The 122,143-nt window shown below is 27.3% G+C and overlaps 6 protein-coding genes across 9 annotated transcripts; 5 read left to right on the top strand and 1 right to left on the bottom strand.

Moving 5' to 3' along the window:
- Nucleotides 1–12,773: 12,773 nt before the first annotated feature.
- LOC113855554 (thaumatin-like protein 1) lies at nucleotides 12,774–19,192 on the top strand. The gene is made up of 3 exons (XM_027487193.1): nucleotides 12,774–12,834; nucleotides 12,907–13,539; nucleotides 16,683–19,192. The coding sequence occupies exons 1-3, from the start codon at nucleotides 12,774–12,776 to the stop codon at nucleotides 16,877–16,879; spliced, it is 891 nt and encodes a 296-aa protein (XP_027342994.1). The 3' UTR covers nucleotides 16,880–19,192.
- LOC113853791 lies at nucleotides 16,975–38,002 on the top strand. The gene is made up of 5 exons (XM_027484415.1): nucleotides 16,975–18,984; nucleotides 24,982–24,986; nucleotides 26,585–26,652; nucleotides 27,214–27,922; nucleotides 35,434–38,002. Exons 1-5 carry the CDS (start codon nucleotides 16,975–16,977, stop codon nucleotides 37,790–37,792), a joined length of 5,151 nt encoding a protein of 1,716 aa, XP_027340216.1. The 3' UTR covers nucleotides 37,793–38,002.
- An 8,805-nt stretch (nucleotides 38,003–46,807) lies between these two features.
- Nucleotides 46,808–49,366, top strand: LOC113855553 (receptor-like protein EIX1). The gene is made up of 4 exons (XM_027487192.1): nucleotides 46,808–47,516; nucleotides 47,706–48,029; nucleotides 48,370–48,576; nucleotides 49,065–49,366. Exons 1-4 carry the CDS (start codon nucleotides 46,808–46,810, stop codon nucleotides 49,364–49,366), a joined length of 1,542 nt encoding a protein of 513 aa, XP_027342993.1.
- A 6,436-nt stretch (nucleotides 49,367–55,802) lies between these two features.
- LOC113853734 (cyclin-T1-3-like) lies at nucleotides 55,803–63,480 on the top strand. Of its 3 annotated transcripts, none has more exons than XM_027484309.1 (7): nucleotides 55,803–56,132; nucleotides 56,845–57,109; nucleotides 57,487–57,568; nucleotides 60,747–60,881; nucleotides 61,175–61,350; nucleotides 61,428–61,579; nucleotides 61,821–63,480. In XM_027484309.1, exons 2-7 carry the CDS (start codon nucleotides 56,883–56,885, stop codon nucleotides 62,900–62,902), a joined length of 1,854 nt encoding a protein of 617 aa, XP_027340110.1. In that variant the 5' UTR covers nucleotides 55,803–56,132; nucleotides 56,845–56,882; the 3' UTR covers nucleotides 62,903–63,480. The 3 variants fall into 3 exon arrangements, with proteins under 3 accessions (XP_027340110.1, XP_027340111.1, XP_027340112.1); XM_027484310.1 differs by having other exon boundaries at nucleotides 55,828–56,132; nucleotides 56,834–57,109; nucleotides 61,821–63,471; XM_027484311.1 differs by lacking the exon at nucleotides 55,803–56,132 and having other exon boundaries at nucleotides 56,648–57,109; nucleotides 61,821–63,471.
- Nucleotides 63,481–79,132: 15,652 nt separating this feature from the next.
- On the top strand, nucleotides 79,133–80,928 carry LOC113855552. Its single transcript, XM_027487191.1, has 4 exons — nucleotides 79,133–79,540; nucleotides 79,970–80,107; nucleotides 80,219–80,377; nucleotides 80,823–80,928. Exons 1-4 carry the CDS (start codon nucleotides 79,133–79,135, stop codon nucleotides 80,904–80,906), a joined length of 789 nt encoding a protein of 262 aa, XP_027342992.1. The 3' UTR covers nucleotides 80,907–80,928.
- Nucleotides 80,929–92,587: 11,659 nt separating this feature from the next.
- LOC113855224 (LOB domain-containing protein 4-like) lies at nucleotides 92,588–96,581 on the bottom strand. Of its 2 annotated transcripts, XM_027486772.1 has the most exons (3): nucleotides 96,235–96,581; nucleotides 92,898–93,082; nucleotides 92,588–92,816 (listed from the first exon to the last, which is right to left on the bottom strand). In XM_027486772.1, the coding sequence occupies exons 1-3, from the start codon at nucleotides 96,409–96,411 to the stop codon at nucleotides 92,726–92,728; spliced, it is 453 nt and encodes a 150-aa protein (XP_027342573.1). In that variant the 5' UTR covers nucleotides 96,412–96,581; the 3' UTR covers nucleotides 92,588–92,725. The 2 variants fall into 2 exon arrangements, with proteins under 2 accessions (XP_027342573.1, XP_027342572.1); XM_027486771.1 differs by having other exon boundaries at nucleotides 92,588–93,082.
- Nucleotides 96,582–122,143: the final 25,562 nt, after the last annotated feature.

Genomic DNA, 122,143 nt, shown 5'->3' with positions numbered 1-122,143 from the left:
AACTTTTTTCCTTTTTCTTTCTCATTTTTTATATAATTTTTAATATTTTAATAAAAATAATTATTTCTAAAAATATGTATAATTTTAGTTTTTATAAAAATATTATATGAATATTATTTTTAATAAAAAATATTTTACTTATTTAATAAAATTTTTAATGTGTGTATGTGTAGTCCCTCAAATGTTAATTAGTTATGATTTAGTCTTTACCATCAACCCTTTTAAGTGTTAAGTTGATTGATTGAGAACAAACTCAACATTCCTACGTGACATATCATGTTATTTAAATTTTTTAATATTTTATTATTTGATTAATATTTGTAAATAGATTTTTGAATATATTTTAAATATTTATAGTTTATCCTTCACCCCTTTCCTTGCCCGCACTCTCACCCCACCCCCAAACCTGTTTTGCATTCCCTCTAACCCTACCTGCAACCCCATACCTTCGCCCACCCTGATCCTCACTCCCACCTTCTCCTCTTTCTTACATCCTAACCCCAACCCTTTCTCGTTCCCAACCTTATACCTTCCTCCACCTTGTTCCCAATCTCACCCTTTTTCCAACCCCACACCCTTTAAGTTTGCAACAAACATCAAATTTTCTTTATAAGTTTTGCTGAATTATGTAATATTAATTTTGTTTGGCTAGAACTCTTCCATTAATCTTTAAATTGTGGATCCTATGAATGTTTTAAGAAATAGTTATGATGTTTTGCAACGAGGTTGGTGTGGAGAAGGAGACATTGGAAGGGAAAGTAAGGAGATTTGTATTTAGGAGACTTTTTTTTAATAAATATTTAAAATATGTTTAGGGACTTATTCTCAAATATTAATTTTAAATAACAAACTATTAAAAATTTAAATGATGTGGCAATCTACATGGGAGTGCTGAGTGTGACACCTTCAAAAAATTTAGATCAATTCTTGAACCTTAATTAATGTCTATTGGTATATTTTAAAGGATTTTTTTTTATTTTCCTTTTTCTTCTTGATTTTTTCTTAACCCTTAATTTTATTTTGGTATGCTTAATTTAGATTTTTTTTTTTATATTCATGCTTGTTTCGATTACTGCATACTACTATAAGGATACCTTAGCATAAACTATTAATGTCATTATTGCATTCCAAATGCGAAAATTTAATTCCATCTTTTCCTATCTAGATAATGCATCCATTATAATTAATGTGTGCCCTTTTCTTTTCCACCTTATATTATCTTATTTCCCTCACTATGAAAAAACCTTAAATATGTTTCCCTTTTAAAATTTTGATGCAAGTGGAATGGAAGACTTTGTTTTCTATCTCTCTCCACCCCATGAGACAACCTCCTTGAATGGTATTATGCCATCTGCATTTAAAATGCCCCAGTGAATATGCACCCCACGTTGACCATTCAGATTCCATACACCCTTTCACTAAAACCACATTCAATTATTGTCTCTCACCTTCCCTTTCTTCTTAAAACGCCTCTATATTAAGTGCCCAAAACACCATCCTAGTGATTGTAATTCTTGAACGGCGTGAGTGGCCTTGGTAAAACACAAGACATCAGGACTTAGTGGAAGAAGGTGAAGTGTCACACGAAAATGCTATAATAGAAAGAAAGAGATTATATGTGAGCTTAATGGTGGGTTAGGTGACTATCTCTTGTGGTGACTCGTGTTTAAGGGAGAGGCTGACACTTAATGAAGGGAGATGAAATGATGAAGGTTAGTTGAGTGGCCTCTCTACATACTTATACATACATACATATATATATATATATATATATATATATATATATATATATATATATATATATATAAGGAAATTTGATCCTCGTTGTCCCATTTTTTTTTCTTCAAAAGGAGACATTGTATGAAAGAGATACTGAGAAGCTGAAGGGACTTAAGCACCATTTCTCCAAAACTGCACTTCATCACCTTTCTTACCCAGACTCGCCAAGTTCAATTCTCCACGCTAACAATCGTAGGTTGTTCATTCAAAATTTTGTTCCAAAGGTAGAACTTTCATACTTATACTTCTCCTTTCTTACGACTAAGCTAAGGTAAGGATAGTCCTAGTGTTTCAAAGTTATTATGTGTGACATGGTGTTTCGTATGCATTTTCAACTTCATGTAATCCTAAATGAATGAAATCAATTGCATGTGTGATATCTCTCTAATCCCTAGCATTTCTTTGCAACTAGGCTGAGTGAAAAAGTAATTTAAATTGTTGCATGGTGAGAGATCATGATGATGTTCCTAGTACATGTTATCATCCTCTTATTCTCTACTCTTCTTCACCTTTTGCATGATTACCTTGACTAAGTTTGGTGACTGAGATTATATAAACAAGAAAGTATATGCTTTTCACTTAGCAATAATAGTTTTTAAAAAATTTCTTCTCTAGAGTGAGGTTCCTTAAGTCTTTAGCGTCTCCCTATGATATTCAGATTATACGATGTTAATTAAATAGTGAAAACATATCTTTGCAGGTGAGTGTTTTTTTGTTATGACCTTGCATGGTTAGAAGACTTGACTAATTGCATGTAAATAATTTATAATGGGTATATAAAATAATGTTCAAGTTAAATCTTCGAAGAATATTTGTAAATCCTTTATATGAGTCTACTGATTGAACTATAATTGTAATAGTTTTACTTCTATGGTAAAGAATTTAAACTTTTAATTCCTGTACATTCATTGTTTAAATGAATAAAAAGAAAAATCTCGCTGATTGCAATAAGTATTTGAAACGTAGATTCATATTTGTATGTGTTTAATCCACAAAAATTGTTATGTTTATTCAACTCCTTCTTTGCTCACCTAAATCGAAACTATTTGCATGTGTTTAGAAAAAAAAAAGTTGATGCTTTTGAAGCTTGGATTATATGATAAATGAGTTTGAGTTATTCATTGCATTATGAGTTAGAGTAGAGTATACTGCTCCTTTTAAATTGTCATATTATATTGAGATTAAGGTGCAAAGTATATGCAGAGAGAAATCTGAACATCTGATTGTTTTCCTAAATATATTTGAATTCTAGCATGATTCATAGTAACATCTCTTATTATTCAAATTGAGTAATTGCCTACTTTTGTAAATTCTAGAATGTACCCTATGTGATTTGTTTTATCCAATTAATCTTTATGTCCTCTAATATTGTGAAAAATTTGACTGCATTATAAGGTTTTGGGATGACATATCTATGAGTACTACCACATGTTCTTGATGATATTTTTCTTTGTTGAATGTATTTCTAGTAGTTGAGAGGTTAATATGTTTCCTTTGCATTTAGTTAGTATATTCATCACTTTACTGGTTCTCTATCTAAATAAATGAGAGCAAAAATCTTGTAGAAAATGAAAATTTTGCACCTTTATATATATATATATATATATATATATATATATATATATTGTAAGTTATTTGACCCTTAAATTTCAAACTAATGTGCTTAATAACATTGCATAATTCTAAATTCTTCATCTCTTTTCAGGTTGCGTCATATATTAGTTATGAATGGACTATTAAATATTAGCATAAAAAGAACCTTATGTAATTGTGGACTTAATTGTATTTTGCGTTTTGATTGATAAGGACAAATTGTATTGATGGACTGTTATGGTTGTTGTTTCCAGTTTTAGACATTGGTTATTTAAATTGCAAATTCTCGTGATTCCATAGAGATTTCGTTTAACAAAGACCATTAGGGACGTTAGAAACAAATAGACGCATATAATACTATGTAACCTTAGTTAAAAGAGACTTTAGAGAAACTGTAGTCAAACTAGAAAGACTAAGGTAAGAAACCAAGAAAAAAAAAAGAGATTAAATAAGAGTCACTCTTGTCTTCACCTAAGTTTAATTTTTTCCATCTTCTCTCAATGTGATATAGCTTAAAGTAACTATTTGTAGAACTCAAACTATACTAGATGATATTAAACCATGAACTAAATTCTGTAAGAAAGACACACTCATTCTCCCGATATACCTTAAGATAGATATAAATTATGTATTTTGTAGTTGAAAGTGTAAGGGTTGTTGGTATTGTGGATTATATACATGTATCTGTTTTGTTTGGGATCTGAGTACTATTGTAAACACAATATACTATATGAAGTAGATATAATAGATACTTATATATTACTTTATTTAGGTTTGATTGTTATCATAGATAACATAGTATTTATGATAGATAGAATAGACGTATATATACCCCATTTGTTTGAGTCTAATTATTAATATTATGTAGAATGTATGGCTGGAAAAGTAATGATGAATTTGTGTATTCTTCCATCCCTTTGTTTGAGTCTGATTGTTAATATTAAGTAGAGTGTATGGGTGAAAAAATAATGATATATTTATGTATTCTTCTATCTCTTTGTTTGGTCTGATTGTTAATATTAAGTAGAGTGTATGATTGGAAAAGCAACGATACATTTGTGTGTTCTTCCATCTCTTTATTTGGGTCTGATTGTTAATATTAAGTAGAGTGTATGGCTAGAAAAGTAATGATGCATTTATACATTCACCCATCTCCTTTTTTTGGGTTTGATTGTTATTATTAAAGGATGTGTGTATATTGAAATGACAATACTATGTCTTTATGATCATTCATTTGCATTGTTCACGCAGGCGAAAAAGGAGAGTCAAGGCGACAGTCTAATACAATTGCATAATATTTGTGTCTAGGTTCATGAAAGAACCTTAGAGGTAATGAAGAGGGGATGGTCCAATAGCATGGAACGACACTGCCGCTGGGTAGGGATGTTCATGGATTGGATTTCTAAAAAATTAATCAACATTTATTAAAGATAAAATATGAATACAAGGAATACTGTAACCCATTACATCTCTAAAGGGAATAAACAATATATGTCATGAGAATATTAGCGTATATTTTAAATTATTAATAATATTTTTTATTTTTATATTTTATTTAAGTAATAAATATTTAGATATATTCTACTTTTTATCATCTATCCATCACATAAATTAATTATATAAAATATTAATTTTTTCAATCAATTCAAAAATAATTTTGAAATTTAAATTTAGTTTAAATTTAGTTTTTATTGAAACTATTTTTAAATTTAGTTTTACATTAAATTAGTTTTAAATCTAATTTTAAAATAATTTTTAACGCAAAACTGATTTTTAATACATTTGTGAATTTTATTTTTTAGGTAAAACTAATATATTGTACAAAATATTGCATTAAATTACTGTGTTTCAAAAAGATTTTAACAATATTTATTAATATATTATATTTTATAGAAGTGCATAAAATATTTATTATTTTTTTAACTTATTTTTAATAAACGGATTTTATAATAAAATTAAAATTAAAATCTATAAAAATAAAAATAAATAATATAAATAATAATAAAATTATTATGTTATAATATTTTGAAAATTAAAAAATAAACATAAATATAAAAATAACAATAGTAATTAATTTAAAAATATTTGTTATATTTTAATATTTTTTATTATTTTAAATATATAATGTTAATTATAAGAATTAAGATTAATAAAAGAAACTATTAGTGGTAAAATGAAGTTACAATAAAATTTTGTAAATTAATATAACGCAAAAATTTAATAAATAAAGATACAGGGTAATAGCTTCATACATATGAATTTAGATAAATAAATAAAAAAAATCTTGTTTTAGAAAGTAAATTTAGATACTAAACTGGTTATACAAATATAGTTAATAAGAAAAACTAGTTTAATATGGATCTAAATTTTTAAAATCAATTTAATATTGGTTATGGATTGAACATATAAAACTGGAATTTTTTAACACCCCTACCTTAATTGTATAAGTCAAATGACAAGTCTAGAATGAACTATGCTAACTAGTAGGAAATAGAGTCATCCGACCACCTTAATTAGAGGCACGATAAAACCTTGAGGAAGTGTAGACTGCGAGTGACATGCATTGCATTCCTTGAAATTATCTAAACCTTTATGAATGTGTGGTATAATTTAATAGATTGTTGAATGATAGCATAGCATAAATAGATTGAAAGTTTTGTGTGACTTACTTATGTTCAGTTGTTGTATTTATAGAATGGATTATTACTACTGTCTAGGACTCACCCTCTGGTTTGTTTCTTTTCTTTAGGCTCTTTTTGTCTTGTTTTATATCTATACATTTTAGATGTGTACCGATTGAGCAAAGATCTGAGTATTGAACAACAAAGAAAAGATGTGGCTTACGAGCCCCAGACTCACCGATGCATCTTTCAGAGCCTAGTCACCATAGGCATGAGACTCGTAACTGACAAAGGGTGGAAGCCCTACTAGGACGATAGTCTTTTGGCTGAGATCTTCATTCCATTACGAGAGACAAAACACCACCTACCTTTCTCATGAGACCTCCAAACCAGACACCGCCTTCTGACCTTTCTAGAGACCTTAATAAAGGAAAGGCCCCTATAAACCCTGAACCCCTGCCTATTCCTGAACCAGAGTGGAAGGATATAGTTGTTGTTGAATTCTTTATTCAACTTGCACCTTGCCACCCTGTGAGAGCTCTTCCTCTGCCCTCGAACGAAGCGTGACCCTCTGTAAGACGTCAATCACCACTGCCACCTCAATCTACATCTCGTTTGCCACCTCTTACAGTTGGATGAATAGATAGCAATGGCAACCTGCCACCTTCACCTAGCCCTAAGTGGGAAACGATCCACTTCCTTCGATGGGATGGAGTCTGATCTTAGTGAAGATTCTCTCCCATTGGAGTACTTTATGTAATTATATTAGTCATGCATTAGCTACTACTCATAGAATGAGTTTTTTTTTCTTATTCTGAGATACTATACGTTAGGGGCTTACTTTTGATATAAACTTGTTTGAAAGTTTGGTTTGGATGGATATGTTTGAACTATTACTCTTTTACAATTAAATGCATGCACTTTTGCATTACATTTATACCCGTATATGATTACACTTTCTATATGTCCTATTTCTCTTGACATGTTTAATTATTAGCATGGATTCATGCCACTATGTAATACACTGAAACTTAATCGAGAAGTGAGAAACAAATTTTACTGGGACTCCTATTGAGAGTGATGATGTTTACAGATGCCATGAATTATGAATAAATGAGAATTATGTGTGTTGAAATCCCTTTTTGCTTAATATTGAGATGGTTGGTTATTCATATTTATCATGATTTGGGTCAATTGGCACAATTTGTTTTGATTTAGGTGAAAGGATGTCATGTGAATGTAATCTTTCCTTATAATCATTATGACATGCTACGAGTTGAAATTGAGGAAGGATCCTATGATAATAGAGCTTAATAAATTGGCTAGAACAATTTGTGGGATTTACTTCATTTATCAATTGAATGTTTGATTTTAAATATAGATTACGTGCATTCTGATAATGTTATGCACGTTAACTCTCTCAATTATTGTATATAGTTATTCTTCCATATGATGTATTGTTATACCGTAGTAGTGATTTATACCGAGTTAACTCTCTATCAATCAGCTTAGCATTTAACAGAAATAAGTTAACAACAGAAATAAATTCTTAACATTTCAGAAACTAAATCCTAATAAAAATATTTATAAGAACTTATCACAAAATATGTTATATTTATATAAACTAATAACATATTCAAGCCTTTGTTTATTTATCTCAAATATTGAATATAATGACTAGGGAAGGGTATTCATGTGTCTAACTCAGTTGACCAACTCAAGCCGTTAAATAATAAATGAATTGGTTTGATTAAATCAGTTTACTCCAATAATATATATATATATATATATATATACATATATATATATATATATATTATATAACTTAAATCTAATTAAGTATGAGTTGAGTCCTATGTTTAGGGTTTAAAAACTCAACCCAAGCTAAATATTAGGTGAGCCATCCAATTACAACCCTTTTTTTTATAACCTTAATTGATATTTGTCTTTACCTTCATTTAGCAACTTAAGAATCCCTTATTTAAGCAAAAATGCATGTATGAACTTTTGCCTTATTTTCGCTCAAGCCAGAATCTTTGCTTGAGTGAGAATGCCTTTTTAACTTGAGCAAGAATTCATTTATTCTACTTTTAAAATAAGAAAAATAAGAAAAAATAAGGATTAAATAGCAGAAAATTAGAGCAAAGAAGGGAGAACTAAGGAAAGGAGCATTGAGCATAAATCCATCTCATCTTTTTTCTCTCATTCTTGTATTGTAAATGGTTATCATGGATAGTTATAACTCTTTTGGAATTGGATGAAATCTTTTACTCTGAAATATTTTAGTGATTTATATATAGTTATTATTTTCTATAAATGTTGGTGATATTATTTTGTTTTTAATGCTTGATTCTATTCTATGTAATAGTATTTTTGATTTAGGATTTAAGTTTTAATTGTAAAATAAACTTTGAAACTAGATTGAATAAAACCCACTCGGTGTATTGTGATGCTAAGTATATTTTTCAATATATTGATTACTTTTTAACTCTTGTTTTTAATGTTAAAGGATTCATTGAATAATTAAGGAATCGTTATTCATTGAATACTCTTAAGAACTTTGTATGTGAGAAATCAATATAAGGAAACATTAAGTGAGTGCATCTACATTTATAGATTTGTGCCTAAATGTTTATTCATCAAAATATGGAAGATGAAGGATGATGAAATTTAATTTCAGCTCAAACCATAATAATTTTATATTTGAATTTATCTTGTTTCTTAAATGATTGAATTTCTCACCCATAAATAAACTACTCAAATATTTATACATCTTTTAATTGAAAATTTTAATTAGAATAGTAGAAATTAGTGATTTATTTGTCAATTTATGTAGATATGACATCCCCTATTCACTTACTAAAATGAAAGCTTTGTACACTTGTCAAAATTTCAACACCTTCATCGTCATGATGACAATTGGTTCACTCAAATCATTTGAAGACTTTGTTTTTTTAACTAACCCATGTGCTTCTCCATTTACCTAGGTCTTCTTCTTTTATTAAAAATTTCAATCCCTACTTTTGGTGATTCCTTGTTTTGTTCTTCATGTAAGGAAACTATTTTTTATTGTGAATTTTGTTGTTGATTTATACTCAACATTACTTGTTATTATGATACATTAATTATTTTAATTTTTTTGCTTTAGAAGTTATTTTTTACTTACTACTTGTTCAGTTTTGGTCATTCAATTATTGAATTTTTGCTTTTATTTATTTGAAGTTGAAGTTTGTTTTTCATTTTTTTAATATTTGCTTGAATGATATTTTATTATAGAATTTTTCATATCATGTTACTATAATAGTTTTCAACCTAACTACTCAATCTAATTTAACCCATACATCAATCATTTTAATTAGATTGAGTCATTTTCACCGGTTGAAGTTACACTAGTTAAAAAACCTTTAAAGTTTGTATTTATCTTTTTTTTTTACTTATACTCTTGTCTTAAAGTATTTTGAAGTATTTAGATATTTTCTTTGAAAAGTGTGAATGTATTATAATTGTAATTTTTTTCTCTTGTTTCAAAGTTTCTACATTAATTATTATGTATTGTATTGTGTCATTTTATTTCTTTATTAAAAATTTGTTAAGAAAAATATTTAGTTTCTTTCAACAATATTCAGAGTATTTAGTTCAATGAGATATTGCATTCTTAGTGTATTCTATGGTTATATTATTATCTAATCTTTTATATCAGAAAAGAAGTGTAATATCATAGCTCATAGTATTTATATAAATGTAATATTTTTATTTTCAAGTTTTGTGATGTGTGGTGGAGATAATTTTATTAGAAATAAAAATACATGTCAAAGATATATTTATATAATCATAATTACACAGGATTTTGAGTCAAGTTTTACCAATTACTCCCTCATGGAGAGGGTGATATTATCTAAAAGATTGTAAGTGTATTATCATGACATTATTGTGTCACCATGAAAAAGGTTAAAGTTCTTTTCTGAGTAATGTTAACAACATATTTTTTAACACTTCTTAACTCTCATTGGTTGATTAAGTTAGGATATATGAAGGTCCCCTTTTCCAGAGCATAAGATTTCTTATATAGAGTAAGATCAAGACATAACCTCCAAGAGATAAGCTTAATATGGGAAAGGATAAAGTTCTTTTTTAAGTAATGTTAGCAACATGCTTTTTAACACTTCTTGACTCTCAATGTTTGATTAAGTCAAGATCTTTGAAGGTCCCTTTTCCAGAGCACGAGGCTTTTTATATAGGATAAGATCATGACCTAACCTGCACAAGGCTTCTTATATAGGGTAAGATCATGACCTAACCTCCAAGAGATAAGCTCGATCTTTAAGAAAGAAAATTTGTTTTGCCAACTTTTAGAATCTCAGCTAAAAACCAATTCAAATTTTAAAATCAAATCTAATATTCAAATTTCTAATTTAAAAATTAAATTTAGAATTTAAACTCAAATTTAATTAACACGGTCGTGCATAGCCTCTAACATAGTCGTGCTTGAAGCTTTGAAGCACGTCTAGATTAGATTGTGAAGTAAGGTTGTGCTTACTCACGGATGAAGTTCTAATTTCAACTAAATTATTCAATTTTTGTTTAAAATATTTTCATAATGCATTGATAAGTGTTTCAGACTCAACTGTAACGATTAATAATATAATTTGTGTAAAGCAAACTAAGCTTTAAGTGTATAAATATAAGTAATAAAATATATAAAAATATAGACTTATAAGTAAGTGTACTAAAATCACAGGATAGTTAAAAAAAATTATTATTGTAAATTTTTTTGCCTTTTTTAAATAATGCAACATACTTTCTAACATACTTTTTGTAATACACTCTTACTATTGGTTAAATTTTATTGAAAACTGCAAAAATCATGTAAGTTTTACTCTTTCTTACTCCTAAATTAATATTTCTTCCTCATATTTTTTTTAATTTTCAATAAATTTTAACTAACGGTGGAAAGCATATTAAAAAAAATGTGTTGTTAGCTATCCGTTTTTTTTTTCTTCCCCTTTTTATTGTTGTTGCTAGATAATAATTGCAGTTTCTTTTTTATTTTGAAGTTTTTACCTTAATGTTTGTATTTTAATTGTGTCATTTTATTTCTCTCTTAAAAATAAATTTTCAATCAAAGCTTGCAAATTTTTTTTTTCATTATCTACTATGTCAAGATTTTTGACTTGGTAAATGAATAATGGTGGTTACAAATTGAGAAGAAGTAGAACAACAATCACTCTAGACATGTAACAAAAGAAGGCCATATTTATTTTATTTTGGTGAATTATTCAAAGTATTTGTTGTAAATAAAGATTAACTTGTAGTGGGTTTTATTTATAATGTTAAGTAGATGTGATTCTGATTTCCAAGAGTAAATGGATGGGGGAATTTCATGTTACATTTACGTACAGCTTTTAACAAATGAAATTTATATCCAACAATTAATAATAATAATTATGTAATGGAAGAATGTTGATTTCTCACTTTAGTATTTTGGTAAAGTTAAAAAAAAAAAGTAATTTCTACTCAACCTAGTCTCAACCTAGTGAGTGGTCAAGGACGAAACTCCTCTTCTAAACAAAGCGTGAATATCTAATTTCAACCCCACGAAGGGACAAAGAAGCTTGTCATGACAAATTTCTTCGAAGCCAAAGTTGGCCAATGGCCATTATTTCAGTTCTTCTTCTACTCATGCTTTTCAATTTTTCATTTAGTTTTCAAAGTCTTCTTTTTTCGGTTGACTGAATCTGGCTGTCTCAATCTCATAAATATTTTTAGATTGAGAAATTATATTTATGAAAAAAATTGTTTTATTTATAGTTTTGAGAAAACTTAGAGAAATAAGGGGAAAAATGATAAAATGATCAGTAATATAATTGAAAAAGATAGAAATGAACTTGTTATTATAAAAATTTGTTGTGGAAATATTATTAACTCAGCTAGATAACTATAGATCAGAATAGAGTTAATAGGATAATCTTAAACATATTTTTTAATTTATTTTTATTATTAGTTTCAATTTTATTAAAAAAGCAAATAATAAGTAATGATGAGATTCATAAGAGAATGCATATTTGGAAATTGATGTGTAGAACAGAGAAAGGAAAGATAATTCATGGGTAGACTTAAGCTAAGAACCCTTATCATTTGATTGGTACAGTGAAAATAAAATATAAAAAAATAAAAAAACTCTTTAATTTTGAATTAAAAATTGAAAGAGAGATATTTTTTTTAAAATTTAAAATTTTTTCTTCATTTTCTCTGCCAGTAAAATAAAAATATCATTATATATTATTTTATTTTCAAATGCAAACAAAGCATTAAAAATACTCTTTTGCAGCTGCATGCAGGAGAGACAAAAGGACATGAAATAAGTGAAAACTTAACATATAGCCCAAGATCAACTAAAAAAATGATTATAAATTTTATAGCTTATAAATTTGATAACTGTTATCTTTTTTATGTTAAAAGTTGATGTTAACAGGATCGATAACTCTATTGCAGGAATAGTTCTTGTAAACTAATTACAATAATGACTTCAGCACATTTAATAAAATTAATTTTTTGAAAAGAGATATTTATTAATATTAAATTGTATCTAATATCATGTGACGGGCCTATAAAAAGAGAGTATTAAGGTGAATGAGGTCCCCAAGGTGAAGATGAATATAAAATATTTCTAAGTAATTTACTTATTGGACAGCCATATAATTGGAGAGTGAAGAAGAAGAAGAAGAAAACACGACAAGTCATAATAACTTGTTCTTCACATTCTGGGTTTCCAATTTCGACATGGTTAAGCCAAGATGGTTGCTTTCTCTTTTCTTGTTAACACTGCAATTAGCAGAACCAGGTAATAGATTCAGAACAATTTTTAAAATTAATAGCGAGAAAATAGGATAAATAAATTGTGCTGGATTCGCAGGGGTCAATTCGGCGAAATTCACTCTGGTGAACCAATGCAACTACACAGTGTGGCCAGCTGCTGTCAGCAGTGGAAACGTCAATCTTTCAACAACCGGTTTCGTTTTGAAAACCGGCGAGTCTTCCACCGTAGCCACACCGGCGACATGGACCGGCCGCTTCTGGGGCCGCACTCTCTGCGCCAACGACTCCTCCACTGGGAACTTCTCCTGTGCCACCGGCGACTGCGGCTCCGGGAAGGTGGAGTGCGGCGGCATGGGAGGCGCGCCGCCTGCGACGCTGGTGGAGATCAGCACGGGCAGCGTGGGGGGCCGCGATTTCTATGACGTGAGCTTGGTGGACGGGTTTAACGTTCCTGTGATGGTAGTTCCCGTTGGCGTTCCTGGCGGCAATTGCGGCAGCGCGGGGTGCCCGGAGGATCTGAACGCGGTGTGTCCGGCGGAGCTGAAGGTGACTGAAAAGGGGCGCGTGGTGGCGTGCCAGGGCGCGTGTGGTGTGTTCTTTAAAGAGTTTTTCTGTTGCACTGGAGAACATTCGAGTCGGAACACGTGCGAGCCAAGCGTGTACTCGCAAAGTTTAACTGTTCAGCCGCAGATTATAACATCGTCTTTTGTCCTTCCACCAACAATGCCAGGTTAGACCTCCAAATACTTGACACTTCCATTTCTATTTCAATGCAAATTTTGATCAAATCCGTTTAAATGGAGAGAAGGTTTTACTCTCAAATTATTTAAGTTCCTCCAAGTTCAACCTCAATGTCACTTGCATTGCCTAAAATTTTAGGTTTAAATGATATTTTGTTCTTTAGGCTGTTCGGAAAGGCGATTTTTAGAAGATAGGAAAATACATTAAATTTATATTTTAAATAAATATTTTTAAAATTAATATTTTTAAAAAATAAAAAATATAAATTAATATATTAATAAAAATTTTATTATAATAAATAATATATAATCTTTTAATTTAAAATTAAAAAAATATATTCTTTCTTCCTTTCCCTTCTAAATATCCTCTCTCAAACAATCTCTTAGTCTCTACATAAATTTGAAAATTAGTATTTATACATATTTTTTTTAATTTAATTATAAATTTAACATAAACAATGTTAAATAAATAAATATTAAATTAAAATAAATATACATACAACAACTAATTAATAAATTTTTTAAATATAATAATTAATTTATAAATTTAAATTAAATATAGGATGATGTTGCCATTATTCTCTATAACTCTTGTACTTCTTTACTTCTTAATTCCACTCTTTCCAATTTTTAATGTAAGCCAAAGTTTCTTTTTTGACCTCTTATTTTCAAAACTCAATATTAATTTGGACATTCATTTAAAATCAATATTAATTTTCTCTTCTTCATTTTTAGTAATTTAATCACTTTATCTAATTATTTTATTTCTTTCTCTCAACTCATTTTCTAATTGAACCAAATCTTGGTTCTACTTTTCAAATTTTCAAGTATATATTTTCATACTATGGACACTCGTTTACAATTAGTTTAATTAAATATTTATTAAATTTCTTTTTATTAAATATAAGAGTTTATGATAAGTTCATCATTCAAATTTAAAACTTAACAATAATTTATTAGAAAATAATTACTAGGAATGGTAACAAGTACAGTATCAAATTGGTACTTAAAAAAAAAAATACTCGCAGAAGCTAAAATAATTATTGACTTAGCAAATTTAAATGAATGAGTAAATACATGATATATGTAATATTAAATTCATATTTCTTTTCTTAACATTGTATTTCTTTTTAATTTTTTGACCCTAACCTTAAAATAAAAGTGTTGTAATTTACAATATTTGACTTTAATACCATAATGTCAGAAGTTTATATTGTATTTATGTTTTTATATTTATTAAAATTCCATACTATATCTAATATTTTAAATCAATATTTTTTATATTAATTTGTAAGGAGGTATAAATATTGTATTTTAGTTAACTAAACTGCAATTAAATGAATACTGAAAATGAATATGAAGATTTAGATATCCATCGGAGATTATGATCAAATTTACAAGTTCTGATATGAGTACAAATAATATTTTAAAATGTGGTTATATTGAATAGATAATATAATATTTTATTTGGATTATACCAATTTCCATCCCTAATTATTATATTATCAGAAGAAAAATAATTGATTAGAATTTTTTTTCTTAAAATATGTCAATACATTTTTTAACATGAATTTGATAACATATTCACTTTTGTCATTTTTATAAAAAAAATTAATTTATCAAGACTAATAAAAAATAATTACATGTCATAGCTTTATAGTATATTTAAAAATCAACCATAATAATAAATAGTTAAATCAGTAGCTTATACATTAACTAAATAAATATATTCAATTAAATGGTAATTGGTGAATGTATTGTTAACTTAAATCTTATAAAAATAAAGGTATACAAAGAATTTAGTTATTAATGCGGCTTTTTTATTTAAATATTGCAAAATAAAAAATAATTTATTAAAATAGTGTATTTTTAAAACAATTTCCCTGTCTGGGGTCGGGCAGCACACGTATCGCCAAAACGGCTGGCGAAACTTATTATTTTAATATTATAAAACAAGTTTCGCCAAACGAAGGGCGAAAGTAGAAGAACGTAGGAGCAATAGAGAGCGGTTCATAAGAAACCGCTCCCAAAAGTCCATCAAAGAGAGCGGTTCCACCATGAAAGAGAGCGGTTCTTTTGGAACCGCTCTCACAAGTCTATTAAAGAGAGCGGTTCTTTTGGAACCGCTTTCAGAAGTGCTTTTAAGAGAGCGGTTTCACAAGAACCGCTCTCAGAAGTCCTCTTAGAGCGGTTCCTGTTTCTCCTTTCTCCTTCCTGTTTTTCGATTGCAAAATGAGCCTCGGATGAGAGGGGGCAGGGGTGGGAATAAATAATACCAGGTTTCGCCAAAAGATCTGCGTTAAAAACGTTTTCGCAAGAAAAATGACGTAAATTACAACTTCTGAGAGCAGTTATTCTTGAACCGCTCTCTTATGAGAGCTTCTGAGAGCGGTTCTTTTGAACCGCTCTCCAATATTGACTTCTGAGAGCGGTTCTCCCTGAACCGCTCTCTTATGAGAACTTCTGAGAGCGGTTCTTTTCGAACCGCTCTCTTAGAGTGACATTAGAGAGCGGTTACTACTGAACCGCTCTCAGAAATCCCATCTAAGAGAGCGGTTCAGTTTGAACCGCTCTCTAATGTGTCTAGTTTTTCATATTTCGCTGGGTGAATGGCGAAATTACCTTCAACTTTCGTCCTTCGTTTAGCGAAACTTGTTTTATAATATTAAAATAATAAGTTTCGCCAGCCGTTTTGGCGATATTGTGCGGCCCGACCCCAGACACGGAATTTGTTTTAAAAATACACTATTTTAATAAATTGTTTTTTATTTTGCAATATTTAAATAAAAAAGCCTATTAATGCTTCTGAGAATTAGTATTTGTTTCTTATAATTTAACCAAAAAAAGAAGTTAATAATAGTTTCTTTTACAAATAATTAAAAATATATTTCTATTATTAAATAAAATTTATGCAAATTCTACAAAATAGATTAATACACTCAAATATTTTAATGGTACTTATATGAATTTTATTTAATAATAATAATAATAAAGAGTGTGTTTTTGAAAAAATTAAATGCCTACGCAACACACTGGTGGATATTTAGTTTTATTATTTTGGTAATGTTGGAGGAATACTTTTTTCTTTCTCAAAGTTTACTAATTACTATTTAATGTCTAAAATATAACGTAGTCGAAGTGTTGGTGACTCACTCACTGCCGGCAATGAGACATCTCGGTGGCTTTCTCCGTCAGGGGATTTTGCGTTTGGGTTCTACCGACTTCCAAGTGAGCTTTTTCAATTGGCTATATGGTATGACAAGATACCAAATAAGACCATCATATGGTATGCAAATGGGGACAAACCTACTCCTAAAGGATCAAGATTAGAACTAAATGACTCACATGGGCTAGTGCTTAGCAACCCTCAAGGTTTAGAGCTATGGAGATCAAATTTTACATCAGGCACAGTTTATTCTGCTGTAATGAACGATAATGGAAATTTTCAATTGTTAGACCAAAATTTTGCCTCAGTATGGGAGAGTTTCGATCATCCAACTGACACATTGGTGCCTACTCAAGTAATGGAGTTAAATGGCTATCTTTCTTCTCGACAAGGAGAGTTCAACTTCTCAGGTGGAAGGTTCAAACTTCATCTACAAGAGGATGGCAATGCAGTGCTCAACCTTATAAATTTGGCCACCAGGTATAGTTACGAGCCTTACTATGTTATTGGCACTGCTGACGCTGAGAACCAAACAGATGCTGGCATGAAATTGATATTTGACAAATCTGGTTTATTATACGTAGAGAAAAAAAGTGGGGAGAAATTTAATATCACCGAGCCAAATGAGAGGGTCTCTACTGATGACTTCTATTATAGAGCAACTATCAATTACGATGGAGTTTTTACCATATCATATCACCCCAAAGATCCAAAAGATGGACAAGGATGGATCACTGCAGACACTATACCAGAAAATATTTGTTTGAATTCAACGTTCACCAGTGGTGAAGGTGTTTGTGGGTTTAATAGCATATGCACCCTCAATGATAACCAAAGGCCAAAATGTAACTGCCCAGAGGGATATTCTCTTACAGATTCAAATAACATGTATGGTGGATGTATTCCAAATTTCCAAGTTATTTGTCAAGCAGGTGGGCATCGGGGTTCACATGATGATCTATACATAATGAAGGAATTGTCTAACATTGATTGGCCTAAATCTGATTATGAAAGACTAAGTCCTTGTAGTCTACAAGAATGCACAAATTCTTGTTTGCGAGATTGCTTATGTGTGTTAGTTGCTTTCAATGGAAGTACTTGTTTGAAGAAGAAGCTGCCACTTACAAATGGGAGAAGAGATCAGAGACAAAATGGAACTTCTGTCATGAAATTGATGAAAAATGATGATTCTCTCACTTCTTTACCAAATCCAAATGAGAAGAATGATCATGAGGCCTTGATCATTGTAATATCAGTTCTTTTGGGCAGCTCTGTGTTGGTCATCTTAATGTTGGTTGGTACAATATGTTTTGGATTCTCTTGCAATCGCAAGAAAATCCGTAGTAGAACTGGTGGAAGTTTTGTTGACAAAAATTTGCGCAATTTTACCTTCAAGGAACTTGTAGAAGCAACAGGAAATTTTAGAGAAGAATTGGGAAGGGGATCTTTTAGCATTGTGTACAAAGGAACAACAGAGACGACTAGTGTGGCTATTAAAAAATTAGACAAGTTGTCTCAAGATAATGACAATGAATTTCAAACCGAAGTGAATGTGATAGGCCAAACTCATCATAGGAACCTAGTTCGTTTACTTGGATATTGCAATGAAGGACAACATCGGATTCTGGTATATGAATTTATGAGTAATGGAACTTTGGCAAACTTCCTTTTCACCCCTTTGAAACCAAACTGGAATCAACGGTTCCACATTGCCCTTGGGATTGCAAGAGGTCTTGTTTACTTGCATGAGGAATGTTCCACCCAAATCATCCATTGTGACATAAAGCCACAAAATATACTTCTTGATGATCAATATAATGCCAGAATTTCGGATTTTGGGTTAGCAAAGTTATTATTGATTAATCAGAGCCACACTGAAACTAGAATTAGAGGCACCAAAGGGTATGTTGCACCGGATTGGTTTAGAAGTGCACCAATCACTGCTAAAGTTGACACTTACAGTTTTGGTGTGATGTTACTAGAGATTATTTGCTGTAGGAGGAATGTAGAAAAGGAGTTTGTTGATGAAGATAAAGGGATATTAACTGATTGGGTCTATGATTGCTATAAGACTAAAAGACTAGACATCCTTCTAGAAAATGATTTTGAAGCTATCAATGCAATGAAAAGCTTCGAAAAACTTGTCATGATTGCTATTTGGTGCATTCAAGAAGATCCTTCTCTTAGGCCGACAATGAAGAGGGTTTTGTTGATGCTAGAAGGAATTATTGAAGTTTCAATGCCTCCAAATCCCTACCTTCACAGTTCTGTTAGTTGAAATTGAAAATAGTTTCGGTTGCAAGTATTTCTCATTTTTAGTAGTACCTTTCATTTTCTTTTTCATAGTGTATACGAACATTTACTTGATCTGTAAAATATTTTTAATGTCACTTAGAAATCGAATACTATTATAACATTGAGAGGCTGATTACATTATATTTATACAATATAATATAATAAATTATATGATATTTGACAACAGTGGCATGCAAGCAATGGTATCAGAGTTTTGAAATGCAAAGTTACAATTCCAATAATTCTTAAGTAAATGCTAGCCTAGAAGTATTGCTAATGTAAAAGCGAACTCCATATATTCTCCTCAATCGTTAGTTAAACCATAAGTACACTTTAATTTGGTGTGCTCATAGTATTATATGAGATTAATTTTAAATTTACTTTAACAGAGGGAAAATTATTTTATTAAATGGAGTATTAAAAATATTAATGAAACAACTAGAAAGTAGTAATGTTTGAGTGTTATAAGTTATTTGAGGTAATAATTGTATTGGAACATATTTAAATTTGTCTAACCATCAAAATTTAAAATTTTTTCCTAATATAATATTATTTAACAATGTAAATGAATCAAATGAATTGTAAAAACAAAGATTATATTGATTTATTTGGAGTGACTTGATTATGATCAATAAGTGAATTATTCATTTATAAAAGCATTATCAATAATTATTTGGATAATCCTTTTATAAGTAAATATATACTTAAGTTTAATAAATCCTATTGATTATATCTAACTATTCTATTAATCAAAACTACCAGAAACACGCTTAATATAGATGAATAATACAGACGGATTTATAGATGAATATTCAATTTTTTTATTTATTTTTATTTTTTGGAGAAATCTATCTGTAATACAAACGAAAAAAATGTGTCTGTATTATTTGTCTTAAATAAACAAATGAAAAGTTGGTAAAAATAGTCATATTTATAGATGAATTTTTTTTGTATGTAGCTCCTGCTCCAAAAATCATGCTAATTTTTTTCTGTCTATAAGTTTTCGCGCCAAATGGCAGGCTGTTAAAACACACTGTTTCATTAAATTATTTACAGGTAGATTTTTTTGTCTGTAATGTATGAAACCTATCAAAACCGTGCCTACTACTTCTTCTTCTCACTTTCCGTTATTTCTTCTTTCTCTCATTTTCCTGTCTTTGTCTCTCTCTAGCATTATCAGTTTTTTGATCTTTGCAAGTGGCCGGAGCATTCATTTGAAAAATAATTTGCATCATTGTATTCCTAGTATGATACTCTAACTTTTAATCGGTTTAGTTTTTCAATTTTTGATGTATAATGGAGACTTAAAATTTCTAAGATAGAGAATTGTAGGACCGAAGATTGTATGACTGGGGATGGGCGTAGAGGTCCTTCTTTGAATCTGATTACTGTGTGTCGTGTGGTTGTTTGTGCTTGCTAAGATTGTAAAATATGCATGTCGTGGAGTTATAAGGGAATGTACTCTAGAACGATTTAGGATTGTGATATGTATATTTTTTATGCATTGATTAATAATAGATTATTATATAATATATACCTTATACATAAAGAAAATTTAAATTTTTGTATTAAGTACGTGTAAAGAACAAGACAAGGAAATATGCATATATTAAGGGAGATTCTGTCAAAATTTATATTAAAAATTTGTTGTATCAAGTGTAAACAAATATAAGCAAATATTCATATATTAAGGGAGATTCTGCCGAAATTTACATTAGAAATTTGTTGTATTAAGTGTAAATAAATATAAGGAAATATTCATATATTAGAGAAGATTTTACCAAAATTTACATTAGAAATTTGTTGTATTAAATTTAAATAAATATAAGAAAATATTTATATATTAGGGGAGATTCTGCCAAAATCTATATTAGAAATTTGTTGTATTAAGTATAAACAAATATAAGAAAATATTTATATATTAGAAGAGATTCTACCAAAATTTATATTAGAAATTTGTTGCATTAAGTGTAAATAAATAAAAGAAAATATTCATATATTAGGAGAGATTATACCAAAATTTACATTAGAAATTTGTTATATTAAGTGTAAACAAATATAAATTAGGAAAGATTATGCCGAAATTTATATTAGAAATTTATTTTATTAAGTGTAAATAAATATAAGGAAATATTCATATATTAGAGGAGATTCTACCAAAATTTATATTAGAAATTTGTTGTATTAACTATAAATAAATATAAGAAAATATTCATATATTAAAGAAGATTTTGCCAAAATTTACATTAGAAATTTGTGTAATATAAAATAAAAGGTTAATACAACATTATGTATTTGTATATTTGGTCTCTAAACATATATTATATTTGATTCAAATGTGACAAGTAAAGGTAAAAAATGTGTTGCTCAGCATTTTGATCATGACAACATTCTTTCACCCACCATTCTCACTTTCACCTCCACACTAGCTACTGTGTAGACCTCCTAGGTTAGGGGGTAGGAGTAGTTTATCATGGTGCCTAACTTAGATATGTTGCTTCTCCCCTCCAGTCCAACGAGTTTCACAGTCTACACCACCGATTACACATACTACACAACCTCCTACTACACAAGGCACAGGTGAGGGATCCACTATTGTCCCATATGTAAGTCATCTTTATTGACACTACATTTTATTATTAATGATTTATTAAATAGTTCTCGAGACTGATATATCTGCATTGAACTGTAGGATGACTATATTCAATGGCATCTTCTCAAGATCTAGAGTCAGTTGATGAGGATACTATATGGTCAGAGACGGTGGGTGGTCTCTATAAAGCCCGCATTTACAGCATGGGGAGCTACTTTGCAGACTCCATGTTCCATGCATCTATCACAGTAGATGTCCCTTTTCTTGCACCTGAGAAAGTAGAAGACATGGTCCGCACAATCCATGCCCTCAATGAAGAACTGCAAAAGCAAAATGAGAAGATGTGGAAGACCAAGGAAAGTGTATGGAAGAAGTGGCCGAAGAAAATGGAGAAAAAGGTAGGCTCAAGGATGCAAAGGGAGGTACAATAGCAGATGAAGCAACAACATATGCAGATACAACAGATGCGTGCATACTTTGAGCTTATGAGAGCAAGTAACTCCACACCTTTTCCTCCTCCTCCACCAATCTTTAGCTCTATGCGTCATTCATCCTCCGACTCCTCCTCTACTGATGGTGATACTTTTTCAGAAGATGATCACATTAATTATTAGTGATATACAATGTTATTTTCTTTTTGACATTATTTATTGAGATGATTACTTCTTCATTTGTAATGACATTTTAATTTTATATTTTATAAATAATTTCTAATTTTAAATATATAATTTTGTAGTTTTTATTATGTTTATAATTTGTGATAATTAGGAATAACGAAGAATAATTATGTATATAAAAAAATAAAAAAAATTGAAATTTCACAAATGGATTATAGACGAATTTTTTCAGCTTTAATTTACAGACAGATTTTTTGTCTGTAATTATAGATAGATTTTTTTATCTGTAATTTACAAATAGATTTTTCCATTTGTAACTTATAGACAAATTCAAAAATTTATATGTAATTATTTACCGATGCGCATATTACAGACAGACTAAAACTGTCTATAAATTTGTCTATAATACTAAAATTTGTCTATATTTACAAGTTTTCTAGTAGTGATATTTGTGTCTATATATATGAAGTTTATAAAAAACTTATTTATTTTGAAATTAGTAATTAGTGAATGGGAGACCAAATATTATCAATAAATATTTTATTTAATTAAAATTTTAAATTTATTATTGAAATAAATTGTATTTACATTCAAACTCTTTTAATTTTTTATGAGACTAAAATTATTTTAAAAGATATTTTATTTTATTTTATTTTACTAAAATTAATACAAATTTAGAGCATGTATTATTAATAGTTTGTGAGAGCATATAAAACTGATGTTAACGGTTTGTTATACATAATAAGTGATTATCATGATATTAAAAAAATTATATGCACAAATTAGATTTTAAAACTTTATTACTTTTTAACCCTTCAAAGATTTATTATATCCAACATTAATTTATTATTATAAATATATATTTATGATATTAATTCTTCAGACATTGAAGGATGTAAATATAATTTTATTTTAATTTGTAACTTAATTAAAGGACATTTTAATGTCATTTTATAAACTTTTTTGATGTAATAAAAAATTTAATATTAAATTATTTTTTAAGTTTCTATATATTTTTATCGTAGTTCCGACATGAAAAAGTTTATAAATCTATTCTTATATAAAAAATATTTTAATTTTAATTTTTACAATTATTAAGTATTATAACATCGTCAATCACACTCTTAGGTGTGAAATAGAATTTTAACGTAGTAGCAAATTTCATAATTTTTTCTTACTTTTTTTTTTCCTTCAAGGTTAACAAATTAATTCTCCATCCCTTTGCTTATTCTTATTACAACTCCATTCATCTCCATGATATTTGCGTAACCTTACCTTAATTGTGTTTCATTGAGTTCAAAGCAAAAAGGATTGCATTCACTTTTTGAGAAATTCTGCAATCACTGTAATCATAGATCAAAATTTTGGGCAAAGCAGGTCGAGTCTTGTTTACAGCCTCCTTATTCCTCAACCCTCAAAAGGAGATCGAGTTTATGCCTTCACTTTCTTGATAAATGATTATGCTAGAAATGGTAAGTACAAGGACACAGTCACCCCCTCAAACAAGATGCAACAACATGGCTTCACATCCAACTCTCATTACTTACAATGTCATTTTGAATGCTTATGACAAAACGAGCATGTCTTTGTATCAGCATATGCTAGAGATAATTTGTTGGAGGCTAAAGAGATAGAAATCAATGGATTTCTTTTTTTTCAACCAATGTAACTTACAATTTATTAATATCAACTTATGTTAAAGATGATTTATTGTAATAAGCTTTGGAACTTGAAATCCAAATTGTAGAGAGAGAAATTTAACCCGATGTGTTTATGTGCACTGCCCTTTTGTTGGAATTTTAGAAGGTCGAAAGAGATGAATTTTCATTAAAGTTTTTGAATAAACAAAGAGCAGCAAAATGCATGCCGAATATTTGTGCCTTTAATACCCTTTTTAAAGTTTTTTATGACATCAAGATATGCAATTATTCTTTAGATATCGTGACTTGAAACACCATTTTTTTGGTGTTGAGACAAAACAGAAGAAACAAGAGGAGAGAAAAGTTGAATAAGGACCTTGAGTCACGTTAAAATTTTGCTTGACACGTAACACTCATTAATTGCATGGACCAAATCAATACACATACTTGTTTAGTACAGAGATTTAAAAATTATTTAAAGCATATTTTATATATATAGAGAGAGAAAGAGAGAGAGAGAGATTATTGCCAATAACTCTTTTTTCCTACGTATGAAATTTTCTGCGGAGTTTTCGGGGGTGAAATTGCTCTGGATCTTGAAATTTCAACTCAATAGAGGTCACGTTCTTGTCCTTTAACACGGTGTTACTGGTTTTATATTGGTGACAGGCTTTTCAAGTTTCAAAGTCTTTCATAACTTTAGGTACTTTGAATATATTTTTAAAATATGTATATGTAAAAAGTAAAATATAAGAGATAAAACAAATTATATGCAATATTAATTTTTAATTATTCAAATGGAATTATATTTTATGATTAACAAAATGTAATTGAAGTTTTTTGGTCTCTAATTTTACTTTCTCGATTAAATATATTGTCAACAAAAAATACCCTCAGTTATAAACCATTATCAATTTGAGTATTGAGTAAGAGATATTTTGGTTTGATATCATATATGGAAGCGTATACATCAGAGGGATTTATTTTTATTTCTATCTGACCCGAATTTTAATAGTCATTCCTCTTACTTGGCTTACAATTTGCAAACATTCTTTTGTGAAATTATCAATTTATATATCAACTTTCCTTTTCATTGTCATTTTCAATTCTCTCTATGTAAGAGACTGTTTCCAAATTGTAAGCCATATATAGTTGTGTCATTTTTTGGGACCACCGTTTAACTTTGTCTACAAAATGTTGTCATTTCAAACCTTTTTCTCTCTAATTACCAAAGGAAAACCATTTTCTCTCTCTAATCTTATTTTCTTAATAATATTATAAATTTAATAATATATATATATATATGAGTGATTGTTTGTGGTCCACTTCCTGTTTTTTTTTTTAAAAAAAAATGAGAACATATACAATATAATAACATTATATTTTTCTATGATTTTTAAAAAAAATAAGATTTAAACCAAAATTTCTACTTAAGAGAAATTAAAAATACATCACTTAAATTAATGATTCGCTGGAGTCGACTATCTCTGTTGGCCAATGAAAAACTTTGCCAAATATATATGTTTAGTGGATAGTATTTTTTATTTCTTAACTTTTTCTGGGGTTAAGCTTTAATCTTAAAAGAAGACAAATGTTGCATTTCACCTAAAAAGATTATCTAACCACTATCTTAAATAAGGACATAAATTTAATTTTTCGAAAAAATCATGAACATACACGCTTAGAAGAGTATATTTGACAAAATTAACAGATAAATTAAGTGGCTTTATTATAGTTTAACATGTGACAAGTCATCAATAAGAAGGTATTTAAAATTTAAAATTATTTTTTAAGAAAATAGTTTAACTTAATTCCTTTAAAGTTGTTTTACTAAGTATCAAAAATATATATTATATTTGTGCTTACACAGGTTATTCATAAATAAACGTTAGAATTATTTATTATATTTTATTATATATAAGCATACAAATAAAGAATAAAAATCCAAAGAATTAGGAAAATGACTTGTCTTCCAAAATTTTATAAGACAAAATTAACCAAAAAATGAAATTAAATTAAATGCGTGACAATTGTTATTATTTTAATTATTTAAAATAAGATAGAATGAAATGAAACATAATATACTTTTCTTAACTTTTTCCATACAATTGAAGAGATATAAGGTATAATTAACTTATTATTGATTAAGATCAACATGGTAAATAGTAATAAATATAAAAACTTAAAATTGAAAATACTAATTTACCGTATGGAACACGATTCTAAATAATAGTATATGTAAAAGAAGAACTAGTAATCTATCTCTGGAGTGACCTGGTCAAGTCAATCCTGCCCCGAGCAAGAATTTAATTAAAGCGTGAACAAAATTATATCAAACTTTTTATGTTCTTGAGATTAAATTAGACAATAATATATGCTAATCTTTTAAATTTAAGTGGGCATTAGTTAGAAGAGTTTAATTTATAAAAATATATTATAAATCTTATAATATTTAATTTATTTAAAAATTTAAATTTATAATAAATTCGTTTAAATATATTTTATTAAGTTATAAGCGTTTTAAGATTTCTTAGTTTATATAAAATTTAAATTATAAAAAATTGAAAATATACAAGATTCTAGAACTCCTACGATAATCTGGCATAGAAAAGTCAACATTCTAACTAAAATCTATCTGCTGGCATCCCCTTAAATTCGCTAAACTGGGCACTTTTCAGCTTTATATTCTTCTCCTTCATTTCCATTCTCTTCAATATTCATAAGCTTCCACATGGTTCGCCCAACATTGTTCTTTCCATTTTTGTTATCGCTACTTCATATATCCGTATCAGGTAATGATTAGTTTGATTTTTAAAAAATCTTATATTTTTTTCTAACATAATCATATCATATTTTCTCAATAATATTTAAAGATTTTAACCAATTTAATATTTTTTGGTACAACTATTTTTTTCTTATTTTTAATCTAAGTCTCGTTCACAAATGCCTTAAAATATAAACAAATTAGAATAAAAATCTCGAGTACAATTTTTTTAGTATTTTGAATAAATATTTCTATATTTAAGTTAGAATAAATTTAATTTTGTAAAATTAATTTTATTTAAAAATGATCTTAAAGTAAAATATTATATGTTTAATGTAAACATATAATTTATTATTAAGTGAAAATTTTAAACAAAAAGTAATTATATTTACGAATAATTAAATGTCAATTTATTTTATAAAATTATATTATGATTACCTAAGAATTGAAGGTAAGACTAAAGATATCTTTATATTGCTATCTTATTATAAATTATCACTTAAGAATTAAATAGTTTATAATGTGTTAAAATTAAAATTTAAAATTTTTATCGGTTAAAAATTTAAAAATCATTGTTCTTAATTTGCAGGTGTGGTTTCAAATAAATCCATCACTCTGGTTAACCAATGCAACTACACAGTGTGGCCAGCTTCATATGCGTTCAGGGGAAGCGCCGGTCTTTCAACCACCGGCTTCACTTTAAAAGCGGGCGAGTCTTCCACCGTAACGGCACCAGACACATGGAACGGCCGTTTCTGGTGCCGCACACTCTGCACCACCGACTCCGCCACCGGAAATTACTCCTGCGCAACCGGCGATTGCAACTCCGGCCAGGTGTCCTGCGGCGGCAACCCACCCAAGCTTCCTGCCACGGCGGCAATGTTCAATTTAAGCGCAGACGGCGTTGATTTCTTTGGTATCGACTTGACACACGGCTACAACGTTCCAATGCAAGTGGTTCCGTTTGCGGGTTGGAACGGTAACTGCAGAAGCATGAGTTGCATTTCCACTGCAGATTTGAATGCCACGTGTCCCCCGGAACTAAAGGTTGTTACTGATAAGGGAGTAGTGGTTGGGTGCCAAAGCGCGTGCGGCGCGTTCAAGTCGGCGCAGTATTGCTGCAGTGGCGATTCTTCCACAAAGAACACTTGCAATGCTACTAATTACTCTCTTATCTTCAAGAGGGCATGCCCAGAAGCTCTGACCTACTGGTTTGATGATAGATCCGACAATTTTACATGTTCATCATCAACAAATGCAGGTTTCAACGTCATCTTTTGTCCCGCAGATAACTCCAGGTTAGATATACAACTTCTCACATCGTATATATTTATTTTAGGTTGAATTATATATTTATTTCTTGTATTGGATTTTTTTTAAAAAATTTAATTATTAGAAGTGAAAATTATATATAATTTTTTTATAAAATATTTTTTTAATTTTTGTAGCATATTTTAATGTTAGCTTTTTTTTTTTTTCCTACTTGAAAAGTAGTTATTCAACTTAATTAGTTATCTACAAATTTTTAAATTTTAGTTATTTTTAATCTTTATACAATACTATTTTTTATAATTTAATTTTTATAAATAAAAAAATGTATATTAATTTTTATAAACAAATCATTTATAATTTAGTTTCTATTGTTAATAATAACAATTTTTATATTTTTTATTATCTTTGAAAGAAGTTTATTTAAAATAATCTTTTGACAATTATTTGTAGAGACAAAATTATAAGGAGGTATTGTATAAGAATTAAAATAAAAATTTAAATTTTATAGATAACAAGTTATGTTGGACAATTGTTTCTCAAATAAGAGAGAGATTAACGTTGTTGCAACATAATATATGGTAAGATGAAATTTAAAATAAATTTTTATAAAGAAATTAATATATAAATTTTTTACCTGCATAGGTTAAGTTACAAAAAGAGTTTTGTATAGGATATAAAATTTCATTTAAACCTTATTTTTAAGTTAATTTTATTTTTTAGTTGTTTTAGTTAGATTTGCGAGTAATTTTAGTTCTTTTAATATTTTGTTAATTATTTTTGAAACTACATAAATGTAGTTTTGTATTTTTTAAACCCTAAACCCTAAACTTTGTATTTGAGAATTTTATGATACATTTATTGTATGAAATAATTTAAAATATTTAAAACAAAAAATTTATGAAAATTTAATAAAATTTAAATAAATTTATAAAAATATGATATTAGAATTTTAAAAATATGAATGTTTTTATATTTTAAGTGAAATGTGACGTTTTGATTAATGTATTTTAAAAATTATTTAACTTATTTAATTCATTAAGAATTTGAGTTAAAAAAAAGAGAAATTGAGTATTTTAAATAGAAAAAATATATAAAGAAATTCAATTTATATAATTTTAAAAATAAAATAATTTAATTAATTTTAAAAAGTTAGAGACTAAACTTACATATATGTAAAACTTTAAAAACTAAAAAAATAATTAAGCTAAATTTTTATTTGTTTATTAAAAATTATTGTTAACTCTCTACCACTCTTCCTCTTTTAGCTATCTTCTTATTTATTCTCTTTTATTTTCTTTCCTCTTTTTTCTTAGTTTTGTCTTTTTTTCTTGTGCTATAAAACTAAATGTTGGTGCTTAAAGGAAACCTAAAACATTGTCACACCGTTGAAACCATCAACATCACCTCCTTTCCTCCACGACCACCTCAACCTCTCTTACCTTAACACTGTTTGCAACCTCCATCCCACTTTTTACTACCTTCATGCTTTTGTATTTAATGTGAATCGTCTTCTCCCCTTTCTACAAAGTCTCTCCCTCAATTATACCCTCCCATTGGCTCACTTTCATGCTGCTAAAATAAATCTCACTTGTTAAAATTTGATAGGTGTTAGTCAAAGTTAGAACTCTTAAGAAACTCATTTGACCTAGCTCTAGACCTTACTCACGTGAGTTAAAGACCAAAAAGTTCATTAATTTATTAATTTATAAGTTCATAAGACTAAAAATTCACAGGACCAAGGTTAAGTTAGAGTTTTGTGAGAAAAAAATTTATATGTTGTTAAAAAAATTAGATTTGAGAAAATTCAATATAAATTGTGATAATTATTAAAATATTTAATAAAAATATTTATTTCACATAATATTTTTTATAATAAACTTGTAATCCAATAAAATTACTTAAAAAAGAGAAAAATAAAATTTATATAATATTAAATATTTATAATGATTATTGTTATTAAATAAAAATAATGATTATTATATAATTTTAATAATTTTTATATAATTTTATATAAATTTATAAATAAATTTTAAAATATTATTTGAGTATTAACTATAAATTTTTTTATATTTTTATTTTTATTTATTTATTTTCATAAAATTATTAAAATATTATATATATATATATATATATATATATATATTAGTTCTAAGGATCATATTTTATTAATGTAAAAATATCTTATATTCAATAAATAAAGTCACATTAAACATATAAAATTAATAAAAAAATAACACTGATAAAATTTATTAAATTTAATAAATAAAAGTTAATATGTTAAAAAAAAGTAAATAAACTTTTTCACTGTAAAAATTGTAGACATAGAATATTTTATATTATAAATTTATAGATATAGAAAAATAACATGTAAACATGGTAAGGATTAATAAATATTTACAAATTTAAATTTTAACTTATCTTATTTAATAAAATTTTTATTTAAATTAAAATAACTTATATTTCTAAATTTTTATCTTAATAAAAAGTTTGTGATAAAAATTAATATAAAATTTTAAAATAATGCAATATATGTATAATATTTAATTTTATTTTATATATTAATTTATTATTTTAAACATAAATATATATAAAATTAACTATACCATACCATTAATGTAATATAAAAAATAGTATATATACGATAAATTAAAATAAATACTTATATATTACATATAAATTGATAAATTAATTAATAATTTAATTTTTTATTTATATGTTGATTTATGTAAATACTTACTAATTATTAAATTTTAAGTGTATATTAATAAATATAATTTTTTAATAATAAAAATTTATCTATACCTATATATTTATATAAAATTTATTAAAATTAATCATTTAAGATTCTATAATTATTAAATTAATCATTTAAGATTCTACATATTTATATTTATATTAAAAATAATCATATTATGTATAAACTTAAGCTATAATGAATTTATAATTATTAAAAGTCATTAAAAATATTTAAATATACTAGAACTAATTAAATTTATTAAAATAATTATTAATTAGTGTTTTATAAAATATTTTATTATTTAATTATTGTTTAGTTAAAAATATTTAATACTTATTTTTAATTAAAATCATAAATTATTTTATAATACTAAATAAATGTAAAAGCTAAATTTAATTTAATTTTATAATATAATTATATTTGATGTTATTTTTCTGATAAAATTTTAATATAGTGAATAAATATTTTTTATTTTTAAAACTATTTTGTTATATTTTAAATATAATTTTTAATTTATTTAAATAAAATAATTTAATAAATATTATAAAAAAAATATAATATGATAATGTAAATCCACTAATTATAGGGCTTTAAAAAAAAAAAGATTATATAAAAAACTAATATGATAAGGCTCAAGGTTTTGGTCCATTTTAGCAGCTCTAGGACTCAAAGTATTCCCTTCATCCACACTACGAGAAATTTTACCCTAAATTTGATTTGTCATTGATGTCTAAATCAATACTTGAAGAAAGAATAGATCACACATGCATACTTTTGAAAATCAAATTAAATTTTTTAAAATTTTAAAAACTAAAAAAATGAAAAATATAATGTTATCTTAAATTAATTAAGCTTTTAAAAAGTTTTAAATTTAATATTTTACTAAATAAGTTAGATTTAGTTTGTCTTTAAATAGCACAGACGACAAGAAATTTGACCACTTTCTTCCTTAATCTTAGTTAATTAAAAATATTTCATAGTTAGTTTTAAGTCATTTTAAGCTCTTGACAAAAATTATATTAAGAATTTTTAAATAATGATGTAATATATATATATATATATATATATATACATATATAATTATTTAATATTTTTAATATAAAAAACAATTAAATTTGTATATCCAACTCTAGAAATCTAAAACTTTTTAATTGATAAAAAATAAATTATTCCTAACTTTATCTTATTTTTTAAAAAAAATATTTGATAACTTAATTATATAATTATTTAAAAATTTACTCAAAATAGGGTAAAAACAGAGTTATTATTCTTCTCTGAATGGAGGCCATATATATATATATATATGATAACAATTTTTTTTAATTTAAGCATAATTGTAATTTCTCAAAACAATTATGAATCTCGTAATTACAGATATGCTAATTACTATAATTATAGATATGATAACTACTATAATTACACCATAATTATATGCATGATTCATGTTAATACTTCTCAAAGTGGAGCATATATCTCTCATGTGAGCCTGCTGGCAACCACCTTGATCAAAATATCAGCTTGCTGTTCTATGATCTTTACATAAGGTATTTTAACAATTTTGTTTTCAAACTTCTCATATATGAAGTTGCAGTCAATCTCAACACGTTTAGTTTGATCATATTATATTGGATTCTTTGCAATATTGATAGCAATATAACTTTGTTGTCACTTCAGTAAAAAAAAAAATCGAGCTCCTCTATAAGTCTTTTCAGCCATAATAACTCTTGTATTCCTTTGATCATAGATCTATATTGAACTTCTACGCTTAATAATGAAATAATTTATTGTTTTTTTTTTTCCTTTTCTAAGTAACTAGATTACCTCCAATAAAGATAAATACTTAGTTGTTGATTCTTAAGAGTAGAAATAGGCTAGACCACTTGACAGAGACCTATGACTTGGTCTGGTTTGACCTGACCTGACCTCTTTAATAAACAAACGACGCTCAAACTTTTTTTAAGACTTGTTTAAGTAAATAAGTTAGGTTTGATCTATTTAAAAAGTTTGTTAAGTCTCACAGGCTAGCCTATATATATATATATATTTCAAAAATAGAGCTGTCAAAATATGTTTAAATAATAAATTTATTTAATAATATATTTTTTATATTCTTAATTCTATTATTATTAAATTAATATATTATATTATAATTCTTTTTTATTTATAATTATAATAAATGAAAATTATATTCTATTCAAAATTTAAAAATATTTATACATGATTACACTTTTTAAATAATAAATTTATTTAATAACAAATTATCATATTTTTTACATTTAAACAAGTTAAAGAGTGGCTAAGTCTCTGAATAGGAACAAGACGCAATCAAAACTAAACAAAATAAATATTAAAAATGAAATAATAATATTATAATAATATAATTTTTATATTCTTAATTTTATTATTATTAATATTTAATTATTTAATTATTATATTAATATATTATGTTCAATTCTTTTTTTTATAATAAAAAAATTGCTTAAATATGAATTATATTTTATTTGAAACTAAAATAAAAATTTAATATACAATATATATATATATATATATATAGTAGAACCATATAGTAAATAATATAAATAATATAATTTTAAATAAATTATATATAATAATATATACTTTTTGTAACTTGCTACATGTTTTTATTTTTATCAGCATAAATTTTTTGAGTATAAAAATTTAATCTCTAGGCCATGATATCGATATTGCTTTATTGGTGTATGAATAGGTTGGCTACCAAGCATACCAGTTTCCTTCAAAAGGTCATGAACATATTTTACATATTTTCATTGTAACATGCATATACTTTGTTTTGACCTTGTAGCTTCAATGCCTAAAAAATATTTTAAACCTCCAAGATCCTTCATGTCAAATTCAGATGTCAAGTAAGTCTTCAACTTAATCATTTCATCAATATCATTTCCAATAATAATCATGTCATCCTTGTACATGATAAGAATAGTTATCTTACCATTTTGTTATTTTAAAAATAAAATATGATATGCATTACTTTGAGTATAACCATAATTTTTCATAGTCAATCAAAATATGAACTGTATTTTTAGAGATTGTTTAAGCCTGTACAATACCTTTTTTAACTTGCACACCAAACTAATATCACTAGATAAGTTGTAACTAAGTGGCATGCTCGTATATATTTCTTCAAAGATATTACATGCAAAAATGTATTTTTAACATCACATTGTTGTAATGGTCAATTAAGAATACCATTATACAATATGTTTAAAGTAGAATTTTGAAGTAAAAAAGATAGGATAAATATTTACTTTTTTTTAGAGTAATTTTAATTTTATATTTTTAAATAAAAAATAAAATATCAATATAAATTTAATATCCTAAGCTTTTGTTCATGTTTATAAATAAAATATAATTTTCTTAACTTATAAATTAATATATTTTTTCTTCCTTCATCTTCCCTCCAAAGATTCACACAAAAAAAAACTTTAAAATTTTAATCATTTTAAAATTAATAATATGTTTTTTTATAGAAAAATTCTTAGCTCAATATCGATTTTAACAAATCTTAATTTGCAAAATTTGTGTATACATATATCATTAAATTTTTTAGACCCCGATAAAAATGGTGCATAGGCCTAACTTTAGTTGCCCGAAACTTGAGTCTGCTTTGATCTTTATTAACTGAATGTTTATAAAAGTGTGTGTGTGTGTTTTTTTAATTGTGTACCTAGATACACGTGGTAAGAAGATAAAATGAGTGAAATACTATTTTTGCCCTAGAAAGATTTAAATTATGTTAGTCTTTAAAAGATGAAGAAAATCATTTTCTTCCATGAAAGATTTAAATGATCATTTTAATTAGATGATAAAAAATTCATGTTTCAAGTATTATAAACATATTATTATGAGTGTAATCAACTGTCTGTCCACTCTAAAAAATATTTTTCTTAAAATCAGGTATATCAGCTGTAAAATTAATCTTGAAAATTCAAAGATGGAAGTTATGCGAAAAATTTAAAATGTTACTCACTTTTATAAGGGATTATGTATATAATATTAAAATAATTTTTTTCACCAAAAAAAACGAATTTAATTTTTATTATTCATGTATGATCGTATAATTTATCATTCTCATTTTTATATAAAAATATGATCTCATTAGATACTTGACCTTTGCATAAGACTGAAATTATTCCTCAATCTTCTCAGGATATATAACTTTGTTCTCTATCACTCATTTTTATTTTTAAATTATTAATTAGTAATTATTTTAATTGTTTTCATAAAAATTCTTTTATCTAAATCGTAGCTTTATTAAAAAAAATTCATTTTTTTATGTTAGAATTTTTTTTTTATTTTATCTCAAATTTTAATGATTTATATTTTTAAAAATCAAATAGTATTCATCTAAATCAGTTCTGTTGTTACAACAAATAAAATATAACAAATGGTCGTAGGATTCAAACCTGTGACTTTAACATACATATAAAGCTTTTAATCATTTAAAAGTGATCTTTTGTTGAGGAAATAAACACATTCTAATATATATTATTAATTTAATACAAAAATATTTAATATATAGAAAAACATATTAAAATAAATCCATATTATATAGATTACTAAGATAAATATAATTTTTGTTATTAACATGTAATAAAATTAATTAATATAAATTTAAAATATTATTTTATCATATTAATTTTTAATTAAATATTATATATATATCACCAATTAGACCACAGTTTAACTACGGTTAACTAATAAATACGTTTAAAACATTGCATATTACCAGTAATTTATATGTTGTGTGATATGATGTAGCTTAGGATCGCTAGCCAAGAGTGTCAGAGTTGGTGATTCACTTACTGCTAGCAATGGGGGCAATGGGACGACTGGGTGGCTATCTCCTTCAGGCGATTTTGCATTTGGGTTTTACCAACTTCCTAATATGGTTTTCTTGTTGGCTGTATGGTATGACAAGATACCTAACAAGACTATCATTTGGTATGCAAATGGTGACAACCCTGCTCCTATAGGATCAAGATTGGAACTAACTGACTCCCTTGGGCTAGTGCTTAGGAACCCTCAAGGTTCAGAGTTATGGAAATCAGGTTCTACATCAAGTACAATTTATAATGGTCTAATGAATGATAGTGGAAATTTTCAACTGTTAGACCAAAATTTTGTGCCATTATGGGATAGTTTTAATCATCCAACTGACACATTGCTGCCTACTCAAGTAATGAACTTAAATGGCTATCTTTCTTCTCGACAAGGAGAATTCAACTTCTCGCGTGGAAGGTTCAAACTTCTTCTACAACAAGATGGCAATCTTGTACTCAACCTTGTAAATTTGTCTAACAACAATAGTTATAAGCCTTACTATGACACACAAACTGCAGATAGTAAGAATCAAACAAATGTTGGCATGCAATTGATATTTGACAAATCAGGCTACTTATACGTACTAAAAAAATCTGGGGAGAAGTTTAAAATATCTGAGCCAGATGAGAAGGTCTCAATTGATGATTTCTATTATAAAGCAACAATAAATTATGATGGAGTTTTTGCCATATCAAGTTACCCAAAAGATCCAAGCATTGGAACAAGATGGGTCACTAGAAAAGCTATGCCAGAAAATATTTGTTTGACTTCTATATCCCCAAGTGGTGATGGTGTTTGTGGGTTGAATAGTATTTGCACCCTCAATGATGACCAAAGGCCAATATGTAACTGCCCAGAGGGATATTCTCTTAAGCATTCAGATAACATGTATGGTGACTGCAGCCCAAATTTTCAAAACACTTGTCAAGCTGATGGACCTCAGAGGTCGTATGATGATCTATACATAATGAAGGAATTACCAAACATTGATTGGCCTAAATCTGATTATGAAACACTAAGACCTTCTAGTCTACAAGATTGCATGAAGTCTTGTTTGCAAGATTGTTTGTGTGTTTTGGTTACTTTTGAAGGAAGTTCTTGTTGGAAGAAGAAGCTGCCACTCAAGAATGGGAGAAAAGATGAGGGAGTAAATGGAACTTCTATCATGAAGTTGATGAAAAATAATGAAACTTCCCCCTCTTCCCCAAAAGATCACAATACAATCACCTCTTACCCAAAAGATCACAATACATTGATCATTGTGATATCGGTTCTTATGGGTGGCTCTGTTTTGGTCATTATAATGTTGGTTGGTTCAATATGTTTCTGTTTCTCATGCAAACCCAAGGAGATCAAAACAAGGAGCACCAACACAATTGCTGTTGATAGAAATTTGCGCAATTTCACCTTCGAAGAACTTGTGGAAGCAACAAGCAACTTCACAGAAGAATTGGGAAGGGGATCTTTCAGCATTGTCTACAAAGGAACTATAGACATTGCTAGTGTGGCTGTCAAGAAATTAAATAAGTTGTTCCAAGAAATTGATGAGGACTTCCAAACTGAAGTGAATGTGATAGGCCAAACACATCACAGGAACCTAGTTCGTTTACTTGGATATTGCAATGAAGGACAACATCGGATTCTGGTATATGAATTTATGAGCAATGGAACTTTAGCAAGCTTCCTTTTCACTCCTTTGAAACCAGGTTGGAATCAACGATTCCAAATTGCCCTTGGGATTGCAAGAGGTCTTATTTACTTGCATGAGGAATGTTGCACCCAGATTATCCATTGTGACATCAAGCCACAAAATATACTTCTAGATGATCAATACAATGCCAGAATTTCTGATTTTGGGTTAGCAAAGCTATTGTTGATTAGTGAAAGTCACACTGAAACAAGAATTAGAGGAACAAAAGGGTATGTTGCACCTGATTGGTTTAGGAGTGTACCAATCACTGCTAAGGTTGACACTTATAGTTTTGGTGTACTGTTACTGGAGATCATTTGCTGTAGAAAAAATGTAGAAAAGGAGCTTCTTAGTGAAGAAAAAGGGATTTTAACTGATTGGGCATATGATTGCTACAAGACTAAAACACTAGATGCTCTTTTTGAGAATGATCGTGAGTTTATCAATAACATGGAGAGCTTTGAAAAGCTTGTCATGATTGCTTTTTGGTGCACACAAGAAAATCCTTCCGTTAGGCCAAACATGAAGAAGGTTTTGCTGATGCTAGAAGGAATTGTTGAAGTTCCAATGCCCCCAAATCCCTGCCTTCATGGTTCTGACTATTAATAGCAATTTAAAATATATATTTTCCTTTGTATGTGGTTTTGGCACTGCCTTTCGTTTTCTTTTCCCTGACTATAGTTACTTATTTAGTTGTTCATTTAAATTTGTTCATGCCATTTAAAAATGAAGTGCAGTTATTCACCATGAGAAGTGGATTACATTATTGTTATGATATTTATACAACAATTTGAAATTATACTTAGATTTTGCATGTACACCTTGAAACGCTTATTCTTCCATACTCCAAAAGGAAAAAGATATGGTAAATACCAACTTATAACCTGTCACAAAATTATAATCACATTACCTCTTATGAGTGGCTTTAATTAGTGTGATACTCATGCTTGGAAAATAATAATGAATTCTGATTAACGAAGCACAACATTTATTAATTGTCGAAGCATAGGTATGATAGTTTTTTAAATAAAAAAAATAAAATTCAAATAATAAATGAGGCAGACAAATATTATACACATTTCTAAATTTTATTGTGCTACTTATAAAATGTACCAAAATCCCCTTTAATGCAAATTTGCCAAAGCAAGAACCATCTTTTAATCCACATTTTTTTTCCTTTAGGTCTAGGAATTCTTAGTAAAATTTGGGTAGAATAGTAGAGGAAAGTAAAGAATTGAGTAAATACCTATTTTAATTCTTAAAATTATAAATATTGATTAATTTAATCTTTAATCTTTATAAAATCTCACTTTAATCTTAGATATTTTAAAATTTATTTATTTAATCTTTTTTTTTCACTATTTTATATAAAAGAAACAAAATAATTTTTTAAAGTCAAATATTAAGTGAAATATATGTAAAATATCAGACTAAGATAACGCTTATATCTTGAAAAATTAAAATGAGTAGTTACTCTCTAATTAGTAATATATACATCACATCAACATACTTTTAGCTTTACCACACTTACATGCAGGTAATTACAATTTTTGTAACGTGTGGTCTCAAATTTTAGTACTAATCAATAGAAGTGTTCATAATTAGTAATAATTTTATTGTTCATAATTATTTTATCTAACTCTAATAAATTTAAGTTAATAAAATACACATGTGCTTTGCATAGTTATTAATTAATAAATTATGATAAAGGTATATTAATAAAATTTTTAATTATTTTATTTTATTTTGCACTTTATCTATCTAATTTAAATTATTATTTAATATTAATACATACATTGACAAAATGATTAATTTTACTAAGTATTATACGATAAAACAACTTAATTTTATTTAAAAATTTATAAAAACAAAAAAAAAGTTCTATTAAAAGTTCTACGGTTATTATAGTAGTTAGTTAATTAGAAATATTTCTAAGAAATATTGGTATTATCATAATGATTAGTTAGTAACAATGGTTAAAGATATTAATAAAAAATAATTTATACTTTTTTAATATTTTAAAGTGACAAATAATTTGAGACAAATGAAAAATAGATATTTTATATAAGACTAAAGAAGCAACTTATATTCTTAAATTAATGGTTAGTATTTGTTTAATTTATTTAGACAAACATTAAAAATTGTCTTAAAGGCATTTATTAAATAATTTTGATGTGAAAAGGTTTATTAAAAAAAAAAACATCATTAATATATTTCTATCCTATTTTTAATATATTTTAGACATATCTTTTAATAAAAATGTATTGCTATTTCTTTAATCAATGCCCTAAAATAAAAAAAGTTCGATCCATTTATTTATCATTTAAATTTAAAATATTGTTCGGATAATTTTCGTAAGTTATGGGATAAGAATTAGAGTTTCATCATTTAATCTTCAACAAAAAAAAAAAACACCATAAATGATATTGTATATAAATATTTATATTTTTATTATTTTTATATATACACATCTTAAATATATATCTAAAAAATTAAAGAGGGTAGCATTTCACTATTTCACTTTGACATTCGATAAATATTTTCTTTAGAATAATGGTTAATTTTTTTTTCCTATAAATTTGCTTTTAGTTTTTAAAATTGCATTTCTCAATAATCTAAAAAGGATAAAGTTGGATCAACTTGTCGATTTGTCTTGAGCATGTGTTAACTCAAAACTTTAAGAAACTAGACCTATTGATTTTTTTTTTATATGATGTACAGATAATCTAAAAAAGATTTGTAAAGATAAAATGTAAACAAATATTAATATTTTCATCTTATAATTTATAGAAATTACCTGAAGTGTCAAATTATTGATAAATAAGAGTAAACTATTAAAACAATATTAGTGAACTTTTCTCATTTATGCTCTACTTTTTAAGTCCCAATGAAATTTTCTAGGTCCTTTTTTACATACTTTTGTGTCTAATATTTTTTTGAATTCTAGTGAAATAGCTGAAGTCAATGAAACATGTATCACCCTTATTTTTAAATTTGAGAATCCTGAGTATATAAATAACTTTAGGCCTATTTCACCATGTAATGTTAGCTACAAAATTGTAACTAAAATAATTGCTAATAGACTCAGAGACTATTTCCCTAGGTTAATTTTCCCTAATTAAACTAGCTTTATCTCTGGCAGACAAGGTATAGATGATTCTCTGATTCTGCATGAATTAATGCACTCTTTCCATACCATTAAAGGCAAAAAATGAATATATGTTTATCAAATTGGATTTGGAAAATGCCTATGATAAACTTAGGTGGAATTTCATAATGAATTCTCTTAACCTTGCTAGTATAACCCTTGATATTGTGCATCTTATTTATCACACCATTTCCTCGCATTCTATGTATTTAAATATTAATAACAGTCTCATCAATCTTTTTGTCCTACTAGGGGTACCTGATAAGAGGACCCTTTGTCCCCTTATTTGTTTGTCCTATGCATTGAGAGACTAGTCCATTTAATTAAGGATAAAATTAGTACCAAGGAGTGGCCTTTTTTCCTTTTTAGTATTGATGATCTTAACATCTCACATTTATTTTTTGTGGATGACATTATTTTAGTAACCAAAGCTACTGTGCAACAAGTTGAGATTATTAATTCTGTTTTTAATAGTTTGTGTTTAGCTTCTAGTTTGAAAATTAATGTCAATAATTCCTTTCTTTATTTTTCTAAGAACATTGATTATGCCTATTAGTGAAAGTTTGGGCATCCAACCTTCTACTCAATTTGGTAAGTACCTTGGCATTCCCATAAGCCATTACAAGCTTAATAGGCATCAATTCCTCTTTATTATTGATAAGATTAGAAAAAAACTTTCCTTCTAAAGAATGAAATCTCTCTCCTTAGCTGGAAGGGTGATTTTAGCTCAATTTTTTCTTAGAAGTATTTCCTCATATGTGATGCAATCTGTGATGATTCTTACCTCAGTTTGTAATGAAGTAGATAAACTTTGTAAACAGTTTATCTAGGGATCCTTAAGAGGAAGGAAATGTAATCCAATACCTAAGTTTGAAGGAGGTTTTGGGTTTAGAAATCTCTATGTTTTGAATAGTTGTTATAATATGAAATTATGTTGGAGGTTAAGTACCTCATCCTCTAATCTGTGGGTCTAGGTTATTAAACAAAAATGTAAATTTTTCTTTAACGAACCCCCATCTACCAAGAATAATAATTGTTTCCATCTTTAGAAGAGTATAGCATCTGTGTGGCCTAAATTTTCCCTAGGCCTAAGTTGAATAATTGGGGATGGGATGGATACTAAATTTTGGAGGGATGCCTGGATTCCTCAAGTGCCTATTTTGTTTAATGTTGTCTTGCACCCTGTCCTAGCCTATGAGTTAGATTCTCTTGCTGCTTTACTTGCCAATAAGGATGGCTGAGACTGGGACAAAATTAAGTTTGTGCTTCCTCCCCAAATTTATCTTTATATTTCTCAAATTGTTCCTCCTGCCCAGATCAGGGGGATAGATTCAATCTTCTAGAATTTAACAACCAATGGTATTTTCTCCATCAAGTCCGCCTACCGCCTTTATTATAAGTTTGTTGAAGGTCTTTAGAATAGACATAATCTCTTTCATTATGTTTAGAAGTGGCAAGGGCCTCCCATAATTTTCCTTTTTCTCTAGAAATTGGCCCATGGCAAGTTGCTTACTAATGAAGAAAGGTTTGTTAGAAATATGACTAATAATGATCTCTATCCTAAGTGTGGTGAGGCCCCTAAAACTATTATGCATGTCTTTAGAGACTGTTTCTATGCGAGACAAGTTTGGGAACATTTTACTTTTCCTAATCAATGGGTCCAATTTTATAGTTTAGGAATTATTGACTGGTTGTTTCTGAACTTTGCTAATAATAGGTTTAGTAAATTTCCTAATTGGTACTATCTATTTGGTTTAATTATTTGGCACTTATGGAAGGATAGAAATTATGTTATATTCTAAGCTTCTTCTCTCCTTACACAACAAATCATTCATAAAATCTTATTTGATTTTAACTTTTGGTTCAATTGTTGTAGAAATAAAATCATAACTCTGCCTAGAATGGCTAAGGATCAAATCAGAACCAAATAGATCTCTCCCTTTCCTGGCTAGTTGAAGCTAAATGTGGATGGTGCAGTGTCTTGTGATGGAGCTACTTGTGGAGGGATAATCCGTGATAGCAATGGAAATTTTATTTCTAGTTTCCACATAAAGCTTAATGGTTGTTCCCCTCTTATTGCTGAGTTATGGGATTTATTTTGGAGACTCCATCTAATCTTTATAAAGGATATTCAAACTATTTGGGTGGAGAGTGATTCCACAAAAGCCTTGGCCCTATTCTCCATGCCCAACAGTCTTCACATCTTCTGTTTGAGTTGATTACCAACATTAAGAATTTGATAAAATCCATTAGTTTCATTAGATTTGTCTATATCTTAAAGAAAGCTAACATTTATACGGATAAACTTGCTAAATTAGGTCTTAAGGGCCCTTTAACCTATCTTGTTTTGATGTTGCCCCTTTGAAATTGCTCCCCTTGCTTTGCCTTAATACTAGTGGTAGTTGAGCTTGTAAGTCTATTTTTTAGGTTGTTTTTTTTGGATTTTTAACCCCATTAGCAAAAATAAAATAAAATATATTAGTGGAGTTATTTTCCTTCATAATTCACTCATATTTTATAATTAAAATTGATTGAAAATTATGTAAGAATTATATTTTCTTATTCTAATGATTTTTTTACTTACATTTTTGTTAATTTTATTCTAAATTTAGAAACTAAAGTTGTTATATACATAAATTTTGCTTATTAACTTATATAAATTTATAATTTTTTTATGAATATCTACTTTTATATTTATATATGAGAGTTAACTATTTGAGAACTGAAGCATTAATAAAACTACTTTCTTTCATAATTTGGCAAATTATGAAATAAAATGTGTATATTGTATAAGCTACTAAATTAGTTTATACATATATATAATTATTTTAAATAATAAATTTTTTAAAAAATTATTTTGAATAATATATCAAAATAATAAAAATTTAATAAAATTAAATTATTTAAAAATAATAAATTTATCATATAATGTCAAAAAAAAACTTTTAAATTAAATATCGACACTCAATATATATTAATAGCATAAATTTAAGAGACAAGACATTAAAAGTAAACACTAAATTTTAAAAAATAAAAATAATTTTTATAAATATAAAAATAAATATTCTCAAAAAGTATAAAGTTTATACAAGATAACAAAGGAACGTTAAATAACAACTTAATTTTATCTTCAAAATTTATAATGAAATTAACAAAAATACAAATAAAAAAATTATAGTAAGAAAAAATGTATTTTACATATATTTTTATTCAATTTTAATTTTAAAATGCACATGTGATGAAATGTGAAAAATAATAATTCTACTAATAGTTTACTTGAATAATATACTCTCATTGATAACTTAAAAAAAATATTCATACATCTTATTATTATTAATTGTTTCTAATCACTTATTTGTCGCATGATATAACTGTTAATTATTTATTAAATCTACAACTATTTTTCCATTCGAAAAAAATATTCATATATCTTGTTATTATTAATTGTTTCTAATCAGCTTATTTATCTCACGATATAAGTGGTCAATTATTTGATTAAATACTGCAGCTAATTTTCCATAAGACGAATGGTCCACTTTTGCGTGATTAAATCTTACAACTAACCTTGTTCAAAGCTTTTATTAAGTTTGATCAATTTGTTCAATAATCGAGTTTGAATCTATGGCATGTATTGACTCAAAACTTTAAGAAAATGGGTTTATTATTATTATTATTTGTTTCATTTTATGTGGAATACATATAAGCTGAAAGATATTTATAAACATAAAATATACATAAATATCAATATTATTATTGTCGCAACCCGGCGATCGCAACGGTACGACGGATGACAAACTCGTTCCAAAATATCAGAGGAGTCGCCACCAAAGTTTATTTTTAAAAAAAACCTTGGAAAAACTTAAATATAATACGATCTTTGAAACCAAAAAATGAGTTCGGGAGTCATTTACGTGTAGGGAAAGTATTAACACCCTACAACGTACGTTTAAAAAACGGTTACCTAAAATTAATTGTACAAAATTATTCTAATTTTGAAAAATATTTATTTAACCCCTAAACATTAATTATTTTATTTTAGAAGAAGAAATATTATTTATTGAAATATTATTCGGGTTATTTTAAAAATTATTTTGACTTGACGGGTACGGTTCCCGCTCCTACGTATCCCCGGATGCAATAGAGAACTCAAAGCCACGTAGTTCTATCTAAAAATTATGAAATTAGTTAATTATAATTAAGTTTAGTAAAAGAAAAATTTATTTTAGAATTAAAATCATTTTTCGTAAAAATTATAATGTTTAGGATACAAGATAATGCAGTTATACATGTACCCTACGAGAAAACAATACAGAAAGTGAAGGAAGATCACACAACTATACTGCAAATCATTAAGAAATATTTTATTCGTAAATGGAGTATTTGAATTTTAATTTTGATTATGATTAATATTGAAAGAAATTTAAGATAGCGTAAGCTATACATGAATTTCTTATAATTTATTAGACTATCGAAGGCAATGTAAATTACACATCGATATTATAAAAATTTATAAAATGAATAAATTATAGTAATTTAATTTATCAAAATTTGAAACATGACTTAAGAAAATAAAAAAAAATTTATTTGAATTGATTAAAGAAGATACTCATTTAATAAAAAACATTAAAAATTTTATTTGATAGATTTATATTATATAAAACCTAAGGTAACGTTGGTACACATAGATTTTGACAATTTATAACGCATAAAGGTAGAGTTGCTATACATTAGCATTATAAATTATTTCTTAATAAAATAATTTAGATTTAAATTAGTTGATTGATTTGTAAATTAGTATTTAGAAGAGAAATACATCTTGCATTATTATTAAAGTGATTAACTAATTAATTAATGACAATATGTGATAAGTTAATATTGCATAAAGTCTTGGTAATGTAGGTACACATAGACTTTATCAATTTATAATACATGACGATAGAGAAGCTATACGTTAGTATTATAAATTGATACAATTATATTATTATTTATTAATTAATTATAAAAAAAATAAGTAATTTAGTATTCACAATATAAAATAAAATAATCATAAATATAAAATTAAATCGCATTAATATGATACAAATATACAATAAATAAAATAAAAGATAACAATCCTAAAAAATAAGATATAAATAATGAAATATAAAAAAGGAAATAATTTAAAAAAAAATCAACTCAGATATGATATTGTAAAGTAAACGGTATCAAGAGATTTTAAATAAATAAAATAAAATAAAATAATTTAAACAAAGTTAACATAAAAAAATAATAATAATAATAAACACTCATTCATCAAATAAATTAATAATTATCATAATAACAAATAATAATGATGATGAATAAATAAATAAAACTAAAACAATAAATTATATGTTGAACTAAATAATGATAAAAATAAAATAAAATAAAAATTCGGACAAAAAAATAATAAAAAAATAAAAAAAGTATAAAATGGTCTCAAATTTGAAATTTTCAGATTTGAGAGGGAAGGACTTTAGGGTTAGGGGTGTGCTTTTCTCCAAGAAAAACAAAAAAAGGTTATGAAAGGGTGGATGTAAGGTTAATGGAGGCCATGGTTTTGAGTGGTGAAGGTTATTGAGAGGAAAAGGAAGAGGAATGATACAAGGTAGGGAAAGAGTTTTTTTATGGTGAGTTTTGTGTTTGTGGATGATGATAGATGGAGGAATGAGTGGAGAGGTGGTGAGACATGGATATTTGAAATGGTGGTTTAAAATATTTTTTTTTCATTTGAGATTGATTTGATATAGGAAATGTTTATTCAAAATATAAATATGTATGAAGAAGAAAAATGTGTAAAATGTATGATGAAGCTTACTTGATGTTCTTGAAAATTTTTGCTTGCCTCTTGTTCTTCCTCCTTTCCACTAACTTTTCTTTCTCTCTATTTTCTCTTTTCTCTCCCTGTTTTAGAATGCCTCCTCTCAAAAATTTTTTAGCCTCCTCTTATGTCTCCCCCTGCTTCATGGTCCTTTTTTCCTTTTATTGTTAGAGTTTTCACCAAAAGGCCCAAAATTCTGAATTTTTCCTTTTTTATGTATAAAGTAACATTGGTTCAAGAATTTAATTATTTGTCATATTCTATTTTCCTTTTAAAAATTAATTCTGAAATTTTCCTATTTTATTAAGACAAATTTTTTTTTTGTTTTTTTTAAAACCTTTTGATTCCATTCTTCTTTTATAATATTAAAATTCAGATTTTTTATTTTTTTATTTTTTTATTTTTATTAATAAAAAAAAAATTTAAATCAAAATTTTAGTGTTCACATTTATCTTATAATTTACAACGACTACGTGCATGTGTACATCAAGAACTAAAAAATATTCATATATCTTGCTATTACTAATTATTTTTTATCACTTATTTGTCATACGTTGCATCAGTGAAGATTAGTCCACCTTGTGTGACTTGTGCTTTGTTATTCATGATAAGCCCATTCAATTCTGGCGTAACGATGAATACATCTTCTCAGTATGCAATCATATTTGCATGGTTACTATGTGCAATATTATTTATGTTCAACACGGGCACGTCCCGCTTCAAGATCCACTCTAACCAGAAAGACAAGAATGCTCTATTAAATTTCAAGCAAGGAGCCATAGGTCCATCAGGTGTGCTCTCTTCATGGTCCACTAAAAACGATTGTTGTGAGTGGAGAGGAGTAACTTGTGATAACATCACAAGTAGAGTTACTGAGCTCAATCTTCCATGTTCTACAACCTTTTATCCAACATATGTTGACAAAGTGGATAAATCACACTGCCTTACAGGTTCTATCCATTTATCTTTTGTGGAGTTAAAATTTCTAACTTACTTGGATTTGAGCAATAATGATTTCTTAGCTATCCAATTTGACTTTGTTAGTAGTCAAAATAATCATAATGGATCTCTTGCTACCCCTCTTCGTGAGTTCGTCAACTCTTCAGTTCTTTATTATCTTGATTTATCAATTAATGAGAATCTTGTCATTGATAATCTTCAGTGGCTTTCCCACCTTTCTTCCTTGGAATATCTCGACCTTGGTCACATTGATCTTCACAAGGAAACTAGTTGGCTCCAATCAGTAACCAAGCTTTCATCACTTGAAGGATTGTACCTGAGTCATTGTCAACTTGAAGACTTGAGTCCGTCTCTTCGATATGCTAATTTTACTTCACTTCAAGGTCTTCATCTTTCCTATAATAAATTTGACTCGGAGTTGCCTCAATGGTTATTCAATCTTAGTTGTGCTATCTGTTATATTAGTTTTTATGGTAGTTCTTTAAAAGGCCAATTACCAAAGGCATTGCCAAATCTTTGAAACTTGAAATCCTTGATATTGGGATCAAATAACTTCAATGGACCAATTCCAGAATGGCTTGGACAAATTGAACATTTACAAGATCTTATTCTTGAAGAGAACAAGTGTTCTGGATCTATTCCCACCAATTTGGGAAATCTATCATCCTTAATGGTCTTTAATGTCGACAGAAATAATTTGACAGGGGTTGTGTCCAAGAGAACTTTTGAAAAACTATCAAAGTTGAAGATATTGAATATATGCCTACCACAACCGTTAATCTTTGATTTTGATCCCCTCTTGGTTCCTCCTTTTCAACTTGACGAAACATGTTTAGTATTTGGTGGTTCTAAACCTCCTGCATGGTTATCAACACAAAGATCTCTTGATTCTATTGGTATTTTTTACTCATCAATTGAGGTTCAAGATGAGTTTTGGAATTTTGTATCGATGACGAAGGGCCAACTATATTTAGCAGATAATTCAATAGATTGAGACATATCAAATGTGTTGTTGAACTCTAAATTCATAATTCTGTCAAACAATAATTTGAAAGGTGGTCTGCCTCAACTATCAAGAAATGTGGCCTTTGTTGATTTATCAAACAACACATTATCAGGAACCATCTCTCCCCTTTTGGGTGATCATAAGATGTTGAATGAGAAAAGCAATTTGTAATTGTTGGAAGAATTGGAAGTCATTAGTTCATATTAACTTGGGAAGCAATTACTTAACAGGAGAGATACCCCCATCAATGGGCCTGTTATCTAATCTTAATGCGTTGCATCTGCATGAGAATGAGCTATACGGTGAGATAACTCCCTCGTTGCAAAATTGCCCTCTTTTGGTCTTCAATGTTCGTGAAAATAACTTTTCAGGAAATATGCCAAATTGGATACCAAAGAGTGCCAAGGCTCTCCAATTAAGGTCCAATCAATTCAGTGGTAACATTCCACCACAAACATGCCAAATCTCTTCCCTCATTATTTTGGACATTGGAGATAATAGAATCTCAGGACATATACCCAATTGCCTAAATAATATCACATCTTTAGTTTTCAACAGTGCAACATAGTAAGCTTACTTTTTACTTTGATCAGGGTGATATATTTTACTATGTTGATCTTGAGCTATTTACTAAGGGTCAGGGGTCAGAATATGCAGACAACCTACATTTTATGACCTTAGTTGATCTTTCCAGCAATGATCTATCTTGATCAATACCTTCACAAATGTTTAGCCTCGTTGGATTGAACTCTTTGAACTTGTCCAACAATAAATTAATGGGAACAGTACCAAAAGAGATTGGCAATATGAAGAACTTGGGAGTCCCTTGATTTATCATCAAACCAACTTAGGGGTGAAATTCCTCAGGGCATGTCCAATTTGTTCTTTCTTGGTTACTTAAACTTGTCATTCAACAATTTCTCAGTCCAAATACCATCAGCTACACAACTTCAGGGGTTTAGTGCACTCAGTTATATAGGAAACCACTATCTTTGTGGACCTTCACTCAAAAAAATCTGCTTGCAGGATGGTAAATCAAAAGATACAATGGCAATGGATGAATCTGCATTTTTGTCATGGTTTTACATTGGTATAGAATCTGGATTTGCCTTGGGTTTTTTGGGTGTTTGCTGTGCCATTTTCTTAAATAAGAAATGGAGACACGCTTACTTCAAGTTCCTTTATGGCTTAAGAGATCGACTTTGTCGTGGTTGTAATCAATGTTAACTCCTTTTGGTTGTGATTGAACAATTTGCATGCATTCCCTAGTGATAAGTAAGACCCTTTCAAGCGAGATTTTCATTTCTGTTATGTTATACTAAATAAGTTTCTCCTTCCATCTCATATGTGTTTTATTTTTCATATTACTAGTGTTATAAATTACCTATATTATTCTGGTTAAGTAACTTCATATTTTATGTAGTTATTTATTATCTATCACTTTTAACTTTAATTTTACTACTATTTTTTTGTCATACTTTTTCTCTTCATATTATAATATATTTCATTGAATTAATAATAAAATTATTTTATTATATCTATATATATATATATTTATATTTATTATAATTATAAAAATTAATATTTGTTGTTATTTCAGTAATATATAATTAAATGATAATATAAAAATGTTTAAATAACTAATATATTTTAATTAAATTTATATATTTTTGAATTTACATATTTTAAAAATAAATATCAATAAAATATTTTTTCATAATATAGTTATTTTAACTATTATAAATAAAATTAATTTAATCAATCCACATAGTGCGAGAATTAAATCTAATTTCTTATAAATGTGTATCAGACATGTTTTGTATTCGTAATTTACGTTCAGTGATAATATTTAAGTACTAAACTAATTAAGAATTTTCTCTCTTTTTTTTTAAAAAAAAATGACACATATAATTACTTTTTATAGAAATTAAATTTTATTATAAATTATGTAAGATTTATCTACGTTATCCATGAAATAAGTAATTTTGTTTTAAGTGAAATAATAAAATTAAAATATTGTGCTAAAATTATATTAATTTTTTATGTATAAAATCTCTTTAATATATTTATTTAATATAGAATTATTTACTTCATGGAGTAACTTGGCAAACTCATAAATATATATTAACTTTTAAATAAATTTAAATTTTTATATAATAATAAAAATCTGTTTGTATTTTAGATGTCATATTATACATTGTAACAAAGTAGTGTAAAAAAATATTAATTAATTTTTAAATTATATAAAAATTAAAAACTAGAATGACACCAATCATGTAAGTTGTTTCGTGTTCAAAATCTTAATTTTTTATTTTTTTATTATGTCATCCTTTAGTATTTTTTTTTTTTTTTTCATTTAACCCCTGAAAAGGGTGCTCATATTTTGTCATAAGAACAGTGACATGTCAACAACATTTAACAATTTTCTCATAATATTTCTTTACGATGATTTATTAGAAAGCCCCAAAAGTTAAAACAATGAGTTGCATACTGAAGCAGCATTACCGGTTTTCATCTTCTTGGGTTAACGTTCAATTTTATTTTTATTTAAATAAATTTATATTTAAATTTTTTTAAACAAATTTAAATATGTTTTAAGAAAAAGTTTCACTTAAAACAAATAAGGGTATACAACTCACCTTTTTGAGTTTGCAAAAATGGTTGATTATGATTTTGCACAAAATCTTGTCAATGTTACACTTTTTTCAACTTCAACAAAATCCAAAAAATTAATCTTGTACTTTCCTCTCATTTAAAACTTTCAAAAATAATTATTATATAACTCTTTTTCTTTATTCTCTTTCCTCTTAAAAATCAATTAAAAAAAATCTAAATGAAAAGATCACCCTTTACCGTTTACCTTCTCCACTTTTCGTTTATATATTTTTTTTGAGAAAAAATGTTTTATCTTTTAAAGCTTTTATGAAACATTTTTTTTATTGTATACCTAAGATTATATAATAAAAAAATTCATAATTTTTTTATTACAAATTATAAATTTAATATTATTAATATAGTATGATTTATATTTTATAAAATAAATTTATTGTATATAAATATTTATTGTGTGGTGATAAATATATTTTAAAAAACATTTATAAAACATTATTTGAGAAACTGGACCAACTTTTATATATATATATATATATATATATTAAAGATAAAAAAAGTCTAAAATACAATTACATCAAACACGGCTTATGATTCTATGGAATATATTTTTCTTTTGACTAAAAAAATTATCTCCTAAATTGGTATATTGTTTAGAATGAAAATAATATAAAAACCACAAAATGTAAATAACATTTCATAAATAAAGAATGGCTTTGTACAAAAATAATAAGTATAAATTCAACCATAATTTCAATAAAAAAACATCATATCTAATTACAAGTTAGTTGAAGGTTGTGTTGATTTTATTTTCTATACTTTTCATATTTTAGTTATATTCAAGTGAGAAATAAGATCAAAGTTGCTGTTTCGTTAAAATAATAATGCAAAAAATAAAATAAAAATAAAGCATTAGGTAAGTCAATTTTTATTGTACTTTTAGAGAAAATGTACATTAAATTAAGTATTATAAACATATTAAATTTGAATTAACTGGAATTAAAATAAATAAAAGTTAATTGATTATTATTATTATTAAAAAATAAAACAAAATAAATGAATTAATAACGATGAACACTGATTATTCAATCAATTCAACAATGAAATTATCGTGAATTTCTAATTATTAAATCTAAAATCTGTTTTAATTCTTATTTTTAATTTAATATAATTAATTAATCATTAGTTAGATTAAAAGAAATTTCTATTGTGAATAGCACATAGGGTATTCACTCAATTCATGTTAGATTATTAGTTAATCAAATGTTTCATAATCTTAATTCAATTATCATTAATTAAATTTTATTTAAACTTAAACATAAAGTTAAAGTAACTTAAATATGATTTTTAATCTTAAATCTAATATATACAATTAAGTATTATTATGATTCAATTTTTTGTTAATTATATATTAAGAGGAGTTATGAAATTCAAATATCATAAAATATGCACATTCAAAAATTCTACAAATCCTAAGAATAAAATTAAGAATAAGAGATAATATATATATATATATATATATATATATATATATATATATATTTGATTAAGAATAAAACTTTAAATTTCAATTATTTAACTTGAATTTGATAATCAATTCTCAAGTCTTTATCATTTCATGTTGAAATTCATAAAGACAAAAATAAAACGTAGAAAGAGAGCACAAACAAAAAGAACAAAGACGATAACTAATATTAAAAATTCAAATATTTGAATATAAAAATAACAACAAACTATAAAGGTAATTTAAAGGATAAATCAAGCATGCTAAAAGAGATAAAAATTCTATTTATAGCAATCCTAATTATGTCTAATATATAAATACAAATTCAAAATGTAATGATCTTAACAAAAATAAGATTAAGCCCACTAAAATGGTAATTTAAATATTTTCATGAACAACTGCAATTGTTCAATCCATGCAAACAATATCTCTTAGTTCTAAAACTTTTTTTCTATGAAAAGAAGTTTTTAATGAAACAAGATAAATGCAATCAATTTAAAGTAATTTAAACATTAATATTATATAATTAGGTCATATTATAGCTTAATAAGTGTGATTAAAATATGATACTTTAAATCCTAAAAATAAAACTTATTTGTCATGAAAATGAAAATACAAAAAAATTATATTTACAAACTTTGCAATGGATCTTAAAATTTTATAATTGTAAGTAAAAGAAGAAAATTATATATCTAATGTGTTAAGGAGACAAAACAATCAAAAAATTATTCAAAAACATATAAGTAAATGAAAATTATATCAAACTAAATCATAGAACAAAAATGCTAAAAACCTCTTAAAATATATACCTCAACTTAAGCTTGTATTTACACTCAAACGTACATAATGAAAAGTGATTTACTATAGACTTGAAAATTCTCTAATTTCCTTCCCTACAACAAATATATGTAAAGACCAAAAGAACTTTTATTAATGATATAATGAAGTTTGAGTATGAGTAGTAAAAAAATAGAATTCTAGCTAAAAATAAAATATAAATAAATGAAAAATAAGAGCATGATATATATATATATATATATATATATATATATAAAATATTTTTTTATACTTTCCTTTTCTTTTTTGCTTTTCTATTTTTCTACATATAAAAGAAGAAAAATAATATTATTATTTGTAAGAATAATAATAATAATAATAATAATCAAATTAATAATAATTATAATCATAGTTAATATCATAATATTTTATATTATATAATTTTTTAAAATAATAAAAATACAATAATAATCATTGATTACCTAATAAAATATCTAATTAGTTACAATACTAGAAAATAATAATGCAAAGAAAGAACTAACAATAATAACAAATTTTATAAGTTTTCGATTTCTAAAAACTACAATTCTTTAGGTTAATAACAAATATATATTTTAAAATTTTACTAATTTTAAAATATCTAAAATTCATTAATCTCCCTATTTTCTTTTAATTATTTAATTTACTACTAACATATTAGTACAACAATATAATTAATTTCACAAATTCTCTATATCTAAAAATCATATTATATTACAATATATTTTACTCACTTTTACTATTGAACTTTAACCTTTCTCACATAAATTCTAATTTTGGTTACCTATAAAATAAAATATATTATTATATAATTCTTTAATTAAAATTATTACTGAAATAAAATATAAATATAAAAAATAAATTAATATTTCAAATTAATTAACATAAAAGAAAAAAATTAGAAAAAAAAAGATAAAACATAAAGAACTAAAAGAAGAAATAAAAAAAATTAGACCAAATAGGAGTGACTTTATACTCTTAACACATGTAAATATTTTAACTAAATTTATCTTTATTAATACTAAAATTAGTGTCGTTCTAAAATTGTGCTATAGCGTGCATTAATTTCAATTATTTAAATTTAAATTATTTTTTATAAAAAATAACTATTCATTATAAAATTTATAATGATATTAAAAAATTCAAACATAATATTTAAAAATAATAATTTTGAAAAAACAATAAAATAAAAACTTCAACTTTATTAACTTTTTAGTTATATTCTTTTTAACTATTACTAAGATATTTGGAAAGTGCTTAAAAAGAATTCCTAAATCAATTATAATAAATAATGATATTCTATTTATAATTGCGCGTACATTCTACCTGTAATTATTATGTGTACAGTAGTTATTATTTTTCTTCATTTTCAAAATATTATAATAATGACAAATAATAGATAAAAATAAAATATTATTATAATTATAAAATAAAATAATATTGATAAAATATTTTTAAATGAAAAATAATATGTAATATAATTAATCTAAGAAAGTAATTTTATCTATATATTATTTATTAGAAATTATAATTTTTAATATTATTTATAGGTATTCATAATATTACTTTTTATTCTTTTAATACAACTATTTTATTTTATTATTTTATGAATGTACATTATTGTTCTTTTACACTAACACCATAATTTGTTTTTTCACTTTTTAGTTCATATTTTTCAAATTTTAGTAATAATAAATAATTTTTAAACATTAAGTAATATAAAAACAGTGTTTAACTTTAAAAGTACTATTCTAAATCAATTTTTTTAAAATTATTATTAAATAAATATTTATTAGAGAAAAAATTATTTAATTTAGATAATAAATTATGCTAATTTTATTTTAAATATATCATGATAAAGAATATCAATTTAATTTATGTAATAAATTTTAGATGATCAAAATTTTAAGAAGAAAAATCTATATACCCAAATAATGTAGTATTAAAATATATATATTTTTTAAAATTGTATAATTTTAAAAATATTTAATTATTATTTAAAATATATAAAAGAATCTTATTATGTTAATTTAAAATTTATTATTTATTTTGTTTAATTTAATAACTAATTTAGCTCTTAATATATTGCAAACTATTATATATTATATGTATTTACAATAACTACCATTATTTTAATTAGTAGATTATAACTATTTTTTTTTTATTGATTTTAGGGTGTTTTTTTTAAATTTTTCAAGGAAATAATTTTTAACATATATAAAAAGTAATTTATTTTTAGAGAATACAATACTTCTTTCCCCTAAAAATTTTGTACAAAATAATAAAACTTATTTTTGTTTGATTACAATATTGAAAGAGTATTTTTTTATTTTGATAAATATTTATAGTTTTAGTTTTCATTAATTATTCAAAATAAATTCTAAAAAGTAATTAACATTAGATTACTTTGTAGTTTTTAAAAGTTTAATAAAATTTTTAAAAAACAAAAATGTTTTTTCATGAAAAAAATAAGCTAACAAACCTGATCGGTTTAGTTTAGAAGGAAAAATAATAATAATAAAGTATCCTTTTTTATTGAAAGAAAAATGAAAAAAAAGTGAAACTTATACTTTTTTAAATTTCTATTCAATTTATTTTTTTCTTTTGTCATTCACTTTGTCAAAGGGGGGGATAATTTCTATTCATAGTTGAAAATATTCTCTTCACCATGTTGGGATGGTAAATCATTCTATGCGGAAATATATATTATATTCATTTATAAAAGTTAAAAGGAAAAAACAAAAAGAAGATAAAAAATATCAGGGTTGGTTTGGTGGTGTATATGGTTGCCGCTGATACGGCGTAGTCTCTTCCATTCCTCTCCATTACCACCGTAAACCCTAATTTGAAAAATCCCCTAAAAATCTTTTTTTTTTTCCTGTTCCACTCATATACAGTAACATCATCAAAGTCTCTGTCTCTCTCTTTCTCTAATCGCGCTGGTGCAGGGAGCTCGCTGATTTTGGTCTCTAGTTCTCTTTGCTTGTGAACAAAATTTGCTTTGTTCTCCTCAAATTATTCTCAGACACTGAATTGAACTTTGTTTTTGCTCTTTTACTACAGGTAAAGGTTAAATTCACAATCTTTCGTGGTGCCCATGAGCTGAACCTTTTTGGGTCCTGGAAATTTTCTTTTGCAATTTGATTAATTTAATTTTCGATATAATAAACTAGTGGCACCCGTTTAGGTTTTTTTTTTTTATATATATATATTTGTTTTTTAAGGAACTAAGCTTGTAAACTTGGATTTCTGAGTAAAGTGTAGAGTATCATCGGTTAGTATGGTGTGGAAAACTATGATGTGATTTTTATATATTTTTTGATGGTAGAGAATTAAAGCAGTGGCCTGTTGAGCTACTTTTCTAGAGGCATTTGGTATGGGTTATGTTGTGATGCTGGATTTCTGGTGCTGATGTGAAGTTTCTGAATATAAATACATGTGGATATCTTAGTGTTGGGAATATTGAATGTTGAGATTTAATATGTGTTAATGTTGATGGTGATGTTATTAAGAAGAATATGATATTTGATGCCACCCTCTTAGCAGATATAGAATTAACCAAGTTTGAGATTGGCTGATATGTTCTTTAAAATCTTGGGGACTGTCAATTATTTGTTGGATTTGATAATTAAATATATGTAAAAAATTGAAAGGATAATTTTCTAGTTTATTTTGTTGATTTATTTAGGGATTATATTTTATTTATTTTTCACATTAGTATGTCACTTTGTTTCTCATTATTGTATTTAATGAACGGGGAGCAGTTTTTATACAGATATACATCGAAACTAAGTTTCATCAGCTGTCAACCTCATGGCTGGATTGTTGCTTGGTGATATCTCTCAACATGGAACAAATCAAGGTGTTTCTCAAAGATACTCCCAAGAGAAGCCAGAGGATGGTTCAAGATGGTACTTTTCTAGGAAGGAGATTGAAGAAAATTCACCATCCAAACTAGATGGCATAGATTTGAAGAAAGAAACATACCTACGCAAATCGTACTGTACATTTCTGCAAGACTTAGGCATGAGACTTAAAGTGTAAGTCTTCATTAGTAGTCTCAATGTTAACTGTGATAGGCTCTTTTATTTTCTTGAAATTGCTAGTTTGAGGCACTAGATTTTATTGCAAGTATCCTTTATTCTTCTTTTTTAAACTGATATAAATGTGCTTTCAGTGACAAATGTATTTAATATTATAAGGTAAGGTTGTGTTAGCTTTGATTTGTTTCCTGGGTAGGAGCTTATCAGGAGTATCTTAGCAACTTAATATGTTTATGTATTTATAAGATATTGCTGGCAGTGAAGGGAAACTATTTATTTATCTCCATTATTGTGTTAAAAATTAACAATAAAAGGCAATGAAGACAACTGGCTTCATTTATCGTGATGCTGATACCGATTTAATTATGTTTCAGACCTCAGGTAACTATTGCAACAGCAATAATTTTTTGTCACCGATTCTTTCTTCGGCAGTCCCATGTGAAAAATGACAGGAGGGTGAGTTTATTTTCTGTTATGATAACTTGCCTAACGTCATTCGTGGATAATTTTTCTCCATCTGAACTGTGAATAAATTTATGCTTATGTATTTCAATGAGCAGTGTTAGCAAATTCGTTTTTTGACTTGTTACTATATATTTGTGGCTATTGTATTTGAATTACTGTGTTTGGATGACTCTTGTTCATTATGGGTTATGATTTTTATTTATGCTGATAGTGTGGTTAATCAAAATTAACACCATACGAGTTATGCTTAAAATTTCAATAAATTAAGGATATAAAATGCCAACAAAAAATAAAGTAGGACACAGTTGTCAGTAGTGTACTATAGTTGAGTAGCAGAACGGTGTGGCCTGCTCTAAGCTGCCACAGGATTCAAATAGCAGAGTGGTTTTCAACAGAAGCATGGTAGTTAAAATTGCAAGCTTACACATATAATACACGATTTTACAATCCTGCCTGGACCCCCAACCCTGTGTGACTCACAAGTAGAATAAGAATTGGTGAAATTGTGTGGGATCACTGCACTGAATTGTAGGATTGGTAGTCATGGTTGATCCCACTGTGTTTAAAAAACCTGTTTTTCTGAGACAATGATCCATGACCTGTTTTCTGACCCAGTTAGTCTGAAAGCCCCTGAAAACCCCAAAATCTATATAGCCTATTCTGAAATTATGTTTCCCTCATTTTTGCGCTGCTGTTGTGCTCAGTTCTGCTCACTCACTTCCATTGATTTGGAGGCTGATCCTGAAATACTGTTCACAACCATATTCTGCAACTTTGCTTTGTTCTGCCTGTGCCCTGTTTTCAGTGTTCTGGTGCTGCTATGGCATGTTCTGCTCTTGTTCATCTGTCGTTTGTTACTGGTGGATGAGTTATGTATGACCTTATGGAAGATGGATTACAGATTTATATTTACATTGTGTGCTTATGCTTATTAAAATTTGGTGCTGATTGTTGCACTATTTGATACATATGGTGCATTCTGTTATGTAAATATATATTTAAAATTGCACATGAAGAAGCCATCATGAATGTGTCATCATGGGACTGTGACAAAAGAGAAAGCTACAAATTCAGTCAGTAATTGATATACCACATAAGGGAAGATTGCATTAGGTATCTTATCATGTTAAATGTTTTGAAATGGGAAAGATCATTATCTTGTTGTATAGGTGATTCATAGAACTTGTGAATAGATGTAAATGACAATTGACGATGTTAAAGTAAGAACCGGTACTATGTGTCTTTTAGAGGATATGTGCTTTTCTTAATGAAGAGATATTTTAAAAAATTATAATAATTATTTGAGCTTTTCAAGGAATAGAGAACCTTAAAAGAAAAGTGTTTGGCTCTTCTATGATGAGTTCACTTTAGAGGTTAAACTTCAGAGTTATAGCTGTTGATTGAAAAATCAACAGATGTGATTTTAACAAACTTTTGTCATACTTGTGCATGTAATCAATGGTTATAAGTTATAACCTGCACATTATCCTCTTAGAAGCTAAAATTTGTATCTTCTGAAATTTTAAAGAATTGTATCCTAGAATAACTTGTTTTGAATAACAAACTGGCCTTATATCTTTGTGCAGAGCTGAATTTTGCAGGTAATTGATGAGGTTCGTTATAATTATTTTTCCCAAAAGGAATTAAATGCAAGCTTAAATAGTTAGTATGTAATTTTGGTGGTAAAATATGTATTCCACCAGCCAGAAGAAAAGTATGAATTTCTTTGCCATGGGTTGTTGCCATTGTGAGGTAGAAGAATGTCAGTGTGAAGGATGTGTACAATACAATGATTGGCATACTGTTGGCAAAGGAATTTGGCCAATCTATTTGGTATTTTGGTCACCAGAAGGTGGGAATTAGGCCAATCAACCAGTTTTTTTGTTGGTGTTCAGCTTGTTTTGATGTCAGTGTGAATTTGATCTTTATTAGCAGGAAAATCAAACTTATTATACACTATGCCATGAAGTGTGGATAAGGCACAGCTATGGTTATTAGGTGCAAACATATGAATGGTTTTTATATTACCTCTTTGGCACACTCCCCCACACAAGAGCCCTTTGGTCTTGAAGTGTGGATAAGGCACAAGCCCACCCACCTATCTTGTGCTGAAATTCAACTTTTTTATTAGAATAGTGGGGATGATGAACTGATTTTGATGATTGAACTCAAAACCACTTCGTAATACAAGTTTTGATATCATGTCATAAACCAACCATTCCAAAAGGTTAAGCTAATAAGTGCAAGCACATGAATGGCTTTTTTTACATTTCTAACTCACTTGATTGTTGAGAGACATAATTGAGAATATCATATTTTTCCCTTTTATTATCCGACTTAATGAGTAGTCTTTAGTGTACTAGTGGCCCAACACCATCTTTCTTCATCTTCGGGGTCTAAATCCTAAGTGTGTTAAAATAGCGCCTTTCCTAAGAGATATATTGGAAAAAATATACTGGGTAATCTTTTTATGTTAATAAAGACAAAAAAGGAATATGTTATCTATGTAATGAAATGTGGTTTATCGTGGTTATAAAACTACAGAATCATATTTTGTTTGATTTCTGTTGAAGTCTTCCGTCAATGTTGCATGGTTTGTAGCTATTGATAATTTGAGTTTGATGAGTATTCTTCTATTTTAGGTATCAAAACTCCTGTCATCCATGATAATAAGATTGGTTCTTAGACCTGATATGTATAATATTTCAAGTTGTAAAGATATTTATGTTTTTGTCTGCCTAATATTTTTATAAGCTTCCTGGGCAACAAGGATTGAAAATTATTACCCTGTTAGATCAGTAGACTATGCTTATTAGTTTTATAGTTATCCTATTTGGACTTTATTTCATTGAGGATAAGATCATTGATTTTCTAACAAAAATTGTATTTGTAGAGTTGTTCTATTTTAGTCACCAAGAAGCTGCTTACCTTGTTAATTGTTGAGTTTTGGCATGCTAAGTAGAATTTCAATTTTATGCTTTGGTTTATTACCCAAACAATAAATCTGATGGCTGGTTCCTAGTTTTCCCTTGTAACTCTCTTTATCTTCATTTGGAAAACTTAGTGTCATCTGTTTCTCTGTTTAGCTGTCCTACGTCTCTTTATCCGCATTTGTCATAAATCCTATGATGGTAGGATGAAATAATTAGTAACTTAATGTGTTTTGCAGACCATTGCAACGGTATGCATGTTCCTTGCTGGGAAAGTTGAAGAAACTCCTCGCCCACTAAAAGATGTAATTCTTGTTTCATATGAAATTATACATAAGAAGGATCCAGCGGCAGTACAGAGAATAAAACAAAAGGTATATCATATGTTATGTCCCTCACCCCTTGTTCTTTTATTAAGCAATCTCCCCAGCAGTGAACTACCTGTTAATTAACTGTTTTCTTTGCAGGGGTAAGAATTTTGACTTGCAATTTATATCTGGATTGAAATTGAATTTTATCATTGTTTTCTATTTTTGTTCATGTTTGTTTTCTGTTGTGTTTGTTTACCCTCGTGGGTATTTATTTCAAAATAAAATTTCCTTTTGAACATTTTAGTCTATTCCTACCCCTCCTTTAATATAATATTTCTCATGCAATTATGGCACAGGAAGTGTATGAACAGCAGAAAGAACTAATTTTGCTTGGAGAGAGAGTTGTTCTTGCAACTCTTGGCTTTGATCTTAATGTGCATCATCCTTATAAGCCTCTTGTTGAGGCAATAAAGAAATTCAAAGTTGCTCAAAATGCCCTTGCTCAAGTTGCATGGAACTTTGTAAATGATGGGTATGAAGATAACATCATTTTTGTTATGGCCAGTGGCCTTTGATTTTTCTTTCCTGAAATTAGGATGTGGTGTGCAGACTTCGGACATCACTTTGCTTGCAATTTAAGCCTCATCACATTGCAGCTGGAGCCATATTTCTTGCTGCCAAGTTTCTCAAGGTGAAGCTCCCATCCGATGGGGAGAAGGTCTGGTGGCAAGAGTTTGATGTCACCCCACGGCAATTGGAGGGTTGGTGTCTTTTTTTTCAGTACTAGTGGTATAAAGAAATGAGGGAAAAAAGTACCATCCCGTTGTCATCTCTTCTTTATTCTTTCTCCAATTCCTGTTGCTCATTTTTCTTTTTTTGAGTGTGATGGCATCTTAGTAGTCAACTATTTGATGAGACTGGTGCAATCATGCTAACTTTGAATATCATTATCTATACATTTTTATTATAATGCAAGACCGATGTTGTGCCTACCTTTTGCAGAAGTGAGTAATCAAATGTTAGAGCTGTACGAACAAAATCGAATGCCACCTTCCAATGATGTTGAAGGCACTGCAGGAGGTGGCACCTTCAATCGATCCACTGTGAAAGCTCCAGCTAGTAATGATGAAACTGCAGCCACAAACAGTAATTCCCAGACTGGAGCCACAAGTTCAAGACTTGAAACGTCAAAGCCTGCATCTTCTAAGTCTGTGTTTGATTCATCTGTCGCAAATCATGTTGGGCGCCCTATCTCAAATCATGTTAAAAGTGGTGATTATGGAAGCATAGAAATGAAACACAGGGTGGAAGATGATGCCAAAGGCAATCAACATACTGAATGGGAGTCTCTACCATACAAGGAAAGCTTACATGAAGCTCAAGACATGGTGAAAGCCCGATCTGATAATGGTGAAAAAGAGCATGAAAACAATGTTGGCAGAATTGAAACAAAAGAACCAACTGAATTGAAAGATAAACATAGTAGCAGAAACCTAGATCACAGAGATAGTGTATTTGGCCGGCCTCCTCAAGAAGCCATTAAGAAAATTGATAGAGACAAGGTAAAGGCTGCTTTAGAAAAACGAAGGAAAGCAGCTGGTCACGTAACTAAGAAAACAGATGTCATGGATGATGATGATCTCATTGAGAGGGAACTGGAAGATGGAATCGAACTGGGTCCTCAGAGTGAGAAGAATAAACAAGACAAGAAGCAAAGCTGGTGTAAGCCCTCAGACAGATCAGATTATGACATGCATGGGAGACTTCCAGATCATGCTGATGAGCAACTTCATGGAGTAAAGGGATCGTCATCATATGAACCGGATCTAAGTGCTGTTGAAGAAGGAGAGGTATCAGCACTTGATGACTTTGGCGCAGGGCTTCCATCACCCAAGTCGAGCAATCGTAAGAGAAGAGCTGGAAACTCACCTGAAAGAGGGATGGAGGGGAAGCAACGGCATAACTATGGTCCTGGACCTCACCACAATAATCGTTTTGACTATGTTGATGATCGAAACAAGGTCAGTCGGCTAGGCCATCCTGAGAGGGACAGCAAAAGGCATGCTCAGGAAAACCATGTTTGATCATTGTGTATCATGGCTATGTGTGGACTCGGATATTGTTCTGAAATACTTGGCATACACATACTCCTTACCAATGATCATGGATGATTCCAATTCTGATATGATGCAGCCATCTTTTCTGCCATTAGAGCTGTCAGGTCACAGGAATTCTATTTGTTTGAAGGACTTTAAACACATTCAATTTTGTTGGAAGGAACAATTTCATTTCCTCAGTTTATGGGCATATGGGAAAAATTGTATGATAGAGGAGTGTTACATAGATTATAATATAGTTGGACTTGTAATGGAAGGTCCATTTTCCCACAAGATCATCCATGTTTTTTCTTATCATCCCAGTGAAATAATAGTAGTATTGATGATGATAAAATCGGAGTGCTTAGTAGAGGTGGAAGATTGTTAGTGTCATGTCCTGTTGCTAGGACTAGGAGCGCTTGTCTGGTATGTTTGTAATGCACTTTGAAGTGAACATTTGTTTAAATAACTTTGATGAAGAAAGTGATATTAATCATTTGTAGCTTTCCACATTAGTGTGGTAGCACGATTCCGTGGTTATGAAATTCTGACTATTGCAAGGGGCTATTAATATTTTATGATTACTAGTCATTTCATTCTAACTACTTTTCACATCTTTTGTTTGTTGCAGTAAGTTTGAAAAAGTCTGAATTAAGGATATCACAGGCAGGCAAAATGGCTAATTCTAGCTGTCATTTAATTCGAGATTACATCGAAAGTGCAATTAATCTGCTCGATAAATGTATACAATGAGGTCTTATTTTACTTTAATCTCTTAAAATTGCAATCATCGTCTTAAGTTCTAGCATTTTGTGCCTGTCAAATATCTCTGCCCTTGTCGTTAGTGTTTTTTTTGGGCCGAAGCCTTTATAGATAGTTATGCTTTGACCAAATTCATACAGCATTTGTAAGATAAATTGTTTTTTTATTTATGTTATTTTTGTGAAAAAAAAAAACTCATGCATTCTTTTGCATTGGGCCATCCACAATTTTTTGATGCCCAAGGTCAAAAGAACAATCTAAAGTGTATTAGGAAAACATTTCCAATGATATAATTTTCGTCGACTAAAAAAAATATAATTTTCCGCCTTTCCATTTTATATAGTTATACGTCTCATTTAGTTAATGATTTTGTCAACAGTATTTATGCATTTAAAAATAATAAAATTTTATTAAAAAGAAAAATATTTACTATATTAAGGATAGAAAAATGTAATAAATAAATAAATACTTTTTTTAGATGAAAATTATTACATTTTCATGCTTAAAATGAGCTTAAGTATTAAGCTTAACAAAACCATTTAATTAACAGTTTCTAAGATCTTCATATTATGGCTTTGCAATCAATTAAATTAATCTATTAAAAATGTTCACCACAGAGATTCTTTGTCAATTTATTTTGCAGGCTATGGATCAAAGTGAGTTTGTTTGCATGAATGCTTTATTACTCAATTCCTCTTGAATCCATGAATCAAATCCAATTAAGCTTTATATATGCTTCATCTAAGCATTTTTTATGGACATCCTTGTTGCATGCCCGTGTAAATCAATCCAATCTGTATGGCATGCTTGGTTAGGTAAAATGGTGATTGAATTTGGAAAGATTTTGATCTAGAGTGATGAAAAATTCTTAGATGAATCTGGAAACTCTGTTTCTGTCAATATAATGTGCAAACTCAAGGAATGCTGCCTGCACTTTTTGATGAATTTTTCTATTTTGTGTATTTATCACTCTTTTGGCCTCCTGGCATGTGGGACAATGTCCTGCATTGTAGGGACATATATGCAATTACTACACAAGGTAATTAAAAGAATCAATGAGTGTCAGTTTAAGTGATACATATTTGATTTCTTTAAGTAGGGTTTTGAGTTCAAGTCTTATGTGTTAACAAAATTTGTTGGAAGAGCTAAGTTTACTGTGTTGTAAATGTTTTCAACTAGCACAAATCTTAAGTATTGGTTCAATAATAAGATATCAAGAGTTGGGGTATTCTAGTTTGGCTTTATTATAGAAGTAAAGGGTTTAAAATGGAAATAGCTGTGATTACTTCTTGTTGAGAAACAAGAATAACAAAACTTGTGACATTTATTTTTATAGAAAAATGTTTGTAACATATTTTTTTTTTATTGCTTAAAATTGATTGAAAATCATAAAAAAATGTGTATTTCTATTCTAATTTAATGAATCTTATTGTTACTTTTGTAATTATTAATATTTAATAATATGTCAAATAATGATTTAGTTTGAGTAAATTCTTAAAGAAGTTCTTATATAAAAAATGAATAAATATTCTTTCATAAGTTAAAAACAACTAATACTTTTTTTTAAAAAAATTTTCATATAATTTTTTAAAAATTTTTAAAACTAAATTATTTATAATTTATGAGAAAATTTTTATTCAATTTTATATTAATTTTTTTACTCTTTAAAAACTCCTAAAAAAATTATACAAACTAAGCTTGTGTGGACATTTTTATATTAAAAGTGGTGTGAAGTAGGGAAATGTTCACATACTATGTTTTCTGAAAGCAAGACCTATTTTAAGGGATTCTTTAGGTGATTAAGGAATAAATAAGTTGTGATCAATTAATTGTGAAACAAATAACTATCACAAAACCTTGCCAATGAGAAGAGTTGTTTATAGTTAAATAGAAATAAAAGCATTGGGACACTATTTATAACATTATGATTTATTGTTTGCTAAAATTTATTTCATTATATAAGATGTAAGAGACACAAGAAAAAAAGTGTACCACATTTGGGTGATTGGGGATTGATATATATTAGAGCTTGCACAACAAGAAAGTGATAAGAGAGCCCCTAGTCCCTACCACAGGCTGATAAATTGTGATTCTTGTGAAAGCTTTTTCTTCTCATTTGAGTATCTTCAAAAGGGTTAGAACAAAAAAAGTAGATGATAGCGTTTAGACAAAGGGTGCATGCCTGACCTGAATTGTAAATTGAAAACTGATCCTGTAGAAAAAAAGCATGACAAATCTTTGAGCAATGGATCTCTCTGGTTGCAAAGGGATACATAATAAGTGTACTATGGAACAGAATAATATTGTATTGATAAATGATGGAAAACAGGAAAAGATACCGTAGTGATCTTATGCCCCAAAATCAGCTCTAGATTCACTTCCGTGCAACATCCACCATTGCCCCAACATGAGCCTGTTGGCTCCTCAACCACTTGGGGAGATTAAAGTAGATGTGAAAGACAGACATGTGTCTCTCCTCATTTCATGTGTTTCTTGAATTTTGGTGCATTCCTTAAACTTTGTTTTGGTTTAATTTGGTTCTTAAATCTTAACCATAAAGGTAGCCTGCATATAATATATGTTATGTTGTTAATCATGTTAGATTCTCAACGATCAAAAGGCAAAAGCAAGTCAAGGTTTTCCCCTTTTTTTTTCTTTTTAATTCAAGGCAGGAGATCGTGAGATGTTCCAAAGTTCTAAGAGTTTTAAGTTAATCTCCGTTTTTTATTTATAACTACTATTGATTCAAAATTTTCAGAAGTTAAATTTGTACACACAACTTCTTAGTGAGTCAAGATTTTAAATTGCAATTTGTAATTTACAATTGTGACTATTATCATGGTATCATGAATTTGAAGGTGTTTATAAACATAGTATTTTATTAATCTTAGCCCTGAGAACTGAGTTTAAGTATTTATAAATAAAAATTTGTTTAAAAAAATACATAGTTATTATATTAAAATTATAAAAATATAATAATATTTTTTCTAATAAAATTTTATTATTATTAATTTGTTTAGCTCTAAAAGTTAAGATTATCAAAATCTATAAATATATTATAATTGTAATTACAGTAATATTTCTCTTATGATAAGCTTGATGTGACTGCGAACACAATTTTAAGAACAGCAAAACTAAAATTTGGAGTCTAAGGGAGTGTTTGAGTACTGTACTTTTAGTTTTTAAAAATTATATTGTAAAACAATTTTTATAAACTGTTTTTTAAAGGAAGTGAAGGGAGTAAATAGAGAAAAAAGATAGATTAATAAAAAAGTGTTTTGATAAAAAAACAACTTTAAATTTTGAAAATAAATTTAAAAAATTACACTTATCAAACAAGTTTTTTTTTTGTTTTTAAAAACAAAAAATTATTTAAAAAAAAAAAAACAAACCAGCCCTAAACTTTCCCAATATAATAGTTTTTATACTATTAATTGATCCCAAAAATATCTTTTTCTCGGGACACGAAGTTGCTTGGTTTCAAAGCAAGTACAAGATTTGTCGTTTGAAGGCATTCAATTAGTCATAAAAACCGGCCCTGAATTTCTTCATTCATCCATTCAGAGAATGATTGGACGGAGGGAAATATGATTTTTTTATGTTAAAAATATTATTATTTTTTAAAAATAATTAGAGCAAACAAGTAATATATTAAACTCAAATACGTTTTTATTCTTATATGTTTCCAAGATTTTAATTTTAATTCTTATTTTTTATAATTTTAATGCTTTTGATACTTATGATAACATGACTAACTAAAAAATTATTGTGTCAATTTTTTGTGTTACATGTTATTGTGCTACATCAATGAAAAGGACTAGGAATAATAAATTTAAAAACATTAGAGATCAAAATTATTTTTTTAATAAGTAAAATTAAAACCTTGCCAAAAGATAGAATTTAAAAATATTTAAATGAATATATTACTATCTAACCTTTAATGATGAATGGTCTCTTATTCTATTTTGTTTAACATTATACAATTCTCATTAAAAATAAATAAATAAATCCTCCATATTTTTTTTCTTCCAAAATTCCTCCATCCAAGACAAAGAACTTGATGAAATCTAGATAAGGCATTAAGCATCCAAGAAGGGTGTCAGTTCAAATGATTCGGTCAAAAAAGAGCAAAGAAAGACCTGTTCCTACTCACTTTTGTTACATCATAAGCTAACCAAAAAGGTTTGCCATTATTAAGACAGATTAAGCTAAGCCTACCTCCTAATTAATTGTCGTTTTGTTACCATATGTTGTGTCAATATCTTTTACCATAAATATACATTGACTAAAAGAAAAATTTGTTACCTTAGGAGGAACATTAATTTTTTTTGTAGTTTAGACAATTGCAAGTGGGAAATGGAGCCTCAGGGGTAGCTGATTAAGTTGTGTGATGGGAATGGAAAGAACAACATGCAAAGGCACCTGATACTAAGTACTGTCACGAAGATAATCATCTTCAATTATATCTTTTACTTTGCTTTTTGTGGCAAATAGTCAGAGAAAGATGAAATTTGAGCAAGAAGCTACATAGAGTTCTAAAATGTTGTTTCCAACTTGGCTCTTACCCTTTTATGACTGCTGATACTAAGCTATAGTATGGTGGGAGGCCAGGAATCTTAGCAGATAACAAAAGATTGTGCAAATGTATATATGCTTTTTATAAAAATGATTTTGAACCAGATACCCTTTATCAAATGTGGTAGAAAAGTGTTATGGGAAAACCAAAATATCTTTGTGACTTCAAATATCTATTAATTTATTATGCTTTTGAGAACACTAGAACCTAGGTAAAACAATGCTCACATTTTTGTTGGTGAATATGTGAACTATATTTATGTGGATGGATGATGTAGTGTGTGTGCTCTCAGACATCAAGACAAAGTTCTTTTTAAGCAGACTAATAATTTATGTTATTATTATAATATATCACCATTGTGGATGTTGTTATAATGCGGACCTTGAATCATATGCAGCTTTGTTGGTTTTATTTTTAAATTATGCATCCAAAAGTAACCTCCACTTGTTGAGTTCTGTTGAGAAATTTAAATGCAACTTTCTATCCAAGTGGCACATCCAACTTGTATTGAATTGAGGTTGATTATTTAGCTAGTAAAGACATTATTTCATGGTTTATTATTTTAAATATAATTCACTAGCAGTTAAGATGGTGATGATAAAATATTTACTTTAAATTCGAATTATATTAAATAATAAATTAACATGTTAAAATTTAAATAATTTATATATTTAATTAAATAATATCACAACATTTTTAAGATTTAACATAAATATAACATTTAGGGATTTATAACATTAAATATCATTTATAAATAAGCACAAAGTGACATAACATTAAGAATAACATTATCTTGTTTAACATTAAAACAATGACATTATCTAGCATTTTAAAAACAATTATATGGATTACTTTGAGTTAAAAAATTGATTAAATTTCAAGACATGAAATATGAATCATCACAAGTTCAATTTCTCGCACTATTCCTTTTTATTTCTAGATTTTCTCTTTCCCTCTTGTTTGGCCTGTGACAAGTTTCTCCTTGAAAATGAAATGTATTGCAGGCAAATGATCTTCATTAGTTGCTTAGTGTTTTATCGGCAGCTAGGTTCATGTATAATATTGTCACAGCTTTGAAATGACCCCTCAGCTAGCTGTTTGTGAACTAAGAGCAAAAATTAGTTTTCCAATGGAGGATCTTTTTCTTCACTTTTATGCAAGAAAAGAGCAAGAAATTTAGCGATAGACAATTCCTTAATTTCTAGGGTAAAAATAAGTTTCTAATTCTTAGTTTGAGAGGATATATTTACAAGAATTCTTCGCTTTGAATTCTTTGAATTTTCATTTTCAGTCAAGCAGTGTTAGCTCATTGTTTAAAACGATCGTTTTGCCTCACATTAAACAAACTTTAGAGAGAGCATCTTAGCAACTTAATGCGTATATGTATTTATAAGATATTGCTGGCACAGAAGGGAACTATTTATTTATCTCCATTATTGTGTTAAAATTAATAATAAAAGGCAATGAAGACTATGGTAAATTTGAAATTATCAATAGGTGGAATTTGAGAAGAACCAAAAAATTCAATATAAAAACTAAAGTTATTAATTTAAGAAAACTGAGATTTAAGGGAAAAAAAACAATATAATTTTTTTTAAAATATAAAAATAAGTATTAAAATGACAAAGCCACTGGTCACAAATAGAAAGAACATGCAATAAGAGATGTGCTCACCTTCAAATCATAGTACATTTAATAAATTATAAAATTTTATTATTTATTTAATTACACAGATATATTAAATATTCATATAATTTTTTTAAAAATTGCATAAAATCAGATCGACATTTTCTTATAAATCTCACAAACATATGATTTCTTATAATGCCCAACATTTTTCATAATTTTATTTAATTTAAATTTAACAATACTTGTGCAACTAAAAAGGGTCTTGGTATAGTTGTATATTATTATTCTTGCAACCACTAGCGTTAATAGAATCGGTACGGTTTAGAAAAGAGAGAAAGTTAGCCAAAAAAGAATCTTTGTAACATTCCCCATCTTGGGTTGTAGAGGAACAATTCTTGTCTGTGAAACAACATATATTGTTGTTGTTATTATATACGATAGGTTTATTATCCTCCCAAGAATGCAATTCAATACAGACAAAGCTCTTGTATCCAATCTCTATTCAATTGGTTTACCAATTAATGCCCATTTGATCTTAAAATATATAAGTGGAACCAAGATGTTTGTGTAATTGTGTTAATGTCTACTCAAATAAGTTTCAGCAACAGGGGTGATCCTTCTTGAGACAGAACATTTAAGAAGAAAAATTCTCATTATTTTTATATAAGTTCCCTGAATCCTAGTTATGGGTATTGCATATCTGAAAAGATAACTCACTATTGCAAGATAGTACCTCAAAAAAGAAAAAAAAATAAGGAGAGAAGAAGGGAAGTAAAGGTAGCTAATCTTATCTAAATGCATGTTTAATGCGTAGTGGCTCCCATTGATTAGTGATTATTCGAATAAAATTGATTCTTATCAAACTAATTTTTATAAAGGTTGCCTCTGAATCAATTCTTGCAAACTGTTTTCGTTTGTGACCGTACTACACCTTTTGAGGCCCAATGCCCCACGACCCGTCTTTGAGGGCTGTTTCTTTAGACCCGCTTCTTTTATCATATGCTCCGGAGCTATTTTCTTTTAATAATTAAAAGAATAAATATGTTTTTATAAATTATGAAATTTATATAATTTTTATAAAAATAAATCAAATCTTATTATATTATATTTATATTCATTTTTTATATTTTTATTTCAATAATTAGAAAATTAGAGTATATTTATTAAAAATATTTTTTCTTTTTTAAAATTTAACTTCTAAATATATCAACAAAAGACTTATTTATTTAACTATTTTATAAATAAATATATATTTTAATCAAAATATCAAAAACCATTACAAAAAATATATGAATTTTTTATTAAAAATATAATATATATATATATATATTAAAAAAGATTAAATTGCACTAGATCTTTAACTTAATAAATTTACACTTCTAATGAATTTTTACCAAACTTGAATTTTCTTTTAAAGTAACTATTGATTTTTATAATATTATCATAAAAATCATGTGTAAACATTTTACACAATTTAAATATTAATAAATATATAATCTATCAGCAATTATTTATTTACGTTTTAAATAACATATTAATTATTAAAATATAATAGAGTAATAAAGTGTCAATTGATGTGTTAAGATGGTGTAAATTTTTATAAATTTGATTCATAAATTTAAATTGAACGATTAAATTGATAAAATTATTTAAATTAATTAAAATAAATTAAAAACATTATTTTGTTAAATTTAACATTTAATATTGTTTAATCTTGAACGTATGTAATTCAATCGTTCCCTCTCCGTGTATGTATGTTAAAAACCAACCTTAAGTTTACTAGAATTTGAACTAGCCTGCCATACGCATATTGTGGTGGATCTAAGAATTAACGAAGGGATAGATAAAAAATAAAATAAAAAAACTAAGTTTTAACATACACAGGTAAATTTCCAATGTGTTGCATATATTTTAAATTTAGATATATTTTTTAAAAAGTAAATTAAATGAAAAATGTATAAAAATGTTACCGTCATCAAATAATTAGGGAAGGATAACATATGAAAAAGATGTCATATTTGTTAATAATGAATCATTATTATAAAAATAAAATAAAAAATTGTGGAATAAATTATGAATCAAATATTAAATTTAAGAATTACAAATTTGTAGATATAGAAATTTTTTGGGTTAAAAACTTGATAGATTAAAATTGACTATATTTAAATAATAGCACTTGATAAAATAAAAATTAAAAAAAAATGTAAGATGTTTAATATATTAGATAAGTCATGTAATACATTATTAAAGAAAGTATACTAGGAGAAATATTTAATTATTAAGACTCAAAGTTAATATACAGAGATTAATAATTAAATCAACAAATCATAAAATTATATATTGTTTTATACAAAAGAACTAACATCAACACATGTATTTTGTTTGACTATTTTAGAAAAAATGGCAAGCACTATGGTGCATGCAGGTGAAGTGGATGTGTAACACTATTCTTTTCCACTTCATTGCAATCAAGACTATAGGTGTTGTGGACATTCCATGTAAGATGCCACTTTGGATTCTTGAATAAAGGAGTAAATAAAAATTTCAAAACATATAATTTTAACTTATTTCCCATTTATTCAGTTATAGGATATTTTTATTATTATTAAGTAAAATTTATGTAAATTACACTAAATGATAGATGAAATTCTTTAAACATGAAATCACATCCACATCATTAAAATGACCCACGTGAATTTTTTAATTAGTAGTGCATTAGAAAAACTATTTTGTTACCATTCGTAATTAATGGACCGTTTGAAAGAGCTTTTAGAGAATTTATAAAAAATAATTTATTACTTTTATAAATATTTTTTAATTTATTATAATAGTTTTTTTTTTTTTACTTAGAGCATTTAATAATTTTTTTCAGATTATGTTAAAAAAATTTATGATCAAATTATGTAAATTCCTTATGTAATAAGAGTTTATTGATTCAGTACTTAATTTTATTTGTCTGAAGTTAAAAATTACAAATTGTCTTTAAATTTAAAGAGTTCAAGTGAGACTGGGAGAGGATTTTATATATAATATACAAATTTCTCTTAAACACATCCTAAAAATTAAGTTAAAGAGTGAAAAAAAAAAAAGATTTTGGTTGCTAACTGTGTAAGTGTTGCCAAAGTCGTAATTATTAATGCTATTTCCTATTTATTTCTTGTTTCTGATATATATTTTTGAGCTGATAATTTCATTAACCAGCTGCCCTATGTATTATTATTATTATTATTATTATTATTATTAGGAAATTTTAATTCATAACCTTCATAATTTTAATTTAGTTATATTGGTAGGCCTTAAGAAAATTTAATTAGTTCTATTAATCTAAATTTAACTTAAATTTTCATTTTTTTTTTGTCTTTGTTAACGTTTTAGGAAATTTGAAATCTAAAGCTTCGGTTTTAGACATATTACTCTTTTAAATATTGTGATATTAGTATCTCTTAAACTATGTTCTATTAACCTTAATTAATTTTTTAACCTATATATTATAAATAAAAATACTCTATTTGGGAAGTCAAATATTAAATGAAAATATTCTTTTACAAAGTTTATTACATGTACTATTTAAATTAAAATTATTTAAGAATAACATAGAATTATGTTATTTTTTCTACTAATTTTATATTTTATCCATTTTTTAATTAATTTTATTGTAAATATTAAAAACAAAAAATTTTACTTAACTTTCTTTTATTATCTTGTAAAATTTTAATATATATATATTTATATTTATATTTATATAAATTTTACAATAATTGATATACTAATTTTATTATTAGAAAATTATTGCAATTTTAATAATTTTTAAATTAATATTATATATACCAATAATTAACTAATTTAATTTTAAATTAAAGACTTTAAGAGAACATTATATTTTTTTTAGCTTTAGAGATAGTTTTTTTTTCTCTTAAAATTACGAAGAATAAGTCCTAAAAATTTCACCATGCTATTTTAAATATTTTCACTTGTAGAACTAAATAATATAATAGCTCTTTAAAGATAATTTTAAAGACCAGTTAATACATTTTTAAAATTATATTTATAAAGCGGTTATACATTACTCTGCATGACTATTATTTATTTTTAAATTATTTTCAAATTTTTCATGAATCAAAATTTTTAACTCATAAACACACACAAAAGTAATAATATCATGATTCATTCTTTATTATTATTTTTTAAAATCTTTATCTTTTTTTATTAAATCTGACTCCTCAAATTATTTTATCGTTACAAAAATAATAATTCATCTTTCTCTACATTAATAAGGTTGGCTCCTTTTATTAAATATTTTTCTCATTTTTTTCTCCATTATTTTTTTCTTTCTTTCTTTACAGTGGAATTTCTCATTACTTTTTTTTATTTATTTGAAAGTAAAGTATTTGATTAATACGTCGTACAAACTTAAGTTTTAATTAAGACTTAAGAAAATCAATTTTAATTTGTAATAAAATACTCATAAACGAAATTTTTTTGAATTTTAGATATATAAACTTAAATTTTAATGTTAATGAGTCAATTTTGATTTATAACAAAAAAAATTATAATTTTTTTGAATTTATAATTCACGATTTGAAAGAAGTATTTTAATGAACAGTTATAAAAATTATTTTTTAAGTTACCCTTAAAAGAGCATTTTAAACCTAATTAATTAACTTATCCTTCAATTAATTTTAATTTCTTTCTTAACGAATTGAAGAACTCCTTATGCTTTAAATTTATTTTAAATAAATGTTGATGATAAAAAAAAATAATTTCTTCCCCAAATTTTGAATCCTAAGGTGTGCATGTCTCCAAGCACTTCTTAGAAACAAAGTGGATTACAAATGTCATCATACATGCTAGCTATGTTTAAAAAACTGACAAGTGGATTAACACGCGACAATTGCAAAAATTCATTGTTTTCTCTCCATCTAACTGTAGCATAGACTCAAATAATCGGCTACACCTTCTCTACACGAAGATAAATCTGCAAGAATACCATGTCTTCTTATTTCTTTTATAACCGAATTAAAGCTTTCTTTAAGCAAAATAGCAAGTTTCGAACACGCTCTATTCTTATCTTCCACAATTCTTCCAAATCTTATACCGAAAAATTTAAAGAATTTAAAGAGGCTAATAAAATTATAATTAAATTATTTGTTTAATTTATTTTATATAAGAGAGAGTGAGAGATATGCTTGAAGGAGTGATCCTCATTCGTTGTTAATAAGATAGTGGACTTGGCCAAAAATTTGGGAAATACTATTTGATTCTAAATTTAAATCTTAAAAATGGATTATGTTATGTGAATTGGAAGTTGTTTAACTATATAATTGGTTGGTTAGAATTTTATAAAGATTGTTTGATGATAATCAAGTGAAAAAAGGTGAGTGATAGTGAGGCAAAATTAATTTATAGAGAGAGAAAATGAAAATATTATCTTTTCTCATACAAAAATATTTGTACGTATTTAGCATTTCCTATTTATATAAAGGCTAATTAGTTTTACATTAACATAATTTTTTACAGAATTTTAACTGAAACACAATATATGTATAATGATACCTAGACTAATACACTAGTTTATATGTACAGTTAATTTAAATACTCTAACTTTCTCTCCCTCTAACTTAGAATGATTTGACTAAGAAAAAATCTATCAAATTCAAACATTCTAACTTTGTCATCGATGAGAGGAAGGGATGTGACTAACAATAAGGCTAGCTGTTGCTGATTAACTTTTATCAGATAAAGAAAATATCAAGTTTGATGTGTTTTTGAGAAGCATGGATTCAAAATTGTGTGAAAGAGGGATTGTATTCAAGTTATCTCTAAATATTGGTGCTGCTCTAGAGAGATTTTAATTTAGTAAGTAGATATTACATCCATAAAATTCAGTTGGTAGCTGTCTTAATTAGCAAGAATAAGCTTCAGTGTTTATTAGACCTTGCTTTTTGGACCACCAAAACAGAAGATTAAGTCCAAAATAAATACAGGAACCAGAGGAAGATTTGTTGTCATTTGAATATTTTTTATTTAGATCATACGCATGTTTTACTAAAGATAATTGTGTTTAAGATAAATAGAATTATTATTGAACAATAAATTTTTTTTATCTAAATATTTAATATAACTGTATTTATTGAAACTCGATTTTGAATATATGCAACAGTTATTCACATAAAATATAGCTTAAAATGAAAATGAAGTTTTCTAGTCTTTTTAAGTCAGTTTTTAAGAGCAAAGACAAAAATGTGGGTTTCATATATTAAGGATGCTGTTCCTGCTGATCATACATACCTACACACATTTATAATACTAAAATTTAACAAATATTTTAAGCAAGGCAAAATTACTATCAGAATATTACACTTCATTGAACCTTACAGGATTACGTACATATACTAATTTCATAAAAAAGTATATTTCTGAAGTATAATTTTTTGGAAACTATATATGATGATACAACTTATCTGTATCAAAACAGAATTATTATATAAATGAAAATTTAAAATTACCATACTAATATAGAACCGCATAATTTTTACAGATGCAACAAAGAAAATAAGCACAACATTAACACACAGACATTCACCTCTATTTCCAATGATAACGGTTTGAGCTCATGGTAAACAACAGAAGCTTCATAGACATATAATCAAGACGAATATGTCTCGTTATTGTACAAAATTAAGCTCCCATCCAATCATGGGGGCACTTTGGCCTACATATATGTGACCTATAATTCTTTGCTTGCCAAGGGTAGATTTGCTTATAAACCTCAAGTCAATGTACTTATGTTTCGATATAAGTGATGGGTATATTAGGGCAAGTGAAGTAGTTGATGAAAACTTTGGGTAGGGAGAGAAATATCTTGTACTTGATTTGTTTACTAAAAATCGAACAACCCCATGTGTTAGATTCTTAGCCTATAACTAGGATAAATCTTTAGTAGTACTTATGGATGCACAGCTTTGAAAGAGTATGGAAGAATAGTGTGCACATGAAGCCCTCTACAATTTGCTTTTTAGATCGCTTCAGCTTTTCCTTCTAAGTAGTTTAAATTCCTCTTCTCGTTGGCTATAAGTTGCTGAAAAATTAAATTTGTACTTTATTCTATTTGCATAAATATGTAATCTACTTTATAGGTTTAACCTTTGACAATAATATCATTATACACGAATTATTAAGTTTCTCATCGAATCTCAGTCCTGAGCTTTGATTGGATATTGATCAATTGTTAGTACTGTTAGAAAATCACTCAATCAAGAAGGACATTTGAAAAGTAAAAAAAAAAGTATTTCTAATTGGATGCGGGAAAATGGTTTCACTTTAATTTGTTTGTGAAAGTAGTTTGATTTGTTGTAAAGTGTAATTATACAATAATATACACTTATTTCGATATGAAACAGTGATGGAAAAATTGATATTGAAAAATCTTCCAATACAATATTTCTGTTAAATAACATGTACATATTATACCTTTAAACCTATTTTCTACGCATAGTAGTGTTTAGTGTTTTTAATGCATATATAAAAAAAAAACAAATAAATAATATGACTTGTTGTTTAGGGAAATGACAATAATTTATTGAGAATAACCTTATTATATTAAACATTAATCCTTGACTTCCAAAAAGATTTCCATGAGAATTATGGGCCGAGTTACGAGTTACACTACATATGACTGCTAGCAAACAAGTTAAGCCAGTAATCAACACTTTATTTAAATGAGAATCATTTACTTTTAGCCTTTACTTTTGACTATAAAACTCAAAATATGATATCTTTATCTATAACTGGACTTAGACGTGTTTCCGCATATACAAAGAGTTAAACCATCTTCTTTTGCTGGAGATAAAAAAAGACCTATAACTAACAAGTGGAACATTAGTGGGTTATAATAAATATTTTAATATAGAATAATATTTTGATTAGAATTTTTAAATAACCTTAATCAATCAATTAACAATATAAGCAATATTTTTTACTTATCTTATTAAAATACAAATTTATGTTTAGTTATTGATTTTTTAATTTAAAGAATATTTCTAATTTAAATTTATACAAAATTTCTTACAACACAAGAAACAAATAGGAATAAAAGAGAGAAGTATGAAAGCGGACAATGATATGATAGAAGAATAATGTTAAACTTGTTCAGAAAAGAAATTTAATTTAGCGGATCTGAATTTTTTGGAGTGAAAATTTCATTATAAGCGATAATTCTAAACATTAGTGAAAATTATCTCCAATAATAATGATATTGGAGGGGATCCTTATCCTAATTTAACTCCTAATACCCAATAAAGTGAACTTAAGTCCCACAAAATTTTAAAATGTGATTTTAGCGTTACAACTTTTAATAGAATTTGATTGAAAATGAAACAAAAGAGGAAAAGTACGTACTAAAAGGTTTACTGAGATTTTAGAGATCTCATAACACGTTTCTGAAATTTGAGAACCAATGTGACATGATCCCTAAACATGGGAATACATTGAACATTTCCCTTTTAAGTACGTACACATCTTTAATAAAATAAATTATGTAACTGTACATAACATTCAATGTTAACTCAACAGATGTTGGCAAATTAATGTGTCACCAGTTCTTCAAATTAAGCAGCCAATAAGGAAAACATATAATAATTCAAAAAGAACCCATTAATTTCATCTATGTAATGATTTGACGTGCCATAAACGTTTTTAAATCATTTGAAGAGGAATTAAAAAATGTATAAGCACTAATCGAAAATACTCTTAAACCAGGGCGTTTTGTAAAATTTTCGTGAGAGTATCACAACCACTTTAAATTATTACCAATACAACTTTTTGGGTAATGTTATATATTTTGTTAGTAATGACCACCAATGCAATTTTACTTTCCCATCAATTATTTAATTTATTTTTTCGATAAAAATGAAAGCCATTTTGTTGTTAATGCGAACAAAATATGTTTAATTACGCGTTTACAGCTTCACACAACAGTAAAGAGAGAAGATAAGAAAGTAGACACAGTTTAATTAGTTTGTTTGAAACCCATATTCCTAGCTGCCTAATTACCTAGTTTAGTCTTTGCCACTTGCCTTGACAACTTGCCTCAACCCACTCTTTTGCACTATCACAATAGCCTATATATTTCAAGCCACAAAAGAAAAAAAGTTCAACCAGAACACACGAAACACAAAATCACACAACACAAACACACGCTCTCGTCAACATCCGCGGTCATTGCCTTTTCCATGCCCCTCTCTCCCTCTTCCATGGCTTCCATCCCACAATTCTATTCAAACTACACATTCACTTCTCATGATCTTTCAGAGTTCCCTACACCACTCAATAGCAACATCTCAGTCATGGACAACACCACGTGGGGTGGTCAAGATAGCTTGATTCCTGTGCTTGATCACATTAATAATGGGGCACTTGATCATATTGTGTCACTTGATTGTGACACCGTGACTTGTGGTAATTGGATGCCAAACTTTTCTGAGCAACTTGGGGGCATTTCTGACTTGGCCATTTCCGACTGTAAAATGGGCTTCTACGGAGGGTTTCAGAATTTCAACAGCAGATACCAACCACATATTGGTGAGTTTGGGGAAGAATGTTGTGGGTTTGTGGAGGATATTAAGCCACCTGCTTATCCTAATACTGCGAGAGAAAATTGGGTATGCATAAATAACTATCCTTGAATTCTCCATGTTGTGTTTTATTGAAAGGTTAGTGCATGGCAAGGTGTTATGCACTGAATTGATAATTTTAGTTTTGTTTTTTCATTTTAATATGTATAATTTTATTTTACTTTTGAATTTTCATGTATGTATTCTCCTTTGGAAGGGAGTAGTACAATGAGACGTATACATGACTTCTAATTTCAAAGTGGAACATCAAAATTTTCATTCCAAGGAGTGATCATGATCACCTCTCTAGCTTCCTCCCCTCTTGAAAACGATTTTCAATACTTCTTTTTGTTTAACAGAATATTTCATAAGTTCTTTATTTTCATCACATATAAAGGAAAGTTTTGGTCATGAATATAATATTATAGATAAACATTTAGTTTAGTTTTATTAAATGGTGTTTTAAATTTATGGCAGGGAATTCAGGGTAATCAAATGCCAGCAGTCGAAGAGCCTAACATAAAGGTAGGAAGGTACTCAGAAGAAGAAAGGAAAGAAAGAATTCTCCGATATTTGAAGAAAAGAAATCAAAGAAACTTCAACAAAACCATCAAGGTTTTCTTATATTCTCTTTCTCACACGCACTTATGCATGACTCTTTTATCTTCTTTTATAAATTAATTGGAATTAGGAATTCACATATTTATCATTGGCCTATTTCTACAGTATGCATGTCGAAAAACCTTAGCTGATCGGCGAGTCAGAGTTAGGGGAAGGTTTGCAAGAAACAATGAGCTATGTGAGGAAGACATAGCAACAAAGAAGCATGAGAATCATCGTCACCACAAAGAAGACTTTTATGGTGGCGATTCAATCCAGTTCCAGGTAATTTTCATTGTATATGTACTGTTAATGTGAATATGAAGAAAGAAGAATCTATATCTGACAACGAAAGGTCAAGCTATCGAATTGTCGATAATGCTCTAAACTTTTTTAACCGTAAACTAATAAACATTTTTTTTAATGAGTAATGTTATCTAATTTCTTGTGTTAATTCCTTTAAATGCTTTATATAAAGGAAATATTTAATATGTTAAGGGTATAAAAAAAAGTACAACACTTTCTTCATTTAATAAGTTGGATGAATAATAAGATGTTAATTGTAAGAGAGGATTTATAATTTTGTTCTAATATTTCCTTTCTTGCAATCAAATTGATAGCTGTCTAAAATCAATTTTTCATGCGCTTAAATGCAAAAATAAAAAATAAAAAAAAATATTAGTCACACTTTCAAATTAATTTCTGAATGGGTAATCCTTTATGCATGCAGTTAAAGAATGATGAGGAGGATTGGCTTCAAGAGGCCATGGCAAGTCTAGTGTATTTATCCCATTCTTCACCAGAAGATATGTAACATAATTTATTAGCATCAACGGCTCCACATGACAAGCTCTTGTTCAAGCTGTGTGGGCTTTCTTAACATGGTTTCAACTAGTGGAGGGTGAATAGGAAGAGAGAGTCTACAATAGTTATTTTCCAATTGTATGCTAATTTGTTTTTGTTTGATAATTAAGCACGTAGATGTAAACTCTAATTGCATGGCGGTGTAACCAGGAGATGTAGATTGTTTGATGTTAATTTTATAGGCATCTTTGTTAAGGAATTTGATGGGCCTAGTTTGACTGGATACTTGGGTTGATTGAAAGATATAATATTCCAAGGAAGGGACTTTGTGTTTGAGATGACAGAAATATTCCAATAAACTAGCTATTAGTCACTATCTCTCATACTGTTTGGACTCATCCATTCTCGCCATTGATGTAATTCAGTCTTTGTGATGATTACTGAAAGCCACTGATCTGAAATTCTAGGAGATCTCATCTTGGGATGGATATAAATTGGGGTCTATACGTTTTGAAGTTACATAGAATAGTGAACTTTTGAAAGTGCCATGTATTATTCAGTGTTTGCGAAGGTCTATTTTGGGAAAAAATTTAAATAAATATTTATGAAGAAATAAAGATATAAAATGAATAATTTTTTATAATTTAAGATTAACTTGTGCATCTTATATTTTAAAAAGGTTTAGTAAAAATGTTTCTAAAAAAGTAATAGAGTATAAGTTGATTTGAATTTATAAAAAAGATGAATGTTTATATATTTTTAATTTTTTTGGTATAAAAAATTATTGAGAAGTTAGTATAAATTGACCCTAAATCTGAATTTTCAACCTAGACGACTAACCTCCCCGTTAGAGGTTAAAAAGAATTATGTGAAAGACAATGAGCAAAGCCTTTTTCTGCATAATTATGTGATCCTGTTGTCTATGATAATATTTTTAAAGATGAGGAGTGTACTACTCCAGTGTCAATTTTTAAAATTATCTTTTGTACATTTAGCATTTATATAAATTTGAGAAAGAATTTAAACTCGTCTAATTAAAATAGCTAGTGTATATATAAGTTCCTGCAATTTACTATAATATTTATTTATTTATAGTAGAACCATCGATTCCCTTATGATAGGTTGAGAAAGCCACCGATTCTTGTAGATAATATATATATTTTTTTTCTGGATGTTGCTCTAATCAATTTGTGTATTAAATTAAATTATTAGAAACTATTGGAGCATAAATAAGCAAACTAATTAAAAGTCAATTACTAAATATAGTATAATAGTATATGGCGGTTATATATATATATATATATATATATATATATCAGTTTTCTGTATATTATTATACTATTATATTATATTTAGGAACTTCTAATTAATTTGCTTATTTATGCTCTACTAAAAATAGTGCCGACCAATTTTTTTAAAAAATAGTTTTTTCTAGACTTACTATACTATTATTAATTAATTCTCATTGAATTAAAGTGAGCTATACATATTAAAACAAATCTTGCCAAAATAGTCAAGAGAGAAATAAAGTCAAAATAGATATCTGGGTATTGAATGTGGTATGCATTGAAATTGAATGTATTTTATGTTAATTGTGAATTCATTTATCTTAATTGAATATATATATAGTATTAAATACCCAAAAAGACTATGCTCTTGGATAGATATTTTCCCCTTTGGATTTGGTCATGGTGGGTGGAAATGGGTATTAATTTGTGGATGCCAATCCTGTGCATAGGAAAGATGAAAAGAGGAATTATTCTTTGTTTAGTTGTGGAATATAATGTGATAAAATTAAAGACAAAGACCAACGGATATAAAAGAAAGATAAATAGGCTATCTATTCTTTTTGGTTCCCCTCCTCCCTTCTCTCTTTCTCGGTGCTACCACTGCCGGGTTAGGGCCTAGAGAATCCTTATTACTGAGGGACTTGGGAAAGAGGAAGAAGAAAGAGAATTGTGTTAATAATTTGAAAATTAAATCAAAGATTAAAACGATAACACATTTAGTTTATGGCTTAGTTTGTTGAAGTAAATAGAATGCTTGAATTTAAACTATAATTAGTTTATAGTTCAACCAATATAACCTAGAAACTTAACAAGGGAATGTGTTTTAAACTCTGCACTAGAAACTTAACAAGTATATATCCTAAATAATAGGCAGCTACCGACATTAACAAAGGAATAATATATATTTTAAATCTTTATCTTTTTCAAAACAACACTCTTTTGCAAGACCTCCCCCTTTTGAAAGGAACCTAAAAATGTTCTTCGCCATTTTTATGATTAAAGCCCAAAAGTAAAAAAGTGTAAAATACTTCCCAACGTTTTTCACTTGTATATCAATTTATTCCTCCGTCCCCATGCCAATCCAAACAGATAAAAGCACCAGGACTTTTGAACATAAAAAATAATAACAAAATGAGGAATTAAGCTGTTTGTGCTTCTAATTCTGTTTGAGTTACTTTTCTCCATTTTTAAAATATTGGAAGTTTGACATCAACTTATATAATTACCATCTAATTTGCTCCAATTTTATATATAGACCTTAATAATTATGTTTATGACTTTAAATCCCTAGCTTACGGTAGGTTATAAGCTTCTATTTTACAGTTAATGTGGTTGAGGATAGGTTAGAAAACTCCAGCGCACCTTTTTCTTTTATTGGCGTTAAAATGGATGTACAAGAGAAATGGGTTTTCTTCCAAAGCCTAATGATTGTCGAATTCAATTCCAATTCCTTTGAAGGGCACGATGCCATACCAAGAACATATATCCTTATCTGACCAAACAAGCATCTAAACAATGGTTCTTATCTTTGTTAAAATTCAAGAATATGAATGAATTTCAAGATATTTTTCCGTATTTTTATATTCTGTTCTTGTACTCTACACCGTAACTCCGCATATATATAGTTATAACATGATAATTTAGACACTAAACAAATGAATCATATAAGCTTCTGTCACTTTCATGATAAGGACTGTTACCAATAACTTAATAGTTAATACAAGTTCTCTAATTTAATTCTCATCTGTTTCTAATGTGCAAGACCATAAATCTGCATATTAATTATGTGGCTTAGGTAGGTCACATAGCTCTAAACTGTTCCAAAATATATTGGGTACTGGCCCCTACTTTGTTGAAATGTCAAGTTCATCAAATCCCCTCTAGATGGGCGCTCTTTTCTTGGTACCACATTGCTTTTCCATGAACTATCAACTTCATATACTTGTTAGTGGTGTCATTTTCATAGTTATTTTGCTCTCTCACTGTCATCATGTTCAATCAAGACTTTAAGACATACAAATAATAGTCACGCCTTAGTTGAATATTTAGCACAGAAATTCTATATTCACAGTATGTAATCTATACTAGCTCAGAACATCACTGTGAAGTGTATCTAATACTAATAGCTCTAAATTGTGCTTCAGTTTTTAATACACTGCCAATATAAACAGTATCACAAATATGTCATTAACAATTGGTTAAAGGAGTATGCTTAATAGTTTGGTGATCATATAATAGAATTTTCTTGCAGCTCTGATGTTTAGAATACTATGGTTGATTCCTTGATGCATCACTTCAAAGTTCAAACTGATGAAAGGTATTTCCCCTTAACTTCTTTGATTTAAACTTGGTGGGGGCGTGCCCTCTACTGCACCAAAAAGCTTCATAGTCAAAATACATTGATTACTATAAGCTATAGGAACACACTTTATGTGATTGAAAGTGGTGTACAGTATAGTCCTTTTCAGATTCTACCTACAAAGTATCCTTGTTCCTTCTAGATATTGATGCTCTGGTGTTTATCTTCCAGTTAGTAGTATAAAATTTTGCTTTACCAATGCTTGCACCATTATTTTGGCTATATATTTTTACTATATCTCATGTTGTTACATATGTAGTTTTGCCCTCAAATTTTCTAACATGGGTTTAGTTCTTTATGAAGACCCATGTTAACGTGGTTGTATGTGTGTTTGTGCACGCATGTGGCATGCAAACATGTTTGTTCATAAAAATGAATGGAATTAAATCAAGCTTTTACTGAAGTTCATCCCATAAATGGTATAGAAAGTCAAACTAGGAAGGGAAAGTAAATGAATAAATGGTCAACATTATATTCGGTGCTAAAAGTCATATATGTGACTGTTTATACAAGTCTAACTTGAACATGACCAAAGGAAATTGAATGCAAGTGTAACTTGAGGTCTCTTTTTTCCTACTCATATAGTGTCTGGATAAAGGGGAAGCAAATACAAAAGAATGTTATATAAAAAATAAAAATAATAGTAAATGGGGGTCACAAGCAAGCATTCTTACAATCGTAAGAAAGCACTAATACAGCGTAGTGACTGAAACATTTGCATTCCTCTCTAAGTTGACCCGTTGGCATTATGATTTATAATGGATTTCCATCTCAGTGACATGTGGAAAAGATTTGGCTTTCTATTCATATATTGGGGTTAGAGTTTGACATAAAAAGCAAAAAGAATGTAGAGCCAAAACATATATAATTAAAAATAAATTACACAACAATGAACATACTGTAATTCTTGGAGAAAAATCATACATTGACGACTTAGAAGCAAATAACTAAGGAAATGTATAAGCAAAAAAATCATAAATATAAGTTGTAAATTAATTTTGCATAATTAAATTATTTAACTTTAAATAAGTAAGCAAGACTTGAAGTCTAAATAATCATGTTATGTTTAAGAGTGTGAAAGAGAGTGAATTAGTAAGCTTTTAGTTGTCTAAAGTTATATGATTTTATGATTTAAACTATTAAAATTTGATACATGCACATCATATATATATATATTATCATTTTTATATGCATGCATTGTAAAAATACATGTCAATTATAAAGGGACACCTAACAGTGTTCCCTTATAATGGTTGAACAAATATTTTATAAAACTATAATGTACTATAACCGTAACTTAAAACTTCATTAAAATGAATAAGTGCTATTTTCCTAAAATTGTTTGATTTATGCCTACTTCTATAAGCTGTTTATGTTAGCCTAATATATAGCATGGGGCCCTTGAAGCGATACAAGTAGGCTCCTCCTACTAAAGAAACACCAAGTTCATTGTCCCTTCAAGCCAAAGGAGGGCTAGAAAATAGTGAAGTGTAATTGAGCGCAGAACTGTTGATGAATTTAAAAACATTTTCAATTGTTGCCCTTATGTGTTTCTGAGGCTATACACAGCATTGAAATCAAAATGATCAAGGAGGATTTGTCGGTGACAAGTGCATGTCGTAGCATATTCTTCCAATTTTGGCCCACTGAAATTACAAGAGGGCAGAGTGCCATACATTGAGGCCCCATTGGATTTGCAGGAGATAAAAAAAATATATTTACAATTGGTTGACTAATATTTTTTTCTTTTTTAATATTACCCAAACCCAAAATATATGAGGACGACATTCTTGTAAGCAATTTCGAAAGTTCTTTCGGTGATCATATCTGTTTTCAGGATTTGTCTAAATTACATCATATGAAATAAATAACTACATCTTAAATGAATTAATCAAATTAAAACATTTATATTAAAAAATTAAATTTTTTATAAATAAAAATTTACTAGTATACTTAAAATAAAATTATTTACCCTATAAACAAACTTAACCCATTTTTTCATCTCGAGCACTGAACTTCATGGTTCACTACTGATGGGTTATATAGTACAGACTAGCATATCTTATTTAGCAATCATGGCAATTTATATGGGACCAAAAGTATGGGACTCGTCAAGCAAGAGACGATAAAGCGACTATAATTGACTTGAAAAGATTCTTGTAAGTTTTTCTGACCAGAAAAATATTATCAAGTTTCACCTTAAGATTCAAAATAATGATTATATAAAATAGATATATCTATGTAGCACACTAACTATTTTAGATGTGAATACTATGTTTTTTGTATTCATTCATAAAAAAAATCAAAATAATAATAACGAAATCTATCCAATATATTTGATAAAACAATATAAAGAATTATAAAATAATATTTTATAATATAAAAGTTAAAGATTAGCAAGAAAATTTTACTAAAAATATATATTTTTTTTTTGAAATTTATTATTATTTTTTAATAAAATTTTTGTTTACAATAATTCAAATAATTATAATTTTTTATTTTTTATTTTATTTCAATTCATCCAAATAACATTTTTTAATTCTACTTCTTACTCTTTTTATTTTTTTTCTCTATTTTTTTTCATCCATACATAACATTAATGACTTAAGTAAATGTGTCTCTTTTGTAGGTATACCTCTTCTGTCAAAAAATTAAGCAACAACAATATTTAATGGAACGGTAGTAAATAAACTTTAGATTTTTTAAAATTTTATATCTTTAACAATTTCTGAAACCAAGGTACAAGAGTTATGGGACTTAAATATATTAATTGAAGTGTTGTTAAGCTTATATAGATTCATGTGTTACATGGACATCCTATTTTTCAAATTTTTTTAATAAAAATAAGATGTTAAAAAAATATAGGGAGCATATAAATGTAATTATCTCCTTTTACCAGAATTTATAATTAGGATAATTATGCATGAAACTAATTAAAAGGATGTTTAATGTGATAAGAAGAAAAAAAAAAGAATTAGCTAGAAAAATAACTTATCAAAGATAAATATGATTATGAAAAATATTTGAAAAAAATCATCTTTTGGCAAAAAAAAAATATCTTTTAGTTTAGTTCTTTAAATATTTTTTCATGTATAATAACATATTAAACTTTTATAAGACACAAAGTTAAAAGAAGGGAACTAAATGCGTAACTCTTTGACTCTAATCCCCTAAGATGAGTGTATATAATAAACTAAGTGTGTCGGCAGTTATGACTCAATGAACCTCAAATTAAGCATCCAATTTAGTTAGATATTGCATTGTTGGTAGTTTAAGAAAGTTGGTTAAGAGTTTTAACCTTCTTAGATTGACCAATAACCGATAGAAAAAAGTTCTTATAACACTTTTTAAACGAAATAGAATATATATATATATATATATATATATATATATATAATCATATTCCATAATAATTTTCTATAAAAAAATTATGAATAGCATGTGTTATGAATAAATAAATTTTATAAAAATTGACAAAAAAAAGTCAAATTTCACACTCATCTTCATAGTAAAATATTAAAAGAAGTTGCATCATATCTTTAAGATGAGTATAAACTAATTTTATATTATCATTTATACATGTGTTCTCACGTGAGTGAATATTATTAAATTTTATAATAAATTAAAATTTATAATTTTTTATATTCTAATTAATTAATAATATGAAAATTTAGAAAGATTTTACAGTATTATAATTCATTCATAGACTATTTTTTTTAATAAGCACAAAAAAATTCTATTAATATTGAGTATAAGAGGTACTAAATATTATAATTGCTTTAAAACTCATATTTATAAATATTTTTATTTAATTAATAGTACAAAAAATATATGTATTAAAATTAAAATCATAATTTTTATAAAAAAAATATATATTATTAAAAAATACTTATTAAAATGAACAATTAATTTTCTTTTTCAATTCAATTCCTTTTAAATCAGTGTTAATTTTCACTGCGAATACCGAGATTTGCATTTATTTTAATTTTTGGTCAAAGTTTAGACCGGCTTGAACCTTGTGCTTTTTTGTCGTTCCAAAAACTTGCTTACAAATATTTTCTGGTATGTGTTTCCTTTTGGTTAAATTTTCTGGAAGTTCAAAGTCCATAAGATTTAAAGGCCCATTATGCCTTAAACTTCAAGCCTGGTTTGGTCATAACTTGTAAATACTTGGTAGTGAAGTTTGATTGAACTATTAGCAATCTAAAGTGTCTCAACGTTCCTCTGATCCAAAAGCTACATAAGTCCGAGCAACAGGAATTTTGATCTTGGATCAAAGAAAAGAAAAACAGGAATTTTGAATAAATAAGCTGAATATTTGTACTAAAATTGAATAAAAAAACCTAAACTAACCAAATCAAAATATTCATCTGAGAGGTAAAAGTGCCTCAAATCATCTGATACTTCTAAACATAATCATCTGTCACAGAAGGAATTGTATACTCTGACTCATTCTTAGTAAATAAGGAAAGCTTAATCATGATTATGTAGGGCATGCTAATGTTGCCCTACTTGTTGATCAGAGTTCTTGGTTTTGCCCTTGTTGCTTTCACATACGTACGTCCAATGATGAAAATATCTCCAAGTTTTCACAAATTTGATTCTGCGTAATGATAAGGCTGCATGGTGTCTTTACTTTGAACAATCGATTCAACCAATTGTGGTTTCAGAATTTTCGGTGATGTCAAAATATCAAAAGTACTATTTAGTATATACTCTACCAAGACCACATGGATATTGATCAATACTTTAAGGATATTAATTATTAAAACCTTTAAAATATATCTAAACTAAAATTATTTTTTATAAATCCATTCAAATTAAAATAAAGATTGAACACCAGCAATTTCACATTATATAGTAAAAATATGGTCTTCAACTATACATGATAAAAAGAATTTAAATTAAATTATCATTAGAATAACTTTGTTCTCCACTTTTATCCGATAATGTTTACACATTATTCAAAAAGAGTTAAAATCAGTGAATAATATTATTATATTATTCATTTTGTCTGAACCTAGGTACTAAAATTATTGTTTAGAGAAAATTTTGTTCAAGTCGAATAAAATTGTCTTTACTAATACTTAAATTTGAGACTACATATATTAAATTGAAACAATTTAGTTGATCTATATTCTCGTTTACCAATGTGAAAATTTATCAGGCTAAAAAGTTTACATAAATTGAGTTAGACTTAATCTATATTCCAATCATCTTTAAAAAATTACTATAATATATTAAAAATATTTATTTTATATAATAATTTTTTATTATATACTTATAGACAAATAAAATACTTAAAAAATAGATAAAGAATAATTAATTTATATAATATTAAATATTTAAAATGAATTATTATTATTACATAATATTAAATAAAATATAATAATTTATTATCAAATTAAATTATATATTTATCTATTTTTTATTTATATTATTAATAACTATTAAATTATAGTAACATTTTTTATTTATATAATTTTATAATATATTATTTCATAATATTATTTGAGTATTAACCATAAATTTTTTTACATGTTAACATTTTTATATTATTATTATTATTATTTATTGTTATAAAATTGTTTAGGAACATTTTAAATAAACATTTTGAAAGTCCCAAGCTTACAACATAACATAATGTTGACTAAATTTATTAAATTAAATATTATTAAAATATTCAAAATGATTTATTTAATAAAATTTGATATTATTAAAAAAATAAATACAATATCATTATCATAAAATTGTAAACATATGATTTTTAAAATAAAAAAAATTATTGGTGTAGAAAAATAACTTGTGAACTTAACAAAAATTAATAAATATTTACAAATTTAAATTTTTTATTTTAATTTGATAAATTTTATTTTAAAAATATATTTTTATATTTAAATATAACTTTAATTAACTTTAAATAAAATAATAATTTAAAAAGTATCAACAAAAACACGTATCTTTTATTAAAAAATATTAATTTTCATCCAATACTTTCATCCAATACTTCATAAAACATACTAAATTCTGACCTAAAATTTGTTGGTTATTTTTTTGGAGAATTTACTTGAGAAGATGACATTAGGGTTAGTGTGAACGAGGAAACAATCAACCTAAGCCACAACATTTAAGCCAATTCTCCTACTATCATTGGCGCCAAAAGCGTTTGTAACACTTACTTTCTCATTTTGAGACGTCTGAAGTAGTTGAGAAGCTAGAATGCTTTATTTTCCTAACAGGTCATCAATACCATATTTCTGTGAGTGTGTGCAGAAAGAGGGAGAGGAGAGGAAATAGGGGATTAGGTGGTTATGAGAAAGGAGAGAGAGAGAATCAATGACTCACGTTGATTTGTGTTCATCAATGTTAAATACTGTTCAGAGGATATTTACGTCTTTTACATCAAACTATTAAACAATAACCTAATTTTGTTAGATACAAAAGCACACCTATATATACTCACGTTGGGTACAATTTTTCTAAATTATTTTCTTTTTCCTTTACATGGTACCCTTTTCAGTAATGATATTCTACAACTTTGGTTCATACCTCCCTTCGTTATGTTATTCTTCCAAAGTTATATGCTTACATGGGTCAATTATGTGACTTTTAATTTGTTTTCAAATGTTTCTTTTATTTTGACATATTTATTTAATTGCATTAATTATTTTTAAATTATCATTAATTAACAATAAGGATTAAAAAGATTTTTTAAAAAAATATAAAATAATAGACATGATATATATTTCGTTAAGTCTAAATTTAGTCTTAAAACACCTACATTATGACGAAATACTAAAACAGGATTATCTGTTTTTCTAAAAGGTAATTTTATGTTTTAAATAAAATAATTAATTGAGATAAAATTTTTCTTGTATTTAAAGATAATTAAATTGTGATAGTTTGTAAATTCTACCTCTTTAATTAATTTTTATAAGCCAAAATAATTTTTTGAAATCTTTTTTTTTTATGTATTCATTATACTTTTTGAAGAGTAAGATAATATACCTTTTGAAGTTATGACAAAATTTACATAATTAATTTAAAATAATTATTTTAAAATGAACATTAGCTTAGTGGGTTAATATGTTTCTTATTCATAATCAACTTTTAAATCAAAATAATAAATTGATTTTCTAATATTTTAATTAAATAAATATTTGTGATGAGCTTTGTTTTTATTTTAAAAAAGAAATTGTTCACTCTTCTGTCGTGATCTTCATTGCAATAACTATCTATCTATTTATATTTAAAATATTTTCTTCGAAATTATTTTTATAAGATTTCATTAAAAATGTAATTTAAACTCTAATACTTTACACATTGGTAGTCAAATAAAAATTTTAAAGTAATTTCTGCAAAAGATTGATAAAAATAACTTGCTATACAAGGGACTTTACTAAAATATGAAAAGTAAAAAATTGGACAATTGTATACATATACATCATTCTTCACATGGTATTTCTTGTCAATGTTAAACACATAATAAAGTATTGAATGATATCGCTATTAGCGTGAGGGTGAGAGGGGGAGATGTTATTTTTATATGCCGAGTGAAACTAAATAAATTTGGATTATATAAATACGTATCTTATGAAAGATAGATAATTGGGTCTTAACGTAGTAATTGCTAAAGGGGAATACAATATTGTTTAGCCTAATTAAAAGGTGAGAAAAATGAAGGATGGAAGGAAGATAAAAAAGAGAAGTAGTTTACTATAAATTCCCAATGATAATTCATCGATCATACATCAATTACTGTCACTGCGGTCAGGCTTATTTTTACCAAGCGTTTTTCTTGTTCTTACCTTTCCTCACCCAGCAACACATAATAACATATACCAAAATGATTTAGATTAGCACATACGGATCAGAAAGAAATTGAAGAGGCAGAAAAAGTATAGTCAACGTAATACAAATGATATGATTACTCATAATTACAAGTTTAGACATTTACATTAAGGCTAACTAATCATCATCATCATCTCTTGGTAATGTAGAGAGATAGATGTCCTTTCAGTCCTGAGAGTAGGCTAAGGTGAAAAAAGTGAGATACAAAGCACAAAAGGTACTAATGAGGCAGACAATAAAGCAAGCCCATGATAGTAATAATCATAAGAAAATAAATAAAGTGAGGGCATGCATGCATGCCAATAATATATATGCACTCCATATGCTAAGCTAGTATAACCACAAGGATTGGCCCATGTTGGCCTGATCAACGACCATGTCCATGCCAAAAAGGGACTTGGTTTGTGAAGACAAGAGCCTGCTTGATTGATATAAGTGTTCTGATGATGAATTGGAGGCTTCAGGAGGCATTGATGGTGGTTGTTGATCTGATGGTGTTGACAATTGGCGCATTCTCATGTGCACAACTTCTGCTTGTGCCAGTGCTAATTGTGTTTGAAGCACATCAACTTGTTGTTGAAGAGAAGATATGGCTCCCACACATCCATACACTGGGTCCCTCACCCTAGCATTGGCTTCATATACCATAGAACTAACAGCATCACTTCTTTGATGCTCTGGTAATTCCTGTCAATTTTTAGTAAAAATTGAAAATATCACCCCTTAGAACATTAATATATAAGCTAAATGTCACATTATGAGATATCTCATAGTTGCTGTCTAAATGACTTTTGGGATATAGTTATGATTGTTTGCTCATAGTGAGGTTTGATCATTCACAATAAAATGAAATAATAGTAATAACTCTTCCATATATATATATATATATAAGTAAAGGGTAAAAAAATGTTAATACATATATAAACTCTTTGAAATTATAAAATTTTATTTAGAAGAAAAGTTTTTATTACAAGTTTATACTTTTAGTATAATAAATACTTTTTAAAATAAAAATATCTGTTTTAAATGCTCATAATTAGAACTAAAAAAACACTTCATAAAAAAGATCAACAGGAAAAAGTAAAACTGATTTTTCAAAAGGAGGCTATACGCTAGTGAATCTTTGACCAAGATGTATAGGCTGGCTTTTTGAATTTGTAGTGAGGGCTGTGATGTAAATCAAAAGGGTTGTTTGGATATAAACTGATCCTATGCTTAGTCAAAAAGGGGACGATAAGGTGCACGCTGAAATTGGTTATATATTTTGGAGGGTGAAAAGAAAAAAAAGATTATATGTACATAGTTGAGTAGAGGCTATTGAATTATGTACAATAGTATTAAAATTATAATACTTAAAATACCATATACATCTCTACAAGCCACTGAAATCATGAAACTATTATATGGTGACCGAAAAGGCATGCCTGCAATTGTTTTTCTTGGCAGCTGTATATACTGCAATTATTATATGGTAATTAAGCTTTTGGCTTATAAATTTAAAAGATTTGTTGGTAAGCAAATGAATATTCAAGGTTATTTAAGGATACACTAATTCTTCTTGACATGCTTAAGGGATTCTAATATTAATTAATTAACACCTACAAGGCATGTTGTCTATGTTTTTAATCAATTATCATGTATTAATTAATATGATAATATATGTCTTAGCCCAGAACAGAACAAGAAGCCAATATGTCATCAAGGTATCATGCTTACAAAATAAATTTTTAAAAATACCAATAATTTATTCACAAGATGAAACATCTTTATCTGGGGAATCAACATCACTTTTGGACATATTACTAAGGTGTCTCTATCAATGTAACCCTGATTTTAAAGACAAAAGGAAAAGTTGAGCATACTAAAACTTTCTTTTTCCCTGAAATATCATTGCGCAAGGAGTCCAAGACTAAAAGCCAAGCGGTGGTCATAAAGAGAGATGTTGAACAAACTGGGATGCATATAACCATCAGTATAATGATGCGGTTAACATCTTGTTTTACTTTATCCTCTTCACACTCAGTGTGGCTTCAAGGAGTAAAGCTAATTTATACAAATTTGATCCTTGGTTCTCTTTATGTGCTCTAAGGAATCATTTGTGTATTACTAGCACCTTGAGCCCTTAACTTTAACAAAGAAGAATGGGAATTATGTACAGTTAATTAAAAGTGCAGACAGTAGGGCCTGCCCCAACTGTAACTAACCACTATAACGGAAGTAAATATTGGAAAAACAAAAGAAAGATACCCTTTTCACTTTTCTTCGACAACGACTTCCAATTTAAAATTAGAATAATATATAGCTCACGGTTGATTAATAAGGAACTAATTAAGACTCAAGATGTGCTAAGGTTCTGTTAGAAAATATTATAAAAATACCTTATATGTAATTTATTTTAATAAATTTTATAGTATAGTTTATTAAAATAAATTATTTTCAACTTATTTTTTAGTAAGTTTAATAGGTAAATTTATAATATAAGTTATTATTTAAAAAAATACTTATTAAATCAATGCTTAATTAAACTATATATCCAAACTCATAATAAATCAAATGTTTGTAACAACCTCTTCAACTCAGGAATTAACTAGAAACATACAGCGAGGTTAACCAATTTTCATAGAAGTTGCATTAGTATACGCCATGAAAGTCTTGACAATAGCAGTCATAATAAGATTACTCAGGCCCCATAGCCTGCAATTTTCAGTTTTCTAATTAAGAAATTACATGCACTCGTTTTAATTCACGTAATTAATAACTAAAGCTTTTGATATAACTGGTTCGTGACCTTAAAGTTTGTGTCTTGTTTCTCTCTCTTCTAAGAGGCGGTTGCATAACTTTCAAAACTAGTGTAAAATCGTTCAAGATTAACTAGTCTTGTAAATTCATGTTATCTGGTAAATAATTTTTATTTAACCGAGTTTTGTAAAAAAAAAAGTGATGATTTTAAACTAGTTTTTAACTAATCTATTTTTAGACTAAGTTAAATATAAGAAACATAGTATTTTTATTAGCAATTGGATAAATGAATGTCTCTATTATATTCTCTACAATAACATGTTACCCAAGTAACCAATAATCATTCTCCCCTAAGTCTAATTGAAGGAATAAATAATGGAAAAATGAAAAAGAAAAGGGGTATGTAAAAGTAAACTCAAAAGACTAATTTTGATATATTTTATTCATGCGAAATATTTTTTTAAAAAATTGAAGTAATTACAAAACATATATTTAAAAACTTAACCTATTATACTTCGATATCTAGCTAGTTTTCAAAAGTTTCTAAACACCCATAAATAAAAGCTTTTTTTTTTTTTTGGCGTATTGAAGTTGGAGGACGAGTTTATACATTATCCATACGTTAAACTCAAATACTCACATAGAGTGACATGTTAGATATACAATCTTTTGTATGCTGTTATTATTTCACTTTAGTATGAATATCGACAAGACACAGATAAATCACGACTCTAGAGCTCTGATGCAGGTTCAATATACTATTTGAGATGAAATGAGCAGCGTCCTTGGTTTTTCCTTTCGAACCCTTTCTTTGAAATATTATGATTCTCTAATAGATATATTCATCATTTTAAATTGCAGCTGTGGTTGTGGTTAAAGCAAATTACGGATAAATGAGAATAATGCAGGCGTAATTATGATTTTAAACCCATGGATATAATTGTCAAATACACAGCTTGTATAATAACATTCAATGTACTTTAAGCAAAAGTTGAATTGGTCATAGAAAAGTATTCTACTACCGTATTTTCATGAAAATGACAGAAATCTCATGCGTGGATGTGATGATAGGGATAGGAGAGGTGCACAAGAATTTGTACCTGTAACATTTTGTTCACATTGCTAGCCCCAAAAACCTTGTGCACACTACCAAACTTCTGGGGTTCATCTGCAGGAAAATAAGGAGCAAATACACAATCCCGGGAGCATCTTCTTCGAAGAAGCTTGCATGCTGCACATGGCGACATTGCACCTTGTTTTCTACCACTCTCCTTCATATTCTTTCCAAGAGAAAGAACAGGTCAATGTACTAAACCCTTTGAGCTATTAGATTTCCTTAAACCTAGAAACAAAAAAAGAAAAGAAAACAAGAAGAAAAATAGAAAGGTTCTTAATTGCAATGTGAAATAGGGAGCATAAGGGGCTTGAAAATCAAGAAAGAAGAAAAGAGAAGTTTAGAGAGGGGAAGGTGGACTTAAGGGGGGAATGGAGATGATGTTATATAGAGACGTTATGTGACAGCAAATCTTTGAGGGTCCCACAAAAGAAGAGGCTTTAGATTGTGCTGGACAAAATCATCCATGTTGATAAGATCTTTTGCCCCCACCTTGCATATTATTTTTTGTCTCACTATTTTATTTTATTCTTTTTCTTTGCGCGCTCTCGTAAGCTTTGTTGGCTTCACCTTTTGAAAGCTCTTCATCGAAATTATTTTTGTTACATCTCCTCATTGAATTATTATTCTGTTATATATTTAAACTAAAATTAAATTAATATTATTCGATACTGAAGTGACAGATTAACGAGTTAACAAAGTAAAGGATATACAAATAAGGTTTTTTTTACAAATAAGTCATTCACATTTAAACATATTTTCTTTTACATTCTTGAATCAGGTTTGTACTCAAAATTCTAATAAATATTGTGTATAATTTTTTCATACACACAATATGCTTCAAAAATTAAAGGAGAAATATTTTTATTAAATTTTGTCCCTCAAAATTACTCAATTTTTGTTTTGGGTTTGGTTCAGAACAAGCCATCTATATATATCTTCCTGTTTACAGACAATAATTGATAGATAATGTAATGTTAATTGAGTTACTGTTCTCTTCACGATCAAGTACATTGGTTAGTGTTTCTCATTGGCCTTGTGTTGAGCTTTTTCTTTTGATCCAAAAGTGACACATGAATTTTTCCTTTCTTCAATTCGTTTCTCGGAGCTTTACAAGGTGTACACTGAACAGATCGGTTTGTACGGATACTAAAGAACTTGACAAGAAACAAATTAAAGAGAACAGTCCAAGCGCCCTTTACTTAGATGTGAAACAAAACAGATTAATATAATATATCAACATGTTAGTTGAACCTGATGACTATGTATATGTTGTTTAAATTGTTTTATCGCTGATAAATATATACTTCAAGGGTTTCAAGAAAAAAAATGATTCACTTTAAATAAGTTTCGATAATGTATAATCATATATAGGATAAAAATTAAAGAATAAAAATTACATTTATTACTCAGTGGTAAAAAAATGAAGAATATAGATGAAGAATAAATTTTATTATTAATAAAAAAACATTTAATACTGGCTAAATTGGTAAATGAAAATGAAGAATGTTATTGAAAAAAAAAAGTAATTTATGCTGCAGAATTTAAAAATTAAAATATAAAAAGGTTAGTGTTGTAAATAATGAGAATATGTTTTCTAGGGGCTCAATTTGGTGAAAAGATATAGGAAAAAAATTAGTAGTCTTGGGGGAGAATGGTTAAACAATCGTAAGAGTTGTAGGAGATCGAAGCGATATATCTTTCTGGAAGCAGGTATTAATGGGGAAAACAATCTTCAACAAAAGATTTGAAAGAATTCACAGTATTTTTGAAAATATAAAGAGTATATAGTTGAAGTAGGATGTGGGAAAATGGTAATCGGTGGTGGAACCTTCATTGGCAGAGGGACATTTTTGAATGGGAAACACCTTAAATGGAGGAACTTCTAACATTGATCAATGTAGCACCCATTCAAGACCGAAAATAGAATGCATGGACATGGGAAAATTAGTCTCGGATGCTAATTAGCTAGAGAGATCACAATCCAGATTGCTCCAAAAACAATAACGAAATATTGTTAAAAACATTTTTGTTGAAGTTGGATCCTTTGAAAAGGTGACATTTTCGGGTGAAAAATATTAATAGATAAAAATTCAAACCAAATCAATCCAAGGAAAAACCAAATTACTATGGTGTGCTATGTAGAGAGATGAAAATTAATATACAATTGGAAAACAATGAAGTAATATACAATTGACAAAAAAACTTATAACTAAATGGTCTTTTTAAAGTTTAATTTTAAAGTGGGTGTGCTGTGTAAGTTTATTTGCATGATTTGTTTTGTAACGTTTTCAATTGAGTGTGAACGATGTTTTTGTTTTTAGAGAGAGAATTCTTTAGCATTGTGACGTCTCTATTTCATTACAGGAGATTTCTATTTCTTTTCATTGAGAAAATTTGGTTGATTTATATTATGACTGTGGATTTGTTGATCACAAATAACTGAAGTCATATCTAGAGGTAATGACAAATCCTACATATTGAACAATTCATTTTCTAGTTTTAAGCCAGTTTGTGTTTTTTCTTTTCCCTTTTTACTTATTGAAATTTTCTTGTTGCTTTGTACTCCGTGTTAATTGATTAATTAGTAATAAAAATACAATTAATAATAAATTTATAGAATAAATTGTATCAAGGAATTCAGAATGATCAAATAACTAGTTAATAATTTAAAAATAAAATTTATATATATATTATATATATATATATATAGATAAATTATTTTAAAGTTAAATTAATCAATTAGTCTTTATAATTTTTAATATTTTTAATTAAATCTTATAAATTAAATCTCTAATAATCAATATTTTTATATTTCTAATCAAATATCAATGACATGACATTTCTAATTTATTAACCTATTTTATTTTTTATGACTATTTTTTATGACTATTTTTTATAAATTCTAAAATTTTATTATTGTTAAATAATAAATAATTCAACATCTAAATTGTAGACCTATATTTCAAACTATATTTACAGTTACATATTCATTACACAACTACTAAAATATGATAAATCAGAAAGTACTAAAAAAGAAAAGAGGTTTCAAATTACTTTTACAACATATTCAGGTTTAGGGATTAACTTTGTTCATCACAAATTCAAGTTTTAATACCAACTTTAGATGAATGTTTTATTATAACAAATAAGTAAAAGATAAAAAAAAAAAAACTCATTTCCATTAGCATGCAAAATTACGATGTGCTAATAATAATTAAACATTACAGATATCACCCGATAATAACATGATTTAAGAATTTTTAAAATAAATTACTTATAAAAAATAATTATAAAAAATGAAAGCAGATAATTTCAAAATTATATAAAAATATAATGATATTGATACTTAACAGATATATAACAATGTTGATTATTAATAATTTAATTAAAAAAATTTAAAATTATAAAGACTAAATTAAAAAATTAGAATTAGGATAATTTTAAATGATTTAAAAAATATTTTAATTTAATTTTATAACCATAAATAATATGAATCAAAATATAAAAATTTAATAAAATTATAATAATTGTAAACGATAATTTTTATTCAATTAATATTTTTACCATATGAAGTAATTGCTAAGAATTTTGAGTGAGTATTACAAATAATATGTTGAGTATTCTAAATCTTATAAATGTAAACATAAACATTCACCAAAAATTTAAAAAATTATTTAAGATAATAAGAAATTTTTTTATAAATATAAAAAATAAGTATTTATAAATAATTTAAAAATGTATATAAAATAATAAAAATTATAAATATTCATAAAAATTGAAAAATTTATATTAGATTAAAAAAGTTAAATAACAGTTTTGTCTTTAAAATTTATAACATAATTAAAAAATTGGGTAAAATAATTATAACGAAAGAGTGTGTAATTCTTACACAAATTTTAAAAAATACACGTGAAAAACTATTAAAAAAATAGTTCACTTTAATGTTTTACCTTTTAAATAGTGTATTTACAGTTATAATACAAAGATTGATTGATAATTTGAGAAAAAAAAAAAGAAATATAATATTACATGTTCACTTAGTCCTAATTAAATAGGAAGTAGGTGATTAACAATTAAAAAAATAAATTATAAAAAATTAGTAATTGTATAGAGAAATCTAGATGCCTTAGATTTTTCATAATTGAAATTTTACCTGTGATTTATTGTGTTCATTGAGATTCTTTGATCTCTTTCTTTTCTAGCTTTCTGTCATTTTTTAATCTTATTTTAACTTTTAGTTTTTACATATTTGTTTAAAATAATTTAATGTTTGACTATCTTAGTACTTGGCAAACAGTCTATATGAGATGAAACTTGTCTTAAATACCAGCTTTATTACCAATAAATGAGTACACTTATTTGAAAACAACGACTATGTGCAAGTATAAATAAAATATTCTAGCTTAAGATATTTTAACGGAGTGTTATGCAAAGCTGGAAACTTGGTAAACAAGGAGCATTACTAGGTAATCCAAAATAACATTTTCGACATCAAGAAGGTTTTAATCGTTTTAAGATTAATAATGCATGAAATGTGATTTGGTGCTTTACAATATGGTCCATCTGGTCTCATAGAAATAAAATTATTTTTTCAAATATGAAAGTAGATTTGGATTGGATCGTGGATACTCTCAAGTGAAAGAAAAGGTACGTAGATCATATTTTTGTTTCTTATTATCAGTAGAACCTATAATATTTAAAAGAAACTGTTATAAAACTACATTCTTTTTAGTAAAGCAGTATAAAGGATTTTTGTGAAAAGTTTAAAATATTTATCATAAATGATTTTGTTAGCAGGAATTATTAAAGATTAATCTTCTACAACGATGTTAAGGTGCTGCAATAACTTATCATAATTTTACAATGCTTAAATATATAACAGTTAACATTACTATAATAAATAGTTAAAACTATTATAAAAGGAAAATTTTGCTTTTAGTAATGAGAGTACGCATATATATTGTAAAGACAAATAAATAAAAAATTAATAGAAGAATAATTTTTTAAGAAAACCAAGTCACAGTATTTTAAAAATAAGAGATTGAGTAAAAAAAAGACTCTGCTATGTACAGACAATAAAAATATACAAGTTAATATATTATATATGTAGTGGAGACTCAAAGGGCCAGGATAGAAGAAAACATGGTAATTAAAAGAATAAGCGAAGCACATGCTCCGAATCAAGATGATATCACGAACACCATATATATAAATTGTAAGTGGTTGACAAGTAGGGTCCTGGTGATATGAGCTAACCCATGACAAAGACTGAAAAGAATGTTAATTAACCAATTATGTTTTGATTAGAAGATAAACAAATGTTATCTAATAATCTGAACCACATGGAAGGATTATCATGTCATTCATTGTTACAATTTGTAATATATTTTTTCCCGTTTCTTTTACCTCTTCAAACAAGGGATTAAGATGGGTGAACACTGTCTACACTCTGCGGTGACCTTTTATTTATAATTATATTTTTGTCTTCCTTTTTCTTTGGTTAACTTGAACCTTAAGCGACATTGTTGGGTCTAATATCTACCTGTCTTTATTTTATCTGCTTTAGATTTTTTCAATGACCCGTTGAGATCCTGATGATACAACCTTTATAAGCAAACAGAGGAATTTGAATGTCACAACAGAGAAAAGAAATTAGGTCTAGATACTAACTTCCAAGTAATAGCAAATCAGTGAGAAGTAAATCAAATCAAAATCACCAAAAATCACCAATGTATGACATGCACTAAGCATCAATTAGAGGAAAAGTTTGACGACAACAAAGATATGTATGCCTGCTGATATAACATATATGAACTAACTTTTGTAAGCAAATAATTTTAAGAAAAGTATTTGCAACATTTAATACTAATTTCATTTAAGACAAAATTTAGGTGCAATGTTATATATATTTTTATTGTTGTTCTTTAATAAAATTACAACTTTACATCAATAATTTATAATATAATTTTTTATTAAAATAAATTATAATTTTAACTAATAAATAACACAAATAGAACCTAAGAGGCAACATATAAATGATTTCCTTCTGTTTAATATAACTCATTTCGAAAAATGATTTTTTTAAAGAATAAATAATTATTTTATTAAAATTAAATTTAGCTAAGTACTGTTAATAAATAACTATTTTAACATATACAACATTGCCCATGATAATAATTTATAGATAGTTTACTTTATTAAAAAATTAAATTTTAATTCAACTCAATATATTAATATTATTAAATATTTTAATATTATATAATAAATTTTTTTACTGTGGATAATCTTAACAAGTTAAATAAATTTTACGTGTATATATATATATATATATATATATATATATATATATAACTCGTACTTATTTCGATGCAGCACTACCAAATTAACGATCCACTATCAAATCAAAGTATCTGTATATTTGTCAGTGAATGTCACACATAAACACAGAATGACGAATCAATCTTCAGAGAAAGTTTTCATGTCAACAAGTGAGGGTGCATTAAGTATTGAGGGTTACCAAATTTGTTTAGTGTTCAATATTTTTTATATAATTAAATACTCTTGTACTGAGCTTGAGTATATCTTGTGCTAAAGTTTGCTTTTATCAATAATATTCCTATCGGCTTACAAAAAAGTCCCCAAAAAAGGGTTGATTAGATATTATACCCATAAATACATGCATGCCAATATCTTCCATAATAATGTTAGCAAGGAAACAGTAGAAGAGAGGAATATGGATGTACTTGAAGCTGATTATCTTTCTAAAAATAAAACAAACACAGTTTTGATAAGGTACAGAAAATCTTAACGGGGATCGATGAAATCTGAAGAAAACTTCTCGTCAGTGAGGTGCAGCCCACCATGAATTTTGCTTGGTTCATTGACTTTATAAGCCATAGCTACAAGGCAGCTTCGCAATATTTAATATCAGTGTTATCCAATCATGCAAATGATCGATTTTTCCTTGTGAAATTGGAAACCCACGGCTTTCCATGTTGAGCTACTCATGGGTTACCATGTGTGGTGTACGATATAAATAGGAACCATCATTCCCACAATAATTTGTTCATTCAAAATTCAAGACATTATTACATCCTCAAATTCTACATTGAAGGGATTAGCTACCATCTACCAAGGACTGAATGCCCATATCTGGTTTAAAAGAGCAGTTAAGAACACATTCTTTAATAAATTATATATCGTTAGTTATTGATTAAAATTTATTGCAAATTATAAAAATATAAAAAACATAATTATTAAATTAGAATAATTAAATTAATAGTAAGACTCACATTATTTTTACATTTTTAATAAATTTTAGTTAATAATAAAAAATTATTTTGACACATTTCTTATTGTTTAATTTCTTTAGGTGATTAATTGATGAATAGATAAGCCTTAAAATATTCATACAATCTACCATATGCTTTCTAATTTGTAGACATCGTTAAAAAAATTATCATTCAATATATTAATTTAATATTTAATTAAGTAGACTTCATTAATATACATATACATACATACATATATATATATTAATAAAAAATAAACTATTAATATAGATATCATTTTTCTCCATACCACTATTAATATTAACATTGAGTTTGTATCAATAGTCTAATATGTTATCTATTAATATAAACATTAAAAACTACATTATTAATTTAATTTTTGTTAAACAAAGACTTATATACTAAAAGAAGTTATTAAAATACTGGATATATAATTTTAAGTTGTGAATAAATAATTGGATGACAGTATAAAAAAAATTACACTGTCCATGTATTTAAATATATAATACTTTAATGCTACCAAAAAAAAATTATTTGTTTTTACAGTATTCCGATCGTAATACTAATTATCACTTTAATAATTTTAATAGTTGTCTTAAATATCAGTTAACGTCAGCCAATCTTTCATCTGTTGTTGGTTTACACGGTTTTCTTCACCTTCACTGCTTTAATCCGATTAATTGAATGAAAGAAGAACAGTCCATTACAGTGTGAATTGGCAGGACAAATTGGTTACTTTCTTCACGTTATATTACATACAAAATTTTCTCTTCTTTGATGCATTCAATTGTTTTCATGTTTCACAGGATTTAGTTAGCTGGCAACAACCCCTGTATAATTATTGATATATAAATATGAGATTTAAGGCCAGATGTATCACGTCGACGGGGTGAAAATTCGGATAAAAGTCAGTTTAAAGTTGTATCGTTAATATATTATAAGAAATAGATTAACAATGATTAACAATTAAAAAAGAAAAAACAAAAACTGTGACCAAATCCAATAGGATAGAACTTTGGTGTTCCTTGCTACGTAATTTGGTTAAATTATATTTCCATAAGTAGTTCTATGCAATTCTTTTCGTGATTAAATAAAAAAATGCCCTTGACTAGTTTTTTTTCCCCCGTTTTCTATTTTGATTTTTCTGAAAACAAGCTTAGAGAGATCTTATGTTTACAATCGGCTTCTGAAGGTTGAGTCAAATGGATTTTTTATTTCTTTAATGTTTAGGGTTAAATGTTTCATTTTCATTGCTCAATTGAAGGAACAGAAAATAAATCAGAATTGCCCAAGTTCAAAATATGAACGCAATGCAATTATTTTCGAATTTAATCTCAGGTCATTGCTCGTAGGATACAGCTAATGGTTTCATGACTAGGAGGATAAGAAAACGCGTATTATGATTTAAACTTACTTGAATCGTTATTCACAAGAAGTTCTACTAATCACCAGAGCTAAGCCCGAAGTGACTAAAGTTCAATTTTGTAATCCTTCTTTCTCTAAAAATTGTCCAAGCTTGCTTAATCAGTGTGATGCTTCTTAGAAATGTTCAATTATTAGCGCGTATGAATGAACTTTTCATTGACACAGTTTGTTGGAAGGTCCATATGAAGTAACATCATATATAATCCAGCATGCTTCACCATCACCTATATGATGACAATGAATCCTGATGGAGACTTTGGCTGAACTTTCTAGTTAAAATTTTAACTTCTTTTGTTAAAAGAACACAAGGAGGGGGATAAATTTGTTTTTAGAATAAATAAGGAAAAGTACTATATATATTCACCTTTAGAAAAAAAATAGCTAACTATCCATTCTAAAATTTTAATGGGTGGGTTAAAGTGAAGATTCACTTTAAATTAATTATGTATAGATAGATAGATTGATTCATATTTACTTTAGATATGACTTACTTTAATGAAAATTTATCCTAATTATGTTAAATCTCCTTGAAATTTGAGTTTTTCTTTTGATAATTATTAAAATTAATTAATTAAATCGAAACCAATTAATAAAAAAATTATAATTTCATTAATTAAAACAAGAAATTGATGTTTGGACTATAAGAATTATTTTTCATCAAATAAAATTTCGAATATGTTTTTAATTTTTTTTTCATTTAAGGACTTGCTTTAAACATTAGATATTTGTGACCAATACATTAAATTTTTTCAATTTTATTGACTAAAATTAAAACCATAATGTAATCGTTCTAGCTTCATAACCCATTTTCCCTTCGTTTTGCATAGAACATAAAATTTACATATTGACAATAATCTACACAGATAATTATATTGGTCAAAATTACTAAGTTTATTGTTTTATCAAGAATATAATTTTTAATGAGGTTCTAGTGAATAATCAATGGTAATATTAAAATGAAAGGATAACCGTAATACATAAAAATAAAATAATAGAAAATGAAATTATACCGTAAAAAAAAGTTAAAAAATAAAAATGCAAATTTTACTAGAGATATTAGACGTGTTGAATTAAAAAATTTACATTGGAAAAGATAAATTTGAAAAAGACTAAGCTGATCAAGGAAATCTTTAAGGCTACGGAATCGTGCGCCTCACGGGGTTTTACCATGATTCAGAGTACCATGTTAAGAACTCCGTTATTTCAATTAACATAAAACGACATCACACACAAATATAAAATTAAAAAATGACATAGTGAAATAAAACGAACAGTAATAAATTCAAACAGTACTATTAAACAAGACTCAAGTTTGGAAAAGAAGGTTAAGTTAATGAAGTTCGATTTCGAACATTAAATCAATGGCTGGAATTGACTAAGACAAGTACTTTAAAGCATAATAATGGTAAGAATCGTTTTACTGTTAAAGAAAGAACAAAATTTAAGACTAATAATATAGAATTTTTAATGTTATATTTTAATTAAAATTAAATTTTCACCTTAATACTTCATGCAATTAAAATGAAATTTTCACTTGATAATTTTGTACGTTAAGATCGTTCTAAAAAAAGAGTTTGTAGACAGTGCAAACAAGCATTAGGAATAATGGGTCCAAGTGCAGAATGAAAGATGAATATTAATTATATGGTAAGAGACCATAATCACATTCCATTTCAAGCTTGTCTGAATGTAGGGTTAACATTGGTAAGTTTTCCAAGTCATTGTCCACCGAAAAGCGTTTACACAAAAAACATAAAGATTAAGTTCCATTGAAACTCTGAGTTGATTTCCAAATTTGACGTGTCTGACGTGAGAAAAAGATATGCACTAAGTTCAGTTGATCAATATAAGATATAACAACAACGACTAATAGCAATAACTTTACTCCTTACATTTTGCTGTTACCTGACTAATAAAATAGCTATCTATAGCCTCTCTCTTATGAAATGTAGAGACAGATAAATAATGGTAGCTAGCTATCAACGTTAACCTTTTATGGTCGAGTAAATCATAGATGCAATTGAAATCTTCCACGGATTCAATTTCCTAAATCAACCAAGAGGAAAAAGTTATTCTATGTTGATGTTTTTTTTTCATGGATATCAAGTTTATTAAAATTAAATATCTTTGCATAATTTTAATTTTATGTACATATTAAAAAATTTAAATACAAATATTGAGTTGAGTAAAATTAACACATATATACTTCAGCTATATTACTTTATTTTAATATACAATATGTATTATTTAAATATAAATAAATAATTACTACTAAATTGTACATTTAAAAATATTAAAATTATATAAGAAATTATATTTCTGAATCAATAGTTACGTTAATAAAATAACACTTATAACAGTGACAATACGTACGTACCATTGGAATTTAACCATGAGTACTTTCTGTCTATCTATTTATTTGCTAATAAACAATCTGAAATATGATTAGTATATTTTAATAATGACAAGACTTTTCACAACTTTGAATAATCTTTATTGCAACGTAATGAATTTTTGGTCCTAATCAAATAATTAATTAGTTGATATGCTTGACAACGAGCTTTCTATTGCCTGATGTTGTACCGGCAAAGATGTTTTTAACCTGATCATATATTTCGACAATTTTAGATTTTTAAGTTGTTAAATAAATATTACATTTTAGTTAATTTTTTATATACATATTCAATACAAAAAATAATTTTATTTAAATTAGATTACTTTACTATTTTGACCACAATTTTCTTATTTTTGTAATTATTTTATTTAATTACGAATAATATAACTAGAGATGTGATAATACTTTAACTATTTTATGGCTAACTTGTCTAAGTCTCGGTCTAGAAGTCATTTAAGAGCTTATTTCATATACTGAAATATATTAAATTATATACATATATATATATATATATTAAATTAGATAATAGATTATATTTATATATCGACCAACAAGTCTTTAAATAAATTAATAAGTATATAATTTTAAAATATTATAATAAAATATTTTACAATAATAATAATAATAATATATCATTTATATTTATTTAAATAAACAGTTTATTAAGTCTGAAAGATTTGATAAAAATTATGATGCTTTGTTATTTTAGTTAAATAAACTTTTAAAAACACAATTGTTAAGCATATAAAGCAAACAAATATATATTCAACTATAATCATACATTATTGACATATACAGTCTAATATATTTTCTTTTTTATACGCAGATTCAAACTACACTACTGCCTCAAGGATGCTGTATAGTGGTTAATGCAACACTACAACAGAAAAAGAACTTTTGGTTATCATTTAAAAAAATTTAGTCCATACTTTCTTGCCACCAAAGTTGTTGTTTACTTTGTTCACGTAGCTCTTAAAAATTTGTTTTAAAAAAAGAAGAAGAAGAAGCTAAGCCTAGGCTCATACGGTGGACACTTTAGCTGTAAGAATTTGATTTGACCATCTTAGACAAGAAAGAGGGAGAAAAATTGATAGCAAATCATCTCATTAGAATCACCACTTGTGAATCTTCTTGTCCCTTGGAAGATGATTTTCCAGATGAGGGATTATTCTCAGTTCAAGAACATAGTCCCCGACGTATTGATATTATCAACTACTTGGTAACTAAATCACTATCAAGTGACTTACCTAAGAATGTGAAGGATAAGATCAAAAGCGATGTTAATTACTATACATGGGATGATATAGTTTTGTGGAAGTCATGCTAAGATCAAATCATTAGTGTTGGAATCAAGTGTTAATAAAGTCTTACATGGGACAAGACTTGGACAAGTTGAGAAGTTTATAAGGAGATGAACCTATGAACTCATTACTTTAAAATTTTTTGTTGCATTTTGGTGTCGTATACTTGGAAGCTCTCCTCCCTTACTTACTTCCCCAACAGAGCCATATTAATCTAGGTGACTAGCTCAAATGAGAAGATGAGGCTCAACAGAGAGAGTTGATGGTGGCACCCTTGATCAGTGTGAGAGTGCCCTGCTAACAATAAATGAGCTTCCTGACAGAGAGTGAGTATTAGAATCAAGTGTAAATAAAGTTTCACATGGAATGTGACATGAACAAGTTGTGGAATTTGTGGTATACTACACTTGGGGGCTCCCCTCCCTTACTTCTCTCTGCAACAATTAGAAGGCTTAATATGTTTTGTGACACATACTTGTTATGAAAACATGGACCAAGTGCTTCTAAACCTCATCCTTACTTGTGAGGTGTTTGATATATGGGACATCAATTTTATGAGACCTTTCCCTCCCTCTAATGGTAATATTTACATATTTCTAGTTGTGGACTATGTTTCTAAATAGATAGAAGCCAAAGCTACTCACACTACTCATGATTCTAAGGTGGTTTTAGCTTTCCTTAAGTCGCATGTCTTCGTAAGGGTTGGCATTCCAAAGACTTTGATCGGTAATTGTGGGACACATTTCTATAATAAAATGGTAGAGTTTATTGCAGAAGTACAATGAAGTATAATGTCACTCACTAAGCAACAATGTCCAATAGAGAGATTAAATTCATACTTCAAAATAGTGTTAGCCCTATCCAGAAGGATTGGAGCTGTAGACTTAAAGATACAATATGCGCATATCGTTTAACTCAAGACTCTAATTGACATGCTATTCAGTGGGTAAGTATACCTGTCAAGAAGTAATAAAGAGTTCTAAAATTAAGTTATCAAATTATTGTCCTACAAAGATTGTTTTCCAATTACTAAAATTTTTTTGATTCAATTGTTTAAGTATAAAAGATGTGAAATTAATTAAAACAAAAATTTATAAACTTAATTAATAAATTGAGAACAAGAAATACAATGTACGTCTTAGTTGAATTTATCGGAGAGAACTTAGGGCATATAAATTTTCTCATTCAATCCTTTATGTTATTTTTTTCATTTAATTTTAAATTCAATTTCCTTGTGATTACTAATCATTCATACAATTATAATTAATATCCAATGGTCATGCAATATTAATATTATTTTCTCTAAATTAACATCCTCAATGGTAGTGCAAGACATCAATCAAAGAAAGCATAAAGTACCTATGAACTTGTTAATTTAATTAATAACGATTTGAAGAGAAAGATTAGTTTGGTTCAGCGAATCTTTTATCTCGTTTTATCTTATAGATCCATTAATTAACTGAGATACGGTCGTCTAACGATATAATTAATTAGGATTAATAAAGAAGCACAATAGGATAAAAACTAATCATGAACAGAAACTAAATTTAAATTTAAACATCAAAATTCTATAAATTCATGAACAAGTATTCTCATAGCCCTAGCTATGAACTTAGTTACTTATGTTAAAGGAAAAGAATTAAAATAATCATAAGTAAAGTCATAATCAAAGGAAATAACAAATTAGAGATGAGATGAGATGAATTTCTAGTCTTCGAATACGGTTGATCAAAGCTTCAAGTTCCACTAAGAATGTATCAGGAGAGATCAAAGACAAAGTGTAAAACAAGGTGTAAACAATGTAAAACGGGATGCTCAATTATTGCCTTCAAGGTTCCTTTAAATAGGGTTTTCAAAACCTTAAAATTGTTTCATAGTTTGACTTTTCGCAGGTAAACACGGTCGTGCTTAAACTTGATACATGGGTGTGCTGGTCAATATGCATGACCATGCATGTATTCGAAACACCCTTATGCTTAATGATTGGGTATGAGTCTGTTGATTGTTGTGAAGCTCTATTTTGCAATTAATTTGGGCCCAAAACACGCCTTAATCCAAATTGTGGCATTTTTATCCTAAATTGCCTAATATACAAATAAATTAGTGTAAAACTTAAATAAAATAAAGGTCAAACATCAATATATAGACTGTAAAAAAGGGTCTAATTACAGACTTATCATATGTTCCCTTTTCACTTGCTTTATAGAAAACCCTACCATTAAGTAATGTAACATGAACCTTGGAAAAGTTGATAAGTAGAGGAAGTTGCTACACTAAAAAATGATGTTCGTAACACTAGCAACAAAATAAATAAAATTGTTTTGTACTTAAAATATACCAAAGTAGATGATAAAACTTTAAAACGTGCACTTGTTGATGGTTTCTTGAGTTGTAAAAATTTCTTTAATAGTGTGAAGACTCTACGTATATCTACATCGAGACTAATCCTATTACGTCAACTCTTTGACCGTGAAACAATCACAAGTAGAATGTGAGAGAGAGAAAAAAGGAACTTTATTAATCCTTTTTGTTTTTTCGATAACTTGATGTGTAGCACTTATGCTATATATATATTGCAATGATTTATCAACTTTTGGACTTATGTTTAAAAATAAAATTTGTAATGCCCTAATTTTTGCTTCAATCTCTTGCAACTGTTAGTTTGTTTTTCTTCTGTTTGTCAATAACCTATCGCCCAAGTGAATTGCTAGAACAATTTTAACATTTAAATTTTAGTCGATTATCAAACGAAAAATTATATTTTGTTGTCCTATTACGGTGCTAACAAAGAATATAATAATATTTCATTTAAAAAGAAATATTATTTATTTAATAAAATAAATTTTACAATCTTAATTATAAAATAATAAAATTCTTCTTTTGCAAATATTAGAACACTCGTTAGTGTTAGTGTGTAACTCCATAAGTCAATACTAATCAAGGTTGGCTCTAGTAACATTCTTCAATGTCTGAATAATATGAAGTAATATATTTTACTTTGAAGAACCATTAGAAAATAATATTATAATTTTTTTCATCCTTACAACTCTGAATTAACTCTAAAATTCTTCTTTTGCAAATATTAGAACACTCGTTAGTGTTAGTGTGTAACTCCATAAGTCAATACTAATCAAAGTTGGCTCTAGTAACATTCTTCAATGTCTGAATAATATGAAGTAATATATTTTACTTTGAAGAACCATTAGAAAATAATATTATAATTTTTTTCATCCTTACAACTCTGAATTAACTCTAAAGTATAGTATAATTTATCAATACTCTAACAAGTTAATTTATTATGAATGACTTAAGAAAACCCATTCCTTCTTTCATTCAATTACCCTTGCTAATGTTTTAATTTTAACAGAGTTTAAACTCATTACCTAAAGTTAATGAATTTCTTCTTGAATTATCATTAATCTTACAAGTATTTAATTATATCTAATATCTATTCAACTAATGCTATGGAGTAATAGGTTTCTAGAATTAAAATATAACAAATGATTTGTTGATTATTATGATAATTTCAAGTCAAAGAAAATTTTATATTTTTTCTTAAGAATTTTTTATTGACAATATAAGGTAAATTAATAAATGAGATCTATTAAAATTCATTAAATGAATATTATCACACATATATATTGATCTATCTGAATTATTAATATCCTATCTATAATAATCTTGTGATTAAGAATAATTTAGATTAAATTATAAGAGATATATTTTTTATTTTCATGATTTTTGATAACACGTTTTTAATTTTAATCAAAGACTTTTATCAAATAAATTATTATATCAAAACATAATATATAAAACAGAAAAAAAATAATGTTTTATTATTAAAATTGAGACATAGTACATGATAATTTTGAGTATTTGACATACACATTTATTCACTACAGCTGCAGCTGAAAGAAATAGAAGAAATTTGTAATTATATTTATGAAAACTCAAGAATTTATGAGAAAAAAAAAAAATCATGATCAAATGATTCTTAGAGAACAATTTTTAGTTGGTGAGGAAATTGTACTTCACCGTTCCCAACTTAAGTTGTTTCTTGATAAATTAAGTTCTAAATGGATAAGACCATTAGTTGTCCCCAATGTATTTTCTTATGTTGCAGTTGAGAAACATTAGCAGTGACAAATCCTTTAAGGTAAATGATCATCACCCTAAAAGGAGGGGATGGAGAAGAGGACTTTAGTGTGAAGAGAAATTGGAGAGGATTAAAATGTTCGCGCTAAAATTTACAAAGATAATCCTCAATTTGGATTTCATAGCATTTAAATGATTGATGATGTAAAGATGACGTTGGAGTAGCACGCATGCTCCATTGTCAATTTTATTGTCTCCGACACTTTGTGCGTATGGGATTAGATAACGCAAATGTTATAAAACATAAAAGCAGCTAGCAAATCACAAAGCTAAACCTTATATTTTCTTGTGGGATACGTTACGTAATATTCTCGGCATTTGTCTGTTTCACCTCGTAAATGTGGTCACAGGAAGAAAAACAAGGCCAATAAAAATTATATTACTTCAGACAAGAAAATATGACAAGTTGTAAGCAGAAAGAGTTATTAAATGGCAGAAACTAACTATTATTATTTTCATGGTCAAGACAGAAATTAACTATTTGTGCCTTATATATAATCTGCATTCCATGTGCTAACAGCGGGTATTAGGGTTGAGCAGGGAAAATATATGATATTCTAACCATCATATCACATTCAACTATAATACAAATTTTGAAAATTTTAATTTCCAATAAAATTTCTTGCGTAAATCAATGTATATGACCACCTATTTAATTCATTCTAACCACGAACATTATATTTTGTATAAAAGTAACTGTTGTCATGATAACTCATCTTATCTCCATTCTACATATGATTTATGTTCTGCTTTCTTTTCTTTTTGCTCTTTCATTCCCTTCTAACCAAAAAAAGTATACGAATGAATATGAGACACCTCTACGAGTAGTAAACAACAGTGAGAGAACAGGTATATATCTTATCTAATCATGATGCAAATAAAATTTCTATGAATTTTTTAATTTCAATATATAGTTTTATCCTATGTATTTCTTTACCGTTAAAGTTGGAAGAAAAATTTAGAATAATTTTGTATATGAAAGAATCTTAAATTAAATATATTTGATCAAAATATTAATGTTTGATACTATTATTATCAATTTTCTAACTCATACAATATTAATTTTTTATTAAAAACTGCATAATTTAATGTAATTAAATGTTATTATTTTAATAAAAATCATATATATTATTATTAATATTTGTCATTCTATATATGACTGTTAAGTGTTAAGAAATAAATGTTGAAGCCTTGTGTTTGTTCCCATTAAGCTGGGCCTCATTTAAAATCTTGAACCATTGCATATCGGGCGGGGCCTACTACAACTTGTATTATTATTCCTTGAGGGCCCAAAGATTTTCATTCTAAAGCAATTCTTGGGTAGATACTCTATAATTTCTTTTTTTAAAACGATTTTCTATTTATTTTAAACATTATAAATTTATATTATATTATATTTTAAAAAATAGAAAACTGTTTTAAAAAGGAAATCATGCTCTAAATCAAGCCAAATGAAGCGGGACGGAGCTGAATACTACGTTCTTCTTCTCCAACTTTGTCCCCATCTTCCTCTGATTCTTGAGTTCTTTTAAATACTCACATAAATTTAAATTTAAATAACGTAGAAAAAGACAAAAGTATCTAATAAAATTTTATTTAAGTTTAACGATGTAACTATAATTTATCTAAACTCTTTTTTTTTCAACGTGTGTTTGATTTAGCTTTTCCCCAAAAATTTTTTTAAAAAAACTTATATTTTACAGCTTTCTGCGAGAACTTTTAAAAATTAAGAGCATAATTAATTTCTTTTAATAAAATAAAATAAAATATAAATTTGTATTGTATTTTATTTTTAAAAACAGGAAATTAATTTTAAAAAGAAAATCAAGCATATTCTAAATAAGTAATTTTTGCATTTAAAAATGTTTTTTTTCAAATATAAGTGTTTTTAAAATAATGCATAAAACCATTTTTTTTAAATGTTATTATTTTATTTTTTTTAATTCTAAAAACGTTTTTTTACATTTTTATTTTTTAGTTTAAAACCAAAGAAATCAAGTTGAAATATAAATAAAAAAATGAAAACAAATCAAATTAAATATAAGAGCAAACTTAACGGTAAAATATCATGAGTTGAATTAATTATTTTTTATGGGTCTACCATGATTCATGATTTATTTTTTTATTTAATATAGTTTAATCAAATTTATTTTCTAATAATATAATTTTAAAAGAAACAGTAATTTAATTTTCACATTTATTTTAACTTAGACTGGTGTTCAATCATGTTTTGCATGCAACTATTCCTTATTTTAGTATACTTTTGAATATATTTTTAATTATTAGTTAAAATTTATTAAAAATTATATAACTCATGTAAATATTACTTTTTTCACTGATAAATTAATATATTTTTCTCTTACTTTTGTAATCTTGATAAATTTTAATAAATAATTAAAGCGTGTAAAGAGTATGTTTACCATCTCCATCTTCTTCACTTGACATTAACGCATCATTAAATTTGCTATCAATACATGATTTACAATATTTAAATTCAGAGAATAATCACTTATATTTTAAGGGAGAAAAATTAAATTACAGTAATGTAAGTTGTACTTATTTTTATATTATTTAAAAAATTTGTACTATATAATTTTATTTTTAAATTAACCATCAAATTATAAGTTCTAATCATATATATGTTTTTATCTTATTTTAATTCTTGAAATTGTCATTTGTAAGAGATTTTAGTCTTTACAATTACTACTGACAGACAATTTAATCTTTGATTTTTAAAATATTTTATTTATCTATCATTTTTCTTCGTCATTCTCATTCACTGAAAACTATCATCATTAACCACTATTTACGTTATATACTAGCAACAAAGTCATTCTCTAATTAACTCAATTAAGCTGAAGTAGGTATCAAACTAATCAATACAAATTAATCAACTAATGAAACAAAAGCATCCTTCTTTGTAGCTTGTTTAAACATGAGCATTAAGGTTGTCATATCGCTAGCTTTTACATATCTATCGATCATGGTGGTGGAAAAAATAACATTCTTCTTAAGCATAGCATAACATATTAACATCAAACACACCTCTATCATAACTCAAATCCTCTACATTTAGAAACCCCTGCATCATCATATTCTAAGAAGTCACATTTTTTTTCACAGCATATCATCAAAGAGTTTATTCGCCTCCACAATATCTTCAATATTAATATACCTCCACAACATCTCCAATAGTAATATACCTAACAACTATAACAATGCAAAAAAATAAATTCTTTTGCAACATTTGATCAGACACCTTGCAAGTATAGCCAATCTCTTCACATTAATCAGACATATTGAGTATTGTAACATTAGAAAATCCTCTTTCTTTGAGTTACCTTTTAAAAGCAAATTATATGCACATGAACCATGAATTATAAGATTGTCAACGTAAATTTTATACTTGTAGGTTTGCGCTAGTCTATTTTCAAAAGCTGGTAACTTAAATAGGCTTAATTTTGCAAACTAACTTGTTTACTACCGCATTAAATTGGCTGTATTTTACTAAATTAACATTAATGATAAAATTATTTATTAAAATAATATTAATAAACAAATTTTTATGAAATTGAAGGTTGTTTGGCCATGTATCAAACATGCCAAGGGCAAGGGTAAGAGGTATCACATATTAAAACCAAGTTCGAGTATAGAGACCTAGAATAAACTAAAATCAAGTTCAATAACATATTGGGTCAAAGCTGACCTTGAGTCCGTTGGGTTAACTTGAGTTTTGAGTTAAAAAGAAAGTGATTTGGTCGGATGGAATACTGTAGTTTAGACCAATCATTCGGGCTGTTTATTCTTTTTATTGGAGTATTAATTAGGTCCAATTTTACTTTTTTTTTAAAATCAAATTTTACACGAAAATAATGAATATTCTAATTCTAAAATTTCTATTATAACACCATAATAATCATTTTAATATTTCACCATTTCTAATTCCATTAATATATACTCTACTATTATAAGTTGTTCTACTTTCATCCCAAACAACAATATGAAGTTAACAAAACAAATAGAACATGACTTTTCTGCCTTCATAAGTTTTTTTTAAGTCATATAAGTCAGAATTTTGTAACTTAACTTAATAATTATTGTTAATTTAACATAATAAAAACATACATATTTAAATGACTAATCCAATAAAAAATAATTATTTAAAAAATTTAAAATAAAATTTACATATACTTAAAACGACCATAGAAAATCAACTTTTATTTGTTTATTAATGACATAATCATTGAAGTTTCCATATTATCTTTTAAGGTTTGAACATATATATTACAGTCATAGATTTAGTTAAATTAGATATAATCATTGTTAGTTTAATAATAATACATAAATATACATATAATATTTAATATTTACTTAATAAATACTTGAACCTCATTATAATTTAAGAGAACATGTAGTTGGGCAACCAATAATTCTCTATTGTCAAGCTACCTTTCATTATAGTTGCCAACTGTTTGGCTAAATTGTTTGAAGACAAACTAATTTTGACTGATATTATCTTGGTTGGACCTTTTATATACGTTGATTGTACTTGAGTGTTGTATGTGAGGTACAAAATAATGGAAATTAAAATAAGATGTCTCTTGCACCAAGTATGCTTGGCATATTGACCTTTCAATACATTTTTTGTTTTTCACCATTTTTTTAATTTTATTGAAAAATCAAAATATAAATCAATTGATTAGGAAAACTATTGTAATATATTCAAGATGTAAAATTAGAGAGGGTTTTATAATATATTACCTTTCAAAAGGATACATCCAACAATATTGAACTAGTCCACCCATCTTACCTTCATAAGGCAAATAAATTGATAAATGTTCCATACAATCAAACAATGCTAGTGGTAATATACGCTCTAGTTTATATAATATTATAGGAATATTTTGTTCCATTTCTAATAAATGGTCTTCTTGTAACACCATTGAACACAAGTATCTAAAAAATTGACTAAGTTCAATAAAAATTTTCATATTGGTTCAGAAAGTGCATTAAAAGCAATTAGAAGTAAACATTTCGTAAAAATACAACAATTGTGACTTTTCATCCTAAACAATCTTTTATGTTTCATATCCACACATCTAACAATGTTTGAAGCATAACCATATGCATCTTCAATCCTTTCACCCATTCACAAACAACATTGTTTTGATCATTCATTAAATTAAACTTAGCTTTGAGTTTTGTAAGCTTTCCATTATGATTTGTTTTTAATAACAAATATTTTCTATGACAAATTTCTATTAAGTCTAATTATGTATTTTTATTATCCTTAGTTTTCTATTGTTATCCATAATAGTATAGAATACATTGTCAAATACATTCTTTTTTACATGCATAACATCAAGATTGTATCTTAACAAATAATATTTCCAATATGGAAAATCCCAAAAATATGCTTCTTTTGGTCCAATTATAGGAATGTCCGTACTCTAAAAAATTAGGTGGATCATCGTCAAAATTGCGTGGAAGCATTATAGTTATCTTATGAATTTAACAAATCAATTCTCACAGTTGTTCACCATTTAATCTAGGTGAAGATGTAACGCCTCGAATTTTGTAATATTAATTATTGTTATTTATATAAATTTAAATACATATATATGTGTGTATAAGTATAAATGAATGTTGTAATTTTTCATTAAATGCGTAATGATGGTATTTTTCTGTGTAATGAGTATGAATGTGTGTGTGTGTGTGTGTGTGTGGATGTATGATTGATTGGATTGGACTGGTTGGGCTAAAAATAGGCTAAGTGCTTGGTGCAAGGAGCTCTCACTATAGCGAGAAGACTCTCGCGGTAGCGAGAGGACTCTGGGAGGAAAGGGCGAAACTGTCGCCTTCTCGCTATAGCGACAGAGGTGGCTGCATTTCTAGGTTCCATCTAGCTGTAGCGAGATTCTGCAGAAATCAGGATGCAGTTTCGTCTGAGATTTTTGCTGTAGCGACAAAAGGCGTCACTGCAGCTGATAAGTCCGTAATTAGACCCTCTTTTACAGCCCATATATTCATATTTGACCTTTATTTTATTTGGATTTTACACTAATTTATATATTAATTGTGCAATTTGGTATAAAGAGGCCGGAAGTGAATTTTGGGTGCATTCTGAACCCAAATTGATAGAAGATTAGAGTTTCGTAGCAGTCAGCACACCCAGACCCATTCAATAAGCACAAGGGCGCTTCGAGTCCATGCACGGTCGTGCTTAAGGCCTTGCATGGCCGTGCTTATCTGCGGAAGCCCAATTATGAAGAGTTTTTAGGGTTTTCAAATCCTATAAAAGGGAAGATCTCAGGCATCGTAAAGGGACTATTTTTACATCTTAGCTTTAGCTCTAGAATACATCTGATCTCGTCTCTCTTGCACGGGATCCTTGGCACATGTATGGCGAGACTTAGAGCTTCGAGCGATCGTACTTGAAGATCAGAAACACATCTCACACTCTAGTTTGCTATTTCTTTTGATTATGGATTTGTTTATGATTATTTTATTTCTTTTCTTTAGCATGAGTAACTAAGTCCATAGCTAGGACTATGGAAACTATTGTTCATGAATTTATGGAATTTTGATGTTTGAATCTAAATTTGATTTCCGTTTTGTGGTTAGATTTTATCCTATTGCGCTTCTTTCTTAATCCTAATTAATTATATCATCAGGCGACCGTACTTCGGTTAATTAATAGATCTATAGGGTAAAATAAGACAAAGAATTATGTGGACCATACCAATCTTTCTCTTCTAATCGTTATTAAATTAACAAGTTCGTAAGCTCCTAAAGCTTTATTAAATTAATGTCTTGCATGACCATTGAAGATGCTAATTTAGAAAAAAGAATATTAATATTGCATGACCATTAGTTATTAATATTATTCATATGAATGATTAGTAATCACAAGGAAATTAGATTTAGAGTTAAACAGAAAAATAACATAAAAGATTGAATGAGAAAACTCATATGCCCTAGGTTCCTCTCCGATAAGTTTAAGCAAGACGTGCATTGTATTTCTTGCTCTTAGTTTTATAGTTGATTTTATAAATTCTTGTTTTTAATAAATCTCGTATCTTTGAAGCTTAAACAATTAAATTAATAAATTCTTAGTAATTAGAAATCAATCCTTGTAAGACGATATTTCGGGAACTTAATTTAAGAACCCTTTATTACTTCTCGATAGGTACACTTGCCCTCCGAACAACAGCGAGAATATCTCATTGTAGCGAGAGTGTCGCTACCAGAGAGGATATAAAGGAGTTAGGGTTCGAGGATATTTCATTTCTCCATTCTCCTTTGAAATTCCTCTGATCCCTTCACTCCAAAACCCTATTCTACCGATTATGTTGCCTACAAAATCGTTCGTGAGCTAGATTGAAGGTTGGATTTAAGTGGAGAATGCTTGAAGGTGAGTTTTAATGGTTAGGGTTTCAATTTTTCATCTCTTTCTCTATTTTCGTGGTTTCCATAGGTTCTCATGGAGTTTCTCCATGTGTTTAGGATGAAATCCATGAGGGAGAGCACTTCTTGGTGGATTTAGCGTGTGGGACTTCGATGAATAATGCAATGTGACTGAGATAGAGAGTAGGGATTGTGTGTTTGACGGAGTTTGGTGTGCAATGTGATGTCTGCTGGAATGGTTAGGCCCCGTGGGGTGATTGTGTGTGATAGAATGTCATTGATTGATAAATTAATGTTATTGTGAATAAATGAAGGCTATGTGCCGTATATTGTGGATAAAATGTGGGTTATGTACCGTGTAATGTGAATTGAATATAGGTTGTGTGTCGTGTGCAAGCATGGATATGTATGAATGAGGCGTGTTGGTGCCGTTATAATGTGCTGTGAATGGTTCAGCGATACACTGGGGGTGTGGAAGATGAGGACGGTAGAAATACCTTGGGAAGGAGAGAGTGGTGGTGACACTGACTATGGAACGGGTGCACCACAGGCCACACACTTTCTTCTTGACTAAACCTCTGACCACTACCTTTGCTAAGCGACCCGTGACTGCCCACGTGGTATCTGTGAGGCAGAGGTAACCGGCGACCATCCATAGTGAAAATCTGTGATTACAGTGCCACAATGAGCGTGGCGGTGTGCCTTGAGCGCGTGAGTGTGCATGATTGATTTGTGCTATGAGTGCATCAATATCAAGTTAAATTGAAATGTATGAAATGTTGTTTATGTTTACTTTGAGTAAAATAGAGGCAAGGTAAGACTCTATGCTTGTTGTGTTTTAAGTAGTGTAGAGTACTCACCCTTACATTTATTTTTCAAGTAATCAAGACGATTAACACTGAGCTCAGTGAAGGGACGGATGAATTGCTATAGGACTTAGATTTTAATTTGAAAATGTTGTAATTGAACTAGTTCTGTAGCAGCTATTTGATATTAATTTGTAACCCTTCTCTTATTTCGAAATAGTTTATGAAAATTTAGTTATTCGGAATTGTAAAATTATTATTTAATTGAAATTAAATTTAAGGTGTTACAAAAGACATGAATTTCTCAATACTATATTTGTATAATGAATCCTTATTTTTCTAAAAGCATGATTATAGTGTAAAAATTAACAATGACAATTAAACCAAGATATTATTTTCCTTTTTTGTTAATCTAAAAGCTTTTTTTTTCATCCATATTGGAAAAGCTAATTTTCCAGTAGTGCTTCACCCAAACAAAATCCCATATGCAGGAACATTATTTATTGTCCATATCAGTGCAGCTATTAGTAAAAAATTTTACTTCTTTGAGGCATTATATATTACTACACTATCATTCCACAATTTTTGCAACTCATCTATCAATGGTTGTAAATACATATCAATTTATTTTAGGACTTTTTAGACCTGGAATGAACAAGGTGAGGAACATATGAGAGCTCATCATACAAAATTCAGAAGGAAGATTGTATAACGTGATAATTATTAGCCAATAAGTATACAATGTTGTTGATTAGGTAAAAGGAGTGAAGTTATCTGCAAATAAACCAAGTCTAACATTTTGAAGTTCTGAGGCAAATTGAGGATATACTCGATCAATGTGTGTTCACGCTTTTTTGTCAGAAGAATGACACACACTTTCTTCTCTGTCATTTTAATAGTACCATCTCATGTGTTTTACAGTTTTCTCAACAACATACATCTTTGTAATCTAGGTATAAGGGACAATTAATACAATATCTTATGAAGAACATCTTTAGAGTTTCGCTTGCATACACTACATGCTTTATATCTGGGCTCATGAAAAAATTTACACTCTATCAAAGTTATATCATCTTTATAATATAACATACACCTTTTAATGCAATAGTCA

This window comes from Abrus precatorius, unplaced genomic scaffold (assembly GCF_003935025.1).
Source record: "Abrus precatorius isolate BTA unplaced genomic scaffold, Abrus_2018 Scaffold11, whole genome shotgun sequence".
NCBI classification, from domain to species: domain Eukaryota; kingdom Viridiplantae; phylum Streptophyta; class Magnoliopsida; order Fabales; family Fabaceae; genus Abrus; species Abrus precatorius.
The sequence above is the reverse complement of the archived record's forward strand: the minus strand, read 5'-3'. Positions and strand labels throughout refer to the sequence as shown.

Coding starts and splice junctions, on each gene's coding strand:
- LOC113855553 (XM_027487192.1), top strand. CDS start 46,808: ATGAATACATCTTCTCAGTATGCAATCATATTTGCATGGTTACTATGT. Junction 48,030..48,369: donor AAGATCTCTTGATTCTATTG/GTATTTTTTACT, acceptor ATTACTTAACAG/GAGAGATACCCCCATCAATG. Junction 48,577..49,064: donor AAGGTCCAATCAATTCAGTG/GTAACATTCCAC, acceptor ACAATTTCTCAG/TCCAAATACCATCAGCTACA.
- LOC113853791 (XM_027484415.1), top strand. CDS start 16,975: ATGAACGATAATGGAAATTTTCAATTGTTAGACCAAAATTTTGCCTCA. Junction 26,653..27,213: donor ACTTCATATATCCGTATCAG/GTAATGATTAGT, acceptor CTTAATTTGCAG/GTGTGGTTTCAAATAAATCC. Junction 27,923..35,433: donor TGTCCCGCAGATAACTCCAG/GTTAGATATACA, acceptor GATATGATGTAG/CTTAGGATCGCTAGCCAAGA.
- LOC113853734 (XM_027484309.1), top strand. CDS start 56,883: ATGGCTGGATTGTTGCTTGGTGATATCTCTCAACATGGAACAAATCAA. Junction 61,351..61,427: donor TGGAACTTTGTAAATGATGG/GTATGAAGATAA, acceptor TGTGGTGTGCAG/ACTTCGGACATCACTTTGCT. Junction 61,580..61,820: donor CACCCCACGGCAATTGGAGG/GTTGGTGTCTTT, acceptor TACCTTTTGCAG/AAGTGAGTAATCAAATGTTA.
- LOC113855224 (XM_027486771.1), bottom strand. CDS start 96,411: ATGAAGGAGAGTGGTAGAAAACAAGGTGCAATGTCGCCATGTGCAGCA. Junction 93,083..96,234: donor ATGTGAACAAAATGTTACAG/GTACAAATTCTT, acceptor AAAAATTGACAG/GAATTACCAGAGCATCAAAG.
- LOC113855552 (XM_027487191.1), top strand. CDS start 79,133: ATGGCTTCCATCCCACAATTCTATTCAAACTACACATTCACTTCTCAT. Junction 79,541..79,969: donor ATACTGCGAGAGAAAATTGG/GTATGCATAAAT, acceptor AATTTATGGCAG/GGAATTCAGGGTAATCAAAT. Junction 80,378..80,822: donor GCGATTCAATCCAGTTCCAG/GTAATTTTCATT, acceptor TTATGCATGCAG/TTAAAGAATGATGAGGAGGA.
- LOC113855554 (XM_027487193.1), top strand. CDS start 12,774: ATGGTTAAGCCAAGATGGTTGCTTTCTCTTTTCTTGTTAACACTGCAA. Junction 12,835..12,906: donor ACTGCAATTAGCAGAACCAG/GTAATAGATTCA, acceptor CTGGATTCGCAG/GGGTCAATTCGGCGAAATTC. Junction 13,540..16,682: donor CCTTCCACCAACAATGCCAG/GTTAGACCTCCA, acceptor AATATAACGTAG/TCGAAGTGTTGGTGACTCAC.